We start from the raw sequence: 119,685 nt of genomic DNA on the forward strand, positions 1-119,685 counted from the left end.
AGAGGATCTCCACCGAAGCCCCGGTGAATTACGATTCAGAAAAAGACAAATGGAAGGCTAATACAATTCATGAATTATGTAGTTGTCATGGCAACATTAATCAAAATGAGGCCCCAGCCTCTGAACATTTTGTTTATGAAATTGAGATGCATCCAGCGTGAGTGAGTGTGAGTGTGGAGGATGATATTGGGCCTGCCACTCAGTCAGACATCTCCATCTGACACCTGCAGACAGACAGCAACCACAAGATGAAAAAAGCAGTGACATAAAAACCCAGAACAAAGACAATGAAACTCCTTCTCATTCCTTACATTCAATAAAACTAAATGCATTGTACATCTGTGCCAGTAGTCATTAACATGTACGTTTGAAGAGTAGGGGTGTAAAAAAAGAGACATTTCTGATTCCTTTCAGCCAATAGACTAGAATAAAAGTCAAATGACATGTAAGGTACACAGCCCAGTGGTCATCTGAACTTGTCAGTATGTGTCTGTAGTGGTGGTTCAACACAGTGCCTTCAGAAAGTATTCACACTCCTTGACTTTTTCAACATTTTGTTGTGTTACAGCGTGAATTTTAGATTTTGTGTCACTGGTCTATAAAAAATACCCCATAATGTCAGTGGAAATACAGTGGGGCAAAAAAGTATTTAGTCAGCCACCAATTGTGCAAGTTCTCCCGCTTAAAAATATGAGAGAGGCCTGTAAAAAATCCAGAAAATCACATTGTAGGATTTTTTATGAATTTATTTGCAAATTATGGTGGAAAATAAGTATTTGGTCACCTACAAACAAGCTCTCACAGACCTGTAACTTCTTCTTTAAGAGGCTCCTCTGTCCTCCACTCATTACCTGTATTAATGGCACCTGTTTGAACTTGTTATCAGTATAAAAGACACCTGTCCACAACCTCAAACAGTCACACTCCAAACTCCACTATGGCCAAGACCAAAGAGCTGTCAAAGGATACCAGAAACAAAATTGTAGACCTGCACCAGGCTGGGAAGACTGAATCTGCAATAGGTAAGCATGATCTGCAGAGAGCTGGGACCAAAGTAACAAAGACTACCATCAGTAACACACTACGCCGCCAGGGACTCAAATCCCAAATGTCCAGGCCCGTCTGAAGTTTGCTAGAGAGCATTTGGATGATCCAGAAGAAGATTGGGAGAATGTCATATGGTCAGATGAAACCAAAATAGAACTTTTTGGTAAAAACTCAACTCGTCGTGTTTGGAGGACAAAGAATGCTGAGTTGCATCCAAAGAACACCATACCTACTGTGAAGCATGGGGGTGGAAACATCATGCTTGGGGCTGTTTTTCTGCAAAGGGACGACTGATCCGTGTAAAGGAAAGAATGAATGGGGCCATGTATTGTGAGATTGCCAAAATACCAGCAACAGTGTGTGAAAACCTTGTGAAGACTTACAGAAAACATTTGACCTCTGTCATTGCCAACAAAGGGTATAGAACAAAGTATTGAGATAAACTTTTGTTATTGACCAAATACTTATTTTCCACCATAATGTGCAAATACATTCATAAAAAATCCTACAATGTGATTTTCTGGATTTTTTCTCTCTCATTTTGTCTGTCATAGTTGAAGTGTACCTATGATGAAAATTACAGGCCTCTCTCATCTTTTTAAGTGGGAGAACTTGCACAATTGGTGGCTGACTAAATACTTTTTTGCCCCACTGTATGTTTGTCATTTTTTAAACAAATTAATTAAAAATAAAAAGCTGAAAAGTCTTGAGTCAATAAGTATTCAACCTCATTGTTATGGCAAGCCTAAATAAGTTCAGGAGTAAACATTTGCTGAACAAGTCACATAATAAGTTGCATTGACTCACTGTGTGCGATAATAGTGTTTAACATGATTTTTTAAGTACCTAATTTCTCTACATGACACACAATTATCTGTAAGGTCCCTCAGTTGAGCAATGAATTTCATTACAGATTCAACCACAAAGATCAGGGAGGTTTTCCAATGTCTCAAAAAGAAGGACAAATATGGGTAAAAATAAAAAATGGACATTGAATAACTCTTTGAGCATAGTGAAGTTATTAATTACACTTTGGATGGTGTATCAATACACCCAGTCACTACAAAAACACAGGCGTCCTTCCTAACTCAGTTGCTGTAGAGGAAGGAAACCGCTCAGGGATTTCACCATGAGGCCAATGGTGACGTTAAAACTGTTACAGGGTTTAATGGATGGATAAACAACATTGTAGTTACTCAACAATACTAACCTAATTGACAGAGTGAAAAGAAGGAAGCCTGTACAGAATAAAAATATTCAACATGCATCCTGTTTGCAATAAGGCACTAAAGTAAAACTGCCAAAAGTTTGGCTAAAATATTAACTTTAAGTCCTGAATACAAAGTGTTATGTTAAGGACAAATCCAACACAACACATCACTGAGTACTACTCTTCATATTTTCAAGCACGGTGGTGGCTGCATCATGCTATGGGTATGCTTGTCATTGGTAAGGACTAGAATAAAAATAAATGGAATAGAGCTAAGCACAGGCAAAATCCTAGAGGACAATCTGGTTTCCAACAGACACTGGGAGACAAATTCACCTTTCAGCAGGACAATAACCAAATAGACACTAGTTTGCTTACCAAGACAACACTGAATGTTCCTGAGTGGCCTAGTTACAGTTTGGACTTAAAATCGGCCTAAAAATGTCTGTCTAGAAATGACCAACAACCAATTTGAAGATTTAAAAAAAGAATAATGTAAAAGTTTTGTACAATCCAGGTGTGCAAAGATCTTACCCAGAAAGACTCACAGGTGTAATCACTGCCAATGGTGAGTCTAACATTTACTGACTCAGTGGTGTGAATACTTATGTAAATTAGATATTGCTGAATTATATGTTCAATAAATGTCCAAAAATGTCCCAAAAAATGTTTTCACTTTCTCATGATGGGGTATTGTGTGTAGATGGGTGAGAGAAAAATAACAATACATTTTGAATTCCGGCTGTAACACAACAAAATATGGAATAAGTCAAGGGGTATGAATACTTTCTGAAGGCACTGTAATTGACAAGTGGAGTGGTGTAATGCCATCTGTGTTTTTCTGTCAGTGAAGAACTCTCTCTGTCTTGAGTATGTCTATTTAACTATTTCAGCCCTGGACATCAAATGTGAATGTGGGTGGCCTTCTCTAAAGAACCACTAATGGCCAGCTTTTTATTTTACTGCCTGCCTGAAATCACACTGACCGAGCAAAAACTGAAAGACAGTAACACTGACTTGGACCCAGCAAACACCAGGGTCCAGTTTCCAGGACACAGACTAGGCTTATTCCCAGACTAAAAAGCACGATGAATTGAGACTTTGAAAATATTACATTCCTTGTTTTTGATGTTTTATTTCCTCATAGATGGTACTGTAGTTACCGGCCCTTGGTGATATCAGATATTCAAGGTGTATCTTTATTTTTGTTGCTGTATTATTTCCAAAGACGGAGGTGCTAGCTACCTGTAGGACTAGAGCAGGTACAATGAGAGGTCTAGAAAGCTGAACTCTGATCAAGAGAGAGGAATAAGGTTTCGCCTAATTAATTAAAGTCCAGCCCCGGGCTGTGGAGACACTCTGAGATCGACGAGGATTTGCTGAGAGGAGAAAAGCATAAACACAACAACAGACAGCAGGAGAGAGAGAGAGAATAAGTGTTTGTCTTAACTCAGAGTCTGACCCTGCAACCTTGCGTCATCACAAAACTGTCAAAATCTCAGAGCTTTCAGGGCCTTTTAGTCAATGAGGCTACCCCTAAGGTAACTCTATCCACACACTTTCTTCTTTACCACTCCTCTCTCCATCGCTCTCCTTCCTTCAGTCTGTCCCTCTCTCCCTCCCTTTCCTATGTCTCTCTCTCCCCCTCCCTCCCGCCCTCTCTCTCCCCCTCTCTCCTAGTGTATTAAAGGGTTTGTCCCTCTCCGTAAAAGCTGATTTATTCTCTCGTGGTATCGATCGGTCGCTGCATTAAAGATTATAATTCATTACCTCGGCCCTTTTAATACATTAAACACTCCAAATAAAAATAAAATAATCCTAACCTCCCCAGGGTGCAAGTAAACGCTCTGGGAGAGGAGACGTCCGCCCCGTCCACCGTCCCCGGCCTTCAGCACGTCTGGAGTGTGTGTGTATGAATGAGAGACACACACTTCCATCACACACACACACACACCCAGACCACAGTCTATATTGAATAGTGTCTCAGTCAAACTTTCCACAGGTCAGCGCGCACACAGATCTCCCAGCAAACACACGCACACTTAAACACATCAATATCACACATTCTCAAGTAGACATTAATGTAGTTCGTGGGAATGGTCGGGAACTACAGGAACACCATTAAGTAGGTCTAAAAGAACTGTGTTGAGGACTCCAGGTTACCCAAGGACAATGTTCCTTATGGGGTTGTACATGTGGTGTTAACGTGTGAATTGTGCTGTTTGTTTTATTGTGAATGTGTGTGTGTTTTGGGACAGAGGGAAGTGGTTGAACACCGTTACATTACTCCGTTTATTACCTGTCTCCCTCTTGAACACCCCGCATTTCCCTCTCTCCCCCCTTCGGTCTCAGGATTCTTCTCCCACGGGCTCTGCTCAAACTTCTCCCCTTCTCTCTCACTCCCTCCCGCTCTCCTCTCCCTCGCTCTGACAGGCTTTCAGGCGGTAAATCAGAAACATTTATCCAGCAGCAGCGCCCAAGTGTCCTGGATTCTGCTAAAGAGCCATTTTCATTTCACTAGCAGTTTACCACCCTGCTCCCCCATCCATAAACATCCCCCCACCCCTCCTCCTCCTCTCCATCCCTCCTCCCATTAGACCCTCCTCCATACACATCACCCAACCCTCCTACCTGATCCTCTATCCCTGCATATACTCTCCATCCTTCTCTCTCTTTGTCTCCCTCCCACTTGGTGATGGCCTGACTGAAAGAAAAAACAACTCTCCACCCAGAAGAGAAACAGCTTAAACGTTGAGAAACAGTATACTAATAAAACAGACTGTAAACAGACTGTAAACCGCACAGTGGTGAAGAGGGCACAGCAGCGCCTTGTCCCCCTCAGGAGGCTGAAAAGATTTGGCATGAGCCCTCAGCTCCTCAAAATGTTTTACAGCTGCACTATCGAGAACATTTTGACTGGCTGCATCACAGCTTAGAATGGCAAATGCACCACCCTCAACCACAAAGCGCTACAGGGGGTGGTGTGTACAACCCAGTACATCACTGGGGCCGAGCTCCCTACCATCCAGGACCTCTATAACAGGCGGTGTCAGAGGAAGGACCCAACAATTGGCAAAAGACTCCAGACACCCACGTCATAGAATGTTCACTCTGCTACCCTCCAGCAAACAGCACCGGAGCCTCGGCTCTTGGACCAACAGGCTCCGAGACAGCTTCTATCCCCAAGCCATAAGACTGCTAAATAGTTCATTCAATGGTTACCTGCACTGACTCTATCTTTTTAACATTTCTTATTTAACCTTTATTTAACTAGGCAAGTCAGTTAAGAACAAATTCTTATTCACAATGACCGCCTACCCCGACCAAACCCGGACAAAGCTGGGCCAATTGTGAGCCGCCCTATGGGACTCCCAATCACGGACGGTTGTGTTGCAGCCTGGATACATCTTGCACTCTATCCAAACTCACAAGACTATATATACACACACTCACTACACCGACACACGTTCACATACACACACATACAGACAACACAAACACAAACACACGTCAGTTCAAATGTACATTTGGTTGAGTTGCCAAATAACGTGACTTCAACATGAAAACAAAAAATTTCACAATGTTATTGGATTTAGGTCAAACGTTTTGTGAAAAAAATGCTTAATTCTATTACGTTGCTAACTTTTTTCAAACCCACACACACACAGGGCACAGTCTATATTGAATAGTGGCCCTGAGTCAATACTTTGTAGAAGCACCTTTGGCGGCGATTACAGCTTTGAGTCGTCTTGGGTATGTCTGTATCAGCTTTGAGTCGTCTTGGGTATGTCTGTATCAGCTTTGAGTCGTCTTGGGTATGTCTGTATCAGCTTTGAGTCGTCTTGGGTATGTCTGTATCAGCTTTGAGTCGTCTTGGGTATGTCTGTATCAGCTTTGAGTCGTCTTGGGTATGTCTGTATCAGCTTTGAGTCGTCTTGGGTATGTCTGTATCAGCTTTGAGTTGTCTTGGGTATGTCTGTATCAGCTTTGCAAATCTGTATTTGGGGATTCTCTCAAAAGCTCTGTTAAGTAAAACAGGAAGCGGCGGTGAACATCAATCTTCAAGTCTTTCCACATATTTTCAAAGGGCTTTGGCTGGGCCACTCAGGGACTTTCACAGTCTTGTTCTGAAGCCCTTCCACCTTTGATTTGGCTGTATGCTTGGGGTCATTGTCCCATTGGAATGTTTGCACTCTGAAGCAGACTCTCATCAAGGATTTGCCTGTATCTGGCTCCATTCACTGTTCCCACATCCTTACCAGTCTCCCAGTCCCTACCGCTGAAAAGCATCCATATTTTTTCCATTTCCCAATGATGGAGACCACTGTGCTCTTGGAAACGTTCAACACTCTAGAAATGGTTTTATTACTTTCCCCAGATATATGCCTCATCACAATTCTAACTCAGAGGTCTATGGACAGTTCCTTGGACTTCATGCTATAGTTTCTGCTCTGACTTGCACTGTCAACTGTGGGACCTTATACAGTGCCTTTGCAAAGTATTCAGACACCTTGACTTTACAGTTACAGCCTTATTCTAAAATGGATTAAACATGTTTTTGTCCTCATCAATCTACACACAATACCCTATAATGATAAAGCAAAAACTGCTTTTTAGAAATGTTTGCAAATGTATTAAAAATGTCAAACAGAAATACCTTATTTACATAAGTATTCAGACCCTTACCTATGAGAATTCGAAATTGAGCTCAGATGCATCCTGTTTCCATTGATCATCCTTGATGTTTCCAGAGATGTTTGATTGGAGCACCTGTGGTCAATTAAGTTCATTGGACATGATTTGGAAAGGCCCACACCTGTCTATATAAGGTCCTACAGTTGACAGTACATGTCAGAGCAAAAACCAAGCCATGAGGTCGAAGGAATTGTCCTTAGAGCGCCGAAACAGGATTGTGTCGAGGCACAGATCTGGAGAAGGGTAATACAATACATTTCTGTAGTATTGAATGTTTTTCAGCAGCAGGGACTGGGAGACTAGTCTGGATCGAAGGAAAGATGAACAGAGCAAAGGAGAGAGATCCTTGATGAAAACCTCCTCCAGTGTGCTCAGGACCTCAGACTGGGGCGAAGGTTCATCTTCCAACAGGACAAAGCCCACAGCCAAGACAACTCAGGAGTGGCTTCGGGACAAGTCTCTGAATGTCCTTGAGTGGCCCAGCCAGTGCCCAGACTTGAACCCTATCGAACATCTCTGGAGAGACCGGAAAATAGCTGTGCAGCGACGCTCCCCATCCAAGCTTGAGAGGAACGGCAGAGAAGAATGGGAGAAACTCCCCAAATACAGGTGTGACAAGCTTATAGCGACATACCCAAAAAGACTTGAGGTACTGAGTAAAGGGTCTGAATACTTATGCAAATGTTACAATTCCCTTTTCAATTAAAAAAATAATAATTTGCAAACATTTCTAAAAAACTATGCGGTATTGTGTTTTAGAATAAGGCTGTAATGTAACAAAACATGAAAAAGTAAAGGGGTCAGAATACTTTCCGATTGCACTGTATAGACAGGTTTCTTTTGAAATCCTGTCAGAACAAATGATTTGGACACAGGTGGTCTCCAATCAAGTTGCAGTGACATCAAGGATGAGCAAAGGAAATTGGATGCACCTGAGCTCAATTTGGAGTGTCATAGTAAAGGGGTGTGAATATTTATGTAAATGAGAACTGTATTTAATTTTCAATAAACTAGCAAAAATGTCTAAACATGTTTTCACTTTGTCATTATGGGGTATTGTCTGTAGATGGGTGAGAGAAAAACGATTTAATCTATTTTCAGACTAACACAACAAAATGGGGAATAAGTCAAGGTGTATGAATACTTTCTGAAGGCACTGTACATATCTACCTTAAATACCTTGTACCTCTGCACGTTGAGCTGGTACTGGTCCTCACAATATATAGCTCCACATTGAGCTGGTACTCCCTGTATATAGCTCCACAGTGATCTGGTACTGGTCCTCACAATATATAGCTCCACAGTGATCTGGTACTGGTCCTCACAATATACAGTGGGGAAAACAAGTATTTGATACACTGCCGATTTTGCCGATTTTCCTACTTACAAAGCATGTAGAGGTCTGTAATTTTTATCATAGGTACACTTCAACTGTGAGAGACGGAATCTAAAACAAAAATCCAGAAAATCACATTGTATGATTTTTAAGTAATTAATTTGCATTTTATTGCATGACATAAGTATTTGATCACCAACCAACCAGTAAGAATTCCGGCTCTCGCAGACCTGTTAGGTTTTCTTTAAGAAGCCCTCCTGTTCTCCACTCATTACCTGTATTAACTGCACCTGTTTGAACTCGTTACCTGTATAAAAGACACCTGTCCACACACTCAATCAAACAGACTCCAACCTCTCCACAATGGCCAAGACCAGAGAGCTGTGTAAGGACATCAGAGTTAAATTGTAGACCTGCACAAGGCTGGGATGGGCTACAGGACAATAGGCAAGCAGCTTGGTGAGAAGGCAACAACTGTTGGCGCAATTATTAGAAAATGGAAGAAGTTCAAGATGACGTTCAATCACCCTCGGTCTGGGGCTCCATGCAAGATCTCACCTCGTGGGGCATCAATGATCATGAGGAAGGTGAGGGATCAGCCCAGAACTACACGGCAGGACCTGAAGAGAGAGAGCTGGGACCACAGTCTCAAAGAAAACCATGAGTAACACACTATGCCGTCATGGATTAAAATCCTGCAGCGCACGCAAGGTCCCCCTGCTCAAGCCAGCGCATGTCCAGGCCCGTCTGAAGTTTGCCAATGACCATCTGGATGATCCAGAGGAGGAATGTGAGAAGGTCATGTGGTCTGATGAGACAAAAATAGAGCTTTTTGGTCTAAACTCGCCGTGTTTGGAGGAAGAAGAAGGATGAGTACAACCCCAAGAACACCATCCCAACCGTGAAGCATGGAGGTGGAAACATTCTTTGGGGATGCTTTTCTGCAAAGGGGACAGGACGACTGCACCGCATTGAGGGGAGGATGGATGGGGCCATGTATCGCGAGATCTTGGCCAACAACCTCCTTCCCTCAGTAAGAGCATTGAAGATGGGTAGTGGCTGGGTCTTCCAGCATGACAACGACCCGGAACACACAGCCAGGGCAACTAAGGAGTGGCTCCGTAAGAAGCATCTCAAGGTCCTGGAGTGGCCTAGCCAGTCTCCAGACCTGAACCCAATAGAAAATCTTTGGAGGGAGCTGTAAGTCCGTATTGTCCAGCGACAGCCCCGAAACCTGAAGGATCTGGAGAAGGTCTATGGAGGAGTGGGCCAAAATCTCTGCTGCAGTGTGTGCAAACCTGGTCAAGAACTACAGGAAACTTATGATCTCTGTAATTGCAAATAAAGGTTTCTGTACCAAATATTAAGTTCTGCTTTTCTGATGTATCAAATACTTACGTCATGCAATAAAATGCAAATTGATTACTTTAAAAAATCAAACAATGTGATTTTCTGGATTTTTGTTTTAAGATTCTGTCTCTCACAGTTGAATCGGCAGTGTATCAAATACTTGTTCTCCCCACTGTAGCTCCACATTGATCTGGCACTGGTACTCCCTGTATATAGCTCCACATTGATCTGGTACTGGTACTCCCTGTATATAGCTCCACATTGATCTGGTACTTCCTGTATATAGCTCCACATTGATCTGGTACTGGTACTTCCTGTATATAGCTCCACATTGATGTGGTACTGGTACTTCCTGTATATAGCTCCGCATTGATCAGGTACTTCCTGTATATAGCTCCATTGTGTATTTTATTCCTCATGTTACTATTTTTTTTAAATCTGCATCGTTTGGGAAGGGCTCCTAAGCAAGCATTCGGTTGGGGATAATGAGTCTCACTCTCTTTTTATCCGTCTCTCTCAACCTCGTCCTCTGTCTATCTGCTTATAAAAAATGGCTCTCTCTCTCTTCTCCCCCTCACTCCCCAATTATTGTCTTTTCCCTACCTCCCTCTTCCTTAGCTAAAATAAATATTCAGACAGCTAGTGACATTAGGAGAGTTGTAATGATAGCTGGGGCTTCTTGTCAGCATTGCTTATTTATTTTTGTGCTGTTGTGAAAATGTGAAAATCAATAAAGAAAGTTGTCTAAACATGAAAGCGGGAGCACAGGGTGGGGTGACAGGAACAAACTGTCATTTCATTTCAAACAAACCACCACCTGGTCTGCCTGAGAATGACAACACACACATTTTCAGGTAGGCAGTCGCACTCAGTCAGACACACAAATGTAGACACTCAAACGCACACACACGCACACTAAAGACGAAACAACTCACAGGGAGCGGTCCCACCTGACAAACTCAGTGAATCCAATCCAATCCCCCAAAATGCCAACACGTAATCCTCTGATCTCTTTTAATTAGCTTCTTCTTCTCCACACACACTATTGTACAGCTAACATTGTGGGGACACACAATTCAGTCTCATTCAAAAACCTATTTTCCCAAAACCTAACCGTAACCCTAAAACTACCCCTAGCTCCTAACCCTAAAACTACCCCTAGCTCCTAACCCTAAAACTACCCCTAGCTCCTAACCCTAAAGCTACCCCTAGCTCCTAACCCTAAAGCTACCCCTAGCTCCTAACCCTAAAACTACCCCTAGCTCCTAACCCTAGCTCATTACCCTAAAACAACCCCTAGCTCCTAACCCTAAAACTACACCTAGCTCCTAAAACTACCCCTAGCTTCTAACCCTAAAACTAACCCTAGCTCCTAACCCTAAAACTACCCCTAGCTCCTAACCCTAAAACTAACCCTAGCTCCTAACCCTAAACCCCCTAGAAGTAGCATTTGACCATGTGGGGACTAACAAAATGTCCCCAGATGGTCAGATTGTTGTTTGTTTACTATTCTCACACACACAAAGTCCCCCAGCATCTCATTATTCAAACATGTACAAACAGCTCGTCAGATGAGTTTGGTCAGAAGCCTGAGGTTCATTGATAATAAAGCAGTTTATTCAGTTCTAGACATTCATCCAGTGTTAAGATATGTACCCAGGTCTTCTCTAGTGCAGAGCCGGTGGGGGGAAAGGAAGAGGAGGAAGATGAGGATATTGCATGTGGTGAGCCGCATTATTGCACAACTCCACATGTCACTTTTTCAGAGTTTACTCTTCACAGGTGAGCCTAAGGGAAAGACAGAACAAGGTGCATCAGAAACCTGTGAAATTCAGTAGCCATGACTACATTTTATATATATATATTTGACTTTGCACACAAGGTCAGAACAGCATATTGACTGCATGACAACTCATGTATGAAGAACTTTATGTAGATTCAACTTATATTTTAGATTAAACTTATATTCAATATATATTTATATATATATATATAAATATATATATATATATATATATATATATAAATATATATTGAATCTAAGTATATATATATTGAATCTAAATATATATATTTATATATATATATATAATGCCACATATATATATATATATAGGGTTAGGAGCTAGGGTTAGTTATATATATATAGATATATATATATACACACACACACACTGAACAAAAATATAAATGCCACATGTAAAGTGTTGGTCCCATGTTTCATGAGCTGAAATAAAAGATCCCAAAAATGTTCCATATGCACAAAAAGCTTATTTCTCTCAACTTTTGTACACAGTTGTTTATTTCTCCTTTGCCAAGATAATCCATCCACCTGACAGGTGTGGCATACCAAGAAGCTGATTAAACAGCATGATCATTACACAGGTGCACCTTGGGCTGGGGACAATAAAAGGCCACTAAAACACAATGCCACAGATCTCTCAAGTTTTGAAGGAGCGTGCAATTGGCAAGATAACTGCAGGAATATCCATCAGAGATGTTGCCAGATAATTTAATCTTTATTTCTCTACCATAAGCCACCTCCAATGTTGTTTTAGAGAGTTTGTCAGTACGTCCAACCGGCCTCACAACAGCAGACCACGTGTAACCACGTCAGCCCAGGACCTCCACATCCGGCTTCTTCACCTGCGGGCTCGTTTGACACTAGTCACCCGGACAGCTGATGAAACTGTGGGTTTGCACAACCAAAGAATTTATGCAAAAACGGTCAGAAATCAACTCAGGGAAGCTCATCTGCATGCTTGTTGTCCTCAACAGGGTCTTGACCTGACTGCAGTTCGGCGTTGTAACCAACTTCAGTGGGCAAATGCTCAACTACGATGACCGCTGGAGAAGTGTGCTCTTCCCGGGTGAATCCCGATTTCAACTGTACTGGTCAGATGGCGTAGTGTGGACGAGCAGTTTGCTGATGTCAACGTAGTGATCATAGTGCCCCATGGTGGCGGTGGGGTAATATTATGAGCAGGCATGAGTTACAGACAACAAACACAACAGCATTTCATCGATGGCAATTTGAATGCACAGAGATACCATGACGATATCCTGAGGCCCATTGTCGTGCCATTCATCCGCCGCCATCACCTCATGTTTCAGTATGATAATGCACGGCCCCATGTCGCAAGGATCTGTACACAATTCCTGGAAGATGAAAAAGTCCCAGTTCTTCCATGGACTGCCTAATCACCAGACATGTCACCCATTCAGCATGTTTGGGATGCTCTGGATCGACGTGTACGACAGCGTGTACCAGTTCCCGCCAATATCCAGGAACTTCGCACAGCCATTGAGGAGGAATGGGACAACATTCCACAGGCCCAATCAACAGCCTGATCAACTCTATGAGAAGGAGATGTGTCGAGGCAAATGGTGGTCACCCCAGATACCGACTGGTTTTCTGATCCACTCCAGCTACTGGTTTTAAGGTGTCTGTGACCATCAGCATATCTGTATTCCCAGTCATGTGAAATCCATAGACTAGGCCCTAATGAATTTAAATTGACTGATTTTCTTATATGAACCTTAACTCAGTAAAAATCGTATAAATTGTTGCGTTTCTATTTTAGTTCAGTGTGATATACATAATGTATTATACTGTGAGAGTAATATCTGTCAACACAAGCAGGGCTGAGAGGGTTAACCACAGTCATTCAACCAGGATCTCACCATACATCTCTCACAGGAAAAGACAAGTACAATATTCCACACAGTCAGTTTGAACAGCGAACATTCACCTCAAGGCTATTCTTAACCTATGGGGATCCTTGGTTAGACTTCTTCTAAGATACTAGCACAGCACAATTTGTACAGTCTGCTACATTGTCAGTTGGTTAGGAAAGGGTCTAGGTTAGGAGTTAGGAAACTACAGAAGGGTTCCACAAACACCACAGCACGATCAGTTCAATCACTGTCAGACCCTTGATAGCAAAACTACCATCGTTGCTACAGCTATTGACACACATGACACTACTCCACACCATGCGCGTTACTTGTGTTCGAACAGGGCGCTCTGATCAGCAGGCTAAGGGCGGGTACAAAGATAAGGGGTAAAGAGAGATGATTGGCTAAGAGGCCTGTCAGTACCGTAGCTCCAGATATGGAGCCACCATGACAAGTCCTTTTACATGGAGTGGTGTTACCAGAGCAAACCAGTGTTAACTACTAGCTACTCCCACTGGTGTCAAATGAGTCAGAGGTGATGATTTGGCTGTGTAGGATATGTATGGTGTCACTGTGTATGTGTTGACTCACCGGAAGGGAAGTAGAGAGGGAGGTTTTTCAGGTACAGCTCCTTATCAGTGGGCAGGAACACACAGAAGATCACTCTGTCCAGCTTTATGAGACACACACACAAAAAACAGCCATATAAATAAGTGGAAGACCATCATTTTGTCTTGAGGGCCACAGCAGGATTTCAAAGTTCAGCGGAGGGCAGCACAGATTTTCTTTGGAACAATTTGTTGGTCAGAAAAAGAGCAGTGATCTGAAAACGTATAGGTCCATTAGTATTTCTACCTACTTTCTATCAAGTTTTAGACTTTCAACAGTGGCCTGCAGGTTTTATTTGACCCCAGAATAATAATTACCCCATCAACAACAACAAAAAGATTGAATGGGCTGAAGGGCCGGACGTTGTCTGCCGCTGGTATAACTGAAGAATAAAGTTGATCTTCAGAAGCGATGCTTAATACTGAGAACAAAGCATTTTCATACAAACTAGTTGTCATATAACAGCTGTATGTCCGGACCAAGTCTTCATCAGCCCAGAGAAAACATCTCTACGATATCAGAACACTGAATAATGACCAGCAGTGACTTCTATAAGGTACCCTGCTGCTGGCAGTGAACCCTCCCATCCCTTCACATCCTCATTACTCAATGAACACACTGTCATTAAGTCTGTGTTTGGACTGGAGCAGAGCTGGATGCTGGTCCACTACAATTAGGCCACAGATCCAGCAGAAGCTATCATTATCTATACAGTATATATCATAGGGTTTGGTAGGAGGCAGATGTTATTGGCATCAGGTAAACAGTCAGCTGTATGGATGCTGGGAGAGTGCAGAGGAACATTGACAATAGATCAGAAGCTGAAGGTCAAAATATAATATTTTGTAGTACTATGAATTTAGGGACTTCCTTTTTGTTTTGGTTTAATATGTAGATATCTCATGCTGTTGTGTTGTGTCAACTAGTATAACTAAAAAAAGTTATAAATAATTGATCACAAAAATAGTGTACACTGGAGAACTGGAGGAAGAGTAGAGGAGGAAGGAGTGAATGATGAAGAAGAATATAGTAAAGATAACAGACAGGCGACAGACTAACTTCCCTCCAGTCATCTATTCCTCTTTTCCCTCTTCTCTCTTCTGTCAGGAAAAGGTGTGTATTAGTCCTCTAAGCCCGTCAGGAGCCAATTAAAACACAGCCTTAGCCACGAGTGTGTGTGTGTGTGTGTGTGTGCGTGTTGTTGCAGTCCGCCCTCTCCTGACTCTCTCCAGAAAACCAAAAACAACAGCTGTGAGACAGAATACCAGAAGGAAAGGAAAAAAATAATAATTAGACACACACACAAACAAACAAGAGCACACACACCTTCTCATGGTGTTCATCCAGGTACTTCCTGACAGTCTCCAACGCGACGTGCACAGCCTGCTCAGGTGGGTATCCTAGACACAAAAACACAGCAATTACTGTGGTGTGCAGGTGGCCAAGAGCACTGTGTTATGGGTGGCCAAGAGCACTGTGTTATGGGTGGCCAAGAGAACTGTGTTATGGGTGGCCAAGAGAACTGTGTTATGGGTGGCCAAGAGCACTGTGTTATGGGTGGCCAAGATCACTGTGTTATGGGTGGCCAAGATCACTGTGTTATGGGTGGCCAAGATCACTGTGTTATGGGTGGCCAAGAGCACTGTGTTATGGGTGGCCAAGAGCACTGTGTTATGGGTGGCCAAGAGAACTGTGTTATGGGTGGCCAAGAGCACTGTGTTATGGGTGGCCAAGATAACTGTGTTATGGGTGGCCAAGAGCACTGTGTTATGGGTGGCCAAGAGAACTGTGTTATGGGTGGCCAAGAGAACTGTGTTATGGGTGGCCAAGAGCACTGTGTTATGGGTGGCCAAGAGCACTGTGTTATGGGTGGCCAATAGAACTGTGTTATGGGTGGCGGCCAAGAGAACTGTGTTATGGGTGGCCAAGAGAACTGTGTTATGGGTGGCCAAGAGCACTGTGTTATGGGTGGCTAAGAGCACTGTGTTATGGGTGGCCAAGAGCACTGTGTTATGGGTGGCCAAGAGCACTGTGTTATGGGTGGCCAAGAGAACTGTGTTATGGGTGGCCAAGAGAACTGTGTTATGGGTGGCCAAGAGCACTGTGTTATGGGTGGCCAAGAGCACTGTGTTATGGGTGGCCAAGAGAACTGTGTTATGGGTGGCCAAGAGAACTGTGTTATGGGTGGCCAAGAGAACTGTGTTATGGGTGGCCAAGAGAACTGTGTTATGGGTGGCCAAGAGAACTGTCGAATCAATACAATTAGAGAAACACCCATTTGTTTGGACCATCTAACAGAGTGGCTGTCTACTCTCTTCTTCTCTCTGCTAACAGAGTGGCTGTCTACTCTCTTCTCTCATCTAACAGAGTGGCTGTCTACTCTCTTCTAACAGAGTGGCTGTCTACTCTCTTCTCTCTTCTAACAGAGTGGCTGTCTACTCTCTTCTTCTCTCTGCTAACAGAGTGGCTGTCTACTCTCTTCTTCTCTCTGCTAACAGAGTGGCTGTCTACTCTCTTCTTCTCTCTGCTAACAGAGTGGCTGTCTACTCTCTTCTTCTCTCTGCTAACAGAGTGGCTGTCTACTCTCTTCTCTCTTCTAACAGAGTGGCTGTCTACTCTCTTCTTCTCTCTGCTAACATAGTGGCTGTCTACTCTCTTCTAACAGAGTGGCTGTCTACTCACTTCCTCTCTCTGCTAACAAAGTGGCTGTCTACTCTCTTCTATCTTCTAACAGAGTGGCTGTCTACTCTCTTCTAACAGAGTGGCTGTCTACTCTCTAACATAGTGGCTGTCTACTCTAACATAGTGGCTGTCTACTCTAACATAGTGGCTGTCTACTCTAACATAGTGGCTGTCTACTCTCATCTAACAGAGTGGCTGTCTACTCTATTCTTCTCTCTTCTAACAGAGTGGCTGTCTACTCTCTTCTCTCTTCTAACAGAGTGGCTGTCTACTCACTTCCTCTCTCTGCTAACAGAGTGGCTGTCTACTCTCTTCTCTCTTCTAACAGAGTGGCTGTCTACTCACTTCCTCTCTCTGCTAACAGAGTGGCTGTCTACTCTCTTCCTCTCTCTTCTAACAAAGTGGCTGTCTACTCTATTCTTCTCTCTTCTAACAGAGTGTCTGTCTACTCTCTAACATAGTGGCTGTCTACTCTAACATAGTGGCTGTCTACTCTCATCTAACAGAGTGGCTGTCTACTCTCTTCTTCTCTCTTCTAACAGAGTGGCTGTCTACTCTCTTCTTCTCTCTGCTAACAGAGTGGCTGTCTACTCTCTTCCTCTCTCTGCTAACAGAGTGGCTGTCTACTCTCTTCTCTCTTCTAACAGAGTGGCTGTCTACTCACTTCCTCTCTCTGCTAACAGAGTGGCTGTCTACTCTCTTCCTCTCTCTTCTAACAAAGTGGCTGTCTACTCTATTCTTCTCTCTTCTAACAGAGTGTCTGTCTACTCTCTAACATAGTGGCTGTCTACTCTATTCTTCTCTCTTCTAACAGAGTGGCTGTCTACTCTCTTCTCTCTTCTAACAGAGTGGCTGTCTACTCACTTCCTCTCTCTGCTAACAAAGTGGCTGTCTACTCTCTTCTATCTTCTAACAGAGTGGCTGTCTAATCTCTTCTAACAGAGTGGCTGTCTACTCTCTAACATAGTGGCTGTCTACTCTAACATAGTGGCTGTCTACTCTCATCTAACAGAGTGGCTGTCTACTCTATTCTTCTCTCTTCTAACAGAGTGGCTGTCTACTCTCTTCTCTCTTCTAACAGAGTGGCTGTCTACTCTCTTCTCTCTTCTAACAGAGTGGCTGTCTACTCTCTTCTTCTCTCTGCTAACAGAGTGGCTGTCTACTCTCTTCCTCTGCTAACAGAGTGGCTGTCTACTCTCTTCTCTCTTCTAACAGAGTGGCTGTCTACTCACTTCCTCTCTCTGCTAACAGAGTGGCTGTCTACTCTCTTCCTCTCTCTTCTAACAAAGTGGCTGTCTACTCTCTTCTCTCTTCTAACAGAGTGTCTGTCTACTCTCTAACATAGTGGCTGTCTACTCTATTCTTCTCTCTTCTAACAGAGTGGCTGTCTACTCTCTTCTCTCTTCTAACAGAGTGGCTGTCTACTCACTTCCTCTCTCTGCTAACAGAGTGGCTGTCTACTCTCTTCCTCTCTCTTCTAACAAAGTGGCTGTCTACTCTCTTCTCTCTTCTAACAGAGTGGCTGTCTACTCTCTTCTTCTCTCTTCTAACAGTGTGGCTGTCTACTCTCTTCTTCTCTCTTCTAACATAGTGGCTGTCTACTCTCATCTAACATAGTGGCTGTCTACTCTCTTCTCTCTTCTAACATAGTGGCTGTCTACTCTCTTCTCTCTTCTAACAGAGTGGCTGTCTACTCTCTTCCTCTCTCTTCTAACAGTGTGGCTGTCTACTCTCTTCTCTCTTCTAACAGAGTGGCTGTCTACTCTCTGCTCTCTTCTAACAGAGTGGCTGTCTACTCTCTTCTCTCTTCTAACAGAGTGGCTGTCTACTCTCTTCTTCTCTCTTCTAACAGAGTGGCTGTCTACTCTCTTCTTCTCTCTTCTAACAGAGTGGCTGTCTACTCTCTTCTTCTCTCTTCTAACAGAGTGGCTGTCTACTCTCTTCTCTCTTCTAACAGAGTGGCTGTCTACTCTCTTCTCTCTTCTAACAGAGTGGCTGTCTACTCTCTTCTCTCTTCTAACAGAGTGGCTGTCTACTCTCTTCTCTCTTCTAACAGAGTGGCTGTCTACTCTCTTCTCTCTTCTAACAGAGTGGCTGTCTACTCTCTTCTTCTCTCTTCTAACAGAGTGGCTGTCTACTCTCTTCTTCTCTCTTCTAACAGAGTGGCTGTCTACTCTCTTCTCTCTTCTAACAGAGTGGCTGTCTACTCTCTTCTCTCTGCTAACAGAGTGGCTGTCTACTCTCTTCTCTCTTCTAACAGAGTGGCTGTCTACTCTCTTCTCTCTTCTAACAGAGTGGCTGTCTACTCTCTTCTCTCTTCTAACAGAGTGGCTGTCTACTCTCTTCTCTCTTCTAACAGAGTGGCTGTCTACTCTCTTCTTCTCTCTTCTAACAGAGTGGCTGTCTACTCTCTTCTTCTCTCTTCTAACAGAGTGGCTGTCTACTCTCTTCTTCTCTCTTCTAACAGAGTGGCTGTCTACTCTCTTCTTCTCTCTTCTAACAGAGTGGCTGTCTACTCTCTTCTCTCTTCTAACAGAGTGGCTGTCTACTCTCTTCTCTCTTCTAACAGAGTGGCTGTCTACTCTCTTCTCTCTTCTAACAGAGTGGCTGTCTACTCTCTTCTCTCTTCTAACAGAGTGGCTGTCTACTCTCTTCTCTCTTCTAACAGAGTGGCTGTCTACTCTCTTCTTCTCTCTTCTAACAGAGTGGCTGTCTACTCTCTTCTTCTCTCTTCTAACAGAGTGGCTGTCTACTCTCTTCTCTCTTCTAACAGAGTGGCTGTCTACTCTCTTCTCTCTGCTAACAGAGTGGCTGTCTACTCTCTTCTCTCTTCTAACAGAGTGGCTGTCTACTCTCTTCTCTCTTCTAACAGAGTGGCTGTCTACTCTCTTCTCTCTTCTAACAGAGTGGCTGTCTACTCTCTTCTCTCTTCTAACAGAGTGGCTGTCTACTCTCTTCTTCTCTCTTCTAACAGAGTGGCTGTCTACTCTCTTCTTCTCTCTTCTAACAGAGTGGCTGTCTACTCTCTTCTTCTCTCTTCTAACAGAGTGGCTGTCTACTCTCTTCTCTCTTCTAACAGAGTGGCTGTCTACTCTCTTCTCTCTTCTAACAGAGTGGCTGTCTACTCTCTTCTTCTCTCTTCTAACAGAGTGGCTGTCTACTCTCTTCTTCTCTCTTCTAACATAGTGGCTGTCTACTCTCTTCTTCTCTCTGCTTCACTTTTATCTACATTTTATATTCCTGAGTCCCAAATGGCAACCTATTCCCTATATAGCGCACTAACTGTGGATGTTCCCACTTTCTCAATCATCTTACCACTACAATTCAATTGGTGACAATATTGAGTAACTCTAAACTATATCTTTATTGAGACAGTTTCATTGAGTTTGACCTTCTCTGAACTCTGTGTGAAGAACACTAGTCAGAAACCGTGGGGAGTCTTGGAGCACTGCATCGCTAAACTCGCCAGCAGCAAATGGAGGGATTACATCCCAGTTGACACCATCTCATCCCTAATCTCTGTTAATCTGCCTGTTTAATCTCAACCCCTAATCTGGAAACCTCTTTCTACTGAAAACTAATATCTAGTGTGCTGAACTCAATTCACCCCTCTGCATCACTACCCTCTGAGTAGTGATGCTGGAAAACACAACAACACACAGAGAACACACAGAGAACACACACAGACAAACACTTTTGTTGACTAACCGTAGATTCCAGTGGAGATGCAAGGGAACGCCTGGGGGTATAAAACACAGTGTAAAACAGAGAAAATACATTTAAAACTGATTGATGATAATAACCCTTCCACCCACCACAGTGCGTAGCTTGGTATCGGTGGCCTTCTGCAGGCTGTGATGGTAGCAGTCCCTGAGGCGGCTCCTCTCCTCCTCCCCCACTTTCCCCATCGCTATGGGCCCCACTGTGTGGATCACATCTGGAACACACAGACAGATATATATATGAGTGAGAGAGAGAGAGAGAGAGAGAGAGACAGAGAGAGACAGAGAGAGAGAGAGAGAGAGAGAGAGAGAGAGACAGAGAGAGACAGAGAGAGAGAGAGAGAGAGAGAGACAGAGAGAGACAGAGAGAGACAGAGAGAGAGAGAGAGAGAGAGACAGAGAGAGACAGAGAGCGAGAGAGAGAGAGAGAGAGAGAGAGAGAGAGAGACAGAGAGAGACAGAGAGAGAGAGAGAGAGAGAGAGAGAGACAGAGAGAGACAGAGAGAGAGACACAGAGAGAGAGAGAGAGAGAGAGAGAGAGAGAGAGAGACAGAGAGAGACAGAGAGAGAGACACAGAGAGAGAGAGAGAGAGAGAGAGAGAGAGAGAGAGAGAGAGAGAGAGAGAGAGAATGACAGAGACGAAGAGCGAGATTACGTTCATTCACAGCACACTGCAATCAACAAACTGCACTACTCTGGTATTCTGAACACAATACCTACAGGGACACTGCATCAATCTATTACTACACTGAAGCCCTTTTCCTACTGGGCTGGCTTGTCTCAGAGTACATTAGCTCTGTGCACTGAGCCTCAGTCAAGAGCAAGGGGACCTTTGGGGGTCTGGGTGGGTTAGTAGGGGTTAGAGGGGGTCTCGGGGGGGGGGGGGGGGGTCTCTGTTAGTAACACAAAGGTCAACCATCACAGTACTCCCGTTAAAAGCCCAACATGACTCAAGGTTCAGAGTATGGTCATTTATGGTGGCTATTCATCTGTATGTCATAGAGATAAATGTCAGGTCACCACCACACTATACCACTGAGTCTGAGCCACCACCACACTATAGCACTGAGTCTGAGCCACCACCACACTATAGCACTAAGTCTGAGTCACCACCACACTATACCACTGAGTCTGAGTCACCACCACACTATACCACGGAGTCTGGCCACCACCACCAAACTATACCACAGAGTCTGAGTCACCACCACACTATAACACGGAGTCTGAGCCATCACCACACTATACCACTGAGTCTGAGCCCTCACCACACTATACCACTGAGTCTGAGTCACCACCACACTATACCACTGAGTCTGAGTCACCACCACACTATATCACTGAGTCTGGGCCACGACCACACTATACCACTGAGCCACCACCACACTATACCACTGAGTCTGGGCCACGACCACACTGTACCACTGAGTCTGAGCCACCACCACACTATACCACTGAGTCACCACCACACTATACCACTGAGTCTGGGCCACGACCACACTAAACCACTGAGTCTGAGCCCCCACCACACTATACCACTGAGTCTGAGCCCCCACCACACTATACCACTGAGTCTGAGCCCCCACCACACTATACCACTGAGTCTGAGCCCCCACCACACTATACCACGGAGTCTGGCCACCACCACCAAACTATACCACTGAGTCTGAGTCACCACCACACTATAACACGGAGTCTGAGCCATCACCACACTATACCACTGAGTCTGAGTCACCACCACACTATACCACTGAGTCTGAGTCACCACCACACTATACCACTGAGTCTGAGTCACCACCACACTATAACACGGAGTCTGAGCCCTCACCACACTATACCACTGAGTCTGAGTCACCACCACACTATACCACTGAGTCTGAGTCACCACCACACTATACCACTGAGTCTGGGCCACGACCACACTATACCACTGAGCCACCACCACACTATACCACTGAGTCTGGGCCACGACCACACTGTACCACTGAGTCTGAGCCACCACCACACTATACCACTGAGTCACCACCACACTATACCACTGAGTCTGGGCCACGACCACACTAAACCACTGAGTCTGAGCCCCCACCACACTATACCACTGAGTCTGAGCCCCCACCACACTATACCACTGAGTCTGAGCCCCCACCACACTATACCACTGAGTCTGAGCCCCCACCACTCTATACCACTGAGTCTGAGCCCCCACCACACTATACCACTGAGTCTGGGCCACGACCACACTATACCACTGAGCCACCACCACACTATACCACTGAGTCTGGGCCACGACCACACTGTACCACTGAGTCTGAGCCACCACCACACTATACCACTGAGTCTGGGCCACGACCACACTAAACCACTGAGTCTGAGCCCCCACCACACTATACCACTGAGTCTGAGCCCCCACCACACTATACCACTGAGTCTGAGCCCCCACCACACTATACCACTGAGTCTGAGCCCCCACCACTCTATACCACTGAGTCTGAGCCCCCACCACACTATACCACTGAGTCTGAGCCCCCACCACACTATACCACTGAGTCTGAGCCCCCACCACACTATACCACTGAGTCTGAGCCCCCACCACACTATACCACTGAGTCTGAGCCCTCACCACACTATACCACTGAGTCTGAGCCACCACCACACTATACCACTGAGTCTGAGCCCCCACCACACTATACCACTGAGTCTGAGCCCCCACCACACTATACCACTGAGTCTGAGCCCCCACCACACTATACCACTGAGCCACCACCACACTATACCACTGAGTCACCACCACACTATACCACTGAGTCACCACCACACTATACCACTGAGCCCCCACCACACTATAAAACTGAGTCTGAGTCACCACCACACTATACCACTGAGTCTGAGCCACCACCACACTATACCACTGAGTCACCACCACACTATACCACTGAGCCCCCACCACACTATACCACTGAGCCCCCACCACACTATACCACTGAGCCACCACCACACTATACCACTGAGCCCCCACCACACTATACCACTGAGCCACCACCACACTATACCACTGAGTCTGAGCCACCACCACACTATACCACTGAGTCTGAGCAACCACCACACTATACCACTGAGCCACCACCACACTATACCACTGAGTCTATGTCACCACCACACTATACCACTGATCCCCCACCACACTATACCACTGAGCCACCACCACACTATACCACTGAGTCACCACCACACTATACCACTGAGTCTGGGCCACGACCACACTAAACCACTGAGTCTGAGCCCCCACCACACTATACCACTGAGTCTGAGCCCCCACCACACTATACCACTGAGTCTGAGCCCCCACCACACTATACCACTGAGTCTGAGCCCCCACCACTCTATACCACTGAGTCTGAGCCCCCACCACACTATACCACTGAGTCTGGGCCACGACCACACTATACCACTGAGCCACCACCACACTATACCACTGAGTCTGGGCCACGACCACACTGTACCACTGAGTCTGAGCCACCACCACACTATACCACTGAGTCTGGGCCACGACCACACTAAACCACTGAGTCTGAGCCCCCACCACACTATACCACTGAGTCTGAGCCCCCACCACACTATACCACTGAGTCTGAGCCCCCACCACACTATACCACTGAGTCTGAGCCCCCACCACTCTATACCACTGAGTCTGAGCCCCCCACCACACTATACCACTGAGTCTGAGCCCCCACCACACTATACCACTGAGTCTGAGCCCCCACCACACTATACCACTGAGTCTGAGCCCCCACCACACTATACCACTGAGTCTGAGCCCTCACCACACTATACCACTGAGTCTGAGCCACCACCACACTATACCACTGAGTCTGAGCCCCCACCACACTATACCACTGAGTCTGAGCCCCCACCACACTATACCACTGAGCCACCACCACACTATACCACTGAGTCACCACCACACTATACCACTGAGTCACCACCACACTATACCACTGAGCCCCCACCACACTATAAAACTGAGTCTGAGTCACCACCACACTATACCACTGAGTCTGAGCCACCACCACACTATACCACTGAGTCACCACCACACTATACCACTGAGCCCCCACCACACTATACCACTGAGCCCCCACCACACTATACCACTGAGCCACCACCACACTATACCACTGAGCCCCCACCACACTATACCACTGAGCCACCACCACACTATACCACTGAGTCTGAGCCACCACCACACTATACCACTGAGTCTGAGCAACCACCACACTATACCACTGAGCCACCACCACACTATACCACTGAGTCTGAGTCACCACCACACTATACCACTGATCCCCCACCACACTATGCCACTGAGTCACCACCACACTATACCACTGATCCCCCACCACACTATGCCACTGAGCCACCACCACACTATACCACTGAGTCTGAGTCACCACCACACTATACCACTGAGTCTGAGCCACCACCACACTATACCACTTAGTCACCACCACACTATACCACTGATCCCCCACCACACTATACCACTGATCCCCCACCACACTATACCACTGAGCCACCACCACACTATACCATTGATCCCCCACCACACTATACCACTGATCCCCCACCACACTATACCACTGATCCCCCACCACACTATACCACTGAGCCACCACCACACTATACCACTGATCCCCCACCACACTATACCACTGATCCCCCACCACACTATAACACTGAGTCACCACCACACTATACCACTGATCCCCCACCACACTATACCACTGATCCCCCACCACACTATACCACTGAGCCACCACCACACTATACCACTGAGTCACCACCACACACCACACTATACCACTGATCCCCCACCACACTATACCACTGATCCCCCACCACACTATGCCACTGAGCCCCCACCACACTATACCACTGAGTCACCACCACACTATACCACTGATCCCCCACCACACTATACCACTGATCCCCCACCACACTATACCACTGAGCCACCACCACACTATACCACTGATCCCCCACCACACTATACCACTGATCCCCCACCACACTATACCACTGAGCCACCACCACACTATACCACTGAGTCACCACCACACTATACCACTGATCCACCACCACACTATACCACTGAGTCTGAGTCACCACCACACTATACCACTGAGTCTGAGCCACCACTACACTATACCACTGAGTCTGAGCCACCACCACACTATACCACTGAGTCTGAGCCACCACCACACTATACCACTGAGTCTGAGCCAACACTATACTATGCCACTGAGTCTGAGCCACCACCACACTATACCACTGAGCCACCACCACACTATACCACTGAGTCTGAGCCACCACCACACTATACCACTGAGTCTGAGCCACCACCACACTATACCACTGAGTCTGAGCCCCCACCACACTATACCACTGAGTCTGAGCCCCCACCACTCTATACCACTGAGTCTGAGCCCCCACCACACTATACCACTGAGTCTGAGCCCCCACCACACTATACCACTGAGTCTGAGCCCCCACCACACTATACCACTGAGTCTGAGCCCCCACCACACTATACCACTGAGTCTGAGCCCTCACCACACTATACCACTGAGTCTGAGCCACCACCACACTATACCACTGAGTCTGAGCCCCCACCACACTATACCACTGAGTCTGAGCCCCCACCACACTATACCACTGAGTCTGAGCCCCCACCACACTATACCACTGAGCCACCACCACACTATACCACTGAGTCACCACCACACTATACCACTGAGTCACCACCACACTATACCACTGAGCCCCCACCACACTATAAAACTGAGTCTGAGTCACCACCACACTATACCACTGAGTCTGAGCCACCACCACACTATACCACTGAGTCACCACCACACTATACCACTGAGCCCCCACCACACTATACCACTGAGCCCCCACCACACTATACCACTGAGCCACCACCACACTATACCACTGAGCCCCCACCACACTATACCACTGAGCCACCACCACACTATACCACTGAGTCTGAGCCACCACCACACTATACCACTGAGCCACCACCACACTATACCACTGAGTCTGAGTCACCACCACACTATACCACTGATCCCCCACCACACTATGCCACTGAGTCACCACCACACTATACCACTGATCCCCCACCACACTATGCCACTGAGCCACCACCACACTATACCACTGAGTCTGAGTCACCACCACACTATACCACTGAGTCTGAGCCACCACCACACTATACCACTTAGTCACCACCACACTATACCACTGATCCCCCCACCACACTATACCACTGATCCCCCACAGCACTATACCACTGAGCCACCACCACACTATACCATTGATCCCCCACCACACTATACCACTGATCCCCCACCACACTATACCACTGATCCCCCACCACACTATACCACTGAGCCACCACCACACTATACCACTGAGCCACCACCACACTATACCACTGATCCCCCACCACACTATAACACTGAGTCACCACCACACTATACCACTGATCCCCCACCACACTATACCACTGATCCCCCACCACACTATACCACTGAGCCACCACCACACTATACCACTGAGTCACCACCACACACCACACTATACCACTGATCCCCCACCACACTATACCACTGATCCCCCACCACACTATGCCACTGAGCCCCCACCACACTATACCACTGAGTCACCACCACACTATACCACTGATCCCCCACCACACTATACCACTGATCCCCCACCACACTATACCACTGAGCCACCACCACACTATACCACTGATCCCCCACCACACTATACCACTGATCCCCACCACACTATACCACTGAGCCACCACCACACTATACCACTGAGTCACCACCACACTATACCACTGATCCACCACCACACTATACCACTGAGTCTGAGTCACCACCACACTATACCACTGAGTCTGAGCCACCACTACACTATACCACTGAGTCTGAGCCACCACCACACTATACCACTGAGTCTGAGCCACCACCACACTATACCACTGAGTCTGAGCCAACACTATACTATGCCACTGAGTCTGAGCCACCACCACACTATACCACTGAGCCACCACCACACTATACCACTGAGTCTGAGCCACCACCACACTATAACCACTGAGTCTGAGCCACCACCACACTATACCACTGAGTCTGAGCCCCCACCACACTATACCACTGAGTCTGAGCCCCCACCACTCTATACCACTGAGTCTGAGCCCCCACCACACTATACCACTGAGTCTGAGCCCCCACCACACTATACCACTGAGTCTGAGCCCCCACCACACTATACCACTGAGTCTGAGCCCCCACCACACTATACCACTGAGTCTGAGCCCTCACCACACTATACCACTGAGTCTGAGCCACCACCACACTATACCACTGAGTCTGAGCCCCCACCACACTATACCACTGAGTCTGAGCCCCCACCACACTATACCACTGAGTCTGAGCCCCCACCACACTATACCACTGAGCCACCACCACACTATACCACTGAGTCACCACCACACTATACCACTGAGTCACCACCACACTATACCACTGAGCCCCCACCACACTATAAAACTGAGTCTGAGTCACCACCACACTATACCACTGAGTCTGAGCCACCACCACACTATACCACTGAGTCACCACCACACTATACCACTGAGCCCCCACCACACTATACCACTGAGCCCCCACCACACTATACCACTGAGCCACCACCACACTATACCACTGAGCCCCCACCACACTATACCACTGAGCCACCACCACACTATACCACTGAGTCTGAGCCACCACCACACTATACCACTGAGTCTGAGCAACCACCACACTATACCACTGAGCCACCACCACACTATACCACTGAGTCTGAGTCACCACCACACTATACCACTGATCCCCCACCACACTATGCCACTGAGTCACCACCACACTATACCACTGATCCCCCACCACACTATGCCACTGAGCCACCACCACACTATACCACTGAGTCTGAGTCACCACCACACTATACCACTGAGTCTGAGCCACCACCACACTATACCACTTAGTCACCACCACACTATACCACTGATCCCCCACCACACTATACCACTGATCCCCCACCACACTATACCACTGAGCCACCACCACACTATACCATTGATCCCCCACCACACTATACCACTGATCCCCCACCACACTATACCACTGATCCCCCACCACACTATACCACTGAGCCACCACCACACTATACCACTGATCCCCCACCACACTATACCACTGATCCCCCACCACACTATAACACTGAGTCACCACCACACTATACCACTGATCCCCCACCACACTATACCACTGATCCCCCACCACACTATACCACTGAGCCACCACCACACTATACCACTGAGTCACCACCACACACCACACTATACCACTGATCCCCCACCACACTATACCACTGATCCCCCACCACACTATGCCACTGAGCCCCCACCACACTATACCACTGAGTCACCACCACACTATACCACTGATCCCCCACCACACTATACCACTGATCCCCCACCACACTATACCACTGAGCCACCACCACACTATACCACTGATCCCCCACCACACTATACCACTGATCCCCCACCACACTATACCACTGAGCCACCACCACACTATACCACTGAGTCACCACCACACTATACCACTGATCCACCACCACACTATACCACTGAGTCTGAGTCACCACCACACTATACCACTGAGTCTGAGCCACCACTACACTATACCACTGAGTCTGAGCCACCACCACACTATACCACTGAGTCTGAGCCCCCACCACACTATACCACTGAGTCTGAGCCCCCACCACACTATACCACTGAGTCTGAGCCCCCACCACTCTATACCACTGAGTCTGAGCCCCCACCACACTATACCACTGAGTCTGAGCCCCCACCACACTATACCACTGAGTCTGAGCCCCCACCACACTATACCACTGAGTCTGAGCCCCCACCACACTATACCACTGAGCCACCACCACACTATACCACTGAGCCCCCACCACACTATACCACTGAGCCACCACCACACTATACCACTGAGTCTGAGCCACCACCACACTATACCACTGAGCCACCACCACACTATACCACTGAGTCTGAGTCACCACCACACTATACCACTGATCCCCCACCACACTATGCCACTGAGTCACCACCACACTATACCACTGATCCCCCACCACACTATGCCACTGAGCCACCACCACACTATACCACTGAGTCTGAGTCACCACCACACTATACCACTGAGTCTGAGCCACCACCACACTATACCACTTAGTCACCACCACACTATACCACTGATCCCCCACCACACTATACCACTGATCCCCCACCACACTATACCACTGAGCCACCACCACACTATACCATTGATCCCCCACCACACTATACCACTGATCCCCCACCACACTATACCACTGATCCCCCACCACACTATACCACTGAGCCACCACCACACTATACCACTGAGCCACCACCACACTATACCACTGATCCCCCACCACACTATAACACTGAGTCACCACCACACTATACCACTGATCCCCCACCACACTATACCACTGATCCCCCACCACACTATACCACTGAGCCACCACCACACTATACCACTGAGTCACCACCACACACCACACTATACCACTGATCCCCCACCACACTATACCACTGATCCCCCACCACACTATGCCACTGAGCCCCCACCACACTATACCACTGAGTCACCACCACACTATACCACTGATCCCCCACCACACTATACCACTGATCCCCCACCACACTATACCACTGAGCCACCACCACACTATACCACTGATCCCCCACCACACTATACCACTGATCCCCCACCACACTATACCACTGAGCCACCACCACACTATACCACTGAGTCACCACCACACTATACCACTGATCCACCACCACACTATACCACTGAGTCTGAGTCACCACCACACTATACCACTGAGTCTGAGCCACCACTACACTATACCACTGAGTCTGAGCCACCACCACACTATACCACTGAGTCTGAGCCACCACCACACTATACCACTGAGTCTGAGCCAACACTATACTATGCCACTGAGTCTGAGCCACCACCACACTATACCACTGAGCCACCACCACACTATACCACTGAGTCTGAGCCACCACCACACTATACCACTGAGTCTGAGCCACCACCACACTATACCACTGAGTCTGAGCCCCCACCACACTATACCACTGAGTCTGAGCCCCCACCACTCTATACCACTGAGTCTGAGCCCCCACCACACTATACCACTGAGTCTGAGCCCCCACCACACTATACCACTGAGTCTGAGCCCCCACCACACTATACCACTGAGTCTGAGCCCCCACCACACTATACCACTGAGTCTGAGCCCTCACCACACTATACCACTGAGTCTGAGCCACCACCACACTATACCACTGAGTCTGAGCCCCCACCACACTATACCACTGAGTCTGAGCCCCCACCACACTATACCACTGAGTCTGAGCCCCCACCACACTATACCACTGAGCCACCACCACACTATACCACTGAGTCACCACCACACTATACCACTGAGTCACCACCACACTATACCACTGAGCCCCCACCACACTATAAAACTGAGTCTGAGTCACCACCACACTATACCACTGAGTCTGAGCCACCACCACACTATACCACTGAGTCACCACCACACTATACCACTGAGCCCCCACCACACTATACCACTGAGCCCCCACCACACTATACCACTGAGCCACCACCACACTATACCACTGAGCCCCCACCACACTATACCACTGAGCCACCACCACACTATACCACTGAGTCTGAGCCACCACCACACTATACCACTGAGTCTGAGCAACCACCACACTATACCACTGAGCCACCACCACACTATACCACTGAGTCTGAGTCACCACCACACTATACCACTGATCCCCCACCACACTATGCCACTGAGTCACCACCACACTATACCACTGATCCCCCACCACACTATGCCACTGAGCCACCACCACACTATACCACTGAGTCTGAGTCACCACCACACTATACCACTGAGTCTGAGCCACCACCACACTATACCACTTAGTCACCACCACACTATACCACTGATCCCCCCACCACACTATACCACTGATCCCCCACCACACTATACCACTGAGCCACCACCACACTATACCATTGATCCCCCACCACACTATACCACTGATCCCCCACCACACTATACCACTGATCCCCCACCACACTATACCACTGAGCCACCACCACACTATACCACTGATCCCCCACCACACTATACCACTGATCCCCCACCACACTATAACACTGAGTCACCACCACACTATACCACTGATCCCCCACCACACTATACCACTGATCCCCCACCACACTATACCACTGAGCCACCACCACACTATACCACTGAGTCACCACCACACACCACACTATACCACTGATCCCCCACCACACTATACCACTGATCCCCCACCACACTATGCCACTGAGCCCCCACCACACTATACCACTGAGTCACCACCACACTATACCACTGATCCCCCACCACACTATACCACTGATCCCCCACCACACTATACCACTGAGCCACCACCACACTATACCACTGATCCCCCACCACACTATACCACTGATCCCCCACCACACTATACCACTGAGCCACCACCACACTATACCACTGAGTCACCACCACACTATACCACTGATCCACCACCACACTATACCACTGAGTCTGAGTCACCACCACACTATACCACTGAGTCTGAGCCACCACTACACTATACCACTGAGTCTGAGCCACCACCACACTATACCACTGAGTCTGAGCCCCCACCACACTATACCACTGAGTCTGAGCCCCCACCACACTATACCACTGAGTCTGAGCCCCCACCACTCTATACCACTGAGTCTGAGCCCCCACCACACTATACCACTGAGTCTGAGCCCCCACCACACTATACCACTGAGTCTGAGCCCCCACCACACTATACCACTGAGTCTGAGCCCCCACCACACTATACCACTGAGTCTGAGCCCTCACCACACTATACCACTGAGTCTGAGCCACCACCACACTATACCACTGAGTCTGAGCCCCCACCACACTATACCACTGAGTCTGAGCCCCCACCACACTATACCACTGAGCCACCACCACACTATACCACTGAGTCACCACCACACTATACCACTGAGTCACCACCACACTATACCACTGAGCCCCCACCACACTATAAAACTGAGTCTGAGTCACCACCACACTATACCACTGAGTCTGAGCCACCACCACACTATACCACTGAGTCACCACCACACTATACCACTGAGCCCCCACCACACTATACCACTGAGCCCCCACCACACTATACCACTGAGCCACCACCACACTATACCACTGAGCCCCCACCACACTATACCACTGAGCCACCACCACACTATACCACTGAGTCTGAGCCACCACCACACTATACCACTGAGTCTGAGCAACCACCACACTATACCACTGAGCCACCACCACACTATACCACTGAGTCTGAGTCACCACCACACTATACCACTGATCCCCCACCACACTATGCCACTGAGTCACCACCACACTATACCACTGATCCCCCACCACACTATGCCACTGAGCCACCACCACACTATACCACTGAGTCTGAGTCACCACCACACTATACCACTGAGTCTGAGCCACCACCACACTATACCACTTAGTCACCACCACACTATACCACTGATCCCCCACCACACTATACCACTGATCCCCCACCACACTATACCACTGAGCCACCACCACACTATACCATTGATCCCCCACCACACTATACCACTGATCCCCCACCACACTATACCACTGATCCCCCACCACACTATACCACTGAGCCACCACCACACTATACCACTGATCCCCCACCACACTATACCACTGATCCCCCACCACACTATAACACTGAGTCACCACCACACTATACCACTGATCCCCCACCACACTATACCACTGATCCCCCACCACACTATACCACTGAGCCACCACCACACTATACCACTGAGTCACCACCACACACCACACTATACCACTGATCCCCCACCACACTATACCACTGATCCCCCACCACACTATGCCACTGAGCCCCCACCACACTATACCACTGAGTCACCACCACACTATACCACTGATCCCCCACCACACTATACCACTGATCCCCCACCACACTATACCACTGAGCCACCACCACACTATACCACTGATCCCCCACCACACTATACCACTGATCCCCCACCACACTATACCACTGAGCCACCACCACACTATACCACTGAGTCACCACCACACTATACCACTGATCCACCACCACACTATACCACTGAGTCTGAGTCACCACCACACTATACCACTGAGTCTGAGCCACCACTACACTATACCACTGAGTCTGAGCCACCACCACACTATACCACTGAGTCTGAGCCACCACCACACTATACCACTGAGTCTGAGCCAACACTATACTATGCCACTGAGTCTGAGCCACCACCACACTATACCACTGAGCCACCACCACACTATACCACTGAGTCTGAGCCACCACCACACTATACCACTGAGTCTGAGCCACCACCACACTATACCACTGAGTCTGAGCCCCCACCACACTATACCACTGAGTCTGAGCCCCCACCACTCTATACCACTGAGTCTGAGCCCCCACCACACTATACCACTGAGTCTGAGCCCCCACCACACTATACCACTGAGTCTGAGCCCCCACCACACTATACCACTGAGTCTGAGCCCCCACCACACTATACCACTGAGTCTGAGCCCTCACCACACTATACCACTGAGTCTGAGCCACCACCACACTATACCACTGAGTCTGAGCCCCCACCACACTATACCACTGAGTCTGAGCCCCCACCACACTATACCACTGAGTCTGAGCCCCCACCACACTATACCACTGAGCCACCACCACACTATACCACTGAGTCACCACCACACTATACCACTGAGTCACCACCACACTATACCACTGAGCCCCCACCACACTATAAAACTGAGTCTGAGTCACCACCACACTATACCACTGAGTCTGAGCCACCACCACACTATACCACTGAGTCACCACCACACTATACCACTGAGCCCCCACCACACTATACCACTGAGCCCCCACCACACTATACCACTGAGCCACCACCACACTATACCACTGAGCCCCCACCACACTATACCACTGAGCCACCACCACACTATACCACTGAGTCTGAGCCACCACCACACTATACCACTGAGTCTGAGCAACCACCACACTATACCACTGAGCCACCACCACACTATACCACTGAGTCTGAGTCACCACCACACTATACCACTGATCCCCCACCACACTATGCCACTGAGTCACCACCACACTATACCACTGATCCCCCACCACACTATGCCACTGAGCCACCACCACACTATACCACTGAGTCTGAGTCACCACCACACTATACCACTGAGTCTGAGCCACCACCACACTATACCACTTAGTCACCACCACACTATACCACTGATCCCCCACCACACTATACCACTGATCCCCCACCACACTATACCACTGAGCCACCACCACACTATACCATTGATCCCCCACCACACTATACCACTGATCCCCCACCACACTATACCACTGATCCCCCACCACACTATACCACTGAGCCACCACCACACTATACCACTGATCCCCCACCACACTATACCACTGATCCCCCACCACACTATAACACTGAGTCACCACCACACTATACCACTGATCCCCCACCACACTATACCACTGATCCCCCACCACACTATACCACTGAGCCACCACCACACTATACCACTGAGTCACCACCACACACCACACTATACCACTGATCCCCCACCACACTATACCACTGATCCCCCACCACACTATGCCACTGAGCCCCCACCACACTATACCACTGAGTCACCACCACACTATACCACTGATCCCCCACCACACTATACCACTGATCCCCCACCACACTATACCACTGAGCCACCACCACACTATACCACTGATCCCCCACCACACTATACCACTGATCCCCCACCACACTATACCACTGAGCCACCACCACACTATACCACTGAGTCACCACCACACTATACCACTGATCCACCACCACACTATACCACTGAGTCTGAGTCACCACCACACTATACCACTGAGTCTGAGCCACCACTACACTATACCACTGAGTCTGAGCCACCACCACACTATACCACTGAGTCTGAGCCACCACCACACTATACCACTGAGTCTGAGCCACCACTATACTATGCCACTGAGTCTGAGCCACCACCACACTATACCACTGAGCCACCACCACACTATACCACTGAGTCTGAGCCACCACCACACTATACCACTGAGTCTGAGCCACCACCACACTATACCACTGAGCCACCACCACACTATACCACTGATCCCCCACCACACTATGCCACTGAGTCACCACCACACTATACCACTGATCCCCCACCACACTATGCCACTGAGCCACCACCACACTATACCACTGAGTCTGAGTCACCACCACACTATACCACTGAGTCTGAGCCACCACCACACTATACCACTTAGTCACCACCACACTATACCACTGATCCCCCACCACACTATACCACTGATCCCCCACCACACTATACCACTACCACACTATACCACTGAGTCACCACCACACTATACCACTGATCCCCCACCACACTATACCACTGATCCCCCACCACACTATGCCACTGAGCCCCCACCACACTATACCACTGAGTCACCACCACACTATACCACTGATCCCCCACCACACTATACCACTGATCCCCCACCACACTATACCACTGAGCCACCACCACACTATACCACTGATCCCCCACCACACTATACCACTGATCCCCCACCACACTATACCACTGAGCCACCACCACACTATACCACTGAGTCACCACCACACTATACCACCACCACACTATACCACTGAGTCTGAGTCACCACCACACTATACCACTGAGTCTGAGCCACCACTACACTATACCACTGAGTCTGAGCCACCACCACACTATACCACTGAGTCTGAGCCACCACCACACTATACCACTGAGTCTGAGCCACCACTATACTATGCCACTGAGTCTGAGCCACCACCACACTATACCACTGAGTCTGAGTCACCACCACACTATACCACTGAGTCTGAGCCACCACCACACTATACCACTGAGCCCCCACCACACTATACCACTGAGTCACCACCACACTAAACCACTGAGTCTGAGCCACCACCACACTCTACCACTGAGTCTGAGCCCATCATATAGTCCAACTCTCTTTATTCTCGAAATCTAAAAACACAATTCTCTACTTTGTTTTTCACTACAATTTATAATTTCCGCACTTTTTCTCTACTCTTTAATCGTCCCTTTCTCCATTCTTCCTTTCTACACTTCACTTTCTCCCTCGCTCTCAACCCTCCTCCTCACTGTCCCTCTCTCTTCCCCCCTCTGTCACCTCAGTTAGACAGTGCTGTCTGTGGGGTGTAATTTACTGCCTCTCTCCACTGTTGTTTACATTATCGATTTTCTGTTTGTTTAGTTTCCCCATACATCACCTGAGTCAGGCACATATTACTGAAAGAGAGAGAGAGATGGGAATGAGAGGAGAAGTTTGGACATGATACACAGTTGACCATGCATGGATAATACAGTTCAGAGTGTGTGTGTGTGTGTGTGTGTGTGTGTGTGTGTGTGTATGTGTGTGTGTGTGTGTGTGTGTGTGTGTACATCCTCTTTCATATTTGGTTGTCATTCTAGTCTGAACCCAAAATAAAAGTGAAAGTCATGTGATCCTGTAACACCCACTCCTACTTTGCTTTTGTGTCATATTCCCCCCTATTATCCTGGCGATTCAACCTGTTTCAGTGTCACTTCTATTTTCATCCCCCTGACACCTCCCCTCTGTCCTGGACACTGAATTCTTGCCTGAGAGTCACTGCGATTGCCTTTTATTAAAAACTTCCGTCCCTCCTCCACCTCTCTTTCTCTATCCTCTCATTCCCTTCCTTTCTCTCCACTCCCATCTGTCTTTTTCCTTTTTAACTCCCATTCCAGGCGACCCTCTGGGTGTCAGGCCTCAGTTCGTGCTCAGTGAAGCAGAAAGTGCACTAAATCCAGGCCCAGGCTTTGGCACAAAGAAAGGCCCCAGTTCTGTTCCTTAAAGCCCTGAGGGCCCCTCGGTTCCCTCTTGAGGAGAGGACTTATTGTAAACAACCATCCAACTGGAGACAGAGAGAGAAACAGAGGGACGGAGAGAGAGAGAGACAGGGGGACCGAGAGAGAAACAGGGGGACGGAGAGAGGGAGAGAAACGGGGACGGAGAGAGAGAGAGAGAGAAACAGGGGGACGGAGAGAGAGAGAAACAGGGGGACGGAGAGAGAGAGAAACAGGGGGACGGAGAGAGAGACAGGGGGACGGAGAGAGAGAGAGAGAGAAACAGGGGGGCGGAGAGAGAGAGAAACAGGGGGACGGAGAGAGAGAGAGAGAAACAGGGGGGCGGAGAGAGAGAGAAACAGGGGGACGGAGAGAGACAGAGAGAGAAACAGTGGGACGGAGAGAGACAAGGGGACGGAGAGAGACAGAGAGAGAAACAGTGGGACGGAGAGAGACAAGGGGACGGAGAGAGACAAGGGGACGGAGAGAGACAGAGAGAAACAGTGGGACGGAGAGAGACAGAGAAAGAAAGGGGGACCGAGAGACACAGAGAGAGTAGCAGGGGGACAGAGAGAGACAGGGGGACGGAGAGAGACAGAGAAATAAAGGGGGACCGAGAGACACAGAGAGAGTAGCAGGGGGACAGAGAGAGACAGAGAGAAACAGTGGGACGGAGAGAGACAGAAAGAAAGGGGGACCGAGAGGCACAGAGAGAGTAGCAGGGGGACAGAGAGAGACAGGGGGACGGAGAGACAGAAAGAGATAAACCGACAGAGAGAGAGAGAGAAACAGGGGGACGGAGAGGAACAAAATCACAATGATAAAAGGATCTGACATCATTTTCCTAAACAGAGCTTCAAATAGTCTTCTAATCCCCTCTTTTTTTTCTCAGAACCACACCAGACCGTGTTTTAAGCATTGAATGAATTAAGTTAATGTATTAACACCACCACCCAGTATGGAGCCTGCAGTACAAAGCAACACCTAGAGCAACAGATCTGCTGTTAGCTAGATGAACCGCTATCACGAAGAAGAAAGAAGAATTAATGATCTATCTTACTTCATGATGCATCTTTAGTCCTACGCCCTGGCTCCTTAGTCAATACACAACGCATCTTTAGTCCTACGCCCTGGCTCCTTAGTCAATACACAACTACCTATCAATATCATGATGCAACTTTAGTCCTACGCCATGGCTCCTTAGTCAATACACAATGCATCTTTGGTCCTACGCCCTTGCTCCTTAGTCAATACACAATGCACCCTTAGTCCCACGCCCTGGCTCTTTAGTCAATACAAAACGCATCTTTAGTCCTACGCCCTGGCTCCTTAGTCAATACACAACGCATCTTTAGTCCTACGCCCTCGCTCCTTAGTCAATACACAACTAACTATCAATATCATGATGCATCTTTAGTCCTACGCCCTGGCTCCTTAGTCAATACACAACGCATATTTAGTCCTACACCCTGGCTCCTTAGTCAATATACAACTAACTATCAATATCATGATGCATCTTTAGTCCTACGCCCTGGCTCCTTAGTCAATACACAACGCATCTTTAGTCCTACACCCTGGCTCCTTAGTCAATACTCAACTAACTATCAATATCATGATGCATCTTTAGTCCTACGCCCTGGCTCCTTAGTCAATATACAACTAACTATCAATATCATGATGCATCTTTAGTCCTACGCCCTGGCTCCTTAGTCAATACACAACGCATCTTTACTCCTACGCCCTGGCTCCTTTGTCAATACACAACTAACTATCAATATCATGATGCATCTTTAGTCCTACGCCCTGGCTCCTTAGTCAATATACAACTAACTATCAATATCATGATGCATCTTTAGTCCTACGCCCTGGCTCCTTAGTCAATACACAACGCATCTTTAGTCCTACGCCCTGGCTCCTTAGTCAATACACAATGCATCTTTGGTCCTACGCCCTTGCTCCTTAGTCAATACACAATGCACCCATAGTCCCACGCCCTGGCTCCTTAGTCAATACAAAACGCATCTTTAGTCCTACGCCCTGGCTCCTTAGTCAATACACAACGCATCTTTAGTCCTACACCCTGGCTCCTTAGTCAATACTCAACTAACTATCAATATCATGATGCATCTTTACTCCTACGCCCTGGCTCCTTTGTCAATACACAACTAACTATCAATATCATGATGCATCTTTAGTCCTACGCCCTGGCTCCTTAGTCAATACACAATGCATCTTTGGTCCTACGCCCTTGCTCCTTAGTCAATACACAATGCACCCTTAGTCCCACGCCCTGGCTCCTTAGTCAATACAAAACGCATCCTTAGTCCTACGCCCTGGCTCCTTAGTCAATACACAACGCATCTTTAGTCCCACGCCCTGGCTCCTTAGTCAATACACAACGCATCTTTAGTCCTACGCCCTGGCTCCTTAGTCAATACTCAACTAACTATCAATATCATGATGCATCTTTAGTCCTACGCCCTGGCTCCTTAGTCAATACACAACGCATCTTTAGTCCTACACCCTGGCTCCTTAGTCAATACTCAACTAACTATCAATATCATGATGCATCTTTAGTCCTACGCCCTGGCTCCTTAGTCAATATACAACTAACTATCAATATCATGATGCATCTTTAGTCCTACGCCCTGGCTCCTTAGTCAATACACAACGCATCTTTACTCCTACGCCCTGGCTCCTTTGTCAATACACAACTAACTATCAATATCATGATGCATCTTTAGTCCTACGCCCTGGCTCCTTAGTCAATATACAACTAACTATCAATATCATGATGCATCTTTAGTCCTACGCCCTGGCTCCTTAGTCAATACACAACGCATCTTTAGTCCTACGCCCTGGCTCCTTAGTCAATACACAATGCATCTTTGGTCCTACGCCCTTGCTCCTTAGTCAATACACAATGCACCCTTAGTCCCACGCCCTGGCTCCTTAGTCAATACAAAACGCATCTTTAGTCCTACGCCCTGGCTCCTTAGTCAATACACAACGCATCTTTAGTCCTACACCCTGGCTCCTTAGTCAATACTCAACTAACTATCAATATCATGATGCATCTTTACTCCTACGCCCTGGCTCCTTTGTCAATACACAACTAACTATCAATATCATGATGCATCTTTAGTCCTACGCCCTGGCTCCTTAGTCAATACACAATGCATCTTTGGTCCTACGCCCTTGCTCCTTAGTCAATACACAATGCACCCTTAGTCCCACGCCCTGGCTCCTTAGTCAATACAAAACGCATCCTTAGTCCTACGCCCTGGCTCCTTAGTCAATACACAACGCATCTTTAGTCCCACGCCCTGGCTCCTTAGTCAATACAAAACGCATCTTTAGTCCTACGCCCTGGCTCCTTAGTCAATACACAACACATCTTTAGTCCTACGCCCTCGCTCCTTAGTCAATACACAACTAACTATCAATATCATGATGCATCTTTAGTCATACGCCCTGGCTCCTTAGTCAATACACAACACATCTTTAGTCCTACGCCCTCGCTCCTTAGTCAATACACAACTAACTATCAATATCATGATGCATCTTTAGTCCTACGCCCTGGCTCCCTAGTCAATACTCAACTAACTATCAATATCATGATGCATCTTTAGTCCTACGCCCTGGCTCCTTAGTCAATACACAACTAACTATCAATATCATGATGCATCTTTAGTCCTACACCCTGGCTCCTTAGTCAATATACAACTAACTATCAATATCATGATGCATCTTTAGTCCTACGCCCTGGCTCCTTAGTCAATACACAACGCATCTTTAGTCCTACACCCTGGCTCCTTAGTCAATACTCAACTAACTATCAATATCATGATGCATCTTTAGTCCTACGCCCTGGCTCCTTAGTCAATATACAACTAACTATCAATATCATGATGCATCTTTAGTCCTACGCCCTGGCTCCTTAGTCAATACACAACGCATCTTTACTCCTACGCCCTGGCTCCTTTGTCAATACACAACTAACTATCAATATCATGATGCATCTTTAGTCCTACGCCCTGGCTCCTTAGTCAATACACAATGCATCTTTGGTCCTACGCCCTTGCTCCTTAGTCAATACACAATGCACCCTTAGTCCCACGCCCTGGCTCCTTAGTCAATACAAAACGCATCTTTAGTCCTACGCCCTGGCTCCTTAGTCAATACACAACGCATCTTTAGTCCCACGCCCTGGCTCCTTAGTCAATACAAAATGCATCTTTAGTCCTACGCCCTGGCTCCTTAGTCAATACACAACACATCTTTAGTCCTACGCCCTCGCTCCTTAGTCAATACACAACTAACTATCAATATCATGATGCATCTTTAGTCATACGCCCTGGCTCCTTAGTCAATACACAACACATCTTTAGTCCTACGCCCTCGCTCCTTAGTCAATACACAACTAACTATCAATATCATGATGCATCTTTAGTCCTACACCCTGGCTCCTTAGTCAATATACAACTAACTATCAATATCATGATGCATCTTTAGTCCTACGCCCTGGCTCCTTAGTCAATACACAACGCATCTTTAGTCCTACGCCCTGGCTCCTTAGTCAATACACAATGCATCTTTAGTCCTACGCCCTGGCTCCCTAGTCAATACTCAACTAACTATCAATATCATGATGCATCTTTAGTCCTACGCTCTGGCTCCCTAGTCAATACTCAACTAACTATCAATATCATGATGCATCTTTAGTCCTACGCCCTGGCTCCTTAGTCAATACACAACGCATCTTTAGTCCTACGCCCTGGCTCCTTAGTCAATACACAATGCATCTTTAGTCCTACGCCCTGGCTCCCTAGTCAATACTCAACTAACTATCAATATCATGATGCATCTTTAGTCCTACGCCCTGGCTCCTTAGTCAATACACAACGCATCTTTACTCCTACGCCCTGGCTCCTTAGTCAATACACAACTAACTATCAATATCATGATGCATCTTTAGTCCTACACCCTGGCTCCTTAGTCAATAAACAACGCATCTTTAGTCCTACGCCCTGGCTCCTTAGTCAATACACAACGTATCTTTGGTCCTACGCCCTTGCTCCTTAGTCAATACACAATGCACCTTTAGTCCTACGCCCTGGCTCCTTAGTCAATACACAACTACCTATCAATATCATGATGCAACTTTAGTCCTACGCCATGGCTCCTTAGTCAATACACAACTAACTATCAATATCATGATGCATCTTTAGTCCTACACCCTGGCTCCTTAGTCAATACAAAACGCATCTTTGGTCCTACGCCCTTGCTCCTTAGTCAATACACAACGCATCTTTAGTCCTACACCCTGGATCCTTAGTCAATACACAACTCATCTTTAGTCCTACGCCCTGGCTCCTTAGTCAATACACAATGCATCTTTAGTCCTACGCCCTGGCTCCCTAGTCAATACACAACTAACTATCAATATCATGATGCATCAAACGTCCTACGCCCTGGCTCCTTAGTCAATACTCAACTAACTATCAATATCATGATGCATCTTTAGTCCTACGCCCTGGCTCCTTAGTCAATACTCAACTAACTATAAATATCATGATGCATCTTTAGTCCTAGGCCCTGGCTCCTTAGTCAATACTCAACTAACTATCAATATCATGGTGCATCTTTAGTCCTACGCCCTGGCTCCTTAGTCAATACTCAACTAACTATAAATATCATGATGCATCTTTAGTCCTATGCCCTGGCTCCTAAGTCAATACTCAACTAACTATCAATATCATGATGCATCTTTAGTCCTATGCCCTGGCTCCTTAGTCAATACTCAACTAACTATCAATATCGTGATGCATCTTTAGTCCTACGCCCTGGCTCCTTAATCAATACTCAACTAATTATCAACATCATGATGCATCTTTAGTCCTACGCCCTGGCTCCTTAGTCAATACTCAACTAACTATCAATATCATGATGCGTCTTTAGTCCTATGCCCTGGCTCCTTAGTCAATACTCAACTATCAATATCATGATGCGTCTTTAGTCCTACGCCCTGGCTCCTTAACAATACTCAACTAACTATCAACATCATGATGCATCTTTAGTCCTACGCCCTGGCTCCTTAGTCAATACTCAACTAACTATCAATATCATGATGCGTCTTTAGTCCTATGCCCTGGCTCCTTAGTCAATACTCAACTAACTATCAATATCATGATGCATCTTTAGTCCTACGCCCTGGCTCCTTAATCAATACTCAACTAACTATCAATATCATGATGCGTCTTTAGTCCTACGCCCTGGCTCCTTAATCAATACTCAACTAACTATCAATATCATGATGCATCTTTAGTCCTACGCCCTGGCTCCTTAATCAATACTCAACTAACTATCAATATCATGATGCGTCTTTAGTCCTACGCCCTGGCTCCTTAATCAATACTCAACTAACTATCAATATCATGATGCGTCTTTAGTCCTACGCCCTGGCTCCTTAAATAAAAATCAACTAATTATCAATATCATGATGCGTCTTTAGTCCTATGCCCTGTCTCCTTAGTCAATACTCAACTAACTATCAATATCAATAACACAGGGAGATATAAAGAAGAGGAGAAGAGAGCGAAGGAAGGCTAAGGGGAACTGGGAGAATGAAAGCAGGTAAAGGAGATGTATAGATTAGAAAGAGAGGGGGAGAGTTGTTGAAAAGAGGGCGAGGGTGTTTGTTAGGTTTGTGGTGGAGATTTTAATTAGTAATAATTGGCCACTGAGGGAGGGATGGAGGGATAAGGTGAGAGAGGATAACTGGCAGTGATGACGAAACAATCCCTGTCTCTCTCCCCTCCTGTCTCTCTCTCCCTCCTCTCCCTGGTGTGTGTTGCTGACTCTCTGTGGTTTTGACACGGTAACAATGCAGTATCGGTACACAGGTGGACTCTGGGGCTGTGGTTGTCTGGTCTACCTGCCAAAGGTTCCCTACTCTAACAACAACAACAAACGCACACACGCATGCACATACACACACTCCGCCTGACGCTCTTACGTCATTCTGCCAGATTCTCTTTCTCTCCCCATTTCTCTCTCCATGTTTCTTAATTATTCTCCTCTTCTCCACCAGTCTTCCAGGGCTGTTACACTGGAGTCTGGACAGTTAATGTTGGTTAACAGTCTGAGGCAGTTCAACTGTTAGGGGCTGTTAGTTAATGGATGGCTGTGTTTAGTATCTCTCTGTTGGTTGAACATGCTGTGCTCTGCAGGCTGTGTGCACTACACAGTGAGACACCCCAGCAGGCCTGTACCACAGGGACACTGACTGTGTCCCAAATGGCACCCTGTCCACTATATTGTGCACTACTTTGACCAGAGTTGTATGGGCTATGGTAGGGTGCCATTTGGGAAGCAATATAAGTGTGTTTCAACAGGCCTGTGATCATTGTCTGAACTGTCTGATGTCGCACAATGACAGATCATCTCTGTGGGCGAGAATGAAGTAGAACTGAGCTGTTGACAGGCTGAGACACTGTCCTAGTCACCACCAAACACAAACTCACACCATCTACACACACAGAATGATATAGTGAGAAAACGAGGCACTGTGACAACAGCTCATCTCATTTTAATTCCTTACAGTCATCAACCCTCCCACCCTGCATTTTCACTCACCCCTTCCTCCCACCCTCCATTTTCACTCACCCCTTCCTCCCACCATCCATTTTCACTCACCCCTTCCTCCCACCCTCCATTTTCACTCACCCCTTCCTCCCACCCTCCATTTTCACTAACTCCTTCCTCCCACCCTCCTCTCATCTATTCCCTCTCTTTCTCCCCTCTCTGTCTATTGGTCTTCTCATGTACTCTTTCTCCCCTCTCTGTCTATTGGTCTTCTCATGTACTCTTTCTCCCCTCTCTGTCTATTGGTCTTCTCATGTACTCTTTCTCCCCTCTCTGTCTATTGGTCTTCTCATGTACTCTTTCTCCCCTCTCTGTCTATTGGTCTTCTCATGTACTCTTTCTCCCCTCTCTGTCTATTGGTCTTCTCATGTACTCTTTCTCCCACTGTGAAGTTTAACTCAACAATGACAAAAAGCTGGTATCCAACAGTCTACCACCATGCTTTTAACACTCACACACACACACATACACACATCCAACCAAGGACAACCACAAGCAGAGAGACAAAGACACACACAAACACACACACGCCTACACACATCCAAACAAGGACAACCACAAGCAGAGAGATAAAGACACACACAAACACAAATAACGGAGGACATCATAGCTAAGTGAATACATTAAAGAGTGTATGAATCTCTAAACACAGTCAGACCAACCACATAATTACTGCATCCACACCAGGACACGGGAGGAAGGTTGGAGGAGAGAGGGGGAGGGAAGAGAGAGGGGGAGGGAGGAGAGAGGGGGAGGGAAGAGAGAGTGGGAGGGAGGAGAGAGGAGAGAGAGTGAGGGAAGAGAGAGGGGGAGGGAAGAGAGAGGGGGAGGGAGGAGAGAGGGGAAGGGAAGAGAGGGGGAGGGAGGAGAGAGGGGGAGGGAAGAGAGAGGGGGAGGGATGAGAGAGGTGGAGGGAAGAGAGAGGGGGAGGGATGAGAGATGGTGGGAGAGAGGAGAGAGAGTGAGGGAAGAGAGAGGGGGAGGGAGGAGAGCGGGGGGGAGAGAGGGGGGGGGAGGATAGAGGGGAAGGGATGAGAGGGGGAGGGAGGATAGAGGGGAAGGGATGAGAGTGAGGGTGGGAGGAGAGAGGGTGGGAGAGAGTGAGGGTGGGAGGAGAGCGGGGGGAGGGAGGAGAGAGGGGGAGGGAAGAGAGAAGGGGAGGTGTGAGAGAAGGGGAGGGATGAGAGAGGGTGAGGGATGAGAGAGGGTGAGGGAGGAGAGAGGGGGAGGGAAGAGAGAGGGGGAGGGAAGAGAGAGGGGGAGGGAAGAGAGAGGGGGAGGGATGAGAGAGGGGGAGGGATGAGAGAGGGGAGGGATGAGAGATGGTGGGAGAGAGGAGAGAGAGAGTGAGGGAAGAGAGAGTGGGAGGGAGGAGAGAGGAGAGAGAGTGAGGGAAGAGAGAGGGGGAGGGAAGAGAGAGGGGGAGGGAGGAGAGAGGGGAAGGGAAGAGAGGGGGAGGGAGGAGAGAGGGGAAGGGATGAGAGAGGGGGAGGGAGGAGAGAGGGTGGGAGAGATTGAGGGTGTGAGGAGAGCGAGGGGGAGGAGAGAGAGAGAGGGAGGGAGGAGAACAGAGGAGAGAAAGGGAGAACAAGGAAGAAGGAAGTGAATGATGAAAGAGGGAGAGAAGGAGAGATGGAGGGTAGGGATGTATAATACCATATGCAGTGAATATGTTATAATTCACTCTGTGTGATATAACATGTATCAATTATCTTTGTTGGTTGGAATGATGTCCAAAGGCATGGTGGTGTTATAATTCACTCTGTTTGTTACAGGTCGTATAGCCTCCAACATTTTATAAGACCACCCTGTATGATAGAGATGTATAGCTGGGATATCATCCCTGTGTGATAGAGATGTATAGCTGGGATATCATCACTGTGTGATAGAGATGTATAGGTGGGATATCATCCCTGTGTGATAGAGATGTATAGCTGGGATATCATCACTGTGTGATAGAGATGTATAGGTGGGATATCGTCGCTGTGTGATAGAGATGTATAGCTGGGATATCATCGCTGTGTGATAGAGATGTATAGCTGGGATATCATCACTGTGTGATAGAGATGTATAGCTGGGATATCATCCCTGTGTGATAGAGATGTATAGGTGGGATATCATCGCTGTGTGATAGAGATGTATAGCTGGGATATCATCGCTGTGTGATAGAGATGTATAGGTGGGATATCATCGCTGTGTGATAGAGATGTATAGCTGGGATATCATCGCTGTGTGATAGAGATGTATAGGTGGGATATCATCCCTGTATGATAGAGATGTATAGGTGGGATATCATCGCTGTGTGATAGAGATGTATAGCTGGGATATCATCGCTGTGTGATAGAGATGTATAGGTGGGATATCATCGCTGTGTGATAGAGATGTATAGCTGGGATATCATCACTGTGTGATAGAGATGTACAGTATAGCTGGGATATCATCTCCTCATGGACTCACACTTGGCAGGCAGGCCGTAGCCCCCTGTAATCTTAGCCTCTCCTGTCTCACACCCTTGAAGCTCAGCACACTCAGACCTCAGGAGGGGGCCGGCCGTGCGGTGGATTGCACCATCCACTGAGGAGAGAGGGAAGAGAGAGAAGTGAGGATGAATATTTGTACAATTTGTATTAACTGTCAACAACAAAAAATGTTAATGAGGTATGAAGTGAATTGACAATTGCCTGTGCATTGTTAATGTGAGAGGAGGGGTGAGAGATATAATTTACATGCATATAAACACACACACACACACACACACACACACACACACACACACACACCACACACACACACACACACACACACACACACACACACACACACACACACACACACACACACACACACAAGCTCCCACTGTGGAACCCTTCATATTGATGAGCAATATCAGTTGACGTTATCTAAATCAAGGGAAATTATTATTTGATTTGGGAGACACTTTATCTCCTTCCCATGATCATTGAACTAACAATCATTAGTGCACAGCACCCCTCACCCCAGCTCTAACAACTCCTCAGCTCCATACGGGACTGGGAGTGGGGGGGTGTGTGAGTTCAGTGTGTTGGGTTGGATCCTTCCTGGAACATCACTTATTATCACCCTGCCCTGCCACTGTGCCATACATTATCACCCTGCCCTGCCACTGTGTCATACATTATCACCCTGTCCTGCCACTGTGTCCTTCCTGGAACATCACTTATTATCACCCTGCCCTGCCACTGTGCCATACATTATCACCCTGCCCTGCCACTGTGTCATACATTATCACCCTGTCCTGCCACTGTGTCATACATTATCACCCTGCCCTGCCACTGTGTCATACATTATCATCCTGCGCTGCCACTGTGTCATACGTTATCACCCTGCCCTGCCACTGTGTCATACGTTATCACCCTGCCCTGCCACTGTGTCATACATTATCACCCTGCCATGCCACTGTGTCTTACATTATCACCCTGCCCTGCCACTGTGTCATACATTATCACCCTGCCCTGCCACAGTGTCATACATTATCATCCTGCCCTACCACTGTGTCTTACATTATCACCCTGCCATGCCACTGTGTCATACATTATCACCCTGCCCTGTCACTGTGTCATACATTATCACCATGCCCTGCCACTGTGTCATACATTATCACCCTGTCCTGCATCATACATTATCGCCCTGCCCTGCCACTGTGTCATACATTACCACTGTGTCATACATTATCACCCTGTCCTGACACTGTGTCATACATTATCACCCTGCACTGACACTGTGTCATACATTATCACCACGCCCTGCCACTGTGTCATACATTATCGCCACGCCCTGCCACTGTGTCATACATTATCACCCTGCCCTGCCACTGTGTCATACATTATCACCATGCCCTGCCACTGTGTCATACATTATCACCATGCCCTACCACTGTGTCATATATTATCACCATGCCCTGCCACTGTGTCATACATTATCACCCTGTCCCGCGTCATACATTATCACCCTGCCCTGCCACTGTGCCATACATTATCACCCTGCCCTGCCACGGAGTCATACATTATCACCCTGCCCTGCCAATGTGTCATACATTATCACCCTGCCCTGCCAATGTGTCATACATTAGCACCCTGCACTGCCACTGTGTGATACATTATCGTCCTGCCCTGCCACTGTGTCATACATTATCACCCTGCCCTGCCAATGTGTGATACATTATCGTCCTGCCCTGCCACTGTGTCATACATTATCACCATGCCCTGCCAGTGTGTCATACATTATCACCCTGCCCTGCCACTGTGTCATACATTATCACCTTGTCCTGCCACTGTGTCATATATTATCACCATGCACTGCCACTGTGTCATACATTATCACCATGCCCTGCCACTGTGTCCTGCCCTGCCACTGTGTCATACATTATCACCATGCCCTGCCAGTGTGTCATACATTATCACCCTGCCCTGCCACTGTGTCATACATTATCACCCTGCCCTGCCACTGTGTCATACATTATCATCCTGCGCTGCCACTGTGTCATACGTTATCACCCTGCCCTGCCACTGTGTCATACGTTATCACCCTGCCCTGCCACTGTGTCATACATTATCACCCTGCCATGCCACTGTGTCTTACATTATCACCCTGCCCTGCCACTGTGTCATACATTATCACCATGCCCTGCCACTGTGTCCTGCCCTGCCACTGTGTCATACATTATCACCATGCCCTGCCAGTGTGTCATACATTATCACCCTGTCCTGCCACTGTGTCATACATTATCACCCTGCCCTGCCACTGTGTCATACATTATCACCCTGCCATGCCACTGTGTCTTACATTATCACCCTGCCCTGCCACTGTGTCATACATTATCACCCTGCCCTGCCACAGTGTCATACATTATCATCCTGCCCTACCACTGTGTCTTACATTATCACCCTGCCATGCCACTGTGTCATACATTATCACCCTGCCCTGTCACTGTGTCATACATTATCACCATGCCCTGCCACTGTGTCATACATTATCACCCTGTCATGCATCATACATTATCGCCCTGCCCTGCCACTGTGTCATACATTACCACTATGTCATACATTATCACCCTGTCCTGACACTGTGTCATACATTATCACCCTGCACTGACACTGTGTCATACATTATCACCACGCCCTGCCACTGTGTCATACATTATCGCCACGCCCTGCCACTGTGTCATACATTATCACCCTGCCCTGCCACTGTGTCATACATTATCACCATGCCCTGCCACTGTGTCATACATTATCACCATGCCCTACCACTGTGTCATATATTATCACCATGCCCTGCCACTGTGTCATACATTATCACCCTGTCCCGCGTCATACATTATCACCCTGCCCTGCCACTGTGCCATACATTATCACCCTGCCCTGCCACGGAGTCATACATTATCACCCTGCCCTGCCAATGTGTCATACATTATCACCCTGCCCTGCCAATGTGTCATACATTAGCACCCTGCACTGCCACTGTGTGATACATTATCGTCCTGCCCTGCCACTGTGTCATACATTATCACCCTGCCCTGCCAATGTGTGATACATTATCGTCCTGCCCTGCCACTGTGTCATACATTATCACCATGCCCTGCCAGTGTGTCATACATTATCACCTTGTCCTGCCACTGTGTCATATATTATCACCATGCACTGCCACTGTGTCATACATTATCACCATGCCCTGCCACTGTGTCCTGCCCTGCCACTGTGTCATACATTATCACCATGCCCTGCCAGTGTGTCATACATTATCACCCTGCCCTGCCACTGTGTCATACATTATCACCCTGTCCTGCCACTGTGTCATATATTATCACCATGCCCTGCCACTGTGTCATACATTATCACCATGCCCTGCCACTGTGTCATAAATTATCACCCTGCCCTGCCACCCCACAGTGGCAGGGCAGGACATTATCACCCTGCCCTGCCACTGTGTCATACATTATCACCCTGCCCTGCCACTGTGTCATACATTATTGCCATGTGACAAAGGGTGGAAGGCAGGGTACGATGGCTGACTGACTGTCTGAGAAAGAAACACACAGACCGACTGTCTAGGTCCCCTGGGGGGTAGAGAAGCAGCATTTAGTTACAGTGCTGCTGTGTGAATAGAACTGGAGGTGACGCGCACCAGACAGCTAGTCACCCCCACCGACACACACTCTCACTCACTGAAATAGAGAACAAGTGTTATAACAAGACCAAGAGAGGAGAAAGGAGAGAGGGAGGGATGGAGGAGAGATGGGAGATGGAGGGAAAGAGCGATAGATGTATAAATAGTTTGATGGAAGAGACATACAGATATAGTTAGAGAATAGGAGAGAGAAAAAGGAGAGAGATGGGAGAGGAAGAAGATCATAGCAAGGTCGTTTTTAATTTCAGGTTCCTTATGTTTGACCTTGTATTTGACAGAGTTACGTGATGTGAGTGTGCGCATGTGGTTTGTGTCTGTGGTGTGTGTGTGTGTCTGCGGTGTGTGTGTGTGTGTGTGTGTGTGTGTCTGCGGTGTGTGTGTGTCACAACCTCCAGTATAAGGATTTGTGGGGGTGTATGAAATATGTGTTCTCTATGATCCTGGCTTATATACCAGACAGCTCCAAATACCTGCCACTGCTCACAAACCTGCATTTATCAGACTACAGAGAACAGACACATGACTGTTTCAAGTCGCAGACCTACAAAGACAATGTGACGACACAAAAACAACAAAGATACAAAGACAATATCTCTCACAGCTCTAGAATGACTGTAGTCATTCAATGTGACAAGTGGGAATACTAACAAGTTCACTTAAAAGAAAATGGATTGTGAATCTATAAATGTACAATTCAACCCCTACCTCATGAGAACACTGAAGGAAATTTGTGAGTCTACATATTCATATTCTTCTCCATCCTTTTTTGTTCTTCTTGAGGAGAGGAAAAGAGGAAAGAATAAAGAGACATGAGAAATGAAAGGAGAGGAGAATGGTAGAGTGCATGACAGGAGAGATTTGAGGACAGAGATTTAAAAAAAGAAAGTGATGAGAGAAATAAAGAAAACTCAGAGAGGGGCAGTCATTAAAGAGGGAGAATAAAGAGAAAAGAGAGGAATGTGAGAAACAAGAGGAGGGTTGAAGAAGAATAGGGTTAAGTAGAAGAAACAACAGGTGATGAGAGGAAACAAGGGAAAAGAGGAGGTGCAGGAGGAGCAGAAGAGAGGAGGGGTGCAGGTGGAGCAGAAGAGAGGAGGGGTGCAGGTGGAGCAGAAGAGAGGAGGGGTGCAGGAGGAGCAGAAGAGAGGAGGGGTGCAGGCGGAGCAGAAGAGAGGAGGGGTGCAGGAGGAGCAGAAGAGAGGAGTGGTGCAGGAGGAGCAGAAGAGAGGAGGGGTGCAGGAGGAGCAGAAGAGAGGAGGGGTGCAGGAGGAGCAGAAGAGAGGAGGGGTGCAGGCGGAGCAGAAGAGAGGAGTGGTGCAGGAGGAGCAGAAGAGAGGAGGGGTGCAGGAGGAGCAGAAGAGAGGAGGGGTGCAGGCGGAGCAGAAGAGAGGAGGGGTGCAGGAGGAGCAGAAGAGAGGAGGGGTGCAGGAGGAGCAGAAGAGAGGAGGGGTGCAGGCGGAGCAGAAGAGAGGAGGGGTGCAGGAGTAGTAGAAGAGAGGAGGGGTGCAGGAGGAGCAGAAGAGAGGAGGGGTGCAGGAGGAGCAGAAGAGAGGAGGGGTGCAGGAGGAGCAGAAGAGAGGAGGGGTGCAGGAGGAGCAGAAGAGAGGAGGGGTGCAGGCAGAGCAGAAGAGAGGAGGGGTGCAGGAGGAGCAGAAGAGAGGAGGGGTGCAGGAGGAGTAGAAGAGAGGAGTGGTGCAGGAGGAGCAGAAGAGAGGAGGGGTGAGTGTTGGCTTCTGGGACCTGCCAGGACAGTGTTTCAGTCTTACTGTCATCTCCCTACAACCTCCCTTATCATTAAACACTGTCAGCTAGAGGAGAAGGAGGTGATAATTGGCTCTATGCTTACCTGGCTGGGAGGCTGCTTTTCTCAGCAAAACACACTCAGAGACGCACACACACACATGCACACAAACACATAGATACACACATAAACCACTACACTCAGACACACAACACGCAAAAACACACTCTTACTTGCTGTACATATGGAATACTAAGTCGCAGCAGATAACCTTGCCAGCTGACCGGTGATAGGTCCAGAGCCTGTCTGTTAAACTAATGGGGTGGAACTATTGCCTTTCCCAGAGTCCCCCAGCGAGAGGGCCAATCATTTATTTCAGCCTGGTTGCCATGGCAATATTTAGGATGGTCTGGTGGTGGACACCGTACAGTCCGGCCAACACAAAGCTCAAAGACAACATCAGCAGTATAGTGTGTGTTTTGGGGGAAAACATGGGTTCAGAAACACGTGTATTCGATTTATTGATATTTAAATACTTGTTTTCTGTGTAATTGAGTATTTGATATTAAATACTTGTTATCTGTGTATTTGAGTATTTCTAATAATGTGGCCCCAATCAACTTCTTCTTTTGAAAGTATTTGAAAGTATTTTCAACTACTTATTTCAAATACTATTTTCAAATATCTGGGTTAAATGCATTTGAGTCAGTGTATTTCAGTATTTTCAAATAAATTCAAATATTCACCTACTTAGTAATATAGATATTTTACATAGTATTTGAACCCAGATCCTGTTGGGGGAAGTGATTCATGTATCTTACGCTGACTGTATATGGACAGTGTATATAGCAGTGGTCAAAATGCAGTCTGAGATCTACCGCTCATTTAAAATAAAGTAAAAACAAGACTTCAAACGTAAGTCTATGCAACATGAACCAATTAAAACCAGTTCTGTAGCGATGAGGTTTGTGCATTTGACTATAGGCCCAATACATTATCACTGCATGTTCTTCTCAGACCATTTTCAAATTATATATTTTTTGTGTGTGTATGTATGTATATATATATAATCACACTGGTAATTTATCATTTGTTGTGTCACTTGTGAGGCACAGCTGAGTGAGCATAATAATTGGCAAATATATGTATATATTTTGTTGTTGTACTTTTACCCCCTTTTCATGAAATCTAATTGGTATCAGTCTTGTCCCATCGTTGCAACTCCCCGACCGACTCTGGAAAGGCGAAGGTCGAGAGTCCTCCGAAACACCACCCTGCCAAGCTGCACTGCTTCTTGACACACTGCTCGTTTAACCCAGAATCCAGACACACCAATGTGTCAGAGGAAACACCGTCCAAGCTGGTGACCGAAGTCAGCATGCAGGGTCCCGGCCCACCACAAGGAGTCGCTAGAGCGCGATGGGACAAGGAAATCCCAGCCGGTCAAGCCCTCCCCTAACCCGGAGCAGCGTCCCTCCTCCCTCACTCCGCTGAGAAAAGGGGACATAGTCTTCCAGCTGATGGCGATGGCATTATTTCTGTCTCATGCACCAATTCATGTTGTTACTCCTATGACCAGAGAAAGTGGAATATTCCTTGATATTAAAAAAGACACAAGCAGCTAATAATACCAACGCTAGTTTATCGGAACACTTTGCTGTACTCCTTCACTTCAGCTGCAGTGCTGGTTGTAGCGTGGGTGGAAGTAGGGAGAACGCACATTTCATGGCTTAAAGTGTTGACAGGGCTGAATAACAACTGAAACATGAAGTCAGTTATAAAAACAGCAGCTCTTTGCTGTATTCGTTGACAGTCTCTCTCATCATGGCTTTAAAAGTTTGGAAATCTCACAGTATCAACTTTGCTATGAGCTCGAGGTTTCTTTTTACAGTCTATGGCTCGTGGAAACTGTGCAGACACAGTGATCTGAGCTATCTGATTGGCCAGCGATAGGCACTCTTGACTTAGTGTCTAGACCTGCCGGGTAGGTGGAGTTCTACCTTTAGAAACATGAAATGGTTGAAAATGGGAACACTGCCTTCCTGGTGCTATGGCTGCTGGATCAAGGGCACCAACAGCACAAATAAATAAATAATGTTTTTTTTTACAGAAATGTTTGATGATCGACTAGGAATGCCTTGGATATACACCAGTTGGTGACCACTGGTATATAGAGTACTGACAAGAACAACACTTCTTTTTAACTGATCTTGTTTTCTTAAGAGACTTTAGCAGATCTGTGAATTGACTATAAGTGAATGCTGCATTATTATGTATGTGTAGGTGTTCTGACATGGAGCTCATTCTATGCTGTTCCCCAGCAGCCCACAGAGCACACACACATCACAGCTCATCTCTGCTACCCACTCTGCCTGCCTGCCTCCTGTTAGCCTCTGTGAAACACACTGGCCTATTGTGAATGTGATGTATGCAGGACAAATCATTTCCCTTCTCTCTTCAAATCCTAATCTATCAACTTCATCACCCACTGAGCTCCTGCTCACTGCCTTTATGTCCCTCCCTCACTGTCTTTCAAACATCTCCCCTTGTTTATCTCTGTCTCCCCCTCTCTTTAAAGGTCTGACCAGTCTGTACCTGCCTACTTGTTTATCTCTGTCTCCCCCTCTCTTTAAAGGTCTGACCAGTCTGTACCTGCCTACTTGTTTATCTCTGTCTCCCCCTCTCTTTAAAGTTCTGACCAGTCTGTACCTGTCTACTTGTTTATCTCTGTCACCCCCTCTCTTTAAAGGTCTGACCAGTCTGTACCTGCCTACTTGTTTATCTCTGTCTCCCCCTCTCTTTAAAGGTCTGACCAGTCTGTACCTGCCTACTTGTTTATCTCTGTCTCCCCCTCTCTTTAAAGTTCTGACCAGTCTGTACCTGTCTACTTGTTTATCTCTGTCACCCCCTCTCTTTAAAGGTCTGACCAGTCTGTACCTGCCTACTTGTTTATCTCTGTCTCCCCCTCTCTTTAAAGGTCTGACCAGTCTGTACCTGCCTACTTGTTTATCTCTGTCTCCCCCTCTCTTTAAAGGTCTGACCAGTCTGTACCTGCCTACTTGTTTATCTCTGTCTCCCCCTCTCTTTAAAGGTCTGACCAGTCTGTACATGCCTACTTGTTTATCTCTGTCTCCCCCTCTCTTTAAAGGTCTGACCAGTCTGTACCTGCCTACTTGTTTATCTCTGTCTCCCCCTCTCTTTAAAGGTCTGACCAGTCTGTACCTGCCTACTTGTTTATCTCTGTCTCCCCCTCTCTTTAAGGGTCTGACCAGTCTGTACCTGCCTACTTGTTTATCTCTGTCTCCCCCTCTCTTTAAAGGTCTGACCAGTCTGTACCTGCCTACTTGTTTATCTCTGTCTCCCCCTCTCTTTAAAGGTCTGACCAGTCTGTACATGCCTACTTGTTTATCTCTGTCTCCCCTTCTCTTTAAAGGTCTGACCAGTCTGTACCTGCCTACTTGTTTATCTCTGTCTCCCCCTCTCTTGAAAGGTCTGACCAGTCTGTACCTGCCTACTTGTTTATCTCTGTCTCCCCCTCTCTTTAAGGGTCTGACCAGTCTGTACCTGCCTACTTGTTTATCTCTGTCTCCCCCTCTCTTTAAAGGTCTGACCAGTCTGTACCTGCCTACTTGTTTATCTCTGTCTCCCCCTCTCTTTAAAGTTCTGACCAGTCTGTACCTGCCTACTTGTTTATCTCTGTCACCCCCTCTCTTTAAAGGTCTGACCAGTCTGTACATGCCTACTTGTTTATCTCTGTCTCCCCCCTCTTTAAAGGTCTGACCAGTCTGTACCTGCCTACTTGTTTATCTCTGTCTTCCCCTCTCTTTAAAGGTCTGACCAGTCTGTACCTGCCTACTTGTTTATCTCTGTCACCCCCTCTCTTTAAAGGTCTGACCAGTCTGTACCTGCCTACTTGTTTATCTCTGTCACCCCCTCTCTTTAAAGGTCTGACCAGTCTGTACCTGCCTACTTGTTTATCTCTGTCACCCCCTCTCTTTAAAGGTCTGACCAGTCTGTACCTGCCTACTTGTTTATCTCTGTCACCCCCTCTCTTTAAAGGTCTGACCAGTCTGTACCTGCCTACTTGTTTATCTCTGTCACCCCCTCTCTTTAAAGGTCTGACCAGTCTGTACATGCCTACTTGTTTATCTCTGTCACCCCCTCTCTTTAAAGGTCTGACCAGTCTGTACCTGCCTACTTGTTTATCTCTGTCACCCCCTCTCTTTAAAGGTCTGACCAGTCTGTACCTGCCTACTTGTTTATCTCTGTCACCCCCTCTCTTTAAAGGTCTGACCAGTCTGTACCTGCCTACTTGTTTATCTCTGTCACCCCCTCTCTTTAAAGGTCTGACCAGTCTGTACCTGCCTACTTGTTTATCTCTGTCACCCCCTCTCTTTAAAGGTCTGACCAGTCTGTACATGCCTACTTGTTTATCTCTGTCACCCCCTCTCTTTAAAGGTCTGACCAGTCTGTACCTGCCTACTTGTTTATCTCTGTCACCCCCTCTCTTTAAAGGTCTGACCAGTCTGTACCTGCCTACTTGTTTATCTCTGTCACCCCCTCTCTTTAAAGGTCAGACCAGTCTGTACCTGCCTACTTGTTTATCTCTGTCACCCCCTCTCTTTAAAGGTCTGACCAGTCTGTACCTGCCTAATTAGCATCTCCCTTTACTCTGCCATAAAGAACAGAGGAGAGAGAGGGGGGGGGGGGGAACGAGGGGAAACAGAAGAAAAAGAGAGAGAGAAAGTGAGATTGCCAGTGATAGAGAAGATGGGAGAAAATGCATATCCACTGTTGATCTAGAGCTGATACATGGTGAGAGGAGAACATATAGAACCAGATATCTAGAGTTCATATACAGTGAGAGGAGAGCGTATAGAACCAGATATCTAGAGCTGATACACGGTGAGAGGAGAGGATATAGAACCAGATATCTAGAGCTGATACACGGTGAGAGGAGAGCGTATAGAACCAGATATCTAGAGCTGATACACGGTGAGAGGAGAGGATATAGAACCAGATATCTAGAGTTGATATACAGTGAGAGGAGAGCGTATAGAACCAGATATCTAGAGCTGATACACGGTGAGAGGAGAGCGTATAGAACCAGATATCTAGAGTTGATATACAGTGAGAGGAGAGCGTATAGAACCAGATATCTAGAGTTGATATACAGTGAGAGGATAGGATCTAGAACCAGATATCTAGAGTTGATACACAGTGAGAGGAGAGCGTATAGAACCAGATATCTAGAGTTGATATACAGTGAGAGGAGAGGATCTAGAACCAGATATCTAGAGTTGATACACGGTGAGAGGAGAGCGTATAGAACCAGATATCTAGAGTTGATACACGGTGAGAGGAGAGGATATAGAACCAGATATCTAGAGTTGATATACAGTGAGAGGAGAGGATCTAGAACCAGATATCTAGAGTTGATACATGGTGAGAGGAGAGGATCTAGAACCAGATATCTAGAGTTGATATACAGTGAGAGGAGAGCGTATATAGAACCAGATATCTAGAGTTGATACACGGTGAGAGGAGAACATATAGAACCAGATATCTAGAGTTGATATACTGTGAGAGGAGAGCGTATAGAACCAGATATCTGGTGGTATAATCCTCCTTAGAGAGAAGCTGAGTATGGAACCAGATATCTGGTGGTATAATCCTCCTTAGAGAGAAGCTGAGTACGGAACCAGATATCTGGTGGTATAATCCTCCTTAGAGAGAAGCTGAGTACGGAACCAGATATCTGGTGGCATAATCCTCCTTAGAGAGAAGCTGAGTACGGAACCAGATATCTGGTGGTATAATCCTCCTTAGAGAGAAGCTGAGTATGGAACCAGATACACTACATGGTGTCTAATTCCAAAATCATGTTTATTAATATGGAGTTGGTCCCCACTTTGCTGCTATAACAGCCTCCGCTCTTCTGGGAAGGCTTTCCACAAGATGTTGGAACATTGCTGTGGGGACATTCTTCCATTCAGCCACAAGAGCATAGTGAGGTCGGACGCTGATGTTGGGTGATTATCTCTGCTTTTTGTGACTCCTCTCTTTGGCTGGAAAAATGGCTGTGTTTTTCTGTGACTCGACTCTGACCTAACATACAGTGGGGCAAGTCAGCCACCAATTGTGCAAGTTCTCTCACTTAAAAAGATGAGAGAGGCCTGTAATTTTCATCATAGGTACACTTCAACTATGACAGACAAAATGAGAAAACAAATCCTGAAAATCACATTGTAGGATTTTTTATTAATTTATTTGCAAATTATGGTGGAAAATAAGTATTTGGTCACCTACAAACAAGCAAGATTTCTGGCTCTCACAGACCTGTAACTTCTTCTTTAAGAGGCTCCTCTGTCCTCCACTCGTTACCTGTATTAATGGCACCTGTTTGAACTTGTTATCAGTATAAATGACACCTGTCCACAACCTCAAACAGTCACACTCCAAACTCCACTATGGCCAAGACCAAAGAGCTGTCAAAGGACACCAGAAACAAAATTGTAGCAACCTGAGACACTGCCATGGACATGCAGCGACAGGAAGACTGCCTGGGATAGACCAAACACAGCTGGCCTTCTGGGTGAATAACACACACACAAACACACTTTGGCACGCACTCACACACACGGTTGCACTCACATGGTCACACCCTCAGCTGGGGGGGTGGGGGGTCTGAGTGACTGGCCACTAGTAGTACAGATTTATCACTGGTATCGATTACCTCCACAGTCTCTCAACACCACACACACGCCGCAAAGCACTGACTTAACAACAGACTGAGAAATGACTGTTTATATACACAGCACCCCATAGTAATAAATGATATACAGTGCATTCAGAAAGGATTCAGGAAGCTTCCCTTTTAACACATTTTGTTACGTTACAGCCTTAATCTAAAACTGATTCAATAAAAACTGTTCCTCAACCTACACACAATACCTTACAATGATAAGCTAAAATATTATTCAAGCATTATTTTTTTACAAATGTATAAATAACCAAAAAATTACAAGATTTACTTAAGTATTCAGACCCTTTGCTATCGGACTCGAAATTGAGCTCAGCTGCAGCCTGTTTCCAAATATCATCCTTGAGATGTTTCTACAACTTGATTGGAGTCTACCTGTGGTAAATTCAATTGATTGGAGATGATTTGGAAAGGCACACACCTGTCTATATAAGGTCCCACAGTTGACAGTCAGAGCAGAAACCAAGCCATGAGGTCAAAAGAATAGTCCGTAGAGCTCAGAGATAGGAATGTGTCGAGGCACAGATCTGGGGAAGGGTACCAAAGGCAAAGATGAATGGAGTAAAGTATAGCGAGATCCTTGATGAAAACCTGCTCCAGAGAGCTCAGGACCTCAGACTGGGGAGAAGGTTCACCTTCCAACAGGACAACGACCCTAAGCCCACAGCCACTTGTGTCTATAAGGTAGTAGTTTTGGAATTGTTAGCTAGATTACTTGTTGGTTATTACTGCATTGTCGGAACTAGAAGCACAAGCATTTCGCTACACTCGCATTAACATCTGCTAACCATGTGTATGTGACAAATAAAATTAGATTTGATTTGATTTGACACACCTCCAGGCTGTGTAACGGCTATTTGACCAAGAAGGAGAGTGATGGATTGCTGCATCAGATGACCTGGCCTCCACAATCACCCGACCTCAACCCAATTGAGATGGTTTGGGAGGAGTTGGACTGCAGGGTGAAGGAAAAGCAGCCAACAAGTGTTCAGCATATGTGCACAAGACTGCCTCCCTCCTGTCCGGAGCTGCCAGAGCCTCCCTCCTGTCCGGAGCTGCCAGAGCCGCCCTCCTGTCCGGAGTTGCCAGAGCTGCAGCCCCTCCTCAGTCCAGAGCCGCAGCCCCTCCTCAGTCCAGAGCCGCAGCCCCTCCTCAGTCCAGAGCCGCAGCCCCTCCTCAGTCCAGAGCCGCAGCCCCTCCTCAGTCCAGAGTCGCAGCCCCTCCTCAGTCCAGAGTCGTAGCCCCTCAGTCCAGAGGCGCCCTCTACGAGGGTCTTCAGTCCGGGGCCCGCTGCGTCCCGCACCCGAGCCGCCACCGTAAGAAGGCCCACCCAGACCCTCCCCTTTAGAGTCAGGTTTTGCGGCCAGAGTCCGCACCTTTGGGGAGGGGTACTGTCACGCCCTGGCCATAGAGAGGCTTTTTATTCTCTATTTTGGTTGGGCCAGGGTGTCACTGGGGTGGGCATTCTATGTCCTTTCTTCTATGTTTGTATTTCTATGTCTTGGCCTGGTATGGTTCTCAATCAGGGACAGCTGTCTATCGTTGTCTCTGATTGAGAACCATACTTACCCTTTTCTCGCACCTGTTTTGTGGGAAGTTAATTTTGACTTTGTTCAGGGCACATAGCCCAAAGCTTCACGGTTTGGTTTAAATAAAGAAAATGTACGCTTACCATGCTGCACCTTGGTCCAGTCCTTCAGCCAGCCGTGACAAGGGCAATGCTACCGAATACTAATTGAGTGTATGTAAACTTCTGACACACTGGGAATGTGATGAAAGAAATAAAAGCTGCAATAAATCATTCTCTCTACTATTATTCTGACATATCACATTCTTAAAATGAAGTAGTGATCCTAACTGACCTAAAATAGGGGATTTTTACTAGGATTAAATGTCAGGAATTGTGAAAAACTGAGTTTAAATGTATTTGGCTAAAGTGTATGTAAACTTTCGACTTCAACTGTATATGGCTGCCAAATATTTGACGAAGAACCAAAAACTACAACAGTTAGTTGAATTAGTCTAAATATATGATCATTAGCACATAGTTTGGAGGGCTCTCAGATATGAATCTTAATATAGCCTATAGATAGAATTAAATACATGAGGGACTTCCTGCGCAGACAGAGATGGCTGCCTTGCTTCGCGTTCCTAGGAAACTATGCAGTATTGTTTTTTTATGTGTTATTTCTTACATTGTTACCCCAGGTAATCTTAGGTTTTATTACATATAGTCGGGAGGAACTAGATATAAGATCAACGTCAACTCACCAACATTACGACCAGGAATACGACTTTTCCGAAGCGGATCCTCTGTTTTGCCCACCACCCAGGACAATGGATCGGATCCCAGCCGGGGACCCAAAACAACAACGCTGTAGAAGGGACAGACGGAACGGTCTTCTGGTCAGGCTCCGTAGACGGGCACATCGCGCACCGCTCCCGATCATACTACTCGCCAATGTCCAGTCTCTTGACAACAAGGTAGACAAAATCCATGCAAGGGTAGCCTTCAAGAGAGATATCAGAGACTGTAACATTCTTTGTTTCACGGAAGCATGGCTCACTAGAGACACGCTATCGGAGTCGGTACAGCCAGCTGGTTTCTTCATGCATCGCACCAACAGAAACAAACATCTTTCTGGTAAGAAGAGGGGCGGGGGTGTATGCCTTATGATTAACGAGATGTGGTGTGATCATACCAACATACAGGAACTCAAGTCCTTTTGTTCAACTGACTTAGAATTCCTCACAATCAAATGCCAACCGCATTATCTACCTAGAGAATTCTCTTCGATTATAATCACAGCCACATATATATCCCCCCCAAGCAGACACATCGATGGCCCTGAACGAACTTAATTTGACTCTATGTAAACCACATATCCTGAGGCTGCATTTATTGTAGCTGGGGATTTTAACAAGGCTAATCTCAAAACAAGGCTCCCTAAATTCTATCAGCATAACGATTGCGCAACCAGGGCTGGCAAAACCCTAGATCATTGTTATTCTAACTTCCGTGACGCATATAAGGCCCTCCCCCGCCCTCCTTTCGGAAAAGCTGACCACGACTCCATTTTGTTGCTTCCAGCCTATAGACAGAAACTAAAACAGGAAGCTCCCGCGCTCAGGTCTGTTCAACGCTGGTCCGACCAATCGGAATCCACACTTCAAGATTGCTTCGATCACGTGGACTGGGATATGTTCCGCATTGCGGCGAACAACAACATTGATGAATAAGCTGATTCGGTGAGCGTGTTTATTAGCAAGTGCATCTGCGATGTCGTACCCACAGCGTCTATTAAAACATTCTGGCTGGTGTGTTTACGGACATATTCAATCCATCCTTATCCCAGTCTGCTGTCCCCACATGCTTCAAGGGGGCCCTCATTGTCCCTGTTCCCAAGAAAGCTAAGGTAACTGAGCTAAATGACTACCGTCCCGTAGCACTCACTTCCGTCATCATGAAGGGCTTTGAGAGACTAGTCAAGGACCATATCACCTCCACCCTACCTGACACCTAGACCCACTCCAATTTGCTTACCGCCCCAATAGGTCCACAGACGACGCAATCGCAATCACACTGCCCTAACACATACCTATGTGAGAATGCTGTTCATCGACTACAGCTCAGAATTGAACAACATAGTACCCTCCAAAATCATCATCAAGCTCGAGACCCTGGGTCCCAACCCCGCCCTGTGCAACTGGGTCCTGGACTTTCTGACGGGCCGCCACCAGGTGGTGAGGGTAGGTAACAACATCTCCCCCCCACTGATCCGCAACACTGGGGCCCCACAAGGGTGCGTTCTCAGCCCTCTCCTGTACTCCCTGTTCACCCACGACTGCGTGGCCACGCACGCCTCCAACTCAATCATCAAGTTTGCAGACGACACTACAGTGGTAGACTTGATTACCAACAACGACGAGACGGCCTACAGGGAGGAGGTGAGGGCCCTCGGAGTGTGGTGTCAGGAAAATAACCTCACACTCAACATCAACAAAACAAAGGAGATGATCGTGGACTTCAGGAAACAGCAGAGGGAGCACCACCCTATCCACATCGACGGGACAGTAGTGGAGAGGGTAGAAAGTTTTAAGTTCCTCGGCGTACACATCACGGACAAACTGAAATGGTCCAACCACACAGACAGTGTGGTGAAGAAGGAGCAGCAGCACCTCTTCAACCTCAGGAGGCTGAAGAAATTTGGCTTGTCACCAAAACCCCTCACAAACTTTTACAGATGCACAATCGAGAGCATCCTGTCGAGCTGTATCACTGCCTGGTACGGCAACTGCTCCGCCCATAACCGTAAGGCTTTCCAGAGGGTAGTGAGGTCTGCACAACGCATCACCGGGGGCAAACTACCTGCCCTCCAGGACACCTACACCACCCGATGTCACAGGAAGGCCAAAAAGATCATCAAGGACAACAACCACCAGAGCGACAGCCTTTTCACTCCGCTATCATCCAGAAGGCGAGGTAAGTACAGGTGCACCAAAGCAGGGGCCGAGAGACTGAAAAACAGCCTCTATCTCAAGGCCATCAGACTGTTAAACAGCCATCACTAACATTGAGTGGCTGCTGCCAACATACTGACTCAACTCCAGCCACTTTAATAATGGAAAAATTTATGTAATAAATGTATCACTAACCACTTTAAACAATGCCACTTCATATAATGTACCCTAAATTACTCATCTCATGTGTATATACTGTACTCTATACCATCTACTGCATCTTGCCTATGCCGTTCTATACCATCACTCATTCATATATTTTTTTATGTTCATATTCTTATTCATTCCTTTATACACACAAGTGTAAGGTAATTGTTGTGAAATTGTCAGGTTAGATTACTCGTTGGATATTACTGCATTGTCGGAACTAGAAGCACAAGCATTTCGCTACACTCGCATTAACATCTGCTAACCATGTGTATGTGACAAATAACATTTGATTTGACATTGAATCGCCTCAACATTAGTGTAAACCACTTTTGCCGCTTCAAAATGACTAACAAATTATTTTGATAATGAGTGACAAAAGGTAATGCAGTAACATCCAGTTCTTATACATGTGTAGCAACTTAGTGATTATTACAATAGCAACATTGTTGTGACATAGGATCTTGATTTATAGTTGCATAATAATGGAGTTATTCCAGTAGAATAAGAAACAGTCACTATTCCTCTTGTGTACAGTAGCTGCAAAAACTCTAAGCTCATTGCTATGCAATTAACATGCAATTATCCAAGTATTATATAACATGCTAAAAAAATGTTGCTCCAAATGTAACTACAGTTTTATTACACAGGAACAATAACGGTTTAATGTTAAGTATTACTGAGAATGCCAACAGTAACAACGTCTATTAACTGTAGAAAGGAAATTAAATATCCAAAAACTTGAATCAACTATAGCCAAGGTAGGTGGAAAATCATGTTAGTTTGTATTCTGAGCAAACTATCCCTTTAAAGATGTTATAGTGTGTGTTTGAAACAAGATCACTTACCCTCAGATGGACAAAGAGGTTCAGAGTTGTTTTTGCTAAGCATCCAACTTGCTATTTGTAATGTTCGCAAATGGCTTAGAATTTCCCTGCAGTATTTTCGGGTTTCATTAAATTAATTGCAGCTTTCAACCTTTTCATTGGCATGTTGAAAGAGTCATTTGGTTGTTGAGAGTCAAAATGTAGCTATACTTATCTGTACAACATATTATTGGTTAATTGGTTTGATTATGTACACCTGGGTCAATGGACATTCAGAATGAATATTTACAGAATGTTCAGATAGAAATGTATTGTGTAGATCAAATATGACTGTCAGATAGTCTGGAATAGTATAGAAGATTGTTTGTGCTCTATTCATTCTATTGTTGTCATCAACATGCAGTTCCAGATACAGCCCTGCGATTAGTTGAAGGCAGCCAATCCAATTGTTTCTGAAAAGTAGTCACTTCATGAGATCTGTATTGAAATATTTTTGGAAAGTAGTTGCTTTCTCAGATCTGTATTCAAATAGTTTTAAAAAGTTGTCATTTTTTGGGATCTGTTTTTGGGATTTGACTACAAATAGTTGTAGTCACCTCCAAAGTAGGTAAACCCCAATTTCTATTTTACTTTCGATGAAACATAGTTAACTATAGTTATCCCAGGTCTAACACACACACACACACACACACACACACACACACACACACACACACACACACACACACACACACACACACACACACACACGTCTGTATTCTTTCTCTCCAGGAACAAGGGAACAGAAATAACAGAGTAAAGAGCGACAGAATGACTCACCTCCTCCTCCCCCCAGCAGAGTCTTGTTGGCTGAAAGATAAAACAGAAAAGAGAAACATCATGAGAAAACATTCTTTATAATGCAAATATACCTTCTAGCTGGCAGGATTGTATAGCCCTTCAAGGTCTTATTCCAACCTTCCTGGAAATAAACAGCAGTATGGCTGAGCCATATATATATATATAGCTCTGGGATTGGTCCATTGTGTCATCAGCGCTGCCTCTGACTTTTGATCTCAGTGATGTCACAAGCTCCATCATCAGCCTTCATCACTCAATTGATTTGAAGATGGGCTGGAATAAAATTCAGTTATTTCGGTTCCTGCCCTGCCACCAGGAGTCATGATCCAATACAGAGCAACTTTAACCTGACAGGCTGGTCGATATGAGGACACCACAGCACCACACCAGCCAGATGCAGCACTGGACACTGGTTCAGTGTGTAACTCTTCTGGACAGCCATTCAGACAGGGAAATACAGAGCAGAGGAGAGAGGGAGATTTTACACACAGCCTATCCAGGAGCCTCTATTCACATGGTCTCAAGAGAGGAAAGGAGCGGCCGAGAGGAGAAAAGAGGAGCGAGAGGAGAGGAGCGAGAGGAGGCAGCAGAATGGCAACATCTGTCTGTCCCTCTGGAAGACAAAAGCATTAAAAACAGAGCCCAGCGCATGCACAGCCAAAACATGTCCATGTGCATGCACAACCACGCACACACACACATATCTCACACACACACAGACGTGGACCGACAAGATTGGATGTTGGTGTAACCATGGAAACTCCAAAGCCCAAAGGTTTGTTACTAAAACCTAGTTAATTAGAGAGAGAGAGAGAGAGAGAGAGAGAGAGAGAGAGAGAGAGGTGGAAAGAGCGAGAAAGAGGGATAGAGAAGGGTGGAGAGAGCGAGAGAGAGATGGGTGGAAAGAGCACGAGAGGGAGAGAGATAGAGAGATGGTGTCAGAAAGAGGTGAAATAAGTACTTAGCCTGTAGAGGTGCCTCTCCCACTTCTGTCAGTTAAAGGATGAACGTGTGAGAAGAGAGAGAAGAAAGTGAGACAGGAGGATGGGCAGAGAAAAAAAAGAGAGATAAAGAGAGAGAGACTGGGGAGACAGACAGAGGGGTGTACCGCTGTTACCCCAGGGAGAGAGGTTTAACATCTGTTAAACCCCTATGTATCCTTCACCCCAGAGAAAGAGGTGTGAGTGAAAGAGTGAAAGAGAGAGAGAAATAGAGTAACTGAATATAAATCCTAATATACTGTATATCGCTGTAAATTAGACTCTTTCCAAGTGTTGTACATCTTAATTTGAGCCAGTTTGCTACAGAAGAAAAAATTATCCTGCAAATCAAATCAAATTTTGTTGGTCACATACACATGGTTAGCAGATGTTATTGCGAGTGTCGCGAAATGCTTGTGCTTCAACAGTGCAGCAATATCTAACAATTCCATAACAACTACCTAATACACACAAATCTAAGTAAAGGAATGAGAATATATACATGAATGATGAACAATGACTGAGTGGCATAGGCACGGTGCAATAGATGGTATAAAATACAACATATACATTTGAGATGAGTAATGCAAGATGTGTAAACATCATAAACATTATTACATGGCATTATTAAAGTGACTAGTGATCCATTCATTAAAGTGGCCAATGATTTCAAGTCTGTATGTAGGCAGCAGCCTCTCTGTGTCAGTGATTGCTGTTTAACAGTCTGATGGCCTTGAGATAGAAGCTGCAAGAGGAAATGTGAATTATTATGAGGATTATATTTCATGGAAATTTTTTGAAGGGGTTGATACATTTTTCGTAAGGGTAAACCATGTCTGAAATTTCAAATGGCATGTTACAAACTTCAGAAGCCTTTAAACCTCAAATACACTACGTTTTAAATATCCAGCATTGCACAAAATGTCTCCTGCAACAGGGTGATCAAATTAAGATCCTACATCTGTAAATTATGATGAACTCGATACATGTTTCAGTTAAAGCTAGAATCCTTAGTCGCTACATCAATTTATGGACTTATAATTGAATGATATGTACCCACTGATTCTTGAAGAATGTAACTTCTAAATGCCTCATGAGCTTAGTTCAACTGTCATACCCCATCAGAACTACAAATATAACCTTGTTTTACTCCAATGTGTGTAAACAAACACTATATCGACTTATGCTATGATTGTGATATAATGGATGGCCAGTCCTTGCATCCATAGCTGTCTATGAATTTGAGAGTGGTTATATTTCTCCAGGCCCATCCTCAGGTTTTCACCCAAACAGAGGCGTTGTGGCCGTTTTGTTATTGTTCAATTAGGGATTCCAGATTAAAATAAAGTATCTGCTGATAAGTAGTACTGGTATTTTCTTTTTTTTAGAGGGAGGTGACACTGGCGGCACTGAGAATGAGAGCGAGAGAGAGAGAGAAAGAGAGAAGGAGCAGCACTACATTTCTGTGAACATAAACTAAAAAGATGGAGCGTAGCCTACCTTCTCCTGGAAAGGGAAGTCATTAAATTATGACTGGACAGACACACACAGAGAAACACACAGAGACAGACAGAGAGAGAGAGAGAAAGGGCACGGAATGGAGGGGAATAGGTGATGTGTACCAGACTTTGCTTTCAGCACTGAAAGGATGGACAGAGCAAGAGTGAAAATATATCAATTGAAAGAAAAGATGGAAAGAAAATCTTGCTGTGACTGACAATGAGAGAGTGAGTGAAAATCAGTGGAGGCTGCTGAGCGGAGGACGGCTCAAAATAATGGCTGGAACGGAGTTCATGGAATGGCATCAAACCATGTGTCTGATATATTTGATACCATTCCACTGATTCCGCTCCAGCAATTACCACGAGCCCGTTCTCCTCAATTAAGGTGCCAGTGTGTTAAGGCTGTTTGTGTGTGTGTGTGTGTGTGTGTGTGTGTGTGTGTGTGTGTGTTTCTACTGTTGTGGTGTATTTAGGGACGCTCGGAATATACTGTAAGACTGGTTTCATAACTGAACAGTGATGCTGAGGATGATTCTTATGATGTTGCTGCTGATAAAAACAACAGTTCTGTACAATGTATCCAGAATATATATCACTCTATAATCCATCAGCTCATCTCCTCCCTTTTATTCCGTGAGCAACATGTTTGTGTGTTGTTCTCTCTCTGCCCTTTCACCTCTTATTCCCCTCTTTCTCCAACCAAACCTCTCTTTCTTCCCCTCGTTGATTGGATTTTGTACATTTGATTGTACTTTCCTTGGTCAAAAAAACCCAGGAGAATCGTAATTAGAGACTGCTCTACAGTGTCTAAATAACAACCTTCTGAATCTGTGAACACACGCAGCTGAAAAGTCACAGGCCTGTTGTAGCCTAAAATAACCACTTATCTAGTAGAATAAACCAAGGCTATATCTCTTTTCAGGGAAATACTAAAGCATATTTTTCTGACAAAACGGTTTGAGTTATTTTATGCACAGTTGTAATTTAGGTCAGAGGTGTAAAGTACTGAAGTAAAAATACTTTAAAGTACTAAAGTAGTTTTTAGGGGTATCTGTACTTTACTAATTATAATTTTTTTACTTTTACATCACTACATTCCTAAAGGATATTATGTACTTTTTACTCTATACCTTTTCCCTGACACCCAAAAGTACTAGTTACATTTTGAATGCTTAGCAGGACAGGAAAATGGTCCAATTCACACACTTATCAAGAGAACAACCCTGGTCATCCCTACTGCCTCTGATCTGGTGGACTCACTAAACAGAGAACAACCCTGGTCATCCCTACTGCCTCTGATCTGGTGGACTCACTAAACAGAGAACAACCCTGGTCATCCCTACTGCCTCTGATCTAGTGGACTCACTAAACAGAGAACAACCCTGGTCATCCCTACTGCCTCTGATCTGGAGGACTCACTAAACACAAATACTTTGTTTGTAAATTATGTCTGAGTGTTGCAGTCTGCTCCTGGCTATCTGTAAATAAAATTAAAATAAATAAATTGTGCCCTCTGGTTTGCTTTATATATAAGGAATTTAAAATGATTTATACTTTTGATACTTAAGTATATTTTAAAAATTACATTTACTTTTGACACTTAAGTATATGTAAAACCAAATACTTTTACTCAAGTAGGATTTTACTTGGATGACTTTCACTTTTACTTTCATTTTCTATTAAGGTATCTTTACTTTTACTCAAGTATGAAAATGTAGTACTTTTTCCACCACTGTACAAAGCCAACAGGTGTGGGTCAAACTGAATGATTAACTGAATGATTAACTGAATTAAAAGGACAATATAAAAAGAGCTGGTTGTGTTGCACATGGTGGACTTGAAATAGTTGCTGGTTTTCATGGCAAGGCTAGTGTGACTGAACCACAACGACCTGCTGAACAGACAGAAGACCGTGAGCTTGACGCGCGGGGATCACAGCACGGGCTCTTGGTAACACCTGGGCGCCCTTTACCAAACGGATAAAAAAGAGACAATGACATTATATAGCCTATAGGCTATAGATCCATAAGGCTGTATGGAAAGGTTAGTTAAAATGCGTAACCATAGACACACTAAAGCAAATGTTAAGCAGATGTGACACCTATTTTAACATTAGTTCAGGGTGAAGTTATAGGCTACAGTTCTATTGTTAGGCACAGAGACTCCGAGCTCCCAAACAAAGCGACGCAGGGAGCTAGGGAAACGGAGCGCAACGCTTATTTAATAGGTTAGTGACTCTTTCCCTCACACACACACAGAGAGAGAGAGAGAGCGACACACTGGGATGGAGATGTAACAGCCGTGCGAAGGCGGTTTCCACAGCGATGAAGCATTTTGGAGGCAGTTTTTAACCGCTGTACACAGAAGAGAGAGAGAAAACGATCGACTCGACAAGCCTGAGATCGGCGAGGGAAGACTAGAATAAAAAAAGGTAGTATCATTCTATATGCTAAAGTACATAAAAACAGCCTCAAATTAGACTTTACATGGTTCATTTAAGGATAAATTATATCTGAATACAACAGGTTTATAAGAGGGGGAATAGGACAGAAAGGGCACTCTTACACGCTTAGTATTTGTGTGGTGCATATTGTTTCGTATTGTTTGGATAAACAATTAATCCTGTGTGTGTGTGTGTGTGTGTGTGTGTGTGTGTGTGTGTGTGTGTGTGTGTGTGTCACTCTGGATGTGTGTGTGTATATACTACTCAGGCCAAGCACAAAGGACTACAGGTCAGCATAGGATTTAAAGTTTTTTTGTGTGTGTTTTCACACACACGCACATACACACACTTAGTTGTTTACACAAACGCAACATGTTGTGCAGCACAGCATCTCAAGCACAATAACCAGGAAAATATGACAATCAGAAGTAATTTAAGCATACAAACACAACAGGGTTTAGAGTGCATAGAGATCAGTTGTCTTACAGTTTCACTGGGCATGAATTAAAAACAACAATATGCGTTATTCATGCACACACACACACACACACACACAGGATTATTACAGAGCAAACAGGGCCATATTGAGATTAGAAGGAAATTCTCAGTGCCGAAATGTTACAGAACATCAGATTAAAGACAGGGAGAGAGATGGAGAGAGAAACACTGCACAATGGCAACATGATGAGGAGAGAATGCCCAGAAAATACAACAAAGACCAAGTTCCAGTCCCAGCACTTGAGTAATTTAGGCTCTACTAGTCCAATCATTTCAGAGAACTGTGATTTCAACTTCAATTCAGTTACAGAATTCAGTCAAAATCAAACAATTCAAAATACACAACATCGTCATGGTTAGACCATGCAATATTATTTTACCTAACTGGTCTGGTATCATTTTACACAACGTTGGCTGATGTTGCTTTAGTTTTTATACATCGTTAATACGAAACCTTTGTGTAGGGGTCTATTTAAAACCAAGGCCCCAACCTCTAGGAGACATTCTGGAGATGACATAGATTACATTCTAAATAAAGATATTAGAGGGATGCATTACAGTGAGGGGAAATTCATGGTCCATCTGAGTACACACACACACACACACATTACATAATAGTGGATTATGGCATTAAAGAGCAGTGTTTTGCAGCCCTAGTTATTGGCGCAGGAGTACAATATCACAATACACCAGACCCACACTGCTGCAGTAGGAGTCAGAGTGAAGTTCAGGGACTGAATCTATTTCAACAGAATATAGACTGTAACCTTTACTCCCTCACTATATCCACTCTGAATGTTTATGTGTGTCTCTCTGATGAGGTGTGTATGTGTGTGGGCCTTGGGAGGGGTGTGTGAGGTGTGTGTGTGTGGGCCTTGGGAGGGGTGTGTGAGGTGTGCGTATTGTTAAATATTTGGGCCTCTGGAGTGAGTCGTGTGTGTGTGTGGTGGCGTGTGTGTGTGGTGGCGTGTGTGTGTGGTGGCATGTGTGTATGAGCAGTGGTGTCCAGCACTTAAATTGCCTGTTTATTCTCAGGGTCTGCATCATTCAGAGATAGCGAGGAAAGAGAGAGAGTTAGAGAAAGACATGAAGAGAGAAATTATTGGAGCTGCATCAAATAGGCTGCATTTATACAGTAGACTGTGATCATGCTTGCTACGTGTTTGCCAGGGAGATGAAGCTGTGTGTGTATACAGTGTGTGTGTATACAGTGTGTGTGTATACAGTGTGTGTGTATACAGTGTGTGTGTATACAGTGAGTACTTTGTGTGCGCATACAGTATGGGGATGAGAATCTGACTGGGATAATTATTCCCTACTCAGTTTAAAAGGAGCCTTCAGCTTGGAATACGCAACCGATTTATGCAAAACATATTCACTGTGTTTGTGTCGGTGTGTGTGAGTGTGTGTCGGTCTGTGTGAGTGTGTGTCGGTCTGTGTGAGTGTGTGTCGGTCTGTGTGAGTGTGTGCGAGTATTAGGGGTGTGAACGTTTAAATGTTAAAACTAAGTTGGGATTCTTAACGTTAGGAAAATTCCCTAACAATGTTATCCCCACATAATTAAAATCACAGTGCAGTTGCCACAAAACAGTTATCCGTGTTCTAGCCTAACTAGACGATAGGCTATAACAGCCTGCGGAAAGTTGTGTATTTTAAATCAAACCAGAGAGGAAGATGCAAACCTTAGGCTACTTGGGTGAATTTGTGAGGCATGCAAGACAAGAGATGGTAAAATGCAGATTAGCAAGACATATGAGCACGGTTCTGGCTGCCCCTCACTCTCCCTCGCTAATGATGCCAGTGTGTGTTCAGTCAGAGCGCGTGTTCAGTCTTCGGTCTGTTGCCTGTAGAATATCCTAGTTTATTCATGGGACTGATGTCGTGTATCTTTGGGCCAGACTTGAGTCCGGGGTACTCTTCGTTGCTGAGTGGGTAGGGGTGTTTTTGTCTTGTATTCTGAAATTACAGTAGGCTACCGGTAGCCTGTATCAATGACTCTTTTCAGATATAATAATGTGTCACCTCATCTGTTAGGGTAGGCTACACTACGGCCTTTTACATGTCTAAAGTAATGCTGCTTCTGAAGCAGGACTAATTTCCATCACTATGCGACCAAAACTGTCAATCGAATAATCTTGAGCTGCTTCGCTCCACTCAGCCTGCTGCCTGCACGCAGACCACTCTCTCCTAAAAAGGTACTTTAAAGTTCTTTAAATACTGTGATTTAGCAAGACATTTTTTTTTTAACCTTTATTTAACTAGGCAAGTCAGTTAAGAACAAATTCTTATTTTCAATGACGGCCTAGGAACAGTGGGTTAACTGCCTGTTCAGGGGCAGAACGACAGATTTGTACCTTGTCAGCTCGGGGATTTGAACTTGCAACCAACGCTCTAACCACTAGGCTACCCTGCCGCCCCATTTAGTAGAAATAAAGTACATCTAGCTATCCTACCATAAAAAACAGCATTAACAACACAGCAGCACATCAATCAGCGACCTTTATTGTTGTCAGGGAAACAATAGAACATTATAAGTCGGAGCAGAATTCTACCGTCTGAAAAGATACAAGGTGCATTCGTAAATTCGCTCTGGTTATTGACTCCAATTTCAGAGCACTCTCGTCTGAGTGTGCCAGAGTACAGAATAACTGATGAATTTACGAACGCTCAACACCCGTTGAATATGGCCGGTGTCGGTAAACGTCGGCAAAAAAGCGTAATTAAATTGTTGCCAGCAGCACAGTTGCAGTCACCAACGCTCTGGATAACATCAAAATAGCCTAACCAGCTCTGCTAGGGTGAGTAAAATGGTCAGAGTGAGGTGTTCTCTCATTTGCGTCTGGAAGTAGCTAGCAAGCTAGCCAAAGTTAGCCAGTTAGCTTGAGTGCTTGACTGCCATTGGTCAGAACGTTCAGATCAACCCTACTCCTTGACCAGAGCATCCAGTGTGGCTCTGAACTCTCCGAGAGCGAAACGCTCTGAATTTACAAATGGACAATCTGACAATGCTATGAATTTACGAACGCCCAGAGGGCACTCTGGCACTACAGATTGAATTTACAAACACACCCACAGACTCTTGATGCGGCACTCTTTTAATTGTCTGAAAAGTTATCAATTGTTGCTATTGTTCGGAAGTCCAGAAAGGACATATTAACACAATCAATCCTTCATTATGTCGAGATCACAACTTATTTATCAAGACAAGTGTCGTTGTCGAGTGTTGTTGTTTTGTAGGAATGTGGACGTATTGTTCACAAATTGACAGTATGGCTGAGGCAGCAGAGCCCACTGTGGATCAGCGCATACGTTTTTATTAATTACTACACTAAGGGATGGTACATTTCCTGCTAACATTTCATGTTTTGGAGCTCTTTATCCGTTTATAGGTTAGAAAGCTAAAAGTTCCTTGTTCCTTGCATGCCATTGGCTGTGGACTTGGGGGCGGCATTCAGCCTGGAAGACAGAGCTGCCTGTCAGGCATTGTTCAAGGCTTAAATGCCCCACGAGAGCATTTTGATCAACGCAGCCACAGGGCTCATTGATGAGGTTGTTACCGCGCATCTGTACAAATGAATGGATAATTACGTGGTACTTTTGATTATCTTGTGATCTCCACAAAACAACTCTTGTTATGTAGTGATCATCAGATAAATCATTTGTGATCTGGACCAAAGGGAATAATTGTTTTATTCATATGTCCTCTCTGGACTTCTGTACTATTGAAATGTGACTGTAGCTGCGTTCTGTTTGTAAAGGGTGGCGCTAGACAGAACTTCATAGGACCATTATTCTACATTGTGAATTGAGTGGAATTGTATTCTTATTATTTTATCATTGTTTAAACGTTAAGCAAAATTGTCAATTTGTTACATTTCTAGCGCGTGTACAGTAATGTGCGCATTGTGTGTGCTGTGTTGCCATTGTGTGTGCTGTGTTGCCATTGTGTGTGCTGTGTTGCCATTGTGTGTGCTGTGTTACCATTGCATGTGAACAAAACTCTATGAGAGCTTAAGTTAACAAACAGTGTAGTTAGTGTTCGTTTACCTGCTATTTCATTGATGCAACAACGGTACTTCCTTCAAAATAATTCCACACTCCTAACAATTCCATTACTACCAGGTACCAAAATAATACAACACTCCTAACAATTCCATTACTACCAGGTACCAAAATAATACAACACTCCTAACAATTCCATTACTACCAGGTACCAAAATAATACAAAATGGTGGTTGTAAGGAATCACAAATAAGCCAAACTGTACAGGTAACTGCCCAAATAAATAAACACCAACATACAGTGTCTTAATAGGGTGTTGGGCACCACGAGCCAGAACAGTTTCAATGCACCTTGGCATAGATTCTACGTGTCTGGGATGCGACACCATTCTTCCACAAGAAATTCCATCATTTGGTGTTGTTGAAGATAGTGGAAAATGCTGTCTCAGGCGCTGCCCCAGAATCTCCCATAAGTGTTCAATTGGGTTTCAATAAATGATGTATATAAACTCTGGGTTGCTGATGCTATGTACTGGCCAATAAGAGGCTTTGAAGCCACCGTTCGGCATATTGGCACTCCTCCGAAAAGCAGTCCACCATAGGAACAAATGGAATTCTACAGTGTTTAATTTAAATGAACAAAATACATGTATTTAAGTATTTTGTTGTTGTAGTGGGGACAGTAACATTAATACTTTCGAAAAATATTACTTTAAATAAAACGTTTTGATATATTGTTTTATATGTTTAGCTCACATAATAGAATAGGAAGGTACACATTAAGGCCCTTTAGAATCTAAGCCCTGTCTAACCCCGGGGAGGCGATTCTACTAAGCTATATGGAATTGTTTTAAGAAGGTCATACCAAGGATCATTTAGTCATTTGATTTATAATTTTAAGACCCCTTGAAGTATCAGAAAAAGATATAAAACAATGATTGGATGAAAAAATATTTTTGGTATTAGCCCATACAAACACATTGAATAACAGATTCACTACATGGAAAAACAGATACAAACATCTGAAGTAAGTTTGTTCTGAAGTGTCTGTCCTATATCTGAGAAATGCAGTGCATTCGGAAAGTATTCAGACCCCTTCACTTTTTCCACATTGATAAATTACAGCCTTTTTCTAAACTTCATTAAATAAAAATGTTCCCTCATCAGTCTACACACAATAACACATAATGACAAAGCGAAAACAGATATTTGTAAAAACAATATGTAAGTATTCAGACCCTTTGCAATGAGACTCGAAATTGAACTCCGGTGCATCCTGTTTCCATTGATCATCCTTGAGATGTTTCTACAACTTGAGTGGAGTCTACCTGTGGTATATTCACAAATTCAGCACTCCACCAATCAGGCTTTTATAGTAGAGTGGCCAGACGGAAGCCACTCCTCAGGAAAAGGAACATGACGGCCCACTTGGAGTTTGCCAAAAGACACTTAAAGGACTCAGACCAGGAGAAACAAGACTCTCTGGTATGATGAAACCAAGATTGAACTCTTTGGCCTGGATGCCAAGTGTCACATATCTCATGTATTTTCTGCACTACACAATGATATGGGCAGCGACCATGTAACACTTCTACAACATACAGAGGTGCACTGGTTATCAAGGGGCAAAGGTTCAACACGTTTTTTTAAATTGAGAGACGAGCTTAAAGTTTTCTTTACTGACCATAATTTTCACTCGTCTGACCGCTTGCATGATGACGCGTTTCTCACACGACTGGCCTATCTGGGTGATATTTTTCCTCACCTGAATGATCTGAATCTAGGATTACAGGGACTCTCTGCAACTATATTCAATGTGCGTGACAAGATTGAGGCTATGATTAAGAAGTTGGAGCTCTTCTCTGTCTGCATTAACAAGGACAACACACAGGTCTTTCCATCATTGTATGACTTTTTGTGTGCAAATGAACTCAAGCTTACGGACAATGTCAAATGTGATATAGCGAAGCACCTGAGTGAGCTGGCTGCGCAATTACGTAGGTTCTTTCCTGAAATAGATGACAAACAACTGGATTCGTTATCCCTTTCATGCCCTTGCAACAAGCAGTTCTGTGAAAATTGAATTTAATCAGAAGCCATTGACAGACTTCTGGATTGGGCTGCGCTCAGAGTTTCCTGCCTTGGCAAATCACACTGTTAAGACACTGATGCCCTTTGCAACCACGTACCTATGTGAGAGTGGATTCTCAGCCCTCACTAACATAACTAAATAAAGGCACAGACTGTGTGTGGAATATGATTTAAGACTGACTCTCCAATACAACACAACCTTGCAGAGTTATGTGCATCCTTTCAAGCACACCCTTCTCATTAACCTGTGGTGAGTTATTCACACCCTTCTCATTAACCTGTGGTGAGTTATTCACACCCTTCTCATTAACCTGTGGTGAGTTATTCACACCCTTCTCATTAACCTGTGGTGAGTTATTCACACCCTTCTCATTAACCTGTGGTGAGTTATTCACACCCTTCTCATTAACCTGTGGTGAGTTATTCACACCCTTCTCATTAACCTGTGGTGAGTTATTCACATTTCATGAACAAATAAGGTTTTATATGTAAGATGGTTAAATAAAGAGCAAACGTATTGATTATTATTATATTATTATTTGTGCCCTGGTCCTATAAGAGGTCTTTGTCACTTCCCACGAGCCGGGATGTGACAAAAACGAACCCTCATTCTTATGTTTAATATATGTATTGTATAGTGTGTGTGTGGCAGGCTTACAATGATGGCAAAAAACTACATTTGAGAGTCCGCTGACCCTGCTAGAGGGGGTACGCAGCTGGAGGTTGAATGTTTGAAGGGGTACGCGGCTATACATAATTTGGGAACCACTAATCTATACAGTATAAAAAAATATTGGTTGAGATCTGGTGACTGAGAAGGTCATGGCATATGGCTTACATAGTTTTCATGCTCTTCAAACCATTCAGTGACCACTCGTGCCCTGTGGATGGGGGATAGTTATCCTATGGGGGCATAGCCATGGCAGCCAAAATAATGGCCTGCTCAGCATTTTATACATGACCCTAAGCATGATGGGATGTTAATTGCTTAATTAACTAAAGAACCACACCTGTGTGGAAGCACCTGCTTTCAATATAAAGTACCAGTCAAAAGTCTGGACACACCTACTCAGTCAAAGGTCTGGACACACCTACTCATTCAAAGGTCTGGACACACCTACTCATTCAAAGGTCTGGACACACCTACTCATTCAAAGGTCTGGACACACCTACTCATTCAAAGGTCTGGACACACCTACTCAGTCAAAGGTCTGGACACACCTACTCATTCAAAGGTCTGGACACACCTACTCATTCAAAGGTCTGGACACACCTACTCATTCAAAGGTCTGGACACACCTACTCATTCAAAGGTCTGGACACACCTACTCATTCAAAGGTCTGGACACACCTACTCATTCAAAGGTCTGGACACACCTACTCATTCAAAGGTCTGGACACACCTACTCATTCAAAGGTCTGGACACACCTACTCATTCAAAGGTCTGGACACACCTACTCATTCAAAGGTCTGGACACACCTACTCATTCAAAGGTCTGGACACACCTACTCATTCAAAAGTCTGGACACACCTACTCATTCAAAGGTCTGGACACACCTACTCATTCAAAGGTCTGGACACACCTACTCAGTCAAAAGTCTGGACACACCTACTCATTCAAAGTCTGGACACACCTACTCATTCAAAGGTCTGGACACACCTACTCATTCAAAGGTCTGGACACACCTACTCATTCAAAGGTCTGGACACACCTACTCATTCAAAGGTCTGGACACACCTACTCATTCAAAGGTCTGGACACACCTACTCATTCAAAGGTCTGGACACACCTACTCATTCAAAAGTCTGGACACACCTACTCATTCAAAGGTCTGGACACACCTACTCATTCAAAGGTCTGGACACACCTACTCATTCAAAGGTCTGGACACACCTACTCATTCAAAAGTCTGGACACACCTACTCATTCAAAGGTCTGGACACACCTACTCATTCAAAAGTCTGGACACACCTACTCATTCAAAGGTCTGGACACACCTACTCATTCAAAGGTCTGGACACACCTACTCATTCAAAGGTCTGGACACACCTACTCATTCAAAGGTCTGGACACACCTACTCATTCAAAAGTCTGGACACACCTACTCATTCAAGGGTTTGGACACACCTACTCATTCAAAGGTCTGGACACACCTACTCATTCAAGGGTTTGGACACACCTACTCATTCAAAGGTCTGGACACACCTACTCATTCAAGGGTCTGGACACACCTACTCATTCAAAGGTCTGGACACACCTACTCATTCAAAGGTCTGGACACACCTACTCATTCAAGGGTCTGGACACACCTACTCATTCAAGGGTCTGGACACACCTACTCATTCAAGGGTCTGGACACACCTACTCATTCAAGGGTCTGGACACACCTACTCATTCAAGGGTCTGGACACACCTACTCATTCAAAGGTCTGGACACACCTACTCATTCAAGGGTCTGGACACACCTACTCATTCAAGGGTCTGGACACACCTACTCATTCAAGGGTCTGGACACACCTACTCATTCAAGGGTCTGGACACACCTACTCATTCAAGGGTCTGGACACACCTACTCATTCAAAGGTCTGGACACACCTACTCATTCAAGGGTCTGGACACACCTACTCATTCAAGGGTCTGGACACACCTACTCATTCAAGGGTCTGGACACACCTACTCATTCAAGGGTCTGGACACACCTACTCATTCAAGGGTCTGGACACACCTACTCATTCAAGGGTCTGGACACACCTACTCATTCAAGGGTCTGGACACACCTACTCATTCAAGGGTTTTTCTTTATTTGACTATTTTCTACATTGTAGAACTATGAAATAACACATGGAATCATGCAGTAAACAAAAGTGTTAAAGTAATCAAAATATATTTGATATATTTTAGATTCTTCAAAGGAGCCACCCTTTGCCTTGATTACAGCTTTGCACACTTGGCATTCTGTCAACCAGCTTCATGAGGTAGTCACCTGGAATGCTTTTCAATTAACAGGTGTGCCTTGTTAAAAGCTAATTGTGGAATTACTTTCCTTCTTAATACGTTTGAGTCAATCAGTTGTGTGTGTGTGTGTGTCTCTCTGTGTGTCGCTCTCTGTGTCTCTGTGTGTGTGTGTCTCTCTGTGTGTGTCTGTCTCTCAGTGAGTGTATCTCGATGTGTGTGTGTGTGTGTGTGTACGTCCTGTGTGTGCGTGTCTGTGTCTGTGTGTATATGTGTGCATGTGTCTGTGTGTGCGCGTGTGTCTGTGTGTGCGCATGTGTATGTATGTGCGCGTGTGTCTGTGTGTGTGTGTGTGTCTGTCTCTTGTATGTGTGTGTGTGTGTGTCTGTGCGTCTGTGTGTGTGTCTCTGTGTGTGTGTGTGTGTGTGTGTCTCTTGTATGTGTGTGTGTGTGTGTCTCTGTCTCTCTCTGTGTATGTGTGTGTGTGTCTCTTGTGTGTGGGTGTGTGTCTGTGCTTGTGGGTCTCTCTCGGTGTGTGTCTCTCTGTGTGTATGTGTGTGTCTCTCTGCGTGTTCGTGTCTCTCTGCGTGTGCGTGTCTGTCTCTGTGTGCGTCTCTCTCTCTGTGCGTGTGTAGCTCTGTGTGCGTGTGTAGCTCTGTGTGTGCGTGTCTCTCTGTGTGTGCGTGTCTCTCTGTGTGTGCGTCTCTCTGTGCGTGTGTCTCTCTGTGCGTGTGTAGCTCTCTGTGCGTGTGTAGCTCTCTGTGTGTGTGTAGCTCTGTGTGTGTGTGTAGCTCTGTGTGTGCGCGTCTCTGTGTGTGTATGTGTCTGTGTCTCTGTGTGCGTGTCTCTGTGTGCGTGTCTCTGTGTGCGTTTCTCTATGTGCGTGTCTCTGTGTGCATGTCTCTGTGTGCGTGTCTCTGTGTGTATGTGTGTGTCTCTCTGTGTGTGTCTCTCTGTGTGCGTCTCTGTGTGTGTGTCTCTGTGTGTGTGTGTCTGTCTCTTTGTGTGTGTGTATGTGTGTGTGTGCATGCGCGTCTCTGTGTGTGCGCGTCTGTGTGTTTGTCTCTGTGTGTGTGTCTGTGTGTTTGTCTCTGTGTGTCTGTCTCTCTCTGTGTCTCTCTCTGTGTGTGTGTGTGTGTGTGTGTGTGTGTGTGTGTGTGTGTGTGTGTGTGTGTGTGTGTGTGTGTGTGTGTGTGTGTGTGTGTAGGTGTGTGCGTGGGTGTGTGTGTGTGTGTGTGTGTGTGTGTGTGTGTGTGTGTGTGTGTGTGTGTGTGTGTGTGTGTGTGTGGGTGTGTGTGTGTGGGTGTGTCTGTGTGTGTGTGTGGGTGTGTGTGGGTGTGTGTATGTGTGGGTGTGGGTGTGGGTGTGTCTGTGTGTGTGTGTGGGTGTGTGTGTCTGTGTCTGTCTATCTCTGTCATATTTAAGAGGAGAGGTCTAAGGAGGAAGGGAGTAACACAGCATTAGTACAGAAAACCACTTAAATGACCCAAAGCCCTGATGGCATCAGTGGAGAGGGAGGGGCTGGTCCATTTATAGCCAAGTGGTTCAGTCTAAAATAATATAACAAATTACATGTTTTTTGTTTTTTTATGTGCAGAATGACGTTTACCCAAATGAGTGACAGAACAGAGATCTCTAGGCAGGGAGATGGCGAGATGAAGGAATGGAGAGGGAGGAGAAGAAGAGAACAGATGCTAGGAAGACAGGGATGAGGGAGGGTAGTGAAGGTACAGCTCCTTACTGATGGCTGGCTGGCATCAATGGAGAAGTAGAGGAACAGGAAGGGAAGTGGTTCTCTACTTTTTACAGGGGCTGAACTGCTTTACAGAGTAAAAGAGGTTTGCATATGGTGATATCATTATCATTGAGTAAAGGACTGCTGTTAAGAGTGTATATTCATGTGTGAGGGGTGTGTGTGTGCGTGAGTGAGTGAGTGAGTGAGTGAGAGAGAGTGAGAGAAAGGGAAAGCGGGTCAGAGAGGGAGGAAAGGTGATAAGAAAATACAGTATGGTGTCTTCTCCTCTCCTCCCTCCATCTTTTTCTCGTTTAGCCCTGCTCCCTCCCTCATCACTCTCTGTCAGGCTGCCTGTATTTCCCCCAGCCTCTCTCTCTCTCCCTCTCTTTCACACTAAAATGGCTGCTGTGTGTCACTGTTTTAAAAAGCTAGTCACATCCCTCTCTCTCGCTTTTACACCCTCTTATTCTCTCTCTCCTGGTTTTCCCCTTCCCTTTCTCTTTTCATCAATCCGTCTCTCGCTCCCTCCCTCCCTCTCTGTATGGATGGACAGCCTTGGCTGATCCCGCCGGTGTCATGGCCTCTGCAGTCAGTGTGTGTAATGTCAAAAAGTCAGGTCAGAGCAGTCAGTGAAACACAGTAAGGAATATGAACTTTTAAATATGAATTCTGTATTACATCTCCAGATATTGTGCAGTTGTGACACTCATACGTGGAGTGGTAGAGTAGAGTACTCCTCATCTGCATAGCAAACCATGCTCTGTGGTATTATACTCCCCATCTATATCAAACCATGCTCTGTGGTGTTATACTCCCCATCTATATCAAACCATGCTCTGTGGTATTATACTCCCCATCTATATCAAACCATGCTCTGTGGTATTATACTACCCATCTGCATATCAAACCATGCTCTGTGGTGTTATACTCCCCATCTATATCAAACCATGCTCTGTGGTATTATACTCCCCATCTGCATATAAAACCATGCTCTGTGGTATTATACTCCCCATCTGCATATCAAACCATCCTCTGTGGTATTATACTCCCCATCTGCATATCAAACCATGCTCTGTGGTATTTTACTCCCCATCTGCATATCAAACCATGCTCTGTGGTGTTATACTCCCCATCTATATCAAACCATGCTCTGTGGTATTATACACCCCATCTGCATATCAAACCATGCTCTGTGGTATTATACTCCCCATCACATTTACCAACCACTTCTATTTACTATAAAACATGCCTGCGTTCCTGTACTCACTCACGTCAGTGGATGTTGATTCAGGCTTCAGTGAGTTTAAACCTTGCTCAGGCTGACAGTAATTTCTGCCTCCAAATTACATTCCAATGGGTTCATAAATCTGCCCCCTCCCTCTCCTATCACCCACTCTTCCTCCCTCTTTCCAGCTCTCCCTCAGTAAATGAGAAATAGGAGGGGAGTGGGGGGTTACGTGAGTTGTTGGTTAAACAGTTAACACACACACACACACACACGAGTGGAGACTCATGCTTTAACACAGACAAACAATTAGATGTTGTGCTCACCATAGCACATGCACATCATTTGCATTCTTCCACACACACAGGTTTTAATGAATGTTCGTTGCACAGTACACATTGGCGCTCTAGTCAAAAATATGAAGAATGCTTTTCTCCTCATTGGTGGTAGGTAGATAGAAGTGTCCTCTGGAGAAACCTCTTTATGGGGCTAAATATTACCAGAACACACCCCAGAGTACCATGCATCTCCTATACTGCTGCGCTGCGAGTGTTCTGGTAATATAGAGGACCATAAAAGTTTACTAGAACACACCCAGTCCATCTGTGTTACTGCTGTACAAGACCCAGTCCATCTGTGTTACTGCTGTACAAGACCCAGTCCGTGTGTGGTGCTGCCGTACAAGACCCAGTACATAATTCTGTACAAGACCCAGTCCATCTGTGTTACTGCTGTACAAGACCCAGTCCATCTGTGTTACTGCTGTACAAGACCCAGTCCATCTGTGTTACTGCTGTACAAGACCCAGTCCATCTGTGTTACTGCTGTACAAGACCCAGTCCGTGTGTGGTGCTGCCGTACAAGACCCAGTACATAATTCTGTACAAGACCCGGACTATCTGAGGTAATGCCGTACAAGACCCAGTCCATCTGTGGTACTGCCGCACAAGACCCAGTCCATCTGTGGTACTGCCGCACAAGACCCAGTCCATCTGTGGTACTGCCGCACAAGACCCAGTCCATCTGTGGTACTGCCGCACAAGACCCAGTCTATCTGTGGTACTGCCGCACAAGACCCAGTCCATCTGTGGTACTGTTGCATAAGACCCAGTCAATCTGTGGTACTGCCGAACAGGACCCAGTCCATCTGTGGTACTGCCGCACAAGACCCAGTCCATCTGTGGTACTGCCGCACAAGACCCAGTCTATCTGTGGTACTGCCGCACAAGACCCAGTCCATCTGTGGTACTGTTGCATAAGACCCAGTCAATCTGTGGTACTGCCGAACAGGACCCAGTCCATCTGTGGTACTGCCGCACAAGACCCAGTCCATCTGTGGTACTGCCACACAAGACCCTGTCCATAATGCTGTAAGACCCAGTCCATAATGCTGTAAGACCCAGTCCATAATACTGTAAGACCCAGTCCATAATGCTGTAAGACCCAGTCCATAATGCTGTAAAAGACCCAGTCCATAACGCTGTAAAAGACCCAGTCCATCTCCAGTAGTACAGTGTAACTGCTGTTCTAAGTGTTGTGCTGCAGAACAGACATTCAGCAGAGGTCAGGACAATAGAGCTGTCAGCCAATGAGACCCAGAGGAACCATTCTACTCTATATTCTATTCTACTGCTACAGTACTAGCTATCCATGGCTGGATATAGGCTGTGTCAGCATGGGGAGAGAGGAGCACAGAAACACAACCACCACACCAAAATACACTACACTGACATTACTACCTCAGCACACTAAGCTACACTACCTCAGCACACTAAGCTACACTACCTCAGCACACTAAGCTACACTACCTCAGCACACTAAGCTACACTACCTCAGCACACTAAGCTACACTACCTCAGCACACTAAGCTACACTACCTCAGCACACTAAGCTACACTACCTCAGCACACTAAGCTACACTATCTCAGCACACTAAGCTACACTATCTCAGCGCACTAAGCTACACTATCTCAGCACACTACACTACCGCACCACGCTACCTCACCACACTACCTCACCACATTACGCTACCTCACCACACTACGCTACCTCACCACATTACGCTACACTACCTCACCACACTACGCTACCTCACCACAATACGCTACGCTACACTACCTCACCACACTACCTCACCACATTACGCTACGCTACACTACCTCACCACACTATGCTACACTACCTCACTACACTATGCTACACTACCTCGCTACACTACCTCACTACCTTCACCACACCATGCTACACTACCTCACCACCTCACCACATTACGCTACACTACCTCACCACACTATGCTACACTACCTCACCACACTTCGCTACACTACCTCACCACACTTCGCTATACTCTCTTACCACACTATGCTACACTACCTCACTACACTATGCTACGCTACCTCGCTACACTACATCACCACACCATGCTACACTACCTCACCACACTATGCTACACTACCTCACTACACTATGCTACGCTACCTCGCTACATTACCTCACCACACTTCGCTACACTACCTTACCACACTATGCTACACTACCTCACCACAGTACCACCACACTACCTCACCACGCTACCTCGCCACATTACCTCACCACACTACCTCACTACACTACCTCACCACACTACCACACCTCACCACACATTACTACTTCACCGCACTACACGCTACACTTTTCCCTTTCTAGACCTCTCAATCTGGTGTGCTTCAAGTCTGGGGTGTGCAGGCTTTTGTTCCAGACCAGCACTAACACAACTGATTCAACAAATCAAAAGTCTTGATGTGAAGTTGAATAACTGCATTGGGTGTATTAGTACTGGGCCGGACTGAAAGTCTGTGGACTGAAGAACAGTGCTTTAATCCTAGACTCGTCACCTTGCCACACATAACTGTCTAGTCACTGAAGCTGGAGTGTCTGTCCTTTGAAGATTAACTTGAGCATGGTTAGACTTGAGCATTCGTATTAAGCAAAAAAAATTATAATGGTTATTCTGAAACCTTCCCTGCTGGTATACAGTTGACTCATTGATAAAGTAGTGAATGGTAATGACCCAAATGGCACCCTATTCCCTATATAGTGCACTGCATTTGTCCAGAGCCCTAGGGTGCCTGCTCTTTAATGCCATAATCCACTATTATGTCATGTGTGTGTGTGTGTGTATATGAGTGAGGAGTCCTAGCTAACTGCCCTCTCTGTTCTCCCCACAGGGGGGGTGCAGTGTCTCTGGCCCAAGTGTCACAGACAGTGGGAGGAATATCATCTTTAGCCGCTAATCCCTGCAAATTCGAGGAGAGAAAAAGTGCCAGTGTCACTATAGGCCTTAAGAGCCAGAGATGATTCATTCTAAACCTCAAAGTGAAGGATAACAAGTGGCCCAGACTCCTGTGACCTCTCATCCCACCACCTCCTCCTTCACCTTCACTCTGTTCGAGTCATTTCCTCTAACCTCTAAACTGTGTAACGTTCTCCATTCCCCCCGGCTGGTTCAATCTATGCAGACACAGACTGACTGGATGACCATCTGGACCTATGTAAATCAACACGAAGACAACAAACCAACCAGCAGAGAGGCCTTGAAGACGGACTCTCCTGGATACTGCCTGAGATGTCAGATGCTACTCTGGATGGGGCTGGAGGCTGTAGGCTGTTAGGCTAGCTAGGCCATGCTGCTCCCTGTGCCTTCCTCCTCTCCCATGCTGCTTCCAGGAGACCTACGGGCTACAAACATCATTATCGTCACCGTCATCTTCATCACTCACCAATGCCACAGGAAGTACGGTGCCTAGGAGGGGACTGACTGAACCTCAACTATTACGGACAGAGTGAACTGGAAACACACACACACACACACACACACACACACACACACACACACACACACACACACACACACACACACACACACACACACACACACACACACACACACACACAGCCCCTTCAGCTGTGGAACAGACAAAGACAGAAGGCAAAGAGATACTAAGCACTGAGAGGGTAAGTTAAACAGGTTTCTCAAACATCATCTTCAGAGATTTGAGGTTCAACATATTTGTACAAAGTTGCTCTGTAATGTCTTAAAACATACCCTGTCATAAGTTCTCTATATTCTACTGAGATATACAGCTCATTTGTGTCATTTCAGAAGATGTTTTGAAATTCTTAGAGCAATGCCTCAGAGTAAATAGCAGTGAGTGAGGTAGGAAGGACAGAATCCAAATTAAACGACCAAGGAAAACAGACTCACTAGGGAGGAGAGAAGGATTGGAGGAGGAGCGAGCTGGGTGGGGTCTGATTGAGCCAATCTCAGTCAGAAGAAATGGAGTGAGTGAATAAACAAAAGGACGAGGAGCTGAACAGATGAAAGAGATTATCCAAGGAGAGAGAGATGAAAAGAGAGGGGGGAGGGAAAGGAGAAAGAGGGTAGAGAGAGCAGGCGGGCGGGCGTCACAGAGCGCTACATGCTATTTGTTATTCATAGTGGAGACTCTCCAATATATTTTTATGCTCCCTGACTCCCTCCCTCCCTCTGTTGGGTGAACGTTGGCTGTTGCACTACTTTGAAACCGGACGTTTTGTGCTAAATATACATAGACTGAAACACCTCCAGATCCGGTCTTGAATCCGGATATAACTTTATCAATCATTATCATCAACGTGCCAAAACTCCTCCACAAGGCCCTGACGTCCACATGAGGATATCACTAGATACACAGCAGCATTACATCATTATTAATGATTCTCCTTTTAAAACCAATTCATCCAATTCTGAGTATCTCACAACCCACTGCCAGAGTCAGCCTCATCTCCTTCTCTCAGTCTGTCCATCTCTCCATCTGTCTCTTTCAGTCTCTTGCTCTACTCCTCCCTCTCATTGTTGCCATCTCTTGTTTGCTTTGCATCTCTTGTTTGCTTTTGACTGGAGCCGAGGGGCAATTTTGCATGTTGTCCTGAGAGTGAGAACACACACACATACACACTTGTGGAAAAACTTGCCTGCAGAGCATTTGTTTGTCAAATGTTCTGTCAAATCATGTCAAGCACTTCAGAGGACAGGAAAACACATGTTCAAGACTGAAACCCCTAGAATATACTGCACTGTACACAATAACGTATCATCTCATTTCTTTATTTTTCTGTCATATGAACAGTATGCTATAAAACTCAACTGACATTCCTTTTTGTTTTTCTGAATTGTAAATTGATGGCGCCCTCAAATATTCAACACCAAAAGACAAGCAGAGAAATGTAAACCGAGGAACGTATAAATGTTTTTAAAAAAGGACATGTAAAACATCCACTTAAATATTTCTTGGGAATTCAGAAGCTCTTCACTGAATAATTTATACCACATTTAGAGAACAATAACCACTGTAGCCACACACACAGACAGCATGCATAATACTGTACATCTCAGGTTGTTGTGAGTGAATGTTTGTGGTTTTTCTAAATCCCAGTTACGTTGCCTCTCCGACTTGTACAACAAACTACAGACATGCACACAGTGCCTTCGGAAAGTATTCAGGCGCCTCAACTTTATCCACATTTTGTTGTTACAGCCTTATTTTAAAATTGATTAAATTAACATTTTCCTCAGAGATCTACACACAATACCCCATAATGACAAAGACAAAAAACAGAAAGACCTTATTTACATAAATATTCAGACCCTTTGCTATGACACTCTGCACTGAAGATAGGAAACACTGTCACCACTGATAAATCCACTATAATTAAGCATTTCTATAAGCATTTTTCTATGGCTGGCCATGCTTTCCACCTGGCTACCCCTACCCCGGTCAACAGCACTGCACCCCCCACAGCAACTCGCCCAAGCCTCCCCCATTTCTCTCTCTTTCTAAAATTATCTGCTGAAATTGTTGCCACCCTTATTACTAGCCTGTTCAACCTCTCTTTCGTGTCGTCTGAGATTCCCAAAGATTGGAAAGCAGCTGCGGTCATCCCCCTGTTCAAAGGGGGGGACACTCTTGACCCAAACTGCAACAGACCTATATCTATCCTACCCTGCCTTTCTAAGGGTCTTCAAAAGCCAAGTCAACAAACAGATTTACCCGACCATTTCGAATCTCACCATACCTTCTCTGCTATGCAATCTGGTTTCAGAGCTGGTCATGGGTGCACCTCAGACACGCTCAAGGACCTAAACGTTATCTTAACCGTCATCGATAAGAAACATTACTGTGCAGCCGTATCCATTGATCTTGCCAAGGCTTGACTCTGTCAATCACCACATCCTCATCGGCAGACTCGACAGCCTTGGTTTCTCAAATGATTGCCTCGCCTGGTTCACCAAATACTTCTCTGATAGAGTTCAGTGTGTCAAATCGGAGGGTCTGCTGTCCGGACCTCTGGCAGTCTCTATGGGGGTGCCACAGGGTTCAATTCTTGGACCGACTCTCTTCTCTGTATACATCAATGATGTCGCTCTTGCTGCTGGTGAGTCTCTGATCCACCTCTACGCAGACGACACCATTCTGTATACTTCTGGCCCTTCTTTGGACACTGTGTTAACAACCCTCCAGGCAAGCTTCAATGCCATACAACTCTCCTTCCGTGGCCTCCAATTGCTCTTAAATACAAGTAAAACTAAATGCATGCTCTTCAACCGATCGCTGCCTGCACCTGCCCGCCTGTCCAACATCACTACTCTGGACGGCTCTGACTTAAAATAGGTGGACAACTACAAATACCTAGGTGTCTGGTTAGACTGTAAACTCTCCTTCCAAACCCACATCTCCAATCCAAAGTTAAATCTAGAATTGGCTTCCTATTTCGCAACAAAGCATCCTTCACTCATGCTGCCAAACATACCCTTGTAAAACTGGCCATCCTACCAATCCTCGACTTCGGCGATGTCATTTACAAAATAGCCTCCAATACCCTACTCAACAAAATGGATGCAGTCTATCACAGTGCAATCTGTTTTGTCACCAAAGCCCCATATACTACCCACCATTGTGACCTGTACGCTCTCGTTGGCTGGCCCTCGCTTCATACTCGTCGCCAAACCCACTGGCTCCATGTCATCTACAAGACCCTGCTAGGTAAAGTCCCCCCTTATCTCAGCTCGCTGGTCACCATAGCATCACCCACCTGTAGCACGCGCTCCAGCAGGTATATCTCTCTGGTCACCCCCAAAACCAATTCTTTCTTTGGCCGCCTCTCCTTCCAGTTCTCTGCTGCCAATGACTGGAACGAACTACATAAATCTCTGAAACTGGAAACACTTATCTCCCTCACTAGCTTTAAGCACCAACTCTCAGAGCAGCTCACAGATTACTGCACCTGTACATAGCCCACCTATAATTTAGCCCAAACAACTACCTCTTTCCCTACTGTATTTAATTAATTTATTTATTTTGCTCCTTTGCACCCCATTGTTTTTATTTCTACTTTGCACATTCTTCCACTGCTAATCTACCATTCCAGTGTTTTACTTGCTATATGGTATTTACTTTGCCACTATGGCCTTTTTTTTGCCTTTACCTCCCTTATCTCACCTCATTTGCTCACATCGTATATAGACTTGTTTATACTGTATTATTGACTGTATGTTTGTTTTACTCCATGTGTAACTCTGTGTCGTTGTATGTGTCGAACTGCTTTGCTTTATCTTGGCCAGGTCACAATTGTAAATGTTTTTTTCACCTTTAAATAAAGGTGAAAAAAATATAAATAAATAAACACTCGTAATTGAGCTCAGGTGCATCCTGTTTCCATTGATCATCCTTGAGATGTTTCTACAACTTGATTGGAGTCCACCCAATGGTAAATGAAATTGATTGGACATGATTTGGAAAGGCACACACCGGTCAATATAATATATAAGGGCGCAGGAGTGGCTTTGGGACAAGTCTCTGAATGTCCTTGAGTGGCCCAGCCAAAGGCGCTTCAACAAAGTACTGCGTAAAGAGTCTGAATACTTGTGATTTCAGTTTTGTATTTGTAATAAATGTGCAATTTTATTTTTTTGACCTTTTTCTTTGTCATTATGGGGTATTGTGTGTAGATTGATGAGGAAAAAATACAATTTAATAAATTTTTTAATAAGGCTGTAAAGTAACAAAATGTGAAAAAAGTCAAGGGGTCTGAATACTTTTTTGTTGGTTTATTCAAATTTATCAAGGGGGGGAAAGATGTTTTCCAGAATATTAACATCACCAATATTACCTAGGCTACCAATATTACCTAGGCTAATCTGATTCTAATTCCCCTCCTAATGTTTCCCCCTCATCATGAGAATTAAAACATCTAAAATCCTTTCACTAATTTTCTCTCTCCAGTTCTCGTTAAACTTGATCCCATCTCTCGGTGTTCCTCTCACAAACTTCACTTCCCCTCCATGTCATTGTAAATAAGAATTTGTTCTTAACTGACTTCCCTAGTTAAATAAAAAAATAAAAAATAAAGTTAACATGCCAATCAATCCTCTTCTGGTTGGTAGGAGGGACCCATATTATCCTGACAACTTCTGGTTGGTAGGAGGGACCCATATTATCAGGACAACTTCTGGTTGGTAGGAGGGACCCATATTATCAGGACAGCTTCTGGTTGGTAGGAGGGACCCATATTATCCTGACAACTTCTGGTTGGTAGGAGGGACCCATATTATCCTGACAACTTCTGGTTGGTAGGAGGGACCCATATTATCAGGACAGCTTCTGGTTGGTAGGAGGGACCCATATTATCAGGACAGCTTCTGGTTGGTAGGAGGGACCCATATTATCAGGACAGCTTCTGGTTGGTAGGAGGGACCCATATTATCAGGACAGCTTCTGGTTGGTAGGAGGGACCCATATTATCAGGACAGCTTCTGGTTGGTAGGAGGGACCCATATTATCAGGACAGCTTCTGGTTGGTAGGAGGGACCCATATTATCAGGACAGCTTCTAGTTGGTAGGAGGGACCCATATTATCAGGACAGCTTCTTGTTGGTAGGAGGGACCCATATTATCCTGACAACTTCTGGTTGGTAGGAGGGACCCATATTATCAGGACAGCTTCTTGTTGGTAGGAGGGACCCATATTATCCTGACAACTTCTGGTTGGTAGGAGGGACCCATATTATCAGGACAGCTTCTGGTTGGTAGGAGGGACCCATATTATCAGGACAGCTCCACTCCATTGGGCACAGCGACTATTCATACACTTTCTTTGTTCAAACACCCAACAAAAGACATCACATCACTAAAAATTGAAGACAACACATTTACACAACACAAGAATTTCAAAATCCAGAAATGAGCTGTAACTCTTATTCTTTCTCTTTCCTAAAGCACAACGACTCTCAAAACTCATTAACTCTCGGTCTCTCTCCCACTCACAGAGGGTGGGATTATGGCTGCCGAGAGTCTGACCGAGCTCCGTGATTGGCTCTTTCTGCTCCTCCTGTGCCTGACTCTATTGGCCGAGATGCTGGAGTTGGCGGCGGCAGCAGTTGCCATGGAGGAAGGCGAGGAAGACTTCCCGTGCCCGTCAGTGTGCCGGTGTGACGAGGGCTTTGTTTACTGTAACGACCGGAGCCTGAGCATGATCCCTCCTCTACCGTTAACAGCTACTGTTCTCTACCTACAGAGCAACCGGTTGGCCAACTCCGGCCTGCCGGCGTCGTTAGAGCGCAGCAGTAGTATCCGTGTGGTCTACCTTTACGCCAACCAACTAGACGAGTTTCCTATACACCTGCCGCCGTCGCTACGGGAACTACACCTGCAGGACAACAACATTCGGACGTTGCCGCGCACGGTATTGGCCAGGTTACCGTTGCTAGAGAGGCTACACCTGGACGACAACTCCATCTCCACGGTGAGCATTCAGGAGCGGGCCTTCTCCGGTACGCGGCGGCTGAGGTTACTCTTCCTCTCACGGAACCACCTGTCCAGCATCCCAGCTGGCCTCCCGGCTTCTTTAGAGGAGCTGAGGTTAGACGACAACCGCATCAACACCATCCCCACCCACGCCTTCCGGGGCCTGGCCTCACTGAGACGCCTGGTCCTGGACGGGAATCTCCTGGCCAACACCCGCATCGCCGACGACACCTTCTCCCGCCTGGCCAACCTCACGGAGCTGTCGCTAGTCCGCAATGCCCTGCAGGCCCCACCCATCAACCTGCCCAGCACACACCTGATGAGGCTGCACCTGCAAGACAACGGACTGATTCACGTGCCTCGGGGGACCCTGGACGGGATGAGGAGGCTGCAGCGGCTGGATCTGTCAGGTAACCAACCAGCCTGATGCTACCTGAGCCTGATCAGCCCTACATTACACATTTTATTATCCCAAGGCCAAAAAAGTCTAAATAATAGTGCCGTTATCCAAAACATAATTACAGGCTACTGCACATTACGCACGACAGAACCACAGAATTGATGGAGAGAAAGACAGGGTGCACTTGCGTGCGCACTGATTTAAAATAACAATATTAGACTGATGGGCTGTTTTAAAACTCTGCAGTTGCAATTTAAAAAATGCATCTTTACAATGAAAAAAGAAGGAAACCTCCGAAAGCCAGATGGAGATGTGTAAATTGGACATGCATTCAGTCCTTATATTACTGTTCTGCTGCAGCAAATGTATTCCTACCGTCCACAAGAAAAGAAGTTGCCATGATGAGATGATACATGCATTGTGAACTCCTCTTCATACTGAGATGCGCTGTCTGTCCCCACCCTAAGAGTTAATGATTGATCATGCAGATAGCAGAGAGTAGACCTTGGCCCGTAGAGAAGACAGATTTAGATATTGCATATAATTTAACACTTCCATTTCAAGTCATGCTGTTCATAAAAATAACATTCAAATTTACCGGTTTCTCGCAGTTATTTATAAAATCGGGAAAAGGGAGTGGGTTTGGGTGGTAAATCTCGGTAACCCGGTTCCCACTGTTCAACCCTAATGAGAACAGCTGCAAATAGTTTGCTTAGGATTCTAGTTAAGATTTGACATTGCTCTGAGTCTAGACATATACTCTGTATATTGCAGAGTAACTTTAGTGAACTACTCACAAAATTAGCAGCAGATGAGCATATTATTCTACATCAGGTGCCATACGTAGAGTGACTTGTGTCCACTTCCATGCCTGCAGGGAACAACCTCACCACTCTGCCCCGGGGGCTGCTGAGGGACACGGACGGCCTGGAGCTGTTGCTGCTCCGGGGGAACCCCTGGTACTGTGGCTGCAACCTGCACTGGCTCCACGCCTGGCTGTATGGCCGCGGGGCGGCGGTGACAGTACGGGGCCTGACCTGCCACGGACCGGAGGCGGTGCGAGGCCAGGCCCTCAGGGACCTCTCTGGGCTCATGGACCAGTGTGAAGGCCCCCCAGGAGGGGTGAACAGTGTGGGGGGTAGAGGAGGAGGTGTCACTAGTACTACCACCTTTCCCCCCACCCAGGGCTCTCTGTTCACCCTCAGAGCCATACGGCCGGGCCTGGTGAAACCATTACCACCGGGAGGAGAGGCGGGGGGTCATGCCTCACACAACGCTTTAGAACTCACCGTGAAGCCTCTGTCGGCGGACAGTGTGCAGGTGACGTGGCTGTGCCCGCGGCCGGCGCCCTCCTTCCGGCTGTCCTGGCTGAGGCTGGGCAGCAGCGCCGCTCTGGGTTCCATCACAGAGACGCTGGTACCCGGGGAGAGACAGCAGTACCTACTAACCCAGCTCACGCCACGATCACACTATCTCATCTGCCTTCTCCCCCTGCGCTCCACCTCCTCCCACTCTGGAGGGTCACAGAGAGGACAGCAACAGGAAAAGGACACAATAGACCAGAGCCCCGTCTGCTCTCAGATAGAGACGGGGGAGGCTCTGCGCCCCGAGGGGGGAAATGGGGGTGAGGACTCGGACACAGAGATGGCAGCCCTCCCCCTGGCCGAGATCATTGGCGGAGCCACAGCCCTAGTCTCCCTCATACTCATCTTCGGCATCTTCTGCTGGTATGGCCAGCGCACCGGGTATGTCTCCGGGGAAACAGACTCCTATGGGGTCAGAGGTCAGCGCGTGGTCGGGAAGCCGTACGATGACTACGTGGAGTCGGGTACTAAGAAGGACAGCTCCATCCTGGAGATCAGGAGCCCCGGCTTCGCCATGACGCCCATGACGACCCATCAGCCACTGCAACCCAAAGGAGGTGAAGATGTGACCTACGTGCACACCATCTTCCCCTCATCGCACGGTAACGGCACCTACCGAAGCAACCAGAGTCACAATGGCATCATCACCCAACTGGGTCACACGGCAGGCTACGGGACCAACCAGGGTTACCGGGAGCAAGGGATGATCCCGGATATAGACTACTCCTACACGTGATGACATCCACTCAGACACACTTCTCCCACCCCCACCGGTTGGATGCCGTTCTAAGGATACGGTTCCAGCAGGCGGTTGGTTGGTTGGTTGGTCTCCTTGGTTCCAAAGTACCCTCTGTGCCTCCTCACTTCTGCTCTGAATCTTATTTATCTGTTACTGGCTGACTGGCTTGGGTTGCTGTGTCCCCACAGGGCCACCCCACATACATGTTTGCTGGGTGACAGAAGTGTTTCAGTGCTTCTCATGTTTATACATTGTTTTGAGGTCTCAGTATCTTTACAGCTACTGTACTCTTCCTTCTATTCCATAAAAGACCGTTAGTAGTTTGAGGTGGATGTTTAGGCGTAGGCAGACGCTAAAAGGCAAATATATTCCAGAGAGAAACACTTTTGTAGACTGCTACACTATATATACAAAAGTATGTGGACACCCTTTCAAATGAGTGGATTCGGCTATTTCAGCCATACACGTTGCTGACAGGTAAAAAAATCAAGCACACAGCCATGAAATCTCCATAGACAAACATTGGCAGTAGAATGGCCTTCCTGAAGAGCTCAGTAACTTTCAACGTGGCACCGTCATAGGATGCCACCTTTCCAACAAGTCAGTTCTTCAAATGTCTGTCCTGCTGGAGCTGCCCCGGTCAACTGTAAGTGCTGTTATTGTGAAGTGGGAATGTCTAGGAGCAACAATGGCTCAGCCGCAAAGTGGTAGGCCACACAAGCTCACAGAACAGGACCGCCAAGTGCTGAAGCACGTAGAAATGGTCTGTCCTCGGTTGCAACACTCACTACAGAGTTCTAAACTGTCTCTGGAAAGCAACGTCAGCACAAGAACTATTCGTCGGGAGCTTCATTAAATGGGTTTCCATGGCCGAGCAGCCGCACACAAGCCTAAGATCACCATGCGCAATGCCAAGTGTCGGCTGGAGTGGTGTAAAGTTTGCCGCCATTGGAGTCTGGAGCAGTGGACTCGAGAGTGATCACGCTTCACCATCTGGCAGTCCAATGGACGAAACTGGGTTTGGCAGATCTCAGACGAACACTACCTGCCCCAATGCATAGTGCCAACTGTAATGTTTGGTGGAGGAGGAATGATGGTCTGGGGCTGTTTTTCATGGTTCGGGCTAGGCCGCTTAGTTCCAGTGAAGGGAAATCTTTACGCTACAGCATAACTGGCAACTGGCCTGCACAGAGCCCTGACCTCAACCCCATCGAACACCTTTGGGATGAATTGGAATGCTGACTGCGAGCCAGGCCTAATCACCTAACATCCGTGCCTGACCTCTAATGCTCATGACTGAATGGAAGCAAGCCCCCACAGCAATGTTCCAACATTTTGTGGAAGTCCTTCCCAGAAGAGTGGAGGCTGCAAAGGGGGGACCAACTCCATATTAATGCCCGTGATTATGGAATGAGATGTTTGACGAGAGTGTGTCCACATACCTTTGGTCATGTAGTGTATACAACTACCTACTTCTGTATTTGCTGAGTAGACACACGGGTAAGGGTTTGATGGTAATAGTCACAACAACTCATCACTGACTGACAGAAAATATATATGTTCCTATCTTAGACCTCTACTTTTCTCTTTCCCCTCCTGTTTTTATATTTTATTTCTCTGTTTATTTTGTGCTGCAGAGAGAGAGAGAGAGAGAGAGAGAATGAGAGCGAGATAACTTTGTTCTAGCTGAGAAGAGCTGATAGCAGCTCTGAGGGACAGGGGCTCCTACTGCAGCGATGTCCGCCCGGGGACTCTAGTGAGAGGGAGAGATAGGAGTAAGCATAGGGAGGTTAAAAAGAGAGACAGAATAATTGAGGAAGATAATAAAAGAGGGAAAGGGTGAAAAGGAAGAATATAGGCCCTGATCCTTCGAGAGAGATAAAGAGAGAGGGAGAAAAAGTAGGGAGCGAGATAGACAAAAGAGGAGGGAGAGTGAAGAGGGAGGGAGAAAAAGTAGGGAGCGAGATAGACAAAAGAGGAGGGAGAGTGAAGAGGGAGCGCAAAGGGAGGACTAATGGCAGAGGGAAACAGTGAAAAGGGTAGGAATATAGCTAGGACCTCATCCAAAACCTGCTACTTCTTAACAGGACCAGTTCATTTCTACTTGACCTATTATTGATATTTTAGTACAGGAAGGGGCAGACAGTGAAAAGAGTGTATTCATCAAACGTGCCCATCTTTAAAGAGATAAAATTGTTATTACAATTACAATTGTTATTACAATAATTCAACATATTGGCATTTCCCTTAACATACAGAACACCAATATTAAAGGATATATCCTTTTGCTTATTGCATGTCATCATAATATGAATGGCAAAGGCATGTTAACTGGACAATCATACAGAAATGTCTGCAATCAAATTAAGTAAATCAAGCAAAAGGCATTTTCTATTGGTTGCTATCAGGAAAGATGAAGGGAAAAGCATGTGTTTACAGTGATGTACCCATTCAGCACGCAAACATCTGAACACAGCAAGCTGTAATAGCCGTACCATTACAGCTACTTAGTATCTACTTAGTATCTACTTAGTAGCTCTGTGTGCATCATAGTCAGTCATTCAGATCCAGCGAGACAGTCAGGTCACAGGTGGGGGGGGGGGGGGAAGAGTTCCGTAGAAATCATGGATGAACCAAACTGCAGCACTGTGCATCTATGCACTCTAATCACACACTCTGAAGTGTATTTCTGTCACTCTACGTATATTATAACAATGTTCTGGCCTCTCAATCACAACTGAATCACAATGGAGAGAAGAGTAAAGAGAGTGATGGGAAAAGGAGGGAGAGAAAGAAAAGAGTGTTTGAGTGAGTTATGTATACACTATAGTTTTTATTATAAACTGGGTGGTTCGAGCCCTAAGTGCTGATTGGCCACGGGTATGACAAAACATGTATTTTTCCTGTTCTAATTACATTTGTAACCAGTTTATAATAGCAATAAGGCACCGAGGGGGTTTGTGGTATATGGCCAATATACCACAGGAGTTTTTCCAGGCGCTCCGCGTTGCGTCGTACATATGAACAGCCCTTAGCCGTGGTATATTGGCCATATACCACACCCCCTCGTACCTTATTGCTTAAATATACCATGCTAAACTTAATTAGCCTTGTGTCTTTTTCCAATCCAAAACTCCAGTGGGAAAAGCATTCTGGGGGAAGAGAAAAGATCTAGAGCCTTCTTTAGGTCTTAGAAACCTTTCCTTTCAATACGCTCAGCTTTTCACAATGTCTTATGTATAAATCTAAACAGTGAGAACTGTTTGTTTGGTTTCTTTGATTTTCTATGCGAATAAAAAAAATATATTGGTTAAACTTCAAATGTTTTCATATGTGTTTTATTGAGAGGTGGTGGTGGGTTGTGTTAAATTATACTGTACAAATATACTGGCATAATATTAGGAAGAATCAAGTCAACTTAAATATACTGAACAAAAATATAAACGCAACAATTGACGATTTTACTGAGTTACAGTTCATATAAGGAAATCAGTCAATTGAAATAGATAAATTAGGCCTTAATCTACGGATTTCACATGACTGGGCAGGGGCTTAGGCCCACCCGCATAGGCCCACCCACTTGGGAGCCAGGTCCAACCCTGGGGAGCCAGGCCCAGCCAATCAGAATGAGTTTTTATTTCAGACAGAAATACTCCTCAGTTTCATCAGCTGTCCGGGTGGCTGGTCTCCGACGATCCCACAGGTAAAGAAGTTGGATGTGGAGTTCCTGGGCTGAAGTGACTACAAATGGTCCGCGGTTGTGAGGCCGGTCGGATGTACTGCCAAATTCTCTAAAACGACGTTGGAGGCGGCTTATGGTAGAGAAATTAACATTTAATTCTCTGGCATGAGCTTTGGTAGATTTTGTTTCATGTCGGTTATTTATTAAAATATTCACTCCCTGTACTTGCTTCTCGTCTCCCATCGTCAGTCCTCACAGAATGCTGACATCACATATTGGAAGCATCAGAGTTTTTTCTCCTGGCTCCCCAGCGCCCGGCTCTCGCCCGGGCTCCCGCTCGGGCTCTCGCCCGCCCCCCACCCCCGCCCAGCTCCGCCCCCTCGGCTCCCCTTCGGCTCGCCCGGCCCGGCTCCCCCTCGGCTCGGCTCCCCCCCGGCTCGCCCAGGCTCCCCCCGGCTCGCCCAGGCTCCCCCCGCCCCGGCTCGCCCAGGCTCCCCCCGCCACGGCTCCGCCTCGGCTCGTCCAGGTGTGTATCGTCCAGTGTGTATCAGCATGCTCTTGATCGTGCATGCGTATCTAGTCTATATGGTCTGGAGACGTGTGTGTGTGTGTGTGTGTGCATCTAGTCTACATAGTCTGTCTGTATGTTAACGTGAGGACAAGCCTCCCATTCTAAGTGAGTACTAATGCTGTAAGCACAAATCAATATAACAAGCCAGGGAGGGCATAAGTGTCTATCTCAGACAAACAGTTTGTGTAACACAGTACAGGGCGGGTGTGTCTGTGTTTATACGTTGTATTAGTCATACGGGATACACATATACACCGTCCAACAAAATGCTTACTTGCAGTTTCCTTCTCGACAATGTAGTGCTGAGTGACTAACCAAAAGGTCTGTTATTTTTAAACTAATTCACCTACCTTGGTTTAATTATTTGAATTACATTTCGTTAGTTGCTTTTCTGTGACCTCAATGCTCAGTTTCTCTAGAAATAAATCCAATCAAGCCTGAACTGTGTGGTAGGGATTTGTAGTTTCCAACAGGCCAATATTCTACATAGTTTAGTGCAGAAAACGTGGTAATTGACTACAATGACCATAATCCATTGTGCACCTAATTATCCGGGCTGTGTGCTGCAGACCAGAGAGGGAGAGAAGAGACTGAAGACCTGGGATTGAGAGCAGTTGTGTCGCAAGGTATCTCTACCTGAAAATACATGATCTAAGTGATTAATAATTGGTACTCTGTCATAAAAGCATGCCTTATTTACTTTGAAGAATTACTAAAATAGTGATTTTGTCAGACAGCATAGAGAGGAGATGATGACTTGGAATAAAATAATAAAGTCATCAAATAAAACAAATGTAATATAAACAACAAGTCAAGTAATGTGAGTACATGATGGTTAATAAATGATAAGCAGTAATGTTCAATCACTACCATCATGGGACTTTTATTAATACTTTTATGTGCTGTTACAGCACTCAACCCATATAACACAGTGCATTTAATGTTTAAAAAAAATATCGAAACCAAAATCGAAAACCGGGCTAATTAATTCTGTCAAAACCTCAAAAAGCACTAAAATCGCTCAACATTATGACAACGCAACAACAATATGAAATCAAAGATAACAATACGAATATAAAGTAAATGGCGCAGTAGAATAGCATAGGGCTGACCCGATTTAGTTGACTGGTCGATTGTTTGGTCGATATATGGTGCACAAGACACCTGTGTGATTGGCACCGGTATGAGTGGACTAATCCATTGTGGAGGCCATAGGGGTGGATAGTCCATCACTCTAAGACATGTGATACTGACATTGTATATGGTTATATTATGTTAAAATAATGGTGCAACACTAATAAATCTAATATTATTTTATAACAAATGTGCTTTGTCCGTCATTGGATACGGTCGCTGTCCACCGTTCTGAAACCATCTTCAGTGCGCCCCGTAGAACTGGCACCATTCCCTATGTTGCTACAGTGGGGAGAACAAGTATTTGATAACCTCAAAAATCGGCAGTGTTTCCTACTTACAAAGCATGTAGAGGTCTGTAATTTTTAATCATAGGTACACTTCAACTGTGAGAGACGGAATCTAAAACAAAAAATCCAGAAAATCACATTGTATGATTTTTAAGTAATTAATTTGCATTTTATTGCATGACATAAGTATTTGATACATCAGAAAAGCTGAACTTAATATTTGTACAGAAACCTTTGTTTGCGATTATAGAGATCATACGTTTCCTGTAGTTCTTGACCAGGTTAGCACACACCGCAGCAGGGATTTTGGCCCACTCCTCCATACAGACTTTCTCCAGATCCTTCCTCATGATCATTGATGCCCCACGAGGTGAGATCTTGCATGGAGCCAAAGACCGAGGGTGATTGACCGTCATCTTGAACTTCTTCCATTTTCTAATAATTGTGCCAACAGTTGTTGTCTTCTCACCAAGCTGCTTGCCTATTGTCCTGTGGCCCATCCCAGCCTTGTGCAGGTCTACAATTTAACTCTGATGTCCTTACACAGCTCTCTGGTCTTGGCCATTGTGGAGAGGTTGGAGTCTGTTTGATTGAGTGTGTGGACAGGTGTTTTTTATACAGGTAACGAGTTCAAACAGGTGCAGTTAATACAGGTAATGAGTGGAGAACAGGAAGATTTCTTAAAGAAAAACTAACAGGTCTGTGAGAGCCGGAATTCTTACTGATTGGTTGGTGATCAAATACTTATGTCATGCAATAAAATGCAAATTAATGACTTAAAAATCATACAATGCGAATTTCTGCAATTTTGTTTCAGATTCTGTCTCTCACAGTTGAAGTGTACCTATGATAAAAATGACAGACCTCTACTTGCTTGTAAGCAGGAAAACCTGCAAAATCGGCAGTGTATCAAATACTTGTCCTCCCCACTGTATGTGCATAATAGCAAAGTTAACCAGCATATTGGGATTGAGAACAATGTGGCGGAGGCCACAGCAGAGACGAGGATACATTCCCTGCCTTAGCCTAATTATCTAAGAAAATTGAGGAAACAAACTTAATTAGGTCTATAATCAATAGCCTAAATGTCAAACGTGCCCGTCTTCATAAATCCTCCATATACATACAGACAACACTGTTTCAAACAGGCAGAACAATGATACTGTAATCTAACAGCACCTGTTTGTCACACATAATATACACACAGCTCTCACAACTATACCCTCCTTTTTCTTGATCTCCTTATTGTTATTATTACTATTATTATTAATCATCAATATTATAATAAGTAATGTTATCATTAGTAGCTTGTACAAACACTATCGAGCTGACACGTGTTACTGTGTTCTGAGTTTGTCATAACCAGGAGATATTGGTCGCATGCGATGCATATATGTTTCATGTAAAGAGAGTAAGGGTTGAGGGATTTCAGTAACAGAACCTTTCAGTCAGAAACAAGTAAGAAACTAAATGGCTGAAATTATGCTTCAGCAAAAGACAGAGCTATAAACACAGCTGTGCTGTGGTGCCCTTTCGCTGCAGTAGGGAGGAGAGCGAGACAACGTGCGCCAGTGTTCAGCATTCTGATGGCTTGTAGATAGAAACTGTCTGTTGGTATCAGACGTCATACCATCTCCCCGACGGTAAGGGCATGTGTGTGTGTGTGTGTGTGTGTGTGTGTGCACCAGCCATCTAATCTCTGAAACCTTTCAGTGAGCTAGCTAGCCCATGTGATTGTGCTCTTCCTGTCCATTTAACTACCTCTCACTGAGTAGCACTAATCGTAGTACAGTACAAAACTGACAACCTTTGGCAATGACATTCAATTGATACAAATTAATTACGTTCCTAGTAGAGTAGCAGGAGAGAGAATGCACACTGCTCCAGCATCAGGAGAGCTCTCGGGCAACACAGCCTCTCTCCGACCTACAGAATAAACACCGACTCATTTCCGCCTCTTACAGATTCAATGACCCTACTTAACGACCCTACTTAACGACCCTACTTAACGGCAGGAATAGAAAAGGAAAAGTATGAGCACAGAACAATACAACCTTGTAGAATGGGTTCCTCTAGAATTTCCCATGGGAGTTTCATCCTCATCTCTGAAGAGGGTTTGCTAGCGCTTAGAATGTGCAAGACAAGTCAAGCATGCCCGAGGGGGTTAAACGGGGGTGAGAACATCAATCCCAATATTACCCATGTCGGTTGTGGCAACATTGGTTATGGTTTTGTTGTACTCGAGTCCCGATTTTCATAACTTGTGACTCAACTTGGATTCGACCATTAGTAACTCAGACTTGGACTGGCCTTCTCGACCTTTGGTAACTCGGACTCGCCCTTCTGTGACTTGTATTTGCACTTGGACTGGATAGGCTAATTTGATAAGCAGACTATTAGCAGCACTGGGTGGGCAGAGAAGCAAGGGTTCTGTTCTCTAGCAGTGGGAAGGATGCACCACACCCAGCACACGCAGCCTACATCAGCTGGTGAGCTGCGGGGGAGCATGCGATGATTGTGGGCAGAGAGGCAGGCAGGCTCCGTATCTGATCATAGGCTACACATCATACAAGCAAACCTCTTGCTTCCCCTTAACTATTAGTCACCAGCCTACTATTTAGCTTTGCCTGGTTAAGAAACACAAACTGCTTAACGAAATTGAAAAACAATACTAGTACTGAGTTTAATGCAGTGTTTTTTCCGCGTAGAAGTGTATATATGTATATAAAAACACTCAGCAAAGAGAAATGTCCTCTCACTGTCAACAATAAACTGCGTTTACTTTCAGCAAACTTAACTTGTGTAAATATTTGTATTTACATAAGATTCAACAACTGAGACATAAACTGAACAAGTTCCACAGACATGTGACTAACAGAAATGGAATAATGTGTCCCTGAACAAAGGGGGGGGGGGGGGGGGGCAAAATCAAAAGTAACAGTCAGTATATGGTGTGGCCACCAGCTGCATTATGTACTGCAGTGCATCTCCACCTCATGGACTGCACCAGATTAGCCAGTTCTTGCTGTGAGATGTTACCCCACTCTTCCACCAAGGCACCTACAAGTTCCCGGACATTTCTGGGGGTGAATGGCCCAACCCCTCACCCTCCGATCCAACAGGTCCCAGACGTGCTCAGTGGGATTGAGATCGGGGCTCTTCACTGGCCATGGTAGAACACTGACATTCCTGTCCTACCGCCCCAGACCATGACGGACCCTCCACCTCCAAATTGACCCCGCTCCAGAGTACAGGCCTCGGTGTAACGCTCATTCCTTCGACGATAAACGCGAATCCGATCATCACCCCTGGTGAGACAAAGCCGCGACACGTCAGTGAAGAGCACTTTTTGCCAGTCATGTCTGGTCCAGCGACGGTGGGTTTGTGCCCATAGGTGACCTTGTTGCCGGTGATGTCTGGTGAGGACCTGCCTTACAACAGGCCTACAAGCCCTCAGTCCAGCATCGCTCAGCCTATTTTTTCAAAATTTTATTTTACCTTTATTTAACCAGGTAGACCAGTTGAAGTTCTCATTTACAACTGCGACCTGGCCAAGATAAAGCAAAGCAGTGCGAGACAAACACAGAGTTACACATGGACTAAACAAACATTGTCAATAACACAATAGAAAAGTCTATATACAGTGTGTGCAAATGGAGTGAGGAGGTCAGGCAATAAATAGGCCATAGTAGCGAGGTAATTACAATTTAGCAAATTAACACTGGAGTGATAGATGTGCCGATGACGATATGCAAGTAGAAATACTGGTGTGCAACAGAGGAAAAAGTAAATAAAACAATATGTAAATGAGGTAGGTAGATTGGATGGGCTCTGTACAGCTGCAGCGATTGGTTAGCAGCTCAGATAGCTGATGTTTGAAGTTAGTGAGGGAGATATAAAACTCTCCAACTTCAGCGATTTTTGTCCAAACAGTAAAAAATGTAATTAAAATAAAACATCACAATTATTTTGGGGGATGGTAAAACATTTCCAGTGTAAACTTGAACGACTATAACCAGATATAAAGTAGGTTGAAAAGATAATGGATCTAGTGCTGTGGCGGTCATGACATTTTGTCAGCCTGTGATTGTCTAAAGAAACATGATATGAAGAAAATGTATTTCAGAAGAACAGAATAACATACTGTTGTCCTTATGTTAGGTCCTGATGTGGCTATGGCATATGGCTGTGGGCTACACTAGTTCATTTAGCAGACAAGATTTGCTTAGAATTCCGTGTCATTATTTTTTATAGTATGAAGAATACAATTGAACAAAGCTGAATAAAATAGAAAGGATATTTTCTACAAATGATTTCTGAGGGAATGTGCACATGCAGCTGTTCTGTGTTGAGAGGTTAACAAAGAAACAGGTCCTCCGATATGCTTAATTTAAAACTATTTCTGTAACTCTAGTTGTGATACAAAACATTGGGCTATATGTTTTGATTTGTAATACATTCTAAGGCTGCATGATGCAACTAATGATGATTTGAAAAAAGTTGCATGAAATAATGCACGAGCTCTGCTTTGTTTCTTTCACAGGCTGCACACACTTCATCAGTTTCTCATTCACCAAGTACTTGATAATATTCTCACCAGGCCTCAAAATTCCTGGCGGCATAACCCTTGTGTGGCCGTAATGCTCCCTAAAAAAAATCCATGCCTTTTGCGGATAAAGTGGCCGTTGTGCCCTTGGGCTGAATATAATAATTATAATTCCCTTCTCCCAGTTGCCATGCTCCGAAGCACCTCTCACTCACATGGCTCTCTCAGATATCTCAATTCTTATTAGCCAACGCCCATCACGTGATTGGTTCCTTCTCACAAGCATCTCAGCATCTCTTCACTAGCTAAGAAGTAAGCTACAAGTGAAGACTAACACATCGGGGACGCAACTGTGCTAGTTCCTCTTATCCAATTCCGAGACGCATATTGAAGATGTTAGAAGAACTGTCCTCATTTACTTTGTGTCAGCCAACAAGATGAGTAGGCCTAACGACCAGCAAAATCACTAGCTTATGTCAATCTACTATCCCCCACAGTACAAAAGTTGGAGAGGATGGAACGATGGGAGAGGAGTGGCCTTCCCGACGTCTACCCCAGCTCCCCCACTGCCGACATCACCTACGTCATCCTCTGGGTCTGGCGCACTGCGTCTCTCCCCCCCGAGGGAGTACGATGGAGCGGCGGCTGGGTGCCAGGGATTTTTGCTCCAGCTAGAGCTCTACCTGGCTACCGTGCGTCCGGCTCCCTCGGGTGAGGAGAGTGTGAGCCTCCTCGTCTCCTGTTTAACGGGCAGGGCCCTGGACTGGGCTAACGCGGTCTGGAACAGTCCAGACTCGGCTCGGGACAACTACCTGGAGTTCACCCGCCGTTTCCGAGCTGTGTTCGATCATCCACCAGAGGGTAAAGCGGCGGGTGAGCGACTGTTCCACCTCAGACAGGAGACGAGGAGCGCACAGGACCTCGCGTTGGAGTTTAGGACCCTAGCTGCTGGTGCTGGGTGGAATGACAGGGCCCTGATGGACCATTACCGGTGTAGTCTCCGGGAGGACGTCCGCCGGGAGCTAGCTTGCAGGGACACAACTCTCTCCCTGGATGAACTAATAGACATGTCTATTCGATTGGACAACCTGCTAGCTGCCCGCGGGCGTTCAGAAGGGGTCCTGTTAATTCCACCTTCCAGCTCTCCCACTCCCATGGAGTTGGGAGGAGCTGCATCTAGGGGGATCAGAGGGGGCTCCTCCTGCTCCTATTGTGGACCGAGAGGACACACTTCGGACCGGTGTTGGAGGAGTCCCTCTGGGAGTCGAGAGGGTCGGCGGAACACTCCTCGGCCACCCCAGGTGAGTAAGCACCAAACTCACCCAGAGCTCCCTGTTGGTCACATGTTTTTGTAATTTTTTTTTCCTGCGTTTTTCCCCTCTCTTCAGCATAAGGCGCTAGTCGATTCAGGCGCAGCTGGGAGTTTTATGGATCGTGGACTCGCCCGTAAATTGGGTATTCCGTTAGTACAGATAGACCCACCTGTCCCCGTGCACTCCTTAGATAGCCGACTGTTAGGGTCAGGGTTGGTCAGGGAGGCCACGATTCCGCTGGACATGGTAACGCAGGGGAATCATAGGGAGAGGATCAGTTTCTACCTTATTGATTCACCTGGGTTTCCGGTGGTGTTGGGGGTTCCCTGGCTGGCTATTCACAATCCCCTTATTTCCTGGAAACAGGGGGCTCTTAAGGGGTGGTCAGACGAGTGTTCAGAGAGGTGTATAGGAGTTTCCATCGGTGCCACGACGGTGGAGAGTCCAGACCAGGTTTCCACCGTGCGCATTCCCCCAGAATATGCCGATTTGGCTATCGCTTTTAGTAAGAAGAGGGCGACCAAATTACCACCTCATCGACGGTGGGATTGCGTGATAAACCTCCAGGAGAACGCTGCACTTCCCCGGAGTCATGTGTACCCGCTGTCACAGGAGGAGACGGTGGCTATGGAAACATATGTCACGGAAGCTCTGAGACAGGGGTACATTCGGCCCTCCATGTCACCCGTCTCCTCAAGTTTCTTTTTTGTGAGGAAAAAGGAGGGAGGTCTGCGTCCGTGCATTGATTATCGAGGTCTCAATTCGATCACAGTGGGTTTTAGTTATCCGCTACCTCTCATCGCTACGGCGGTGGAATCATTCCACGGAGCGCGTTTCTTCACAAAACTGGACCTCAGGAGCGCGTATAATCTGGTGCGTATTCGGGGAGGAGACGAGTGGAAAACAGCGTTTAGTACCACATCAGGCCACTATGAGTACCTCGTCATGCCGTATGGGTTGATGAATGCTCCAGCCGTCTTCCAATCCTTTGTAGATGAGATTCTCAGGGACTTGCACGGGCAGGGTGTGGTAGTGTATATTGATGACATCTTGATTTATTCCGCCACACGCGCCGCGCATGTTTCCCTGGTGCGCAGGGTTCTTGGGCGACTGCTGGAGCATGACCTATACGTCAAGGCTGAGAAATGTGTGTTCTCCAAACCAGCCGTTTCCTTCCTGGGTTATCGCATTTCCAGCTCGGGGATGATGATGGAGTGTGACCGCGTTAACGCCGTGCGTAATTGGCCGACTCCGACCAAGGTAAAGGAGGTGCAGCGATTTTTAGGGTTTGCCAATTACTACCGGAGGTTTATCCGGGGTTTTGGCCAAGTAGCGGCGCCCATTACCTCACTGCTAAAGGGGGGGCCGGTGCGTCTGCAGTGGTCAGCAGAGGCTGATGGAGCCTTCAACCAGTTGAAGGCACTGTTCACTGGGGCTCCCGTGTTGGCGCATCCGGACCCTTCGTTAGCATTCATAGTGGAGGTGGATGCGTCCGAGGCTGGGTTTGGAGCCGTGCTGTCTCAGTGCTCGGGCATGCCACCGAAGCTCCGTCCCTGCGCTTTCTTTTCTAAGAAGCTGGGTCCGGCGGAGCGGAACTATGATGTGGGGGACCGGGAGTTACTAGCTATGGTAAAAGCCCTGAAGGTGTGGAGACACTGGCTAGAGGGGGCTAAACACCCTTTTCTCATCTGGACTGACCACCGTAATCTGGAGTATATTCGAGCAGCGAGGAGACTGAATCCGCGTCAGGCTAGGTGGGCCATGTTCTTTACACGTTTTAGATTTACGATCTCTTACAGACCAGGTTCCCTCAACACTAAGGCCGACGCGCTGTCCCGTCTCTATGACACCGAGGACCGGGCCATCGAACCCACTCCCATCCTTCCAGCCTCTCGGCTGGTGGCCCCAGTGGTATGGGAGGTGGACGCGGACATCGAGCGAGCGTTGAGGGTTGAACCTGCGCCTACACAGTGTCCGACTGGTAGAAGTTACGTACCGCTTGGTGTCCGTGATAAGTTGATTCGGTGGGCCCACACACTACCGTCTGCGGGTCATCCGGGGATTGATAGGACGGTGCGGGGTCTTAGGGGGAAATACTGGTGGCCCACCTTAGCTAGGGATGTGAGGCTCTATGTCTCTTCCTGTTCGGTATGCGCCCAGAGTAAGGCTCCTAGGCACCTTCCTCGAGGGAAGTTACAGCCCCTCCCGGTTCCTCAACGGCCATGGTCCCATCTCTCGGTAGATTTCCTTACTGATCTTCCCCCATCTCAGGGGAACACTACCGTTCTGGTCGTTGTGGATCGGTTCTCTAAGTCCTGCCGTCTCCTCCCATTGCCTGGTCTCCCTACGGCCCTACAGACTGCAGAGGCCCTATTTACCCACGTCTTCCGGCACTATGGGGTTCCAGAGGATATCGTCTCCGATCGGGGTCCCCAGTTCACGTCTCGGGTTTGGAAGGCGTTTATGGAGCGTCTGGGGATCTCGGTCAGCCTTACCTCTGGTTATCACCCCGAAAGTAATGGGCAGGTGGAGAGAGTAAACCAGGAAGTGGGCAGGTTTCTGAGGTCGTATTGCCAGGACCGGCCAGGAGAATGGGCGAGGTACGTCCCGTGGGCAGAGTTGGCCCAGAACTCTCTTCGACATTCGTCCACGAAGATGTCGCCATTCGAATGCGTACTGGGCTACCAGCCGGTCCTGGCTCTGTGGCATCAGAGTCAGACCGAGGCTCCTGCGGTGGAGGAGTGGGTACAGCGCTCTAGAGAGACCTGGCGGGCAGTCCAGGATTCTCTCAGGCAGGCCAGTGAACGGCAGAAGGAGAGACGCTGACCGCCACCGCAGCGAGGCCCCGGTGTTCGCACCAGGGGACAGGGTCTGGCTCTCGACCCGAAACCTGCCCCTCCGCCTGCCCTGTCCTCGAGGCCGGGGTCGGCGCGCTGCGGGAGCCGCGCGTCAGGGGGGGGTACTGTCACGAACCTTGCCGAAGACGGTGCCTCTTCCTGTTCGGGCGGTGCTCGGCGGTCGTCGTCGCCGGCCTATTAGCTGCCATCGATTTCCTTTCCGTTTGTTTTTGGTTATTGGGTAATTGGGTACACCTGTTTTGTATTAGGGTTTGTTTGTATGGTATTTAAGGGCACTAGGCCTGCTGGGTATTTGTGCGGGCTTGTTTGTGTTACTCTGTGTTTGATGGTGTGAGTTATTTGTACATTTATTCTCCGGACTATTTTGTCCTGTTGTTTGGACCGGCAACCTATTATACGCCCTGTGTGTTGGCGTGACTGTTTTGTTGCACTGGGGAATAAATTTGAAGGAAAGACTGAACCCTGCTCTCTGCGCCTGATTCCACCCACCACCACTCCTAATTGATCGTAACAGGTCTCCTAATTTTTGTCCAGAGCTGTGTATATATATACACACACAGTGGCAAGAAACGGTATGTGAACCCTTTGGAATTTCTGCAGAAATGTGTCAAACTTTGATCTGATCTTCATCTAAGTCATAACAATAGACAAATACAGTCTGCTTAAACTAATAACACACAAACAACTATACGTTTTTTGTCTTTATTGAACACACTGTGTAAACATTCACAGCGGAGGGTGGAAAAAGTATGTGAACCCTTGGATTTAATAACTGGTTGACCCTCCTTTGGCAGCAATAACACCAACCAAACGTGTTCTGTAGTTGCGGATCAGACCTGCACAACGGTCAGGAGGAATTTTGGACCATTCCTCTTTACAAACTGTTTCAGTTCAGCAATATTCATATTTTATTTATTTTTATTTTACCTTTATTTAACCAGGTAGGCAAGTTGAGAACAAGTTCTCATTTACAATTGCGACCTGGCCAAGATAAAGCAAAGCAGTTCGACAGATAAAACGACACAGAGTTACACATGGAGTAAAAACAAACATACAGTCAATAATGCAGTATAAACAAGTCTATATACAATGTGAGCAAATGAGGTGAGAAGGGAGGTAAAGGCAAAAAAGGCCAAGATGGCAAAGTAAATACAATATAGCAAGTAAAATACTGGAGTGGTAGTTTTGCAATGGAAGAATGTGCAAAGTAGAAATAAAAAATATTCATAGGATGTCTGGTGTGAACCGCTCGAGGTCACGCCACAGCATTTTAAAATCGGATTGGGCCACTCCAGAAGGCGTATTATCTTCTGTTGAAGCCATTCTGTTGTTGTTTTACTTCTGTGTTTTGGGTTGTTGTACTGTTGCATCACCCAACTTCTGTTGGCGGACAGATAGCCTTACATTCTCCTGAAAAATGTCTTGATAAACTTGGGAATTCATTTTTCCGTCAATGATAGCAAGTTGTCCAGGCCTTGAGGCAGCAAAGCAGCCCCAAACCATGATGCTCCCTCCACCATACTTTACAGTTGGGATGAGGTTTTGATGTTGGTGTGCTGGTCCTTTTTATTCTCCACACATAATGTTGTGTGTTCCTTCCAAACAACTCAACTGGAGTTTCCTCTGCCCACAAAATATTTTGCCAGTGGCGCTGTGGAACATCCAGGTGCACTTTCGCAGACGTCAGACATGCAGCAATGTTTTTTTTGGACAGAAGTGGCTTCTTCCGTGGTGTCCTCCCATGAACACCATTCTTGTTAAGTGTTTTATGTATCGTAGACTCGTCAACAGAGATGTTAGCATGTTCCAAAGATTTCTGTAAGTCTTTAGCTGACACTCTAGGATTCTTCTTAACCTCATTGAGCATTCTGCACTGTGCTCTTGAAGTCATCTTTGCAGGACAGCCACACCTAGGGAGAGTCGCAACAGTGATGAACTTTCTCCATTTATAGACAATTTGTCTAACCGTGGACTGATGAACATCAAGACTTTTAGAGATACTTTGGTTACCCTTTCTAGCTTTATGCAAGTCAACAATTCTTAATCTTAATCGTCTCCTGAGATCTCTTTTATTCGAGGCATGGTTCACATCAGGCAATGCTTCTTGTGAATAGCAAACTCACATTTTGTGAGTGTTTTTAATAGGGCAGGGCAGCTCTAACCAACATCTCCAATCTCATCTCATTGATTGGACTCCAGGTTAGCTGACTCCAAGTCATCATTAGCCTGGGGGTTCACATAATGTACTTTTTCCAACCTACACTGTGAATGTTTAAATGATGTATTCAATATAGACAAGAAAAATAAAATTATTAGTGTGTTATTAGTTTAAGCACACTGTGTTTGTCTATTGTTGTGACAAAGATTTATGCAGAAATATAGGTAATTCCAAAGGGTTCACATACATACATACATACCTACAGTGGCAGGAAAAAGTATGTAGGTATGTACAGTTGAAGTCGGAAATGTACATACACTTGGGTTGGGAGTCATTAAAACTTGTTTTTCAACCACTCCATAAATTTCTTGTTAACAAACTATAGTTTTGGCAAGTCGGTTAGGACATCTACTTTGTGCATGACACAAGTCATTTTTCCAACAATTGTTTACAGACAGATTATTTAACTTATAATTCATTATATCACAATTCCATTGAGTCAGAAGTTTACATACACTAAGTCGACTGTGCCTTTAAACAGATTGGACAATTCCAGAAAATTATGTCATGGCTTTAGAAGCTTCTGATAGGTTAATTGACATAATTTGAGTCAATTGGAGGTGAATCTGTGGATGTACTGTATTTCAAGCATCATGTTGTTCCAATCTGTCTTTGTCTTGTAGCTCTGCCTTCCCACTTTCCCCTTGTATCCCACAGCCAGGTTCTGACAATAAAACCTACACATAAATCAGTGGGTGATTACAAAAAAAGTAGCTGAGAGCCTGACTTACCATTCATTTATGTAGTAAATAAGTAACACAGGTATTGAGTAGAACTTGTGAGGTAGTGATAGGGATTCGTTAGGGTTTTTCATGAGCGAGTGGCGATATAGTGCAGTAGGGTCCAGCTGCGACATCATCTCTGAGTCTCTATGTTCTCACCTACTGATATGTCATCTCTCAGGAAAAGTGGGGGTGTGGAAAGGAATGGGCGTTTCAGAAGGAACCATATAAAGGAGAAGTAGGCATTTCGAAAGGAGTCAACACTAGAAGCGCTGGAATTACATAACTACTAGAACCGCCATGACTTGATATTTCAATTATTATTTCAAATATTCAATAACAAATAATACATTGTAAAATTAACGTTAACTAGCATTTACATTTAGGAAAAACAACTCACACTTTGTCATCTCTGCAGAGCATGACTAACATCCGATAACTCAAACGAAGTCTTGAGTGGCACCTTTCGAAACACCCACTTCTCCTTATATGGTTCCTTTCAAAACGTCCACTTTTCCTGAGGGATGCACTGCACTGAGGTGTCACAGCTGGACCCCTCATATATTGCCATCTGGTGGCGACTAAAAACAATTGCATAATAACACCTAGTATAAATTGAGGGACTCCTGACATGACTCGTGACTCGACCATTGGTGACTCGGCCATGGACTCGAACTTCAGCCATAGGGACTCATGACTCGGACTCGAGCACAGCGGAATGGGTAGTTGACTCGGACTCGAGGTTTAGTGACTACAACCCTGGTTTTCAGTGACACTACACCACGTTGAATGCTTGGTCACCACTACCGGTGTGTACGCTCTCGTTGGCTGGCCCTCGCTTCATACTCGTCGCCAAACGCACTGGCTCCATGTCATCTACAAGACCCTGCTGGGCAAAGTCCCCCCTTATCTCAGCTCGCTGGTCACCATAGCATCTCCCACCTGTGGCACACGCTCCAGCAGGTATATCTCTCTAGTCACCCCCAGAACCAATTCTTTCTTTGGCCGCCTCTCCTTCCAGTTCTCTGCTGCCAATGACTGGAACGAACTACAAAAATCTCTGAAACTGGAAACACTTATCTCCCTCCCTAGCTTTAAGCACCAACTGTCAGAGCAGCTCACAGATCACTGCACCTGTACAGCCCACCTATAATTTAGCCCAAACAACTACCTCTTTCCCAACTGTATTTAATTTTATTTATTTTGCTCCTTTGCACCCCATTATTTGTATTTCTATTTTGCACATTCTTCCATTGCAAAACTACCATTCCAGTGTTTTACTTGCTATATTGTATTTACTTTGCCACCATGGCCTTTTTGCCTTTACCTCCCTTCCCACCTCATTTGCTCACATTGTATATAGACTTGTTTATACTGTATTATTGACTGTATGTCTGTTTTACTCCATGTGTAACTCTGTGTCGTTGTATCTGTCGAACTGCTTTGCTTTATCTTGGCCATGTCGCAATTGTAAATGAGAACTTGTTCTCAACTTGCCTACCTGGTTAAATAAAGATGAAATAAATAAATAAATAAAAAAACAGTCAACCTAGCTCTAATGACAGAAGCCCTAATCAAGGTAAAACTTTATTGAACTCTATTGGCCTAATTAAAGGTATAGGCCCAGCTCAGTTGAACAGACAAAGCACACAGCCTTGATGAACGCAGCTTGAGGAGCACTGTGCTGATGAGCAAGCCGACTCCTCTCTGAAATTCCCACATTGCACTGGGCCAATCAGGCTAATGAGGCTCTCACTTCATCCATTCGAGCTAAAGTGGCGATTGATTGGAGGGGGGCTTTTACAGAGGAGAGAAATAATTGCTATGAATGGGCGATCTGCAAACTCATTCACTTTTTTTTCCTCCACCGTTTTGTTTACCAGTCATTAAGGCTTGACTCTGGGGGCTCCTGTTAACTCGTCAATGTCAAACATGGAAATGAAATATAAATCAGAACGTTGTAAATTATTCTGGGATAATATGTCTGTCCGTTTTGGAGCGCTTCAGCATTGCAGTGGTTGCTGATGGTGGTCCGACCGGAATATGTGTGTGTGTGTGTGATATACATATATATGTGTGTGTGTGTGAGAGCATGTGGGTCAACAGACAAACTTCCTAACTACAGTGCAGATATACTTGGCCTACAGTACAGTATCCACAGTTAGAGATACACTAACTAAAACTGACAGAAATAGCCTGAAGTCACTTCAGAAACTACAGCAGAGTTCTAGTAGAGACAGCAGTCAGTCATAACACCTACAGTCAGAGATATAGGCCAGCCAGTAGAGACAGCAGTCAGTCATAACACCTACAGTCAGAGATTTAGGCCAGTCAGTAGAGACAGCAGTCAGTCAGAACACCTAATCAGAGATATAGGCCAGCCAGTAGAGACAGCAGTCAGTCACAACACCTACAGTCAGATATATAGGCCAGCCAGTAGAGACAGCAGTCAGTCAGAACACCTACAGTCAGATATTTATGCCAGCCAGTAGAGACAGCAGTCAGTGGTTAAAACAGTAGCCCTAAGTACAGTGTAGATCAGTATGGAGGTAGTGTACCTGTGGGGCCTGTACTGTAGATTACCTCCCGTCACTGAGAGGGAAGCAGTGGAAATCACTAACTCCCTGTGGCCATTGGGGCCAGCCACCTGTCAGCGCTGCGTGTGTGCGTGCGTGTGGCCAGTCAATGCGGCTGTGTTATCTCTAGACTAGTGGGTTTAGGCGTTGAGGTTGAAACACAGCTGCTCTGCTCCCGTCTCTCTGTTTGTCTGTGGGGCCTTGACCTGAACCGACAGGATTGCCGCTTATCTTGTATCTGAGCTACTGCTGCAACGGTGACAGTGAGGGTTCCCCACGGCAACCAGGGGCCTCTTATCTCTAACACCCCCTAAGAGGCTGGGGACCTGGGAATATAATCAGAACATTTAGCCCCTGCCCATACCTTGCTGTCTGACAGCAGGTAGTTAAGCTATTACAGTAGAAACTAGTCTAAATTGATCTGTGGGTTTAATTGAAATAAATGCAATCGAATGCAGATACAACAACATAACTAAAAACTTGTTGACTTGAAGAACTTTACAAGAGTGTAGAGTCACGCACCCACACACATTTACCTCATCACTCCAATGACAATTCACATTTCATTACGTAATCCATCTTAATCAAATAGCCCATCAGACACAATACATTCTCCTCTCAATCGCTTTCTCTCTCTGCTGAGGCTGGATGGAGTGATTGAGGGGTGTAAAGAGAAGGATGTTCTACCCTCCAACCCACCCTCCTCCCCATCTCTAAGACAGCTCTTAAGTGCTTGTGGGTTTTTATGTTTGCAGTGTTTTATAGGAGAATGCAGGAGCCAGCAGCAGTAAAATGGTGAAGGGGTGGGTGGGTGGGGGGGGGTTACTGTAAATCCAATCTTTATTGAGAATGACACAAACGACATAAACAGTCCTCCCTTATCGGCTCGCCCTCCCTACTGATCGATCAGCAGCCGTGAGTGAAGTGATGCGAATGCGTGGCAATGGGTGTGTGCAGTTCTTCACCTATCATTATTGTAGTAGGGCAGGCCCCCCCACCAAACTCCATGTCACCACAGCAGTTGCCATAGTGACAGAGATACTCACGAGAGGTCTCAGCCCTTCTCGTTCCCTCACCTTGCTCTGCCTGTCCCTTCTAGGGGTTGTTTACAGCTCTGTTTCTCTTGTTATTCAGTGGCACTTTGCATATTGAGAGTGGGACTCTATAAAAAGCCTTGTAAAACATACAGGCTCCTGGCTCTGATGTTGGAGCCAACATGATGTTAATGAGAGATGAGTTATTCACACAGCACCACATAGGCGGGCGGGCCATGTTGTTTTATGACAGTTAACACTAAATGACCCAATGAAGAAACATACTTTTCTATGCAAAACCTGACCATCAAGTAGCTCTTTTGATGTTGGACTGTACACAGTAATGCCAATTCAATGCCAAACACAGTACTAATTAAAGTCTTGCTATGATCAAAGAAACTTCAGACTGATATGGTATGATACACTTGCCTTTACTGACATCTGGAGGTGGAGAATTACACTACACCCAAATGGCATTGAGCAACCAGTGTATTGTATCATATTAACCTCTTTCTAAAGCACACATAATAAAGACATTAATATATGATTCTGATTAATTAATACTATAGTTTTAGAGGCCCTGCAGACAGCCAACAGGGCAGTATTTCAACAGAAACTGAGAAGACCACAAGTTCAGGGTGGGTAAAGGTCAAAGTTCAAAAACAGAAGTAGAGCATGAGCATTAGCTCTTTATAGGCTCTCTAGGTGTCACTCTGAATGCAGTACAGTAGAGTCACACACACAAAGAGAAGATACGGTTTTCATCAAACTCCCAGACCAAGGGGGGGGGCAATAGCGTTCCATCTTTAAGTTGTTATTTCTATAATGTTATGTTAATATTAGCTAGGTTACTATATGATCACCTGCATTGACGATCCCATCAATCTCCAGTTTGGTGATGTCGCCGCTGAACAGCGAGATCTTCTTGTCCAGAGCTTCGTTCCTCTTGAATTTGGTCGCCTTGACTGAATCACCTTGGAGACAGATGAACACCTGCTTCTGTCAACACTGTTAATAAGAACACTGTAATATCAACATGCGTTTACCGTTTATGTTGTCTTTCAAGAATATCTATAGTGGACGCTCAGCGATGCTGCTTTCCAGTGTCTCACAGCTGTAGTCCTGGGGCCCGATAGACCTAATCACCTAGCATTAACTAAATGACAGTGTGTAGTGCTGGGCTGGACCAAACACATGTAAACCTGTGTTGTAGGACCCCAGAACGGGAGTTGAGAAACAACAATGGTTTAGAGCAGATGGAACGGCATGGAAACCATGTGTTTGTTACCACGAACCCATTCTCCCCAATTAAGGTGCCACCAACCTCTGTCCACAGTGAGTGACTTGGCGGTCCACACAGGCACCACCTCCAGGGACAGGTAGGTAGTTCTGTAGTGCTTCCTTCTCTCCTCCTGACTCATATGGAGCAAGGCAGCTAAGGAAGAGGAGAGGGACAGAGAGTTGATGATTATGATCATTCCACTAATCAATGTGGGTAATGTAGGGAAAACATAGTGAAAAGCTGTAATACCCTAATGGCTTGGTTATAAACTAGTACCACATAAGGCCACGATGAGCCACTTCAAACTTTGAGTTGGCACCTACTTTTTTTCTATTGCAATTTAGGCCACACAACTTTGACAACTTTACTTTTCACACGCAACAGGTCCTGTTGAGAAACCAAATTCTCAACATGAGCACCTATAGATTCTCACCCAGACTGTGTCTGTCTGCAGACTTACCCTTCACCTCGTTCCAGTCGCCTTTGGCTGAGTCAAGGTTTAGCCGCTCCAATCCCGTTGCCATGGCGAGATGGGCACTAAAGTGCAGGGACACGACCGCGGTGGTCACCCCAAGCGCGGCGAGGGCGATCCGATACAACGAACCGTACTTTCCCCCGGAGCGCGAGGCCTTGTTTTGCCCCTGAAACGACTCAAACGACTTCGCGGCAGCTGTAGTTGTTGAAAACTTCAGAATGGCCTTGCACTTTGCAGGGCTGGAGTTCGCCGAACTCTGCCCACTTCGCACCAGCGAATAAACCTGACGATTTGCAACACCAAAAATGTTTCTAAATTTGGAGCACACACCGATATCACTAGTATGAAAGACACCACTACGACAGCGGGAAAATGGACCTATGGCTCTGATACGCGAAGAGAGAGTTGACATTTGAAATGCCATGCTGCGAGTGTGATCCTGAAGTCAATCCGACAGAACTACTAACGTTACGTCGGTGTCCGGTGTTTTTCAGTTCGGTAGTTAGTTTCGTTTTCGTTATTTAAAGCGCCTTTATCCAGTTTGAATTTTGGGGAAGAAATACTTGGCCATTTTGTTGTAAACAATGACGCATGGATTGTACCAAATGGGAGGGGAGCTATATGACCTATATAGAGTATGACCATAAGGAAAGTATGTATTGTTGTGTTGCTATAAAATACCTTGCAAGTTGAGTGTAAACAAATTAATTATTCAACAAATTAACCATCACCGTTCACTCGAATTATCAAGGCTGTGTGTGGAATGTGGATATAACGTATGGTAGGAGTTCAGTGTTTTATTTCATTTATTTTGTGAATTTTTCTCCCCATTTTCGTGATATCTAATTGGTAATTACAATCTTGTTTAATTGCTGCAAC

General features: G+C 46.0%; 2 protein-coding genes across 4 annotated transcripts; one reads left to right on the forward strand and one right to left on the reverse strand.

Annotated features, from left to right (window-relative positions):
* Positions 1 to 10,314: 10,314 nt before the first annotated feature.
* On the reverse strand, positions 10,315 to 119,407 carry macrod1 (mono-ADP ribosylhydrolase 1). Of its 2 annotated transcripts, XM_031797203.1 has the most exons (11): positions 118,792 to 119,407; positions 118,374 to 118,484; positions 117,913 to 118,023; positions 66,331 to 66,360; positions 47,805 to 47,921; positions 20,423 to 20,544; positions 20,316 to 20,346; positions 15,252 to 15,325; positions 13,908 to 13,989; positions 13,646 to 13,677; positions 10,315 to 11,426 (listed from the first exon to the last, which is right to left on the reverse strand). In XM_031797203.1, exons 1-10 carry the CDS (start codon positions 119,228 to 119,230, stop codon positions 13,670 to 13,672), a joined length of 1,125 nt encoding a protein of 374 aa, XP_031653063.1. In that variant the 5' UTR covers positions 119,231 to 119,407; the 3' UTR covers positions 10,315 to 11,426; positions 13,646 to 13,669. The 2 variants fall into 2 exon arrangements, with proteins under 2 accessions (XP_031653063.1, XP_031653062.1); XM_031797202.1 differs by lacking the exon at positions 13,646 to 13,677 and having other exon boundaries at positions 118,792 to 119,406.
* Positions 86,025 to 99,421, forward strand: LOC109864960 (leucine-rich repeat transmembrane protein FLRT1-like). 2 transcript variants are annotated; one of them, XM_031797201.1, is made up of 3 exons: positions 86,025 to 87,774; positions 93,125 to 94,012; positions 94,880 to 99,421. In XM_031797201.1, exons 2-3 carry the CDS (start codon positions 93,136 to 93,138, stop codon positions 96,100 to 96,102), a joined length of 2,100 nt encoding a protein of 699 aa, XP_031653061.1. In that variant the 5' UTR covers positions 86,025 to 87,774; positions 93,125 to 93,135; the 3' UTR covers positions 96,103 to 99,421. The 2 variants fall into 2 exon arrangements, with proteins under 2 accessions (XP_031653061.1, XP_020308644.1); XM_020453055.2 differs by lacking the exon at positions 86,025 to 87,774 and having other exon boundaries at positions 91,910 to 94,012.
* Positions 119,408 to 119,685: the final 278 nt, after the last annotated feature.

This window comes from Oncorhynchus kisutch, linkage group LG19 (assembly GCF_002021735.2).
Source record: "Oncorhynchus kisutch isolate 150728-3 linkage group LG19, Okis_V2, whole genome shotgun sequence".
Lineage (NCBI taxonomy): Eukaryota > Metazoa > Chordata > Actinopteri > Salmoniformes > Salmonidae > Oncorhynchus > Oncorhynchus kisutch.

Excerpts from the sequence above, each read along its gene's own strand:
- LOC109864960 (XM_031797201.1), top strand. The coding sequence starts at position 93,136 with ATGGCTGCCGAGAGTCTGACCGAGCTCCGTGATTGGCTCTTTCTGCTC. Across the intron at positions 94,013-94,879 it reads GCAGCGGCTGGATCTGTCAG|GGAACAACCTCACCACTCTG; the intron begins GTAACCAACCAG and ends CCATGCCTGCAG.
- macrod1 (XM_031797202.1), bottom strand. The coding sequence starts at position 119,230 with ATGGCATTTCAAATGTCAACTCTCTCTTCGCGTATCAGAGCCATAGGT. Across the intron at positions 47,922-66,330 it reads TCTGCTGGGGGGAGGAGGAG|TGGATGGTGCAATCCACCGC; the intron begins GTGAGTCATTCT and ends CTCTCTCCTCAG. Across the intron at positions 20,347-20,422 it reads ATACCAAGCTACGCACTGTG|GCGTTCCCTTGCATCTCCAC; the intron begins GTGGGTGGAAGG and ends TTATACCCCCAG.